Source organism: Pseudorasbora parva, chromosome 4 (genome assembly GCF_024679245.1).
Source record: "Pseudorasbora parva isolate DD20220531a chromosome 4, ASM2467924v1, whole genome shotgun sequence".
NCBI lineage: Eukaryota > Metazoa > Chordata > Actinopteri > Cypriniformes > Gobionidae > Pseudorasbora > Pseudorasbora parva.
In genome coordinates, this window is record NC_090175.1 from 10,747,144 (window position 1) to 10,872,986 (window position 125,843).

At 38.5% G+C, this 125,843-nt stretch overlaps 6 protein-coding genes and 1 long non-coding RNA gene across 10 annotated transcripts in view; 3 read left to right on the forward strand and 4 right to left on the reverse strand.

The window, feature by feature from the left end:
* tacr3l (tachykinin receptor 3-like) overlaps window positions 1-16,804 on the reverse strand; it is a 17,589-nt gene extending 785 nt beyond the window's left edge. The window contains exons 1-4 of one of the 3 annotated variants that reach the window (XM_067440873.1): window positions 16,244-16,804; window positions 13,402-13,590; window positions 12,809-12,959; window positions 1,599-1,795 (exon numbers count right to left, since the gene is read on the reverse strand). In XM_067440873.1, coding sequence (XP_067296974.1) covers window positions 1,599-1,795; window positions 12,809-12,959; window positions 13,402-13,590; window positions 16,244-16,611 — 905 coding nt within the window. In that variant the 5' untranslated portion in view covers window positions 16,612-16,804. Of the gene's footprint in view, window positions 1-1,598; window positions 1,796-10,834; window positions 11,099-12,808; window positions 12,960-13,401; window positions 13,591-16,243 lie in introns of those variants that run through there. The other 2 variants (XM_067440875.1, XM_067440874.1) reach the window with 2 other exon arrangements.
* A 12,242-nt stretch (window positions 16,805-29,046) lies between these two features.
* LOC137072881 (N-acyl-aromatic-L-amino acid amidohydrolase (carboxylate-forming) B) lies at window positions 29,047-43,575 on the forward strand. Of its 2 annotated transcripts, XM_067440879.1 has the most exons (10): window positions 29,047-29,467; window positions 29,552-29,596; window positions 29,701-29,848; window positions 30,241-30,409; window positions 37,855-38,090; window positions 40,837-41,029; window positions 41,362-41,455; window positions 41,539-41,646; window positions 41,722-41,834; window positions 43,322-43,575. In XM_067440879.1, exons 4-10 carry the CDS (start codon window positions 30,407-30,409, stop codon window positions 43,517-43,519), a joined length of 945 nt encoding a protein of 314 aa, XP_067296980.1. In that variant the 5' UTR covers window positions 29,047-29,467; window positions 29,552-29,596; window positions 29,701-29,848; window positions 30,241-30,406; the 3' UTR covers window positions 43,520-43,575. The 2 variants fall into 2 exon arrangements, with proteins under 2 accessions (XP_067296980.1, XP_067296979.1); XM_067440878.1 differs by having other exon boundaries at window positions 29,047-29,848.
* Window positions 43,576-43,721: 146 nt separating this feature from the next.
* On the reverse strand, window positions 43,722-49,131 carry cldnd1b (claudin domain containing 1b). Its single transcript, XM_067440882.1, has 5 exons — window positions 49,008-49,131; window positions 47,383-47,859; window positions 47,145-47,252; window positions 45,410-45,547; window positions 43,722-45,328 (listed from the first exon to the last, which is right to left on the reverse strand). Exons 2-5 carry the CDS (start codon window positions 47,675-47,677, stop codon window positions 45,108-45,110), a joined length of 762 nt encoding a protein of 253 aa, XP_067296983.1. The 5' UTR covers window positions 47,678-47,859; window positions 49,008-49,131; the 3' UTR covers window positions 43,722-45,107.
* A 1,084-nt stretch (window positions 49,132-50,215) lies between these two features.
* glb1 (galactosidase, beta 1) lies at window positions 50,216-59,990 on the reverse strand. Its single transcript, XM_067440870.1, has 16 exons — window positions 59,866-59,990; window positions 59,042-59,211; window positions 57,256-57,406; window positions 56,645-56,705; window positions 56,431-56,525; window positions 55,614-55,794; window positions 54,892-54,950; window positions 54,623-54,744; window positions 54,492-54,532; window positions 54,288-54,400; window positions 54,089-54,163; window positions 52,782-52,871; window positions 52,535-52,648; window positions 51,374-51,505; window positions 50,989-51,231; window positions 50,216-50,907 (listed from the first exon to the last, which is right to left on the reverse strand). The coding sequence occupies exons 1-16, from the start codon at window positions 59,920-59,922 to the stop codon at window positions 50,653-50,655; spliced, it is 1,959 nt and encodes a 652-aa protein (XP_067296971.1). The 5' UTR covers window positions 59,923-59,990; the 3' UTR covers window positions 50,216-50,652.
* A 692-nt stretch (window positions 59,991-60,682) lies between these two features.
* Window positions 60,683-64,747, forward strand: ccdc86 (coiled-coil domain containing 86). Its single transcript, XM_067440881.1, has 4 exons — window positions 60,683-61,321; window positions 61,513-61,642; window positions 64,191-64,265; window positions 64,368-64,747. The coding sequence occupies exons 1-4, from the start codon at window positions 60,810-60,812 to the stop codon at window positions 64,494-64,496; spliced, it is 846 nt and encodes a 281-aa protein (XP_067296982.1). The 5' UTR covers window positions 60,683-60,809; the 3' UTR covers window positions 64,497-64,747.
* A 7,858-nt stretch (window positions 64,748-72,605) lies between these two features.
* LOC137072890 (uncharacterized) lies at window positions 72,606-121,096 on the forward strand. The gene is made up of 3 exons (XR_010904700.1): window positions 72,606-72,736; window positions 73,803-73,861; window positions 120,974-121,096. It is a non-coding gene; the product is annotated as an uncharacterized lncRNA (long non-coding RNA).
* Window positions 98,899-121,584, reverse strand: LOC137072877 (uncharacterized). Its single transcript, XM_067440872.1, has 12 exons — window positions 121,455-121,584; window positions 120,136-120,204; window positions 118,476-118,621; window positions 115,598-115,659; window positions 114,144-114,301; window positions 113,806-113,951; window positions 107,780-107,841; window positions 103,019-103,176; window positions 102,646-102,827; window positions 99,881-99,942; window positions 99,553-99,710; window positions 98,899-99,355 (listed from the first exon to the last, which is right to left on the reverse strand). Exons 2-12 carry the CDS (start codon window positions 120,170-120,172, stop codon window positions 99,258-99,260), a joined length of 1,269 nt encoding a protein of 422 aa, XP_067296973.1. The 5' UTR covers window positions 120,173-120,204; window positions 121,455-121,584; the 3' UTR covers window positions 98,899-99,257.
* Between the last annotated feature and the right edge of the window lie 4,259 nt (window positions 121,585-125,843).

A 125,843-nucleotide genomic window follows, 5' to 3' on the forward strand; every position in this document is an offset into this window, starting at 1 on the left:
ATTAATTTTATTTGTATATTTAGTTGAATAACTTCATAATTTTAGTGTCCCCAACTGAGCAAGCCAAGCCAAGGGTGACAGTGGTGAGGAACCAAAACTTCACCAGGGCATGATGGAGAAAAATAAACCTTTGGAGAAACCAGACTCAGTCGGGGTGCCAGTTCTCCTCTGGCCTATTAACACACAGTGTATGATTATTATTCTGGCAACCCTGCAAGTCATAAATCATTTTAGATCGGAATATTCCTAATTTCTGGGTATCATCCAAGAGACGGGTTTATTGAGAATGATGCGTCGATTACACAAGAATATGAATTATGAAAAATATGAAAATAATAGTTGTGTCGCTCAATTGTCAAGATTCATCAGCTCAAACTGTGAAGGAATGGTTGTGAGGGAGCATGAAGAATCATCTTCACACATGAATTGTCTCCTCTGAGTCCAGAGCTTAAACTCACTGAGAGTCTTTGGGATGTGCTGGAGGAGACTTTACAGAGAGCTGGACTCTTACACTGACAATACAAGATCTGGACCACAAACTGATGCACCTCGTGATGGAAATAACATTTATTGTATATGGTCATGATGTGTCTTCTTCCTACATGGTTGTTTAAAGGGGTGTTTGCATGCGATTTTACTTGTTTAACTTTAGTTAGTGTGTAATGTTGCTGCTTGAGCATAAACAGTGTCTGCAAAGTTACAGCGCTGAAAGTTCAATGCAAACGGAGATATTGTCTTTTAAAGTTACGGCAGTTTATTGCCTACAAAAACGGCCGGTTTGGACTACAGCAAGCTTCTTCCTGGGTCGGTGACATCATAAACCCTCGTTAGTCTCCGCAGACGTGACTTCGGCCCTTAATGGTGAGGGGCGCGGCGTTTCTGGACAACCTGTGCTTAGCACTTCAGCCAATAAAAATACAGGAAACTACATTTGGCCATCTAACCAATCTAAGACCATTGCGTTTTTCAGAGGGATGGGCTTCATAGAAGCAGGAAGCAGAGGAGCCGTTCAAAGCACAGTGGAGACAGCGGTGTGGAATAAAGGTCAAATATAAGAACAATACGGCATCAAAAAAGAAGAAGTATCAAGACATGTCATGCTGTGCCCAATAAACACAACCAAGCCTAGAAAAAACCCACGGAACCACCCCTTTAAGAAATGAAAAGCTACACACTCCATCAATGAGGGTTAAAACAACTGCAATAATGACCCAATAATGGCTATTTGCCTATTTAAATCCAAACAGCAACTTTTATTTTGGCTGGGCAGTGTATTAGTTTAATAACAAATAAATAAATAAATAAATAAATAAATAAATAAATAAATAAATTATATATATATATATATATATATATATATATATATATATATATATATATATATATATATATATATATATATATATATATATATATATATATATATATATATATATATATATTCCAAATAAAAAAACAATGCAAAATACATTTATTTGGCAGGTGAGAAACCTTTCATGGCCAGACATTTTTCTCAATTTTCTGCATTGGCAGATGTGACAAAAAGTAAATTTTGTACCCTCACTTTATATTTGTAGCCTACAAGAGTGTTTGATTACCTGCCGTTCAGACAGCAGTAAATAATCGGGTTGTACATGGTGGAGCTCATGGCCAGCCACAACACAGACAGATAGACCTGCTGGATGGACTTCCACTTATTCAGCCGCTTGTTCAGGCCCGTCACGATGAAATAGATGTGATAGGGCAACCAGCAAAGGGCAAAGGTCACCACTACCACGATCATCATCTTAACCACCTGAGGAGAGAGAGAGACAGAGAGAGAGAGAGAGAGAGAGAGAGAGAGAGAGAGAGAGAGAGAGAGAGAGAGAGAGAAGAGAGGGGGGAAACCATCATCTAAAGTCACAACACGAAGCATATGCGCGCAAAACATGAGTTTTTCGGCTTCTCGTGTCCTGGAACAAAACAGCATCAGGGAAAGTCACGGCTCAGCTCGTACAAGAACTCCATCTGCCGACTCAAAGCCATCTGCTGCCGTTGTTCAGTGAACAAAAACTCCAACCTGAAAACATAATGAATGACTACAAGAAATGTGACTGATAGTGATTTGGCACCACACAGAAAGCTTGTACACCGGTCATCAGGCGTGTGAGTCAAGTCTAATTTAGAGCCGTGGTCGTTTTTAATCACGAGAGCAGGGGGAAATTGCAGTGTGCAGAAAAGTAGCTTATAATTGCATATTTCATATGTAAATGCCATCAAAGGGCAATGTCAGAACGGAGCATATTGTTATGGTGTCCATTTGTTCTTGTTATACTGAACAGTCTCACATCTCACACAGCCGTGACAAGCAGCATCTGGCCCTTGTTACAGCACATTATATGCAGCACACTCTATTTAGACACGGATAGGACCAATATGTGAAGTGACCAGTCTCAGTTTTTGTTGTTTTAAAGCAGCGTTTATGATATTGAAAATGTATTTGCTCAGCAGTGTTGTCTGGATTTACACTTCCATTCAAACGTTGGGGTTATTTAAATGTTTTTTTTGGGTCTCTTCTGCTCACCAATCCTGCATTTATTTGATCAAAATACAGTAAAACTGTAATATTGTGAAATATTATTACAATTGAAAATAACTGCGTACTATGTGAATATATGTTAAAATGTAATTTATCCCTGTGATCTGATTTTTCAGCATTATTACTCCAGTCTTCAGTGTCACGAATCATTCTGATATGATGATTTGATGCTCAAGAAACATTTGTGATTATTATCAATGTTGAAAACACTTTTATTTTTGTGGAAATAAAATCTCTGATATAAATAGTTTAAAATAATAATTTGAATTGACAGTCTTTTATAATATTATAAATATATTTAATGTCACTTTTAATAAATTAGATTAAAAGTATTAATTTACTTATGGACTCCAAACTTTACAGTGTAGAATGCTGAATTTAGCATATCTAATTCATTTTCTAATGCTAATATCTTTAAAAGATAAGACAAATTTGGCTTTTACAAATTTAGTGATTAGAGTTAATTCACTGACCTGATAAACAAACTCCGTTTTCAGGTGGACTACACTATATATAAAAAATAATTGCCTTAAATGAAGTACACTCAAGTTGGATGTTTATGTCATTTCAACTTAAAGGGGTGATGAATTGAGAAATCAAATTTGCCTTGAGCCTCTTATATATAAAAGGCCATGGTGATATAAGAATATTACGTAAGTTTCAGAGCTGAAAACTTCCTTGTTAGTCAAAGAAAAGCTTTTATAGACACCAGGCCTTGCAAACAAGCAATAAACATGCTGGTTCCAACTCATGTGTGTAATACATTGCATGTTTGTTCGCTTAATTTCACTGTTTGTAAACAAGTCTCAGGTCGACACTGGATTTGCAGACATATTGAGATTAAAACACAATGCTGTGCCTTCTATATTGGATCTGACAGGAATGGTGCAACACAAAACATATTTTTTTATTGCATTGTTACAGATCGTATTATGTGTACGAGTCTAACTGCTGAACATACCGTAGCACGCTGTCACAGGCTGGAGAATCCTTTTTTGAGGTGTTGTCAGTGTGTGATCAGACTCGGACATGAATGGAGCAGGACTCAGGGACGTGCTTTCCAGACGGGCTACCAAAACGTAAGCCCGGCCTGCCGACCGGCTATCGTTGTGCGTTGTTCACTCTCTTGACTTGATATTTAAAGGGCGCATGAGCGTGTGTACGGTCCACGCTTATATTCACCAATCAAGCCAAGTAATAAAAAAACAACATTCCAATCAATCACGGGTGGATGAGAGATAAATCATTGTGTTTGTTTGATAGACATTTTGCGAGCCCTGTGAGCGTTTCTCCACACACTTTCAACACAATTCCCAGATGTACCGAGACAGCTGAAACTCATTAAATATGCAAATATTATCAAATCCTAACCGTGGGCATTCACTTCCAAATCTTGTTGCCGTCGACACACCCCTCAAAACCAAGGTAGAAATTAGCCTACAGTATAATACTCATTCATTATGATGTTTTTGAATGTAAAAACCACACAAACGTCATTAGTTGACCTCAGACAACATTATACATTTTTTAAAAAGCCAGTTCATGACCACTTTAAATGACATATAAATGCCTTAAAAAACAGTTGAATCTTGCATAAAGATCTAATGCTATTGGCTGAAGGTTTGGACTGCATCGAACACTTGCCCTCTGCTGCAATTCATACCTTTCCCATTTGTTTATTAAAACAAAACACTTTACACTGCCAACGAAACTGGCACCTCCATTGTTAATGTTAAAATTTTCCAGCCATTTATTCATCGCTTTGGAAAACAACAGCCATCCTTCATTCTCCAAGACCCAGGGTCCTGTGCTCGCTTTAGTATGTAACACCCTTTGAAAATCCACTCATTAATTTGCGCATAATTTGACACGGACCTGTTGGAAAAGACAAAGAAACCCCATCCATCATCAATCACTGAACACTTTCATTTGCACCTTGCCTGTAAAAAGGCGACAAGAGTCTTGTACCCTGAAGAGACCCCACTGTAGTTTAATGAGTAATGCGACCCAGTGGAGCCTTGCGAATAATTGCTGACTGACAGTTACACAAAGCAGAGAAAGGTTAGGTATAATGTAACTCTAGCAGCAGATATGACAGCAGAAGTGTCAGAGAACCTGCCCTTTTTATGCCAGTTTGACTAGCTAAAGCTTATTAAGGTTTCAAGGAAAACATATAAATGGTTTTCAATCAGCGTGAAAGCACAATGTCTTTCAGCAGAGCAGGTGAACATGACCTGTCAGGAGGCTACAGCTAATTCTCGACTCTATTTCCTCACCCTATTATTACAACATAAGTCATGAGATTCACCAAAGCTAAAACTACAGAGTACCCTGGATTAGATCTAACTTCTGTAAAAAAAAAAAACGATGCATTATCATAAGTGCACATTTGTCGATTATTTTCTTTTTATAGAAAATTCTGTCACCACCTACCCACCTTCAGGTGACTCAAATCTTTCCCCCTATTTGTCCCCACTTTCTGCAGTTTTGCTTGGTTTATCAAAATCAGCTATGATAAAAACTCATTCATCAAAGAATCTGTCACGTTTTATCCCAGGGATGAAGAAGGTAGGAGAAGTAGACTCAAATATAAACGCAACAACAACATGCAATAACAACAAACACAAATGAAACAGACAAACAAGACCAGGGGCCGTTCTTCATACCTGTAACGTGATGTAGAAACACTGAAATAATTAAAATAATACTGTTAAAACTATGACCTCATTACAAAAAAGACTGTTGCCCTTACCTGTTTGAAGATGTTCGCGCATCAGGTGAACTGGGCGAACTGAGCCTCGCTGGTGACGTCATTGCTTTTAAAGCGATCCCATGGTGTTGAGACTTGTATGGCTTAATATAACATAAACAACGTCTCTTACTGAAATATGTAGTAGAAAACCCATGAAAGATCTACGTTATTTAAAAAAATCGATTTTATATTTGGACCATGGGCGGCGCCATTTTGTTTGCGTTCTAGGTTGATGACGTAGAGTGGTTGAACTCCTCAATCAGCTGGCGTTACCCGTAGCTATTTTTACCACAACGCAACTCGAAAATTGTTTCAGAGTTAAACAAAACCAATGAATTGCTTTGTAATTGTACTTAAAACACACTCAAACATACATGTGCACACAAACTCACCTACACAAGTCACAAACAGATCGGCGGGCACACACACCTGAGAGACTGCGCTGTCTCAATCGAGATGTTGGGTTGCTCAGTCTCCACGACAGGGGCTGAATCTGAAATCGACCCCTATACTCTGAAATAAAGCAATTCATTGGTTTTGTTTAACTCTGAAACAATTTTCGAGTTGCGTTGTGGTAAAAATAGCTACGGGTAATGCCAGCTGATTGAGGAGTTCAACCAATCTACGTCATCAACCTAGAACGCAAACAAAATGGCGCCGCCCATGGTCCAAATATAAAATCGATTTTTTAAATAACGTAGATCTTTCATGGGTTTTCTACTACATAATTCAGTAAGAGACATCATTTATGTTATATTAAGCCATACAATTCTCAACACCAGGGGATCCCTTTAAAGATGATGCGTAGTATTTGTGTCTGTCCACTGAAGTTAATGGGAAGGATTGGCGTATCATATGCACGCAAAATTGGATTTTGGCGTATGTATTACACGCATATGGAAAGTGTAAAGTCGTGTCATTTGTACGCATATTGATGAGAACGGGTTGACGTCGCTAACTCAGTTAGCTGGATTTGATTGTTGACGATTTGGCTTGATCTCGGATTGTTTGGTTCTTTGACGCTCATCCTGGACTTGCTGTCATAGCAACAGCTCCGTTAGCTTAAACCTGCTCGAGACCTTATTTCATGTAAACAGGATTAGATCGCATCTTGAGGTGATGCTTAAAATCTGTCACTTGATTGAGAGATGTATTTGTGAGGGAATAATTACTTTATAGTTTTGGAGGTTTACACACAGTTAATCTGCGCCGTACACACTGATCTATGTATAGGTCAGTGGTCCTGCATTCATTTGAGTGATGACGGATATTATGGGATGGCTGGATGCTGCGCAAGAGATGCAGATCATTTGATCTTGACTGTTAAGAAACTTTAATTAATACTGTCACGTAACAAATCTGCTTTAAATTAAATTAAAAATTGAATTACAACGTTGAAATAAAAAATGTAAAGTGTGTACAAATATTATAAAAGTGTGAATATAAATAATTGTAAATCAGGGTCATCAAAACAGTGCAGATTTAATTTATCTAACTTTTATGTTGGTTTGGACGTTTACTTATATAAAGGTCCAGAAAATCTTTTTTTTTCTTTTTTTTTGCAGGTGGCTTTTTTAATTATATGTCATTATGTAGTCTTGGCGCCAGCCAATCGCTGCATTGCTGATCGCGGTTTGAGTGTCGATGCGTCTGCCCTCTTCAGTGAACACAGGCACGAGCAGTGATCTCAGATAACTTAATCCAGATATTTTAATCCAATCCGCAAATTCGTTTGAAGAACCAAATTATCCAGAGCTCAGTTATCAGGATTAGAAGATCTGGGATCTGTCAAATCATCTCAGATGTATTAAGTGAGGTATGAAGAACGGACCGCAGAACACGACCACGAGAAACAGAGGAACTTAAACGGATAGTTCACCCAAAAATGAAAATTGACCAATGATTTACTCCCCCTCAAGTCATCCTAGGTGTGTATGACTTTTTTTCTTTCAGACGAACACAATCCGAGTTATATTTAAAAAATATTCTGGCTCTTCCAAGCTTTGTAATGGCAGTGAATAGCAACTGATATTTTGAAGTCCAAAAAAGTGCATCCATCCATCATAAAAGTACTACATATGACTCCGGTGGCTTAATAAAGGCCTTCTGACACGAAGCTATGCATTTTTGTGAGAAAAATATCCATATTTATAACTTTATAAACTATAATCACTGCCTTCTGGTAACGGCCGTACTTGAGTCGAGTTCTGGAAGAGTCCACCGGAAATCGTCAGTGTTAGGAACACTTGGATGGACGTTACCGGAAGATAGTGATTACAGTTTATATAGCTATTATGGATATTTTTCTAGCAAAACACATGGCTTCACTTGAGAAGGCTTTTATTAACCGTGTGGAGTACTTTTATAATGGATGGATGCACTTTTTTGGGCATGAAATTAACTAAACGTGGCAGAATTTTCTTTTATCATGGTTTCCATAAAATACTAATTGTTTTCAAAATTGATAATAATCATAAATGTTTCTTGACCATCAAACCATCATATTAGAATGATTTCTGAAGAATCACGTGACACTGAAGACTGGAGTAATGATCACAGGAATAAATTACATTTATATAGTACTATACAATACAGCTTTGGTATGTGTTTTTATTATACATTGTAAAAAAAAATCAGGTCTTCAAATTGAAAATGTTCAAGTGACTAATCACATCTAAATTTTTCAGTTGGCCAAATTGGATTTCTGTGAAATAAACTGCATCAATTCACAGAATTTCAATTCGGCCAAATGAAAATTTTAGATGTGATCAGTCACTAGAACATTTTCAATTGGATACACAATTTTCTTTTTCTTTACAGTGTATATATTTTTTAAATTATCCCCTAATTTACTTACCCTCAAGCCATCCTATAGATGACTTTCGCCAATCAGCACAAGAATGAATGGACTTTGGGAAGCGAGGTTGAGTAAAGGTAAGTTAACAAGTGCTTTAATCCAGAATAATCCTATGGCTATATCGGAAACGTTTCCGTAATCTCTGAATCAAAACCAAAAGGAGTGGATTACATAGAAAGATCACAGTCATTTTTGCACAATACGAGATGAATTGTCCCAGGTTTATCCCTGAGAGTGTGCAAGCGTGTGTCTGAACGCTGCAGCTCAAAAAGCTCAGAGCTGACCGGCTAGATAAACCAGACATGACCTTAATCTGCGGAAAAATCTCAAATGGATATAACAATACAGTGAGATACCCTCAGAACAGGTAAAATAAATACATAGATTAATTTCTATGATTTACAAATGCATGGGTTCATTTTTTAAAAACTGCCCTTTAGTCACCTCATTCTTACTGTCTAATGAGGACAGAGAGATTATATGAGAGAGAACATCCATTTTTACATGCATTGTAGCATAACTTTCTCACCGATTTCATGAATACTTACACTTTGAAAGAGTTATTTTGGTTACAATTTATTTTCAAAAAAACATTTTCGACACATGGCAACTAAGGCAACTGTTTACACCTGGTATTAAGATGTGTTTTGGTCGCTCGTATCACAAGTAAATGATGGAAACACATTCCCGTTTACACCTGGTAAATGTAGGAGCTTTTTCAAATCTTTCGCTCTAGTGGAAGAAAATTAACTCACACAGTCTGCAGATATTAACATTTTAACTCAGATAACTGATTTATTCTTTATATTTAAAAGCTGATTGATATTGGCCGATAAATCTAAATCCAAATTTTTATCATTTTTGAGAGCCTGATTTCAAAAACAAAAGTCTTACCATTAAAGGCCATGTCCCAGGCACATAACATTATAATAATGTTGGTATTGTAATTTTATAGCCTTTATAATAGACTTGCACTGCACGTTGCACTTAACTGTATTTTCATCTTTGAAGAGATAAGCAAATACAAACCATCATCATGGCGAACAGTCGCATCTAAAGTGTCTCAGCTGAAGGAAATAATACATTTATCTGCTTGAATATATCAACCAAATTTTACTTATAGGGCTGATAACAATGAACATAAATCGGCCGATACTGATACGGTGGCCGAAAAACTGTGCATTTACACACGAACATGAAAGAAGACGACGGAAAACATATGGAGAGCGGCAGCTTTCATTTCTGCTCTGACAGCGGCGAGACTAGCCGAATGCTATGAGTGTGTGTTAGAAATCAAGAAGGGTGAGAGAACATTGCGCTTGGTACATTTTCATCTTCAAACCAAACTTGGGTCTTCAGACGACTAAGTTTAAATCCCGTCTGGCCAGCGAGCTTCCGCGTAAAATAATGTTTACGCGTTAGAGAGAAGGCGGTCTTTTGTGGTCGTTCGAACACATTCAACCACATGAGTGTTTACACTACGAAATGTGTTTTCGACAACCTCTGGAAGTGGTCGAAAGTGGACAAGCTCAAAACGTTTTAGACCCCGTTTACACCTGTATTTGGTGTCGTCCACTTGTGATGCACCAAAATACATCTTAATACCAGGTGTAAACAGGGCCTAACTCTCATTAGAGTATATGTACACTGTTAGGTTAGGGTTAGTAGAATAAAATGACATACAGGTGCTGATCATATAATTAGAATATCATCAAAAAGTTGATTTATTTCACTCATTCCATTCAAAAAGCGAAACTTGTATTTATATGATATATTTCAAATGTTTATTTATTTTCATTTTGATGATAATAACTGACAACTAAGGAAAAATCCCAAAATCAGTATCTTAGAAAATTTGAATATTACTTAAGGCCAATACATAGAAAGGATTTTTAGAAATCTTGGCCAACTGAAAAGTATGAACATGTACAGAACATTGAACATGGAACATTGCTGAATTACTGCAGCAATGCGGCGTGGCAAGGAGTCGATCAGTCTGTGGCACTGCTCAGGTGTTAGGAGAGCCCAGGTTGCTCTGATAGTGGCCTTCAGCTCTTCTGCATTGTTGGGTCTGGCATATCGCATCTTCCTCTTCACATAGATTTTCTATGGGGTTAAGGTCAGGTGAGTTTGCTGGCCAATTAAGAACAGGGATACCTTGGTCCTTAAAGGGATACGATACACACCTCTCTCGTCTGAGTGTGTGCTCCTAATCTCTCTGACGTGCGGTGAGGATCAGATAGCATTTAGCTTAGCCCACTAAGCCCAGTTCATTCACTATGGTACCAAACAGAGATCAAGTTAGAAGCGACCAAACACCTCCACGTTTTCCCCATTTAAATACAGTTACACGAATAGTTAATCGATCAAGTATGCTGACATAAAATAAAACGTGGCGCTTTTCTAAGCAGATTAAAAAGTAGAACTATAATGTATGGCGGAATAGCACTTCTGAGAGTACTTCGACTCGGCGCAGTAAAAAGTCCCGGCTGAAACATCCTCCCTCACATCTCCCCCTCCCTCTCTCATTTCTGTCAATAGTGAATGAACTGGGCTTAGTGGGTTAAGCTAAATGCTATCAGATCATCACCGCGCGTCAGAGAGATTTAGTGCACACACTGAGATGAGAGAGGTATGTATCAACTCGTTTTAGTTAAGGGAATAACATAGTTTAATATGAAAAAGCGGTGAAGTATCCTGCACTGTGTGTAGGTGCCAAGTCCTCTTGAAAAATGAAATCTGCATCTCCATAAAGTTGGTCAGCAGGAAGCATGAGTTGCTCCAAAACTTCCTGGTATATGGCTGCGTTGACCATGGCACCCCAAACCATCACTGGCTGTGGAAACTTTACACTAGACCTCAAGCAATGTGGATTGTGCTCCTCTCCTCTTTTCCCCCAGACTCTGGGACCCTGATTTCCAAAGGAAATGCAATATTTACTTTCATCAGAGAACATGACTTTGAACCACTCAGTAGTCCATTTGTCTTTAGCCTGTCTTTAGCTTAGCTGTCTGTTGTTCAAGAGTGGCTTGACAGAAGGAATGCGACAGCTGAAACCCATGTCTTTCATAAGTCTGTGCGCAGTGGTTCTTGAAGCACTGACTCCAGCTGCAGTCCACTCTTTGTGAATCTCCCCCATATTTTTGAATGGGTTTTGTTTCACAATCCTCTCCAGGGTGTGGTTATCCCTATTGCGTGTACACTTTTTTCTACCACATCTTTTCCTTTCCTTCGCTTCTCTATTAATGTGCTTGGACACAGAGCTCTGTGAACAGCCAGCCTCTTTTGAAATGACCTTTTGTGTCTTGCCCTCCTTGTGCAAGGTGTTAATGGTCGTCTTTTGGACAACTGTCAAGTCAGCAGTCTTCCCCATGATAGTGTAGCCTACAGAACTATGCTGCCTCCCAATTCGCCTACTTATACTACGTTCTAAAAGTATGTACTCTTTTTGTGAAGAAAAGGTATATACTTTTGAGTGTGTAGCAGAAAAGTATGCAAGCTTCGGGACGTACTACTTCGCCATCTTTAACGGACTCTGTCGCTTAGTTACGTGCATCCCGTCACCGTTTATCTGCCCTGTCAATCATCGTCAGATTCGTCACAGTTCAAATCCTCCACATTCAGTTTAATCTCCTGCCGTATCGGAGAGAAATGTAGCCGCTCGTTGATCTGCCATGTGTGGGTCTTTATCGCAGACTCTCCTCATGTGATGCAGTTTAAATATAATGATGCATTTAAAAGTTAATCGCCAAACGTGTCATTAAAAAAGTTCACAATGCTGCTGCAGGTGAAATATAATGTGGACAACACTGAATAAATATATTTTCACTCAAACCCCTTTGTCTAAACTTCTCTACTTAACCGTCTGACTCGCACATCCGTCATGTTTGTAGTTTTTTAACGCTTTTTGTCAGCATTTGTAGTTCTAATCGAATCCTCGTCCAACTCGCAATGGGTTGTGGGTAATATCAGTCGTTGGAGTGCCCATCGATCCATACTTCGAATTCGGACCGGAAATAGTAAACCATCCGGGAATCTTTGGAATACTCTTTTCAACATACTACGATTTGGGACATACTAATGCTATTTTCGAATACTATTTAGGATGGATAGTATGCGAATTGGGACGCAGGGCTTGACTGAGAGACCATTAAAGGCCTTTGCAGGTGTTTGAGTTCATTAGCTGATTAGAGTATGGCACTAAGTGTCTTCAATACTGAACCTTTCACAATATTCAAATTTTCTGAGATACTGAATTTGGGATTTTCCTTAATTGTCAGTTAAAATTGACATGTTAAATATATCTGTCTGTGTGTAATGAATGAATATAATCTATAAGTTTCACTTTCTGAATGGAATTAGTGAAATACATTTTTTATGACTTTCTAATTATATGACCAGCACCTGTATAGTTGTACTTATAGTCTATTGGGGAGGATCAAAATAAAGTGTTAGCAGATATTCCGTCTATTAACACTCATTCTTTCAAATATGTTTCTTTTTATGTTCTGCAGAAGACAGAAAGTAATACAGGTTTGGAAATTCAAGAGGGAATGAGTAAATTATAAACTAGCTTTGACCTTTTGATCAAAACTTTGGGACAAATTTGGCATCCTCTTACCTTCCTTTTAGCACGCAGTTGTCCAACATAATTGTCCGATGAATCTCCAGGAATCTCTCCTCCCCAAAGCGTCACCCCGACTATAGTGTAGGTGATACCCATCACCACTAGGGGCAGCATGTACACCAGCACCGTTACTATGATATGATACCTGCACAGGTGAGAGGACAGAGAGCTGTTGGAAAAACGAGTAGCTTTTGTGTAGCTCACCAAATGATAAAACCAAGTAACCAATGCTCGAGGTTGGATATTTAGACAATACATAGATTGTGAGTCAGAATGACTGTTTACACTTACACAACATTTGGCCACTGGTAAATAGGTAATGCGTTTGTGTTTTCTCGCCTCACTGGCAGATGGCACTTAGTGTAAATATAGCAGGAAATGTAAAGCCAGAAAGAGCTTTACCAATATTTGAGGAGTGAAGCACAGCCTGAGAAGTGCAGGCTGTACAGAAATTACAATCAAGCCGAAGAAAAGCCAATCAGACATTGCAGAATTAACATCTTGCTGTAGAAACGTGCATCTGGATTCTAAGGCAGAATCCGGAGTGAAATTGACTTCATTAGTGACTGATTTGGAAAATCTCTTACATGAACGAGTCCTCAGCAGATCTCGGCCAGGCAACGTAGCAGACGGTTCTGCGAGGCATAGTTCTCGTGGTAGAGTAGAAACACAACGGGAAAGCCAAAATCACAGCCAGGGCCCAAACACAGAGAATCACCACTTTAGTAGCAGTAGCTGACAGACGAGGCTTCAGAGGGTGAATTATGGCCATGTACCTGCACAAAGAAAACCATTTGTTTTCTTTTCTGAGTGTTTATTCACAGTGTTGTCATTGACAAAGGCTGTTTAAACAATAACTCCACCCATTGACGTCTGGTTGGGCCAGACAAAATCACAGAAGATGCCGGATTGTCAACAGTAGCAATAATGTAGGGGTGAGGCGCGTGGCAGTAACGTTTCACGGAAATCAAACCGTGTTCGAATCTGCCCTTCACCAATCTCGCTTTACTCCCTTTTCCCATCACATATCAGATCAAAAAAGCATTTATTTTCAATAAAAATTAATAACAATTTTTATTCATACAAATTCTTATTTTTTTATGTAATATTACAGTATTTATTTTCAGTGATCTATCTGTGCACATCATGTGCCTCAAAATAACTACCTTCCTCTTGCAGCTCTTCTCTTCTCGCACGAAGCATTTAATGGTGTGAGGACGGGGCAACCTGTCACTCACATGAGATCGACCAATAGCAGACCACAACCATCCATTAAATTCCCACTGGACAAAACCAAGCCCCGCCCTATATTTGTTCTTGTTCGAGAAGCCGTGCACTCGGCTAAAAGACTATTGCAACTTCTGTTTCATGACTTTTCAAGACTTTAAACTTAAAATAGACAAGAAAATATATCATAATAACCCTGCTTCGTGCTGTTTGACTTCATTATAATTCATTCTAATGAAATAAACACTTCCACTATGAGCACATTTTCAATTATATATATACAGTATATATATCATTATCTAATATAATATATAATGAAACATACATAAATAAAAAACGTCAGTTGGTAGCTTTCCCAACCCTGACTATTAATATTATCTTATGTTTATGTGTATCATGATTCATGACGTTTATGGGTAATTCATCATGAAATGCTAACTATCTGAATGGCACATGATCCTGTCTAAAGGATAGCCTTTCGATAATAGGAACGATCAGGCGAGTTGGCATATGGACACGAACACTCGCGCATGCTGAAAGATTACATAGTGTTAAGATGAACTGATGTTCTCTGGCTCCTACACAGCCACAGACTGAGCGTGTAATCTTTTAATGAAGGAAAAGCCCCCTATGCTCTGGATCATGCCGATCAGTATCAAAGATCTCATCTCGTTATATGCGTTCATGACTAACAGGATGCAATGAATGTTGCTTGCACAAGGTTATGCACATTATCAGCTCTGCATAATTCTGTAAATGAACAGGGGGAAGAGGAAGAAGCCTGCACAGGTGGTCTTTAAAAGCCTGCTCCTCTCTTTGAGCTGTTCAACCAATTTCCACAGGATTCTCACACATCTTTCCCTTGACTTTTCTAGTCTTTAATGATTACTTGATACAAACTCCTTTAAAAAGCAGGCTGAAGCAGATAAAATGCAAGGACCAGATTGGTTGGATTGTCTAAAGATTCAATATCCAATCATTGTAAACACTTGTAACTAAATACCATTTTGGGTAACACTTTACAAGGTTTCATTAGTTAACGTTAGTTAATGTATTACCCAACATGAACTAACCACACTGTAAAAAAAAAAATATTTAAAAAGTAAGTTACCTGGTTGCCTTAAATTTTTAGTTAATTGAAATTAAAAATTTGAGTTAATACAATGAGCATTTTTGAGAATTTACAGCCCTTTATTCAAATAGTGTTAAACGATTTAGTAAGCATATTGCATAATTGTGTTTTATTTGTAATAATGCAGTGAAACATGCCAAATTGTGCAAATTGTTATTTTTATGATTTGTCACCAAAAAATAATAATAATGTGTTTCAGATACAATAATATATTTTGAGTTTCTATTTATTAAACCAATTTCCTTCATTGTATCAACTCAAATTTTTAATTTCAATGAACTCAACATTTTAAGGCAACCAGGTTACTTACTTTTTTAAGTTAAAACATTTTTGTTTACAGTGAGGAATACATTTGTTGCTGTATTTGTTAATCTTTGTTAATGTTAGTTAATACAGATGTTCATGGTTTGTTCATGTTAGTTCCAAGTGCATTAACAACAAGATTTTAATAAAGGATTAGCAAATGTTGAAATTAATATGAACAAAGATTAATAAATACTTTATAAGTGCAGTTCATTCTTACTTCATGTTAAATAATGAACCTTACAGTAAAAATGTCACCACAATTTAATTATTATAAAAATAACAATATACTGACTATTTCTATAATAATTCCATGTTATAAATTTAAGAAGAGTTTTTGGACCAGTAGTATTCAACAGTTCTCAGGTTATTTTTTGTACACATTTTAATATTTTAACAAAAGGATAGAAGAAACCTGAATAAACAGAAAGAGCAGTCTGGAAAAAGAACCGTTAACATTTATAGAACCTTTCCATTCCACAAAAAGGTTCTTTATAGTGGAAAACAAGTTCTTTAGATTATTAAAATGTTGTTTAAAAAAAGAAAAGAAAAAGATTGTAAGAATTGTTAACTAAAACGTTCTTTATGGAACCAAAAATGTTTCTTTATGCCATCACGGCAAACGAACTAAAAGACATTTCATAAAGATTCTAATTTCCGTGACTTCTGAAAATCCCACTTAGGAAGTGGGAACCCTGAATAAATGACCTCATCTTAAATTTGTGTGAATGACCAGAATAAATGTCATTGATCATAAACAGCCTTACCTGTCGACTGCAATCGCTGTCATGGAGTAAATGCTGGCAAACACGGCGGTCACGGGAAAGAAGTTGTGGAACTTGCAGTACACCTCTCCAAAGTACCACTCTCCGTGCGTGGCGTAAATGAAGTTAACGAGCGTGTTGAAGGCGGCCATCGCGGCGTCGGAGAACGCCAGGTTGAGCAAGAAATAGTTAGTAACGGTGCGCATCCGTTTATGGGCCAAAATGATCCATATAACGATGAGGTTTCCGAACACGGCGACTGCGAGCACGGAGCTGTACGCGACCGACCAGACCGCGACCCGCCACGGCGGCTGCACGAACTGATTCGTAAAATTACGCGTTACGTTTGAGCCGTTCTGAGGAACGGCCATGATAAACTTATTGCGATATCCTTCTTGAACAGTTTGTCTGAGGTCTTAGGCATATATTTATTCCTCTATGGAGTCAAGTATAGATGTGGCGCGTTCTCGTGCGCATCATCCTGCACTCCATCCAAAGTGTCCAAAATAGCGGTGACGCGCGGCGCAGTCATGTCTCATATGACAGACGTCTGGAGATGCTGCTGCTCATGCCACATGTTGCCGCTCAAATGAATAGAGGGACATGCAAAAGGGGGATAGTTTTTATCTGGAACTCATGCTTTATCTGTGAGGTCTGTGATGCCACAGCTCTCCGTATTGGGCATTGCATTTTACTTCAGCAGCGAATTTACATAAAATGTACATTGATATGTGTTTACTGCAATTCAAGTAAACAAATTAAAGGAGCTTTCTTTATAAAATGTATCGATATTATTTAAAAATTACAATTATTTATAATATGGTCCTGCTTGATCCTTTTCCAAAGTAGTCTACTACTGGCTAGAAACCATGTAAAACCAGCTGCGAAAGGTGTTATTACTAAAAAGGAACTAAAATAATAATAAATCATGTCAGTACCCAGTTACCATATTTTTATTGTAGTAAAATAGCTAGTACATATGGAAGTTACAGCCTGATGACGTTATTCAGTCATTAATGAGTTTACAAAAATGTCTTAACAAACTCAAATTCCACACATTAACAATGTTTTAAAGACGGTGGAAGATAAAATATTGGTTTGGGTCTTGAAATAAGCATATAGAAGCAAAATAAAGTTTTACTGTAAAGATTAGCTTTGTTATTGACCACCACAAAACAAGTAGCCTAATATAATTTCACTTTAATTAAAGAGATAGTTCACCCAAAAATTTAAGTTCTGTCATATACTTACCCTCATGTCGTTCCAAACCCGTAAGGCTTTCGCTCATCTTCAGAACACAAATGAAAACCTTTTTGATGAATTCTGAGAGATTTCTAACAGCTATACGCACCACTCACTTTGGAGCTTCAGAAAAGCTCATAAAGAGATCATATAATTAATTATGAATTAAGTGGTTTACTCCAATTTTTTCTGAAGAGTCTTAATCACTTTATATGATGAACAGATTTGATTTAGGCTTTTATTCACATTTAAACATTGATAAATCCTCACTGGTTCTTGCTGAAGCTCAAACGTGTTTTGTAAAACAAGAATGAACCTCAATAGTTCTTGCTAAAGCTCAAACATGTAACTTGAGAGTGAACCTCATTGGTTCTCGCTGAAGCTCAAATGTGCTGCGTAACACAAGAATGAACCTCAATGGTTCTCGCTAAAGCTCAAATGTGTTGTGTAAGATGAGAATGAACCTCAATGGTTCTCGCTAAAGCTCAAATGTGTTGTGTAAGATGAGAATGAACCTCAATGGTTCTCGCTGAAGCTCAAATGTGTTGTGTAAGATGAGAATGAACCTCAATGGTTCTCGCTAAAGCTCAAATGTGTTGCTCAATGGTTCCTGCTGAAGCTCAAATGAACTTGAGAATGAACCTCAATGGTTCTCGCTAAAGCTCAAATGTGTTGCTCAATGGTTCCTGCTGAAGCTCAAATGAACTTGAGAATGAACCTCAATGGTTCTCGCTAAAGCTCAAATGTGTTGTGTAAGATGAGAATGAACCTCAATGGTTCTCGCTAAAGATCAAATGTGTTGTGTAAGATGAGAATGAACCTCAATGGTTCTCGCTAAAGCTCAAATGTGTTGTGTAAGATGAGAATGAACCTCAATGGTTCTCGCTAAAGCTCAAATGTGTTGCTCAATGGTTCCTGCTGAAGCTCAAATGAACTTGAGAATGAACCTCAATGGTTCTCGCTAAAGCTCAAATGTGTTGCTCAATGGTTCCTGCTGAAGCTCAAATGAACTTGAGAATGAACCTCAATGGTTCTCGCTAAAGCTCAAATGTGTTGTGTAAGATGAGAATGAACCTCAATGGTTCTCGCTAAAGATCAAATGTGTTGTGTAAGATGAGAATGAACCTCAATGGTTCTCGCTAAAGCTCAAATGTGTTGTGTAAGATGAGAATGAACCTCAATGGTTCTCGCTAAAGCTCAAATGTGTTGCTCAATGGTTCCTGCTGAAGCTCAAATGAACTTGAGAATGAACCTCAATGGTTCTCGCTAAAGCTCAAATGTGTTGTGTAAGATGAGAATGAACCTCAATGGTTCTCGCTAAAGATCAAATGTGTTGTGTAAGATGAGAATGAACCTCAATGGTTCTCGCTAAAGCTCAAATGTGTTGTGTAAGATGAGAATGAACCTCAATGGTTCTCGCTAAAGCTCAAATGTGTTGCTCAATGGTTCCTGCTGAAGCTCAAATTAACTTGAGAATGAACCTCAATGGTTCTCGCTAAAGCTCAAATGTGTTGCTCAATGGTTCCTGCTGAAGCTCAAATTAACTTGAGAATGAACCTCATTGGTTCTCACTGAAGCTCAAACACGATAATAAACCTCACTGGATCTCGCACGTCAAGTACACATGCTTGAGCTTCCATTCACCACAACTGGTGTGTGAGTTGAATGTTTATTCACGAGTTCACACTTACATCAAATGAAATAGAGTAAAGATAATACGTATTTGGTGTGCTGTTCAGGGGAAGGCTCTGGGCTCTGAATTGTTTCCCCCAAACCTAAAGTATCACTCTCAGCTCTCAGATTTCATAACTAAGATCTTCATTTGTGTTTCGAAGATGAACAAAAGTCTTACGGGTTTGCAATGACATGAGTATGGTGTTAATTTTTGGGCAAACTATACCTTTAAAGGGGGGGGTGAAATGCTGTTTCATGCATACTGATCTTTTTACACTGTTAAAGACTTGGAATCCCATACTAAACATAGACAAAGTTTCAAAAGTTAAGGTGGACGTTTGATGGGAGTATTTCTTTGTCAAAAATACTACTTCCGGTTAGTCATAAGTTTCGGCAAGTTTTTTGAGATCATGCGTCCCCTTTGACGTTAATGGGGGCGGAATTTCCTTGTATGGGCCTTACGGACAATTCTACCGGAAGCGCGTGAGAGAGAGAGAGGGAGAGAGCGAAAGTAACAGGCTACGCCCATCAAAGCGCTGGCTTGTAGGCTGCGCTGCACAGGTGATGTGCACAACTAACAATGTCACCAAAAAAGTGCGTTTTTGGTTGCCAGACCAAGACAGTCCTGCACAGATTCCCCCAAAACCCCGCGTTAAGGCAACAGTGGATGTAATTTGCTTTTCCGGATCAGCAACTGAGTTGCGCGAATGTTTATATCTGTTCGCTGCATTTCGGTGCCTGACTGTTTCATAAACAAGGCCCAGCTCGACACAGGATTTTCCGATCGCCTAATGCTGAAGGATGGAGCAGTCCCAACGATAAAGGTCCCAACGGTAGAACTGCAGGCTGTGAGTAAGACTGCTTCAAATGTCTGTGTTTTTGCCTATGCTCATCAAGTAGCCCAAACATGATCACGTATAGTTAATTGATCAATGGAGCATGCGATGTGTAGTGCGTGTACATTTGTTTAGCTGGCCACTATATGTGTAACTTTATGTTTGTGTATTGTAAAAGCACTCCAAACAACAATACACAAAGAGGGGGGAAATATGTTGAACTAAATAAGCGCGCTTCTTCATTCAAATGTGCTACTATTCCGTGTCTTTCTATGTAAACACTAACTTAGCCTGCCGTGCAAAACCAGTCCGCTTACTGTCTACACAAACCACGCGTAAACACACAAACACACGTGCACAACTGCACTTCCCACATGTACACCTTCAAAGACAAAAATACGACGATATAATTCAAGTATAAATATGTAAATAACACAAGTCGCTAAGCATATTATATAGTTAGTGTATGACTTGTACCACATAGAGACGTCCTGCTCTAGTCGTTTTTGCTGCTGCTCCTGTTCAACTGCAGCCTCTGGGTCTGATTCCGGATCATAGATGTATGGCTGTATCTGATTAAAAGCCATATTTTTATTTTGAATAAAGTTTTTTTCCCGCTGTTAGGGATGACACAGCTTTACGACGCACTCGACTCAACACAATAGCAGCAGCGAGCACACGTCATTATTTAGCTCCGCTCCCACCCGCTCGGCTTTTTTCGGAAAGACTCGGAACAGCGCATCTTTCTTATATAATTATAAAAAAAATAAAGACTTTTCGGAGATATGCAGGATGCAATGCTACTCTATAGGTACTCAAGATTGACATGACACTGACTGAAACTGAGTGTTTCACCCCCCCTTTAAGGGAGAAAAATCCTTGATGGAATCAGACTCAGCTGGAAGAGAACCCATCCACGTCATTACAATACATTTACATATGCCAAATAATACCTTACATATTGTCTTATACTAGCCAAGGAATCATTGAATACATTATTAAATGTTATTATGCCAATGTTTAATTTGTAAAGATAATGATGACAGTATAATTAACGATTTATATTCCTTTGATGTTCATTTTAATCTGACGGAAATGATGAAGGCAATAGTAAGTGAAGCGTGTGTTGATATCTGGCTGGTATAAACTGTAATTGGCAGTAGACTAAATCACAGTCTTTGAAGTCCATCCTAAAAATTGCAGGCAGTGAAGTGTCAGTAGTTTTGAACTTTTTTAAAAGCCTGAATGCCATGAAGCCTGAACGTCTGTTTTACTTCTTCTCAAATGAGCAATATTCACTGTCCATGAATGACTTGTCACAACATCCCAAAATGTTTTCCACATCTTTGTCTATGAGCCGACAGATGACGCAAAATATCTTAGTGTGCTGCACATTTAAATTCAGTGTGAGAAGAATATATTTCGCAGCAGTGCGACATCTGAATATCATTGTCAAACTCTTTGGTTGGCAAACAGAGAGAAAAAATATTCTGCCTTTATTTATGCATCTGCGCATCAAGATTTGAAGATTCTTAACGCAAGTGTAATAGTCAAACAATATCTTTGCGCAAGGAACAGATTAACAAGAGCTTTAGTGGAGAGCCGTTGTAGGGAACATTGAACCGAGCCACTGCCCTGCATTGTTTAGCTCCAACCCTGAAAAAATACTCACTTGCCTGTAACTTTAGTAATCCTAAAGACATTGATTAGCTTGTTCAGGTGTGTTTGATTAGGGTTAAAGGGTTAGTTCACCCAAAAATGAAATTGATGTCATTAATGACTCTCCCTAATGTCGTTCCACACCCGTAAGACCTCCGTTCATCTTCAGACACAGTTTAAGATATTTTATATTTAGTCAGAGAGCGTATGCAAGTGTATGCACACTATGCTGTTCAGAAAGGGAATAAAAACATCATCAGAGTAGTCCATATGAGACATCAGTGGGTTAATCAGAATCCCTTGAAGCATTGAAAATACATTTTGGTCCAAAAATAACAAAAACTACGACTTTTTTCAGCATTGTCTTCTCTTCTGGGTTTGTTTTCAATCCTCAAATAAAGATTCAAACGGTTATGAATCAGTGAATCGATCAACGATTCAGATCGCCAATGTCACGTGATTTCAGCAGCTTGGCACGCGAATCATGAATCAATCCGCTGATTCATAACCGTTTGAATCTTTATTTGCGGTTTGAAAACAAACCCAGAAGAGAAGACAATGCTGAATAAAGTCGTAGTTTTTTGTTATTTTTGGACCAAAATGTATTTTCGATGCTTCAAGAGATTCTAATTGGGAACAACAGCAACTCAGCCACAAAGTGTTAGGCCATGTAAAATCACAGAGCACAGAAGTCACCAACTTTCTGCAGTCAGTAGCTCCAGATCTCCAAACTTCGTGTGGCCTTCAGATTGGCTCTAGTTCAGTGCGTAGAGAAATGTTCATGGAATGGTTTTCAGGAGAACGGTACTTATCTGACTGCATTGTGCCAATTGTAAAGTTTAGTGGAGGGGGGATAATGGTGTGGGGTTGTTTTTCAGGGGTTGGGCTTGGCCCCAAGCAGATAAACACCAAATTTTCATTTTTGGGTGAAGGATCCCTTTAATGCTTTAGCATACCAAGACATTTTGGATAATTTCATGCTCCCAAACATGCTCTGTTTTGTGGGAACAGATTGGGGACAGCCCCTTCCTGTTCCAACATGACTGCGCTCCAGTGCACAAAGCGTTGGTCCATAAAGACATGGATGAGTGAGTTTGGTGTGGAGGAACTTGACTGTCCTGCACAGAGTCCTGACCTCAACCCGATAGATCACCTTCAAAATGAATTAGAGCGGAGACTGAGAGCCAGGCTTTTTCATCCAACATCATTGCCTGAGCTCACGAATGCACTTCTAGAAGAATGGTCAAAAAATCCCATAAACACTTCCCTAAACCTTGTGGAAAGCCTTCCCAGAAGAGTTAAAGTTGTTATAGTTTCAAAAGGTGGGTCAACTCAAAATTAAATACTACGGATTAAGAATGGGATATCATTAAAGTTCATGTGCATGTAAAGGCAGGAATCCCAAAACTTTTGGCAATGTAGTGTGCATATGGAGATCTTTTATGATGTTTTAGTGTGTTCTGGAGTTCTGTTTCCAATACGGCAGGTGTGTGTGGATGTTTGTGCACGTGTGTTCACACTCATCCCTGTGTTTGTCTGTGTGTGTTCTAACCACAGAAAGGCCATGTTACACATCCCACCACACACCCAGGGTTCAGGTGGTTTTGTACCTTTCATCTTCGACCATTTCATTAATCCTTTGAGGCTTCCGCAGGTGTTTGAGCTCTCCGGGAAGAAGCTGCCCTTTTATGCAGATCGGGCAACCTCCACTGACGCCTGTTGGAGGAGTCCAGCTTTCACACTCTCTGTCAATGCCTGGGGAGAAGCTTTCCCAATTAAAAGGGATTAAACTGTGATCGAAGCACACTTAATGAATCAGATCAACAGTTGCTTCCTCTACTTCACAAGGGGGAATAATGACTAATGGCACAATGCAAGTGTGTGTCAGAGTTGTCTGAGCAAATGGATTCTGATGGTGGAATGACCAATCAACAGGTTAAAGGGGGGGTGAAACACTCTCATCAATCTCATGTCATCTTGAGTACCTATAGAGTAGTATTGCATCCTACATATCTCCGAAAAGTCTTTAGTTTCATTATATTTATAAAAGAAATATGGGCTGTACCGAGTCTTTCCGGAAAAAACCAAACGCCTGGAGGCGTATCGTGTGGGCGGAGCTAAAGAATGACGAGAGCGCACAAAACGGTGACGTCCTCAAGCGTGGAGAAGAAAACGGCTATCGATCAGATTCAGCTAATGATCCAGAATCAGATCCGGAGGCTGAAATAAAATGAACAGAAGCAGCAGCAGCAGGACGTCCATCTCTGTGGTATGTACTGTATTTAGTGGCCTGTCAACATTTGTTTGTGTTTACTCGCAGTTTATGAGGACATGATTCGGTTTATGGACTATTGTATGTGACTAAACCTTAGCAGTAGCAAGAAAAACGGTTTTGCACGTCAGACTAGTGTAACGTTATACATAGAACAACAATGGAGTCTGTTAGCGCATTTGAATGACGAAGCACGCTTTGTGAGAACGCTAGGTTTATGTTTGGGTGGTTTTACAATAAACAAACTGACACCTATAGTGGTCAGCTAAACAAATGTATTTAAACACACACCATAGATCGCATGCTCCAATGATAAATTAACTAACGTTATACACGATCGTGTTGTTTACTGATGTTTACTTACGCGACGATAGCCAACAACAGACATTTGAAGCAGTTTTACTTACCGCCTGTTTCCAAAGCACGACCGTGAACCTTTATCGTTGGGACCGCTCCGTCAAAAACACACTTCTTTGGTAACTGTTGATTTCGTGAAGTCCTGTAACAGCAGTGACCGTGGAGATCCACTTTTGAGACACGACCGAAGCGATGTTGTGACACTTCCTGTCATTTCTGCGTTCAAATCGGTTCAAATGCAGCGCTGCCTTCCCGGAATGCTGTGCCGAAGCGTTGAAGTCGCTCGACGTCACCCATAGGAATAAAGTGGAGCGCGGCGCCACAGAGGTGTTGCACGGACGAGTGGATCTGCACCTGAACGAGTGTTTATTCTCTCTCGCTCTAGTCACGCGCGCGCACCCTTCTGGGAGAAGAGCCCGTACGGCCCCTACAAGGACCTTCCGCTCTGTCGACGTCAAGCCGAGCCATACTCGAAACAAACTCTCTGAAACTTGTGAGAAACCGGAAGGAGTATCTATGTTTAGGATGGGAATCCAAGTCTTTAACAGTGTAAAAAGCTCAGTATGCATGAAACAGCATTCCGCCCCCCCCCCCCCTTTAATGATTAAAATGTGGATTCTCAATTGCAATTAGGGCTGCACAATTAGTCAAAATCAAACCAAACAAAGGTTGCTGCTGGAAGAGGTGTTGGTGAAGCCTGCATCAGTTTTAATGTATCAGTATAGTGAACAAGACATTATAGGCTTCTAATTAAATGCACTGTCCTTCCCTAAACTGACTCTGTGTGGGCAGTACGAATTCTTGTTTTAAATTCGGCTTCCTTCAATCATGGTGTCCTAATCAGCCCCATCTTCACTGTACTGATAGGGCACACCAGCTATCACAGCTATCACACCAGCCACGGTGACTGCTGGACACAGGTGGTGATTGAACAGACTTCCAGACACAATATAGGCCCTGTTTACACCTGGTATTATATTTCACTTATAAATGATTAAATACAAAATGAATAGTAGTTATTAAGATTTAGTTGGCTTGGAATTGGTAAAATATGCCTGGAAAAAGAAATATAATCAGAAAATCAACGTATCTATAATGTATAAAACATACAATGACAGAGAATGAAGAGAGAAAATGACCTCATGGTGCTCAGTAAAAAGCTTCAAAAAGGCTGCGCTTAATGAGATGAATCCTATTTGTCTCGACTGAAACTCCGCAACATGTCCCTACCCTCTTTTTCTTGACATCACTCTCATTTCTGAAGCTCTCAGCAGGGTCCACGTTTCTAGCTCTTCATAACAGAGATTGCTTCTATCACTGATTACATCCATTGTGCACACTGCTAGTTTAAAGATTGCTTTCTCTGACTTTAAAAAGATAAGAACCAAACCCCAAAGGACTACCTGATTTCATTCAAGCTCTCTGGAATCGCACATCTTTAATTTCAGGGGTATTTTTTAAATCAACTGTAGATCAAGAAAATTACCCCTTTCAATCATACTGACTGGGTGTAGTGGCCGGTTTGAGTGGTACTGAGGCCGAGACTGAAAGAGTAAATGGTTGGAAAAAACCCAAAGCTCATGTGCTCTCATATGTCATCGTGAACAAGAGACTGAATTGCTTTGAAATATACACCCACCTAAAGGATTATTAGGAACACCTGTTAAATTTCTCGTTAATGCAATTATCTAATCAACCAATCACATGGCAGTTGCTTTATGGGTGTGGTCCTGGTCAAGACAATCTCCTGAACTCCAAACTGAAAGTAAGAATGTGAAAGAAAGGTGATTTAAGCATTTTTGAGCGTGGCATGGTTGTTGGTGCCAGACGGGCCGGTCTGAGTATTTCACAATCTGCTCAGTTACTGGGATTTTCACACACAACCATTTCACAGAATGGTGTGAAAGGGAAAACCATCCAGTATGCGGCAGTCCTGTGGGCGAAAATGCCTTGTTGATGCTCGAGGTCAGAGGAGAATGGGCCGACTGATTCAAGCTGATAGAAGAGCAACTTTGACTGAAATAACCACTCGTTACAACCGAGGAATGCAGCAAAGAATTTTTGAAGCCACAACACGCACAACCTTGAGGCGGATGGACTACAACAGCAGAAGACCCCACCGGGTACCACTCATCTCCACTACAAATAGGAAAAAGAGGGGAACAATTTGCATAAGCTCACCAAAACTGGACAGTTGAAGACTGGAAAAATGTTGCCTGGTCTGAAGATTCTCGATTTCTGTTGAGACATTCAGATGGTAGAGTCAGAATTTGGTGTAAACAGAATGAGAACATGGATCCATCATGCCTTGTTACCACTGTGCAGGCTGGTGGTGGTGGTGTAATGGTGTGGGGGATGTTTTCTTGGCACACTTTAGGCCCCTTAGTGCCAATTGGGCATCGTTTAAATGCCACGGCCTACCTGATCATTGTTTCTGACCATGTCCATCCCTTTATGACCACCATCTACCCATCCTCTGATGGCTACGTCCAGCAGGATAATGCACCATGTCACAAAGCTCGAATCATTTCAAATTGGTTTCTTGAACATGACAATGAGTTCACTGTACTAAAATGGCCGCCACAGTCACCAGATCTCAACCCAATAGAGCATCTTTGGGATGTGGTGGAACGGGAGCTTCGTGCCCTGGATGTGCATCCCACAAATCTCCATCAACTGCAAGATGCTGTCCTATCAATATGGGCCAACATTTCTAAAGAATGCTTTCAGCAGCTTGTTGAATCAATGCCACGTAGAATTAAGGCCGTTCTGAAGGCGAAAGGGGGTCAAACACAGTATTAGTATGACGTTCCTAATAATCCTTTAGGTGAGTGTACATCATTAGCATTATAGAAACAAAGTTGTACCTGAACCTACTGACAATGTGAATCGAAAAGTACACACTTTCATTACTGTGTGAATAAATACTTTAATGTACTTTCCAGAAGAGGGCAGCAGAGCAAGCTGAAATAAAAAAAGTTGCATTATCCTGAAGAAAATGTAACCCAATATAAATTTACTTAACATCATGTCATTTTAAGCCCCGTTCTTTTTTTGCTGTGAAACAACCTTAATGCACTTCTCTTCTATAAAACAATGCATGTGTGAAACAAAAAATGATGTGTTCAATCACATTACTATATTCTCAGAGTTTGTTTTGACCCTCAAGCTATCTTCGGGACAAATGTGGACAAAATCATATTGTTTAGATATTTTTTAATTAATCTTTAATCTGAGTGGTACAAGATGTGGCCATTTTCCCTACATTTGCCACCTGAACACACACACACACACACACACACACACACACACACACACACACACACACACACACACACACACACACACACACACACACACACACACACACACACACACACACACACACACACACACACACACACACACACACACACACACACAGTCGTGTTTCCATGTTTTATGGGGACTTTCCATAGGCGTAATGGATTTCATACTGTACAAACTGTACATCCTATCCCCTTACACTGCCCCTGCCCCTAAACCTACCCATCATAGGAAACATTCTGCATTTTTACTTTCTCAAAAAAACTCCTTCTGTGTGATTTATAAGATGTTTTCCTCATGGGGACCTAAAAATGTCCCCACAAGTTCAAGGATTTCGGATATTGCCATCTTTGTGGGGACATTTTGTCCCCATAACGTAGGGATTACCAGGCCACACACACACACACACACACACACACACACACACACACACACACACACACACACACACACACACACACACACACACACACACACACACACACACACACACACACACACACACACACACACACACACACACACACACACACACACACACACACACACACAGAGAAGGGAAAAAGGCTACTTTGGAGGCTCCTTTGGAGATCGTAGACAAAAGTGGGCACGCACAGGAAATTAATGAGAAATACTATAATTCAGAGCATTTTTTTATTTTTATTTGTCCAATAAAAATCAATAAATCCATTCAACACAATGCAGATAATACATACGCATAAATGAAGGGTTGAGTCTATATAACATTTTCAATGTAGCAAACACTTACATTTTAAATTAATTAAAATATTTATAAAATATTTAATAATTAAAATAAATTATTTACATGGACAACAATATTACGCAGATAAATACAATAGGCGACTCTCCATAGGCGTAATGGTTTTTATACTGTACAAACCATATTTTCTATCCCCTTACACCGCCCCTGCCCCTAAACCTACTTTATTTTCCAGCACTGGAAACATTCTGCATTTTTACTTTCTCAGAAAGCATCATTTAGTATGTTTTTAAAGCTATTTGAAATATGAGGACATTTGAATGTCCTCATAAACCACATTTATAGTGTAATACCAGTGTAATATCACACACACACACACACACAGTCAAAGTCCTACTGAAAGATTTGTTGCTTCCAAACAAAGAAATAAAGTTGTACATTTTATTCTCATCTGTGTAGTACTTTTTTTGTTAGAAATAAAGGATTGCTCTGTCCCCTACATTGTCTTTTCCTTATTACTACTTATTACAACAATAGTTATAGAGTTCAGCCTATGTGCAGTCATTGAGTACTACAGCCATCTAGTGGCTAATTTTATACCTATTGTGTTATTTTTTATACCATATGGTCACCAAAGTTTCAGGATTTGGCTGTCTTAACTTACTGAATTAAAATAAATAATAAATATAACATAAAAATAAGCATATTTTACATAAAAATGTGGTTCTTTTAGAGGTAAATTAATACAAAAAAACCCTGCATGAATTGATCGATTTCATTTTATTGAAGATGGTGATGACATTTATTTAAAAATATTGGTATCACAGCTGAGACCTTCGTGCCTAAATTTGTCCATGAAGGACAGAATGACGGCTACATGAATGATTGGTGGTTTAATGTAAGTCTTAACACTTCTAATGTCTTGCATTTATAAAGTTGTCAATTTCCCCATTGAGTATGTCTTGTTAATAATTGTGCATAGTTTTTGGTCTTTGGTGCAGCCTGGAAGCGCTGTAGCCTGCACTGTGTTTAGTACGTGAATAGGAGAATGGTGTTGAAGAGAAGAGATTGTTAATGACGTTTCTGTCTATGCGCGGTTCAGAAACCTCTTGGATTTCATCAAAAATATCTTCATTTGTGTTCAGAAGAACAACATGAGGGTAAGTAATTGATTTCATTTTTGACTAACCCTTAAATAATTGAGAGCTGAATTTTTGCATTGGCCGTTTTATTTTCTCTTAAAGGGCTGTTCAAGTAAGGAGGAGGACAGCTTGTGACAGGAAATACTGGTTTGTTACTGGCTTCCTCTCTCAGTATGAAGAGTCGTAATGTTTAGGTAATGATCATTAAGTTCTGCAGTCCTCTCAGTTGTCATGTTTCTCCTCCCCCTTAGCTTTTCCTCCACACACTCTCTTTTTAGCGCATGCATGAGTCAGCAAAACACTGGCTTCATGCAGACAGACGTTAATGGTGGAAGAGAGTTGCTGGGACATCATGTGTGAAAGATGATCCAGGGCGGCTGACTGTAGGAGAGGGACGAGGTAAATAATAGCTTTGTATGTTACTTAAAGGGATAGTTCACCCCAAAAATGAAAATGTGATGTTTGCTTACCCCCAGGGCATCCAACATGCAGGTGTGTTTGTTTCTTCAGTAGAACACAAATGAAGATTTTTAACTCAAACCGTTGCTCGTATGATGCATGTCAATGGGATGCCCTGTGGGTCAGCAGATAAACATCAACTTTTAATTTTGAGGTGAACTATCCCTTTAAATGTGTGTGAGCAATTGTGGAAAAATGTCATAAACTGATTGTATTTGTGTCTCTCTCTCTCTCTCTCTCTCTCTCTCTCTCTCTCTCTCTCTCTCTCTCTCTCTCTCTCTCTCTCTCTCTCTCTCTGTGTGTGTGTGTGTGTGTGGGAGCATCCCCTGCAGTTACATTATGTACAGGCTAAATGTGTGTCAGCACGCATGCCCTGTCACACCTCACCATATGCGTCCAAAGGTCTCTGATGACTTGTGCAACTTCACTCAGTGAGAAGATCAGAGGGAAAGCACTTGGAGGAAGGAGCGAAACAGCATTACTTCTGTCTTAAAAATTATGGTAAGAAGTTCTTCTTTCGCTTTTGCAGCTTTTGCTCTGATATGTTGCATGTTGTTGTAGAACGTGTGACAGATAGTAATGGTCTTTAATAAATGTACATCGTTTAACAGAGCAACAGAATACTTCATTCTGAAGTAAGCAGCAAAACGCCCTCTAGCAATAGCGCTTAATGAACTAACACCACGGCCACATGTTCTTAAAGGGATACACACATAGATAAACACTGGCGTAATAAATAAAGTTAACTGCTAGCTGGGCAGTAACTTTATTAGGAACTGTCAGATAAGTTTTTCAAGAATGCATAAAGTATTTGGAATATTTTTTCAGATGAATCCATAAAAGGGACCATAAACACTTCCACCTCTACAAAGTGTTTTTATTTTTGTAGTTGTGAGATAATATTGTTGTTTTTGTCATTTTTATTATACGTCTATATTCTCTCCATTCCTTTTTTATTTAATTTGAGTTATTTTAATACTTAAAGTTAGACTAAACCAAAAAGAGAAGTATCACCATGGCAACTAGCCAATAAAATAACCCTTTTTATATTTTATTTCAGTTATGCATTTATTTTGAATAAATTAACATTCTTTATGGCTTTAGTTATAGTTGCAATTAATGATAATAACATTGACTGTTCAAGTTACACTTTATTTTAAAGCTGTCTGTTACATTATAATTTAGTACGGAGTAATATTAAGTAACTACATGTACTTAGGTTTGGTTTAGGTTTAGTTGCATGTAATTTTTAAAATATATACAGTATATAGTTATTACTATAGTAACTACATGTATAAAATAAGGGTTTACCAATAATTGTTTTTCTGGCCCCACTAAAAACAACTTGAAAAAAGTTGAAAATGACTGATTTTGTTGTGTTGGTTCAGCAAAAAAATCACACATTGTAAAAAACAATCCAAAAATCTTGTACAACAGAACAAATCTTAGTACTAATTTCCCCTAGCTTTTTCTTGTTGACTCAACGTTTGTAAATAACAGTTATACGAACTGAAAATAAGTTGTCTGTGACACACAAAAAAAATGTTTAGTTGAGTCAACTTGACATTATTTGTTTTCTGGAGATATGCATCTATTCTGTAACAAATCTTTTGTAGTTGAGCCAATTCAACATTTTGTGTCTATATACGCTTATTAAGAATGAACATGTTCAGATGTAGATTTTTTTATTGAAAATGTTATGTCACCATTTTAGTGATGAGTGTTTCCTTTAGTTGGGCAGGTTGAGTCTTAGCGGATTGTATAAGTTTGTAACAGTGTTTAACAAAACACATAATTTGTTGCAAAGAATGCTGTAACCAATGATCAGGTGATCTAGAGGACAGCATTATAAAGGGGAGTTTAGTTAACTACTTTATTCATGATCAAAGTGTTTTTTTTATTTTTATAAATGGTATATTATATTTACCAACAAAAGTAAAAGGAAACACTGATCACCAAAATGGTGATGACCAAATGAAGTTCAATTTAAAAATCAACATCTAAACCTGTTTCCCATGGACAACATTTCTTGAATTGGCTCAACTTTTAGATACAGATTTTTTACAGATTAGTTGCAGATCTCCAGAAAACAAATAATGTAAAGTTGACACAAAACAAACAACAACAAAAAAGTCACAGACAACTTATTTTCAGCTCGTATAACTGTGATTTACAAAAGTTGAGTCAACAAAAAAAAAAGCTAGTGTAAATTACTAAGATTTTTGTTGTTGTACAACATTAATTATTTTATTTTTTTACAGTGGGTGGCCTTAACTACTATGTACTTACATCAAAAAATAATGTACTTACTGTGTTCAAGCTGTGTTGCAAAACACCTTTGCTGATATTGAGGTGGGATACGGGTAAAGTGGTGGTGTGGGTCAGTTTAAGGGTAAAGTTAGGGTCAGGTGTGGTGGTGTGGGTCAGTTTAAGGGTAAAGTTAGGGTCAGGTGTGGTGGTGTGTGTCAGTTTAAGGGTAAAGTTAGGGTCAGGTGTGGTGGTGTGGGTCAGTTTAAGGGTAAAGTTAGGGTCAGGTGTGGTGGTGTGGGTCAGTTTAAGGGTAAAGTTAGGGACAGGTGTGGTGGTGTGGGTCAGTTTAAGGGTAAAGTTAGGGTCAGGTGTGGTGGTGTGGGTCAGTTTAAGGGTAAAGTTAGGGTCAGGTGTGGTGGTGTGGGTCAGTTTAAGGGTAAAGTTAGGGTCAGGTGTGGTGGTGTGGGTCAGTTTAAGGGTAAAGTTAGGGTCAGGTGTGGTGGTGTGGGTCAGTTTAAGGGTAAAGTTAGGGTCAGGTGTGGTGGTGTGGGTCAGTTTAAGGGTAAGGTTAGGGTCAGGTGTGGTGGTGTGGGTCAGTTTAAGGGTAAAGTTAGGGTCAGGTGTGGTGGTGTGGGTCAGTTTAAGGGTAAAGTTAGGGTCAGGTGTGGTGGTGTGGGTCAGTTTAAGGGTAAAGTTAGGGTCAGGTGTGGTGGTGTGGGTCAGTTTAAGGGTAAAGTTAGGGTCAGGTGTGGTGGTGTGGGTCAGTTTAAGGGTAAAGTTAGGGTCAGGTGTGGTGGTTTGGGTCAGTTTAAGGGTAAAGTTAGGGTCAGGTGTGGTGGTGTGGGTCAGTTTAAGGGTAAAGTTAGGGTCAGGTGTGGTGGTGTGGGTCAGTTTAAGGGTAAAGTTAGGGTCAGGTGTGGTGGTGTGGGTCAGTTTAAGGGTAAAGTTAGGGTCAGGTGTGGTGGTGGGGGTCAGTTTAAGGGTAAAGTTAGGGTCAGGTGTGGTGGTGTGGGTCAGTTTAAGGGTAAAGTTAGGGTCAGGTGTGGTGGTGTGGGTCAGTTTAAGGGTAAAGTTAGGGTCAGGTGTGGTGGTGTGGGTCAGTTTAAGGGTAAAGTTAGGGTCAGGTGTGGTGGTGTGGGTCAGTTTAAGGGTAAAGTTAGGGTCAGGTGTGGTGGTGTGGGTCAGTTTAAGGGTAAAGTTAGGGACAGGTGTGGTGGTGTGGGTCAGTTTAAGGGTAAAGTTAGGGTCAGCTGTGGTGGTGTGGGTCAGTTTAAGGGTAAAGTTAGGGACAGGTGTGGTGGTGTGGGTCAGTTTAAGGGTAAAGTTAGGGTCAGGTGTGGTGGTGTGGGTCAGTTTAAGGGTAAAGTTAGGGTCAGGTGTGGTGGTGTGGGTCAGTTTAAGGGTAAAGTTAGGGTCAGGTGTGGTGGTGTGGGTCAGTTTAAGGGTAGAGTTAGGGACAGGTGTGGTGGTGTGGGTCAGTTTAAGGGTAAGGTTAGGGTCAGGTGTGGTGGTGTGGGTCAGTTTAAGGGTAAAGTTAGGGTCAGGTGTGGTGGTGTGGGTCAGTTTAAGGGTAAAGTTAGGGACAGGTGTGGTGGTGTGGGTCAGTTTAAGGGTAAAGTTAGGGTCAGGTGTGGTGGTGTGGGTCAGTTTAAGGGTAAAGTTAGGGACAGGTGTGGTGGCGTGGGTCAGTTTAAGGGTAAAGTTAGGGTCAGGTGTGGTGGCGTGTGTCAGTTTAAGGGTAAAGTTAGGGACAGGTGTGGTGGTGTGGGTCAGTTTAAGGGTAAAGTTAGGGACAGGTGTGGTGGTGTGGGTCAGTTTAAGGGTAGAGTTAGGGTCAGGTGTGGTGGTGTGGGTCAGTTTAAGGGTAGAGATAGGGTCAGGTGGGTGTGGTGGTGTGGGTCAGTTTAAGGGTAGAGTTAGGGTCAGGTGTGGTGGTGTGGGTCAGTTTAAGGGTAAAGTTAGGGTCAGGTGTGGTGGTGTGGGTCAGTTTAAGGGTAAAGTTAGGGACAGGTGTGGTGGTGTGGGTCAGTTTAAGGGTAAAGTTAGGGTCAGGTGTGGTGGTGTGGGTCAGTTTAAGGGTAAAGTTAGGGTCAGGTGTGGTGGTGTGGGTCAGTTTAAGGGTAAAGTTAGGGACAGGTGTGGTGGCGTGGGTCAGTTTAAGGGTAAAGTTAGGGTCAGGTGTGGTGGCGTGGGTCAGTTTAAGGGTAAAGTTAGGGTCAGGTGTGGTGGTGTGGGTCAGTTTAAGGGTAAAGTTAGGGTCAGGTGTGGTGGTGTGGGTCAGTTTAAGGGTAAAGTTAGGGACAGGTGTGGTGGTGTGGGTCAGTTTAAGGGTAAAGTTAGGGTCAGGTGTGGTGGCGTGGGTCAGTTTAAGGGTAAAGTTAGGGACAGGTGTGGTGGCGTGGGTCAGTTTAAGGGTAAAGTTAGGGTCAGGTGTGGTGGTGTGGGTCAGTTTAAGGGTAAAGTTAGGGTCAGGTGTGGTGGTGTGGGTCAGTTTAAGGGTAAAGTTAGGGTCAGGTGTGGTGGTGTGGGTCAGTTTAAGGGTAAAGTTAGGGTCAGGTGTGGTGGTGTGGGTCAGTTTAAGGGTAAAGTTAGGGTCAGGTGTGGTGGTGTGGGTCAGTTTAAGGGTAAAGTTAGGGTCAGGTGTGGTGGTGTGGGTCAGTTTAAGGGTAAAGTTAGGGTCAGGTGTGGTGGTGGGGGTCAGTTTAAGGGTAACGTTAGGGTCAGGTGTGGTGGTGTGGGTCAGTTTAAGGGTAAAGTTAGGGTCAGGTGTGGTGGTGTGGGTCAGTTTAAGGGTAAAGTTAGGGTCAGGTGTGGTGGTGTGGGTCAGTTTAAGGGTAAAGTTAGGGTCAGGTGTGGTGGTGTGGGTCAGTTTAAGGGTAAAGTTAGGGTCAGGTGTGGTGGTGTGTGTCAGTTTAAGGGTAAAGTTAGGGACAGGTGTGGTGGTGTGGGTCAGTTTAAGGGTAAAGTTAGGGACAGGTGTGGTGGTGTGGGTCAGTTTAGGGTAAAGTTAGGGATAGGTGTGGTGGTGTGGGTCAGTTTAAGGGTAAAGTTAGGGTCAGGTGTGGTGGTGTGGGTCAGTTTAAGGGTAAAGTTAGGGTCAGGTGTGGTGGTGTGGGTCAGTTTAAGGGTAAAGTTAGGGTCAGGTGTGGTGGTGTGGGTCAGTTTAAGGGTAAGGTTAGGGACAGGTGTGGTGGTGTGGTGTGGGTCAGTTTAAGGGTAAAGTTAGGGACAGGTGTGGTGGTGTGGGTCAGTTTAAGGGTAAAGTTAGGGTCAGGTGTGGTGGTGTGGGTCAGTTTAAGGGTAAGGTTAGGGACAGGTGTGGTGGTGTGGTGTGGGTCAGTTTAAGGGTAAAGTTAGGGTCAGGTGTGGTGGTGTGGTGTGGGTCAGTTTAAGGGTAAAGTTAGGGTCAGGTGTGGTGGTGTGGGTCAGTTTAAGGGTAAAGTTAGGGTCAGGTGTGGTGGTGTGGGTCAGTTTAAGGGTAAAGTTAGGGACAGGTGTGGTGGTGTGGGTCAGTTTAAGGGTAAAGTTAGGGTCAGGTGTGGTGGTGTGGGTCAGTTTAAGGGTAAGGTTAGGGACAGGTGTGGTGGTGTGGTGTGGGTCAGTTTAAGGGTAAAGTTAGGGTCAGGTGTGGTGGTGTGGTGTGGGTCAGTTTAAGGGTAAAGTTAGGGTCAGGTGTGGTGGTGAGGGTCAGTTTAAGGGTAAAGTTAGGGTCAGGTCAGTTTAAGGGTAAAGTTAGGGTCAGGTGTGGTGGTGTGGGTCAGTTTAAGGGTAAAGTTAGGGTCAGGTGTGGTGGTGTGGGTCAGTTTAAGGGTAAGGTTAGGGACAGGTGTGTACTTATCAATATTATTAACATTTTACAAAAGTCAAACTCAAATGCAGTTATGGGGTTTTTGACCAGCGAATGTGTGCATTTTGTCTGTCATTAAAACGGCGGCATCACATTACGTTTTCACTAGGTTTGTTACAGCTATATGGGCGCTCAGTTTTTCCTGTTGTAAAAAACATTTGGCCAAAATCTCATTTTATAAAAGACAAAATCTACTGTATGCACAAGCTATTTAAGTGTAGACTATTGGCTATGGCATGGCAAATTCTAGCCCTCTCTCTCTCTTCAGTCCCACACGTCTCAGACCTCAAATGCATAAAATATGAGCTTTTATAGACATAAGGTTTCTTGCGTAAAGAAAACGCTGTACTTATTCACACAAGATCTTTATTTACCCTCGCAAGACTTCGTTCAGCTGCTGTCTGTCTGCTGTGCAGCTGCTGCTGAACTTCAGTTCATTCAGTCTCGATATAGGGGGTGAAGTTATGACCTTTACTGACAGGGTCCAACAAGATTTAGTCAGAAGCTCTATATTTGTAAACCACACAGACAGACAGACGTAAAGGGTGACCACCACCGCCTAAAAAGGGCACTTAGTTCGAAGTATAATGGCAAAAAGAGCATGTGAGCTCTACCTGTGCACGCGCCTCACCCCATCACTTTCACTGCTGTGTGAACTAGTCTATTTATTTCTGATTTTAACTCAACTGATATGTTACCAAACCAAGCTACAATTCTATAACGTAATAGGCTCTGTCTCAGCATGATAAAATAACATCGATATCCTTTGTCCAACCCTAAACACCTTGAGTCTTTGCAAGAAATAGAGTCGCTGCTGGATCCTGGTGCTCACAGAACTCACATGTACATTTCCAAGACAGATTACAATCAATTTGTACACACAGGTATTTGTAAGAATGAACCTGGGTAACGTTAATACAAATGTTGTGGACCTGTAATGGAGAATGGCCTGGATTTTTAGTTATTTTAATACTTCAAGTTACACTAAACCAAAATGACAAATGTCGTCTTGGCAAGTAGCTGAAATAAAATAATTATTTTTATATTTTACATTATTGCAGTGCTTTTATTTTGATTAAAACATATTCTTTATGGCTTTAGTTATAGATTTAGTTAACGATAAGAACACTGCATCAGCTATTTTCAGTTATAGATAGTTTTTCTCAAGCCCAAAGATTTTCTTTTCTTCTCATTAACTTTAACAGTGCAATTGTCAGCATTGTCTGTTGTGCCATCCGTAAAAAAATTGTCAATGTGTGACTTTTTCATGTTTCTCTTCCCCAAAGAGAGCCATGTTGTGGCATTATTAATGATTGCTTTATAGCCTTAACTCTCTAAGCAGTTTTACTACAACAAATTATCTAAAACTAATCATCAACCACATAATGACATGATGTTGCCCGTTTGAATCAAAATAGCTATAGGGGTCAGTACAGGTTAAGCCTTTGGGCGGCATTTGTAGGCTACTTTAAGAGTGCATATTAGCACCTTAAAGGTCTAATAGTAGGCTAGTACCTTAAGGGTACCTTTTTGGTTTTGTACCTTAGGGTATCACCCCAGTGACAGCAATGTACCTTTTTTTCTGACAGAGTATATAACTCCACCTGTAGGCTATATTATAGGCCACACGTTTTCTCACCCATTGCAGAGATTATTTGCGAATGTAAAGTTTAAAAAATGCTCGATTTGCATTACAAATAAATAAGGCGTGCGTCAGTTTAGAACAGTGCGCCCATAAACAACACTAAAATATGAAAGGGCTTATAATTCTTCAAGAAAACCCACATTTAAATATAGCTGTGGCATCTGAAGACTGAAAATAAGAATGTCATTACTTCCTCTGTTGTAGATGGCATCGGTGTTCCTGCCAGCCCTGGCGCGTGTGGCCGTATGCGGCGGCACTCATGGCAACGAGCTGTCCGGTGTGTATCTGGTGCAGGAGATGGAGCGACTGCGGAAAGTCAAGGGAGACGGAGCGTGGCCGGTACCCGTTACAACTGTGCTGTCAAACCCACGGGCTGTGAAAGAGTGCAAACGATATATTGACACGGATATGAATCGATGCTTCAGCAGAGCCACGCTGAGGTGAGATGAGGAACTGCAGCATGGACTGTCTATGTAGGTTAATCCAGTCTTTTTTGTCGAAAAACATTTAAAAAACATTTAGAATTTATTTTCATTTATGCTATATTATACTTATATTATATTATGTTATATATATATATATATATATATATATATATATATATATATATATATATATATATATATATATATATATATATATATATAATAGAAATTATAATTAATAATAAAATAATATTTATTATATTAATAATAAAATAATATAATTTATAATTCACTATATAATTTCACATGTCAAAATGCCGGTCCTGGCGAGCATTCACTTAAACTAAGTCACTTCTGTTTTAAGCGAATGTAAACAGGTGAGAGAGAATATGCACGTGTAACAGTATAATGGATCCATACATCAAGTCTTATGAGATATTACAAATATTTATTTGGCTTTTTATGGTTTTTCCCCATGCTATCAGTGTCAAAATTGTGGCCAGTGAAAATGCTGAGTGTCTAGCCTAACTTTGGAAAACCACTAGCCACAGTGGCTGGTGAGCAAAAAAGTTAATGTCAATCCCTGAACAACATTAAGGTTTATAGTAGGGCTATTGAAAAGCAAGGCCTACATATATTACATGCAAATACTCAAAAAAAAAAAAAAAAAAAAAAAAATTTGGGACACTGTACAAATTGTGAATAAAAAAGGAATGCAATAATTTACATATCTCATAAACTTTTATTTCATTCACAATAGAATGTAGATAATATATCAAATTTTGAAAGTGTCACGGGGATAAAGGCAGAGGATTCTAGAGCATGTGAACAATTATATTTATTGATAATGCAAGAGTAGTAATAAGAGTCAGATGTCGTCGCTAACACTGGCAGCGCAGGGATCCAATGGACAACCCAGATCTCTGAGTCCGTGCAAGTGTGTGAAGACCGCTGGTGAAGGGACGAATCCTGTGAGTGTGTAGATCCTCCAGGTGAAAAGTCAGGCTAGAGCCACAGCAGAAACAGAGAAGGTCAGGAAACACGCACCGGACGAATCCTCTTGAAACAGAGCAGAGCGATCCTCCGTGAGAGTAGCAGAGCGAAATCCGTGCACAGGACACACACACACACACACACACACACACACACGTCGTGTTTCCATGTTTTATGGGGACTTTCCATAGGCGTAATGGATTTCATACTGTACAAACTGTACATCCTATCCCCTTACACTGCCCCTGCCCCTAAACCTACCCATCATAGGAAACATTCTGCATTTTTACTTTCTCAAAAAAACTCCTTCTGTGTGATTTATAAGATGTTTTCCTCATGGGGACCTAAAAATGTCCCCACAAGGACAAGGATTTCGGATATTGCCATCTTTGTGGGGACATTTTGTCCCCATAACGTAGGGATTACCAGGCCACACACACACACACACACACACACACAGGGCCGCGCACAGACCTTTATAGGGGGCATGTACTGAAACTGAAAAAAAGCACCGGCACCGGCACCACCCCGGTGTACATATAAAATGGTAAATGTACAAGAAACAGCTGGAGGACTAATTTGCAACTTATTAGGTCAATTGGGAACATGATTGGGTATATAAAGAGTCTCTCAGGCCTAGTCCACACGGACACGGGTAGTTTTTCCTCCTGCGTTTAAAAAAAAAATCCCATCCACACATGCTCGGTTTTAAAGAAATCTCTGTCTACATGAAAACGCAAAAACCCGCTATCAAGCGCTGTCAAGAGCATGTCACACCAGCAGGCGGCGATATCACCCTAATCTTAAAGGCATGTTGGCCAATCAGAAGCCTAGAATTTCATTCTGACACCTCTGTTCCACAATGTAATAATATACATGTATCTGTGTACATGATACAAGCAGCCCTGTTAGCACAGTTACTATCAGCAATATGTGGGCTACGTCCGCCATTGCACAGAATCGTCAACCATAGGGTCGTCAACAAAGCAGTCAGTGGCGAACAATCTGACGTCAAACACAGCGCATAACGGCGCACAGCCGCACACTCTGACGTCGCAAGGCAAAAACGCCGGTTTTACTGTCCACACGACAACGCTGCAACCGGCGTTTCTGAAAATCCTCACCCTGGCAGGGGTTTTCAAAAATGTTTGGTTTCAGTGACCTGATCTGCGTTTCCTTGTGGACGAACGGCCGAACCGTGTAAAAAAAAAAGTCACAGGAATAAAAATAACCGTGTTCGTGTGGACAAGGCCTCAGAGTGGCAGTCTCTCTCAGAAGTCAAGATGGGCAGAGGATCACCAACTCCCCAATGTTGCGGCGGAAAATAGTGGAGCAATATCAGAAAGGAGTTTAACAGAGAAAAATTGCAAAGAGTTTGAAGTTATCATCATCTACAGTGGATAATATCATCCAAAGATTTAGAGAGCCTTGAACAATCTCTGTGTGTAAGGGTCCAGGCCGGAAAACCATACTGGATGCCGTGATCTTCGGGCCCTTAGACGGCACTGCATCACTTACAGGAATGATACTGTGATGGAAATCACAACATGGGCTCAGGAATACTTCCAGAAAAGATTGTCGGTAAACACAATCCACCATGCCGTTCTCCGATGCCGGCTAAAAAATTAAACATTTTCTCATAGAATATTGAAATGTGAAACGTCCACATCATTGCATTCTGTTTTTATTCACAATTTGTACAGCGTCTCAACTTTTCTGGAAATGGTTGTGTATTTTATTATGCAAATCTGTCCTCTGTTTCTTGAAGTTCTGTGACAGACAGCAGCCCTTATGAAGTCCGACGCGCTCAGGAACTGAACAATCTTCTGGGACTGAAGGGATCCTCAGATGCAATAGATATGATCTGTGACCTCCATAACACCACGTCTAACATGGGCCTCACACTCATCCATTACACAACCAGTGACTGGGTGACCATGCACATCTGCAAATACTTACAGGCAAGAGCATCACAAGTGTGCTTCAATAAACGGAGTACTGTAAACCGGGTCAGTTGTTCTCAGCTGGTGGGTAGTGACCCACAATTGGTTCACAGATGTGATCAGACAGCAGGGGGGGCAACAATGATAAACATAATCATGCATAGTTGGGATATCAAAATAGATAAACAGCATGTCAATGTAAAATCTGTGTGCCGAAGTAAAACCAGTTAAGAACCACAGACCTGGATTTTAGTTTATGTGCCATTTTAAACGTGTGGACAAGTAGAGTAGGTTCTTCGTGTCTGTGCATGAGTGTTTTGATGTTGTGTGTTGTCATGTGCACATTTAAGACTAAGATAACCAAAGTGCCAGTGAGAGTTCTGGTAATGGATGTCCCGATTAGTGATGCATATTCCTTGGAGTCTGTATCCAAGCATGGCTTTTGTAAGTTTTCTCAGTGCATTACTTTTAAGTACTCAAGAACAAATGCAGGCTCAGATGACACGAATCCTGACCTGTTTCATTAGCAATAGAAGTCGGGCCGCAGCCGCATGGTGTCATCAGGGCTGACATCTATTTGATAATGAAAGAGGCCGTCGACATGACCATTGACTGGATCCACAAGTTCAACTCAGGTACTATAACCACCTGAACAAATGTGTATTTTCTGCAATACTATATTAGTAAGTGCGTTTTCATTTTGATTTCAGGAACAGTATTTGAAGGCGGGGATATGGAAACCTTCAACTTTATCAAAAGTATTGATTATCCCAGAGATCCCGAGACTCGGACTGTTAAAGCTGCCATTCATCCTCAGCTGCAGGTGCCAATCGTTCTTCTGTTTATTACATTTACACACAGAATCAGCAAAAATGTTGTGAATCTCAAGAACATGTCCAGGTCATAAGAAAATTAAAGCTGCAGTCCATAAGTTTTACCTCTTTGTTGCCATCTCTGTTTGAACCCTGAAATTGCAGTTATTTGCAGGGTTATCTTTTTTATGTGGGTTGTGTGTCAGCACTAGCCTGACAAGCCAGAGCCACATCAAGATGTTTGGTCTGGAAACTCACCATTGACGGCTCAATCCGAGGGGCGGGATAAACGGTTGTCTTTCAAACTCCCTCTGCACGCGATAGGATAGCGCTACAACCGACCAGAGCAACGAAGGTGAAGCAGAGCTTGTTGACAGATTAAACATTCACCGTATCCGGTCGGCTAAACTCAGAACACATCTTCCCTTTTTAAGAATGACTTCAGTGCCGTTCTTTGTTCTTTTCTCAGAGAAAAGCTTAACTCCAAGTCTTCCAGAGTCGCGGTCAAAGCTGATTCGAAAGACCGCCGTTCGCCAGTTTCTGTGTTTACTAGAAGCACGAAAACGCAACTCGGCCGTCGTCATTATGGCCCCGCCCACCGACTCTATATACGATGTGATTGGGCCGTCCAGATTTTGAGGAACACAGCTCAGAAGGGTATTGAGAGTTCCTAGACGACACTTGCGGGCAAATTAAATTTGCTGCCGCTAGGGTGCGTCTAGATTTCTAGGCTATGTCAGCACGGCTCCTCCGTGCGGAAAAAACTAATGTTTTTTTAAGAGGTGTGTGTGTGGGTTGTCTATCAACGCACCAGTTGTCAACGTGACTAGTTTTTAACTTTCTGGATTACATTAAGCCATCAAAATGGCAAGTTTAATTACATTCCAGCAGCTCTAAGAAGAGGCTACAAATGATCCACCACCTGCAGCATCCACACACGCGATATAGCTAGCCCGAACTCCTTTATGTATACAGACGCAATGACAAACGGCGGAAGCTCTCAAATTATTTTCAAGCTTTATTACAAGACACATTATTACAAGCTTACCATTGTGAATTGGGCTAAGATAAGGGGATCGTTTTGAACACTGGCTGGTTAGTTTTTACTCAAAAATGTATTCTGGATCATTTATGGACTGCAGCTTTAAGCTTATTTTAGGGCCTTTTTAAAAAAAACTTTTCTTACAGTAATGGATACCAAAAATGTAATCTTTCATTCTAATTACTGCAATCTGATAAATTATTAAAATGGTGAATTCATCATGGTAGCATTTGTAATACTGTGATTGTAATTTGAAAACGTGAATTATATAAAATGAAAAAAAAAAATGTTTATATACAAACATGCTTTGTAAATTGCAGAATTCCACAATGCAAATCATTTCAATGGGCTTAAAAATACTTTATATTTTTTAGGTAAAATATGATTTATTTTCGTTTGATTTGGTATCACACCCCAAAAATATGATTTGTTTTTCTTTTATCTTTTTTTTTCTAGGACAGGGATTTCTGTCTCCTCAAGCAGGGTGACCCTTTGTTTTTGACATTTTCTGGAGAAACTGTGAAGTACGAAGAAAAAGAGGCACTTCATCCCTTCTTTATCAATGAATGTGCCTACTATGAAAAGGGAATCGCTTTTCACTTGGCAAAAAAGTTGACGCTTACGATTCCAACGGTGCAAGTGCAGAAAAACTGATGAGAAAAGACCTTAAACTCCGTATGATTACCAAAAATCAGATGATTTCACAAGACTGAATGCCTCAAATGATTTTTTAACAAATTTTCAGTCACTTATTTTAACTCAGGGTATCCACTAGGTACTTAATTGTACAATATAATATTTATATTGCAATCAATGGCTTATTTTGATCTACTGCTAAAATCACAAGCAGCATTGCTTTGGATGAAAAGAGATTTATTGTGACCAGCAAAATGTTCATTTAACAGGAATGCTTACAAAACTGTATAAAAAAGGCAAAACCATCTTAAGTATTTCGGACACCGTCATGATGATGATGTCACATTGGGCTATGGAGTGTGAGGTATCGTCTTGACTGTATTGCTCGTACGCTATTTGCTCTCACCTGATTTCTTGGAGAAAATTAAACCTCTCTCACAGGCTTGGAATAAAAAGACAAAACAAAAAGCACACTCAGTTGACCAGGAAAATTATTACAAAACACAGAAAAAAACACATGGCACAAAGAAATCAGCTGAAGCTAGATGTACACCGTGTGATTTTTTTTCCATCGGTTCTTTGCTTGCAATGTTTTACAATTTGATCATAGTGAAATCGTGGATATAATCTACAACCATCAACAGCATTTTACAGCAAAAGTGTGTCAATGTGGACTGCCCAAGTAATTTGGTTATCAAATCACAGTATGCAATTCAAAACGGCTGATAAAATTGGCAAACCTTGTCAAACATGGTGAAAATCAGACAGTGTGCACCAGCTAAACGTTTCAAATGAAGTATAAATAAGTATTTAAACCACAACTGAGATGGTTCAGGTAGCCATTTTAAAACCATCACAAAACATAATAATTGGATTCTAAACAAAGTTTCTAAAAGTTACTAAACAAGTGTAATATACATGTAATACATTCTCAAAGATAAACTTAACGGTAAACAGTTAAACCAATGCAAAGCACAAGAGAAAAGTAATAAATAAGCACAACAAATGTTCAGGAAAACACAAAAGGCTCGAGTGGTTAATGCTTATGAGAGATGCAAACATTCAGTCTTTCAGGCCAAGGTAAAACCCTAATGCATCTTGGGATTGCAAAGTGCTAAAATGCAATCTCTCCATGATGCCACAGAGTGGCTACAACACAGGCTGAATAAAAACACAGAGGTGTTTTTTAAAACACAAGAAAACTAAATCTAACACATCAAAAGTTTAGTCAACAGCTAAAATAAGACTAAACTAATGGTGAAGCCCTGAAGAACTGTTATTCTGTGTATAGATGCTTTTCTGTTGAGCAAGAGTCTGACTGGCTGAGGTTTAGTTTCTCATCTTAAACAGCAAAGAAGTGGTTATAAAAGGCAGTTATATAGTAGGAAGATCCTTCAAGAGATGCAAGTATTCACAGGAGAGTGCTAGGAGTGGACGGCGCTAGTTTAACATACTAACTTTGGGTGGTGTGTTCTGACTCTTTCCTTCATAACTTGTAAATAGAAAATAACAGCTAGGCTAGTGGTGAAAGCAGCTGCTGAAGCAAACACGGCTGTGTGCTTTCTGTGAGATCACTTCGGCAACTCTATGGTCTGTCCTCTGTTGCCTAGGCAACCCTGTAGGCTGTCATTCGAGTGTAGTGTTGGCGGTGACTCCTCGCGGCCCATATGAAGAGCGCAGCGGCCATGATCTGCAGCGGAGACGAGACCAGGGCCAAAAACAAGGACCAGCCTGGAGAGTAGTCCATGCCCTCGGGCAGCTCTGATATCTCATGTAGCAGATGTACACCCGCGAGGAAACAGCATACAGTGGCCAGGGAACACAGACCTGGGAGCAAAATATACGTTCATGTAATGCTTTCTTTGTTTCGGGAGTCGTGGACACATCCATAATGTAGAGCTGTCTTACCAGCCAGCAGATGCAGGATCCCTACGAACAGGGTGGGAGTGACACTGCGACAAAGACACGCGCAGACACCGATCAATGCCCCGAGAAACACCAGCCCAACAGAGACCAGCGGCAACAGGAACTGACACTTCCACAGGTCTGAGGACACACACAAACATCGGTTGGCTTTCAGAACATAATGGCAAAGCGATTTACAAAACGTCCTGCCGCTCGCGGTGGCTGGTTAAGACTATACTATGAAAGACTTTTACTTTATTAAACTAAGAAACGTCTGCTTAGGACTGTGCCTGGACAATAAACAATTAAGAATGAATGAAATGAACATCAAAAAATTATAGTGGGACTCGGCAATATATTGCATATCTATGATTCTGCTGGATATATAAAATTAGGTAATAGTTTTCAGTAGAAGATAAGATAGATAGATTAATAAATAGGCGATAGACAGATAGATAGACAGACAAGCGATATATGGATAGATCAGACACAGTGACAATTGATAAGACAGACAGACAGATAGGTAGACAAGTGATAGATGGATGGATGGATGGATGGATGGATGGATATAGATAGATAGATAGACAGACAGACAGACAGACAGACAGACAGACAGACAGACAGACAGACAGACAGACAGACAGACAGACAGACAGATAGATAGATAGATAGATAGATAGATAGATAGATAGATAGATAGATAGATAGATAGATAGATAGATAGATAGATAGATAGATAGATAGATAATCAATAGACTGGTGATAGATAGATGATAGATGGATAGATAATCGATAGACAAGTGATAGATAGATAGATAGATAGATAGATAGATAGATAGATAGATAGATAGATAGATAGATAGATAGATAGATAGATAGATAGATAGATGACAGACAGACAAGCGATAGCTAGATAGATAGATTGATTGATAGTCAAGTGATAGATAGATAGATAGATAGATAGATAGATAGATAGATAGATAGATAGATAGATAGATAATCGATAGACTGGGGATAGATAGATGATAGATGGATAGATAGATGATAGATGGATAGATATAGATGATAGATGGATAGATAATCGATAGACAAGTGATAGGTATAGATAGATAGATAGATAGATAGATAGATAGATAGATAGATAGATAGATAGATAGATAGATAGATGACAGACAAGCGATAGATAGATAGATAGATAGATAGATAGATAGATAGATATAGATAGATTGATTGATAGACAAGCGATAGATAGATAGATAGATAGATAGATAGATAGATAGATAGATAGATAGATAGATAGATAGATAGATAGATAGATAGATAGATAGATAGATAGATGACAGAAAAGCGATAGATAGATAGATAGATAGATAGATAGATAGATAGATAGATAGATAGATAGATAGACAAGCGATAGATAGATAGATAGATAGATAGATAGATAGATAGATAGATAGATAGATGACAGACAAGCGATAGATAGATAGATAGATAGATAGATAGATAGATAGATAGATAGATAGATAGATAGATAGACAAGCGATAGATAGACAAGCGATAGATAGATAGATAGATAGATAGATAGATAGATAGATAGATAGATAGATAGATAGATAGATAGATAGATAAAAAAGGACTGACTCCAACCTTTTAAACAGTCGTGCATATATAAAATTGAACATTTCGTGTAACTAGCATTTAGGTGCATGTATACGATTGATTTTGAAATTGGACGTACAGGTACGCAGCAGATCTTCTCCGCTGTTAATATTTCCAGGAGATCTGAACTTGCTTTCCCACTGCTGTTGCAAAGTAAAGGCCTGACATTTAGTCACCATTATCGGATCTGGAAAAGGATGCAGAGAGCGAGAAAAGGGACAAAGCAAAAGGTAGTTAGCACCAGTTTTTGATGTACAACTAGTAATAAATTATTAATATAAACATCTTAAGTTACAAAGTTGACAAAGTTAAGTTACCAGGCTCTTTAAACCAGTGTGAGTCTCGGGGCACCAGAATGCAGCGCCACCAGAGACCCAGCGTGCCGTTGAGCCGGAACAAAGCCACACTGCAGCTCCTCTCATCAGCATCATCTCCCTCAAAGTCCTGCCGCAGGCTCTGCAGGTCCGAGCCGTTGTTCACATCGTTGCTGGCCGGCTGACTGTGGTACTGGTACCAGTGCGGCGTTCCCATGGCCACAGAGAGATAGACGGTGGCAAGCAGACTCAGCACAGAGCCGATGACCAGTGCTGTGGCATAGCGGTTGTCCACCATGGTTTCGATGATGCAATATAAAAGACTTACACACAGCCAAAAATTAACTCTTTTAGTAGACGAGTGCGAGGAGACCGATCAAATCATTTGGTGGTTCTTTTCATTTTCCTATCTCAGTTGCAGAAAGTCAGATCTCATCTTCATGGGCGTGATCCTTCTTGAGATCCAAAGAAGTGTGTTATCTGAAAACAGAGAGGAGTGTGATTAAAATCACAAAGAAGTTAAACAAAGTCATGTTTAAATACCACACACTGACAGCTTTTAAGGAGGATTAAGCCGTTGGATTTGCTAAGGTTTGTTAAAGACACTCCCAGGTTTAAAACACTTAGTCAAGTAGGCAGATATCCACGACCAAAACTGTCTATTATGCTTTTTAGTTTAGTTATGTCTGTCTAGTTTTATCTGTCTAGTTATGTCTTAAATAATATTAAATTATTATTATAGTATAATTTATTTAAGATAAAATCCATTAAATATTTATAACAGCAAATTAAAGTGTGGCTAGAGTTACTTGACTAGATAGTGACTTCAGCTTTTAAATGGTATAACAGCAAACCTTAAAATTTCTCGGTACATGCAAACTAGATTATTTCTATAATGTAGAAACCTAATTTTTATAGTTTCTATAAAGTAGAAACGTTTTATTGATTTGATCATCTTTATTTGTCATTCACTCATATATTAAACTGTGGTTAGTCATTTAACTTGATAGTGATATAACAACAAAACCTAACATTCAAAACAAATCGGCACAAGTAAAATAAGCTTGTAATATTTTATAAACGTTTAATTGTTTCGGTCCTCTTTAGTTGCCATTCACTCATATATCATTTACGGGGAAGTTCAAGAGCTTTTGATTTATTAAAAAAAAAAAAAATTATAAACCCCTTCAAATGTAGTTATGTTCAATAATAAAAAAATGTTTAAAAAAATTCTACATGAAAGAAATAAAGGAAAACAAAATTCTAACTCTTCATGTGAAAGTGCTCTTTACATTGTCGATGTGCTTTAATGTTCAGAAAATAATCCACGAGGCGTTTAAATGCACACAAATGGCATTTCTTTCGATATTTAATACAATTTTGAAATATTTAACCGACACAATTTCCTAATGCTCAATATTTCATACATTAAAGTTGGTTGACGTTGACTAGCATGAAAGCTAGCATGCTAGTGTGTTTTTAGCCACATACTCGATGCTTTGCCGAATAAAATAATAACGTGTTACTTCTAATGTATTTCTGATATTAAAGAAACGTCTCATTTAGAACAAGAAAAACCCTAAACTTTTAGTTTAACACAATAAAAGCTGTTCGCGATTGTCACTTACCATATTGCACACACACACCCAGCGCGCTGATGACGACTCCTTTCCTTTCCCAGTTACGATTACGAATGCGCGCGCACATCAATCTCAATCCGCACGAGCGCGAGCAGTGCACGTCATGGGTATAGCAAAGGTTGCATGCGACGTGCAGACAGAGTTCATCATCATATAATTGCTTTGCATCAAAATACTAGCCTCACAGGAAATGACTTTGCTGCAAATAATTATTGTACCTAAAATATCAATTTACTGGTTAATTAAGAACTTAAAGGAGAGATGCATGCTTTGTATTTTTATTCTCTGACATTTTCTGGGGACCCCTTAGAACCTTCTAGACTGAGGACCCCTGGTCTAATATATAGATGTCATATCCTTTTCAGATCAAATTGTAGATGTTATAAAGAAGAATGGGTGAACACTCTTAACTTACTGTATACTTAAGGAACATGTGAAAAAATAATCGACAAATACCAAAACATAAAATTGAAGTCGCTGCCAGAACTTTTGTAAAATCAACCAAATTCCAAAAAATTCAACAATTTGGACATGGAGTCACATTGGAGTCCCAATGTCTATGGGACTTAACTATATAGGGTCTTACTATTTAAGATTTTATAAGAAAAGTTTATTAAGAAAGAGAATCTAGAAGGATATTAAGATATCTTGAACACTTTTAGAGTTACTGGCATGCCAACTTTGGAAAAATAATATTTATGGCACTCAGAGAGGTCTGTTCTATGCAATTGAGGTACATTTCTAGTTTCAACATTATCTGTTCTTCAGATATTCTTCTTTAAAAGAAAAAAGGTATAAGCTTTATGTAAAGAGATCCACATTTGGTATTTGACCATACAATTACAATAACATGCGCATATCACTATGATTAAACCATTGAGGGCATTTAAAATGAAAACACTAAAAATAAAATGTTTAGATCCATAACCTAAAAGGATTTTAAGATATATGTAATACTTCTTGAGTTACAGGCATGCAAACTTGAGGCAAAGAACTGAAGTGCTTTTTGACACTTTGAACTGTCACCGTTGGCATATAATGCAACAAAGATGGCTAAAGTCAACAGATTTCACTTTCGCATAATCAGTTCACATGTAAAACAAACCAAAAAAATCATCGGTAAATCATCCCACTTCCAGACCCTTGAAACAAACCAAGTGTGAAAACATGTATATATCTTACAGATAAAGGCGGTGTGAATAAAATAACGCAGTTTAATTTATACAAAATCATGGATTTCTGTATGGCTTCAACGATACAGTTAAAAGCCATAAAACATCATTTCATACATAGTGATTCATTACAAAGCATAAGTCAACTTCACAAGATCAATCATATGCAATAAAAGCTTGACTACATGTTTGTCCAAATAAAAACTAAGATTTCCAGTATTATTTAAAATAATCAAAAGTGCAATTATGCTCAGTAAGAAAATGTTTTAAAATCACACCGCTCATTCCCTGAGCAGCATTGACCCCTGAGAACTGGTGAAACATTCCTGTACATTCACAGTGATCATTTATATTGTCTATATAAGGCTGATGCATATCCTTTACGATCCCTTTTTGATCAGTAAAATGTATAGCGCAAATCAATCATTTTAAGATTCTTCATCTCGTGGTGATCTGTAAAATCATAAGAGGTCTTGTTTTACGAACAGCTGTCTCGTGTGCTGGCTGGTTGTCTTCACAGTGCCGTTTATGACCGGAGTATCAGTGAACTCCACCACGCAGGAACCCGTGGAGCACGGTGCCGCCTCCAGCTCCAGAACGGTTATGTTGTTTTGGACGGAGGTGCTGAGCAGGTGGGCTGGGACAAAGAGGGTCACCTGTGGCCCTCGGGAAGGCCAGTAGCGGCCCACGTTAAAACCGTTAATCCACACTTGACCCTGGAATAAAAAAGCATTTTATGTTTTCACCAGAGCTAATCTCTTCACATTGGTGAATGGATCTCATTATAACCAACCTACCTTCCTCCAGTTGGGAAACTGGATGTATGTGTCCTGAGGGAGGTCGGGAATGCCGTCAGGGATGTGGAAGCTGCCAGCGTAGAAGGCTGGCGGTGAAAGAGCAGGAGGAGGTGTGAGACTGGTGGAGACAGATGAGCTTGATGCCGATAACAGCCCGTCCCGCACCGCTTCATCTATACTCAGAGAGTACACCGTCCAGTTCCCCAGAATATCAGCGCCCAGAGTCAGATTAAACACCAGACCCTGAGGAACACAGAGATCGTCAGCTATGGGAAAACTGGCATTCGGTTTAGTTAGAAAAGATATAACAACTCAAGTTAGAACAGGCTGAGGTACTTTTCTTAGAATTATTAAAATGGGAAGTGGATAAGAAAGTTTTGGTTGCCTTGAAGTCATTAATTTCTTTGCCGTAGTTGATTCTACCCATGTTCTCCACCAGGATGTCCACACGGCTGCCAGCTTTTCCTGTTATATTGATGGTGATAGCCTTGTTCCTCTCCAAAATACCAGCAGAAATCTAACAAATGTGATGAATTAAGAAGCACAGAATTAAATTAAACAGTTACTCCACCGTTCAAAAATATGGGGTCGGTAAGATTTTTAAAAAGTTTTTGAAAGAAGTCTCTTCTGCTCACTAAAGCTGCATATATTTTTTATGTGAATATGTTGTTAAAACTCAATTTATTCCTGTGATCAAAGCTGAATTTCCAGCATCATTCCTCTAGTCTTAAGTGTCACATGATCTTTCAGAAATCATTCTAATATGATGATTTGATGCTCAAGAAACATTTATGATCATTATTAATGCTGAAAACAGTGGAAACTGATGCATTTGTTTCAGGATTTTTTTTTAAGAATTCAAAAGAACAGCATTTAAATATTTTGTAACATTATACATGTCTTTACTTTTGGTCAATTTATAGGGTTAGTTCACCCAAAAATGAAAATTATTTCATTAATTACTCACTGCTATCGCGTGAGTTCCAGGAGAGTTCACGTCAGAGACCTACACGGAAGACAATATCTTGGCGGATAAAGTCATTATTTTGATTTTTTTTGCGCACAAAAACTATTCTCGTCGCTTCGTAAAATTATTGTACAGCCACTGTAGTGAGATGGACTTTGTAAGGACGTCTTTAGTGCTTTTTATGGGTCATGTGAGTGGGTCAGTGTGAATGTACTGAATGCCAATGGAGGCCTTTCTGAAGCCTTTCTCAGCCATCAGCTTTCAACAAAAATATCTTCATTTGTGTTCCGAAGATGAACGAAGGTCTTACGGGTGTCCATGACATGAGGGTGAGTAATTAACTAAATAATTTTCATTTTTGGGTGAACTAACCCTTTAATATGTCCTTGCTGAATAAAAGTATTAATTCCTTTGAAAAGGCTTACTGACCCCAAACTTGGCAGCATACAAAATGTTGTGTTATGCAAACACTTCCAATTAAATTTTAGCACAAACTTTAGCTTATCTTTGAGCCTTTTCACCATCACAGCTAATATGATTATGAGTAACTCGGACATAGAGTAAAACAGTGCTGCTTACGCCATTGATGGATATATATGCCCGATCATGGACTCCATTTAGAGGGGATGACAGCGGGGTGGGCTTCAAACAGTTAACAGGTAACACAGTTTGATATAGCATGAAGCCAAATGCCTGAAGAGATAATGAGACATAAGCATCTGCATGAACACTGACTGAGACAAAGCAGAGGGAACATTTAAATAAAAATTACTGAACAGAACTAAACATTTACTGAATAACAAATGAAGAAGAGATGCGGGCATACCTGATTCATTTCAGTAAATGTTGGTGGGTAAAGAGTTTTTACAGGGCCAGAGAAAGATAATACATCCAAGGACTCCGACACGGTCTTGAGCTGCATGGTCAAAGAGATCATCCACACTTCATTGGTCATAATCAGTTCAAAACTAAAGTGCTATATAGGCACAATACATTAAGAGGACATATTATGCTTTATAAACGTTCTTTAGTGTATAATGTTGCTGTTTAAACAATGTTTAAATAATTCCCACCCAAGAAAAGGGGCTAGATCTGGTTGGGAGTTAGTAGTGTGTTAAACTCGTGGTTATGGTAATGGGCGAGACATTTCCCAAACATGTTCGAAGTGATTGACCAGTCACAACACACTGGTCCAGCTGACCAATCAAAGCACATTGTGCTTTTCAGAAGGAGGGGCTTCATAGACACATTAAAGGGATAGTTCACTTTGAAATTAAATGTTGATATGTTTTAGCTTACCTCATGGGCATCCGAGATGTAGGAGTATTTGTTTCCCCAGTAGTTTCAATTTTGATCATTTTAGGTCAAACCGTTCTTGTCTGTGCCTCACATAATGCAGGTCTATGGTCACCACCTCAAAGAGCATACACAGAGAAGTCCAAATTAAACACTCCCCCATCGTAAGCACACACTGATGGCCTAAGACACGTGAGTGTACACCACTACCGAGATACCGCTTTCCGCGCTTGCGCAGACTAAAGCCAGATAGCGTGAATGTCACAACAGGAAAAACGCACGCGCGCCCTCGGATCAGTCGGACGTAGTGGTGTACAAGAGGTAAAAACGATATAAATACTGTTCGTTTTCTCACACAAACCGCACGTTTGGTGTCTTAGGCCATCAGTGTGTACTTACGATGGGGGATTGTTTAATTTGGACTTCTCTGTGTATGCTCTTTGAGGTGGTGACCATAGACCTGCATTATGTGAGGCACAGACAAGAACGGTTTGACCTAAAATTATAAACATTAAAACTACTGGGGAAACAAATACTCCTACATCTCGGATGCCCATGAGGTAAGCTAAAACATATCAACATTTAATTTCAAAGTGAACTATCCCTTTAACTAAATGAAGTGTTACTGACAGACTGATAAGAGAGGAGCTGCAACAATATCAAATATGGGGAAAATAATGAGGTTTTTGAAGCATGAAAACATATTCTAATAGGGCCCAAAAACACAAAATCAATACTTTTGTTAAAGGGCATAATAGGTCCTCTTTAAATAAAACATACATTTTTAAATATAAATCATATTTCAACAGTAGACTAGACAGCCAAATAATTATCTACCTTCTTCATTTGCACTTGTCCATATGCAAATTTAGGTGTTGATGGAGGCAGCAGTCCTTCTGGTATCTTTTTATACTGTATACAAAAAACAAAACAAAAACAAAAACACAACAATCAGATTGATTTACATGATTTTTACCAGCCATTGCATTTCTTCTTTGAAAATCTGAATTATTTAGAGAAATAGCTATATCTTTACCATTTTGATGACTTCTCGTATGCTGAAATACTTCTCTGTGAGGTCTCCAGCTTCTGTAAGGGGGGCGTCATAGTCGTAGCTGGTTGGCTGAGGACCATAAGGAGAGTTGGCGCCTATAATGTGATAAAAATCAAAGAAAAACATGAATCGAGACGCAATGTAACATATTCTTGGCGTGATGAGGTAGAAATCTCCAAGACCTACCATTCCAATAACCAAAGTTAGTTCCACCGATGAACATATATCTTGAAAGCAATAAAAAAAATTGTAATACATGATATAATTCTGACTAATCCAAAAAAATGTAATAAATCAAAGCATTTCTTTCAATTCACAAGTTGACATTGGCTCCTATTTCCAGTATTTCATTAAGGGTCTTGACGACAGCGGCTGTGTGCACGACAGAGTGTTTCTCGCCCCAGTGGTCCAACCAGCCTGTGTAGAACTCAGAGTTCACCTGGAAGAAAAGAAAAACCGGCTTCAGTCCCATTCTCCAAACACATGTCTACATGTTAAAATTGTGGCACAATGTAGTTCAGTGTAGCTTTGCCATCCAAGGTCTTTATATTCATAACTGCCGATAGGAAAAATTACTGATTCGTACCAAAGGTCCACGTGGTTCTGCATGTCTCTGTGCTTCAAACGCAGCGGTTACATTTGAACCTGCTCAAAAATACAACACAATGTACAGCTCACAATGCTAAGGAATGTCGTAACCAGTGTTAATGTTAACTTAAAATGTAACAAAATAAACACACACACACACACACACACACACACACACACACACACACACACACACACACACACACACACACACACACACACACACACACACACACACACACACACACACACACACACACACACAAACACAAAATGTATTAGTATTTTGTGATTCCTTTAAAGATATATGTTATAAATATTCATCTGAAACAAATTGAGTGAGTGGAGGTGGGTTTGTGTGTCTGAGAGATGAGAGAGAGAAAGTGCTGCTGGTATCATTTATCTATTTTGCGGAAAAGGAGTATTGGAAGCATTTCAGATATTTCTGTATTGAAAAATCAATATTTTGGACAACACTACATTGCACTTAGTTAGTTATTATGCTTTTGTAAAAGACTACAATTGAAAAATGTATGTATTTTACAGGCCTATGAAATTCTGCCCGCATAGTAGGAATGACTGTGTTACACGCCACTGCTGAAATACACCTGCATTTGGTGGGTTGGCAGGTGTTAATGTTAATTTCAAGCCCTGTATATAACACACACACACACACACACACACACACACACACACAGGTGATATATAGCCTGTGCAGACCTGGGCCGAAGTCAACAGTGGCATAGATGCCCTGGAGGGATCCACACTTGAGATAACCCACGCCTGCTCCATCAGTGGTGAAGAGGACCACCTCATCTCCCAGATGAGACCGGAACAGCTGGCTGAGATGCCGCATGTAATTAAAATCACAGGCAAAGTAACTGCCGTATTCATTCTCTACCTGCGTATGAAAGCAATCACATTCATAAATTTAAGATGTAATTGAAAATCAAACAAACAAACAAACTTAAATAATACACAACACTTTATAGATAGGGTCATCTATATATGGTATAGAGGGTTTATATATATATATATGAAGAGTTCAGATGCAAAAGCCTCTAAAAGCCACTTTGGTCAAAAAATGAGATAACGATACAAATGAATGCTCTCCGCATATAGTATAAGTTCATAAAATACTTTCACTTAAATCCCAGCCTCAGCCCATTCAGAAGTACCAGTTCTTAGGTAGAAACCTATACATATTACCCTGACAAAAATGCTTATTTTAAAGAAAATATTATTTTATTAAAGACTTAGAGGCTTTATAATGAGTAGGATTATAAAGTCTTCATATATATAAAAACTAATTGTCCCACTTTTCATCAGTTACCCCAATCAGATCATAAGCAGACTGTTTATGAACTGGTAACATATGCTGTAAAATAACTGAACTATTACGGAGTGAAAAGACTCGCTCAACAGGAAATTTCAGTGTTCAGTGCCATGAGTTTAGCATTAAGGCAGGCTGAATATCGGATATGAATATTACAGATGTTGCAAAAATGACATGTTCAAGAATATATATATATCTTACTTGCACAGTAATGATTGGTCCGCCGTTCTGGTACAGGTAACGTTTAATGATGGGCAACAACTTCCCCATCCACTTATCCACTGCTGCAAGGTAATCTAGAGCAATATAAAGAACTCCACTGGAGCTTACAAAATACATATTTACAAGATATACATTTCACTCTATCAACTGAATCTTTTCCAGTCTATGTTTATTCAATAACTCATGTTATTACCTGGATCAGATGATCGCAGCACAATGTCTTTCTTTTTCAACAGCCATGCAGGCAAACCCCCCTAAAACAAGAAACAATGAGCCTTTTGAACATTTGCACACCATCACACATTCTGCTTCTTTTTTTAAATTATTTTCATTATACACAACTGTACGGTATAATACATTAAAATAAAATAAAAATAGTATATTTAGTAATTATAGATTTTATAGGACACACATTTAAAAATAAATCGTACAATTTAGATCAGGGGGTTTCAATCTTTTAGATACCACGCTAAATATGTAGACCCATCCCAAAAAAGCGATATATTTTAATGCATAAACACCCAATTTATACTATTAAAATATTGGTTATAAATATTTAGTTTCTGTTCCATTACATTAAGGTTTTTTCAACTCACTATAATATTGTGCTGTTAGCAGTATAATTTTTGTTTATTTATTTATTTAATATTATTATTTATTTAAATACATTTTTTACACTTATTTTACATTTATTTTAAATTAAAAGCATCAGTTATTTCATACATATTTATATTGTTTTTCCACAGACCCCCAAGCACTTTCTCTAGTTTGAAAAGCCCTGATTTAGCCTCTGTGTTTTCTCACCATGTCCCACTCTGCACAGATGTAGGGGCCTGGTCTCATGACGACCAGCAGGCCGATGTCTTGGCACAGCTGCAGAAAGTGCTCTAGATCCCCATCTCCGCTGAAGTTGTACTGACCAGGCACTGGCTCGTGGAAGTTCCATGGCACATACCTGTGAATGAATTCGGATATTAGGGAAATCTGACTGGAATACAGAATTAAAATAAAAATGGCCAAAGCAATTCCATTGATTAGTACATATTATAAAGTAATTTCACACAGATTGTACTTGCAATTAATTTCTGTCCAATAACATTTTACAGCTCAGAAAAAAAGTCTATTTACTATTGAATTTTCCATCAGATTGTATTAATTTCCATTATTTTTTCAGGCTTGGAAACCACAATATTTCCAGCTTTTCCTTGACTGTGGGCAGGGCTTGATATTAACAACTGCCAAATGCGTGTGTATTTTAGCAATGTGTAACTCAGTCACTCCTATTAAACACTTGAATCATTTTTTTTTTAATTGTAGTCTTTTGAAAAGGCATCTGAAATAATAAAATAAGTGCAATGTAGCGCTGTCAAAAATATTGGAAATTCTTCCAGTCATTTTCCACAGAATAAACACACGATACTGCTCATTCGTTCTCTCTTATCTCTCTAGCCCCTTTCACACTGCGATTCCGGCAAATACACGGATAATGCGACCCGGCATTTGTTCCCGGGCCGCTAGATTTGGTCCATTCACACTGCCAGCGAAATACCGTAATATGTGCGCTTTCACACACAACCCGTAACGGTCCCGGGTCGAGCTGACACGTGACATCCTGATGTGACGTATAATGGCGAGCGATCTCAGCTTCAGCGCGGATAGTAAGGAGCTCCGTGGTCTCGACTTGTGTCCAGTTTGCGCACATTTCTGCTTGTTTAATTTTAGTTTCTTTTGTATACGAACACTCTCTGCGTTTAAAACACCGACGAGCTCTTCTGGCACTGCAGGGTTGTGTTATTGAAAAAACAAGCTCTAGGAGTCGCACGATAACTACGTACACGTTGCGGCATTAGCTTTGGCTTTTGTTCACACAGCGCTCGTCCCGGGTCGATTCCCGCAATGTTACTAGGTCCCCGACCCGGGTTCAATTCGATCAATTCCGGGCCGTGGTTTCTTTCACACAGAAGGCGACCCGGCAATGTTCCGGGAATATTGCGGGTCCGACGTGCAGTGTGAAAGGGGCTTCTGACAGTTGGTTACACAAACCCGCCTCCACTCACTCACTTGTTTGATTTGCTCAGGATGAATATTGTTAGTGTTGCAGAGCTTGATTTTTTGGCATAGGATTGTGCATATTGCCCATAATCGTACTAATTCTTGCAGATTTTGTCCTCACGCCCAAAGTTCGCACACATAATGCTGCATTTCAGTACTAAATTGAGTTCTTTTTTACTGCTTATTGCACTTAAACAGTCAAATACATTCAAAATAATGCCAGTCTTGATGAGTAGTCAACTTATATTTTAAGTGAACGTACACAGCATAATGGATCTGTGCGTCAGCTCTTAAAGTGACAGCAGCCTAATATCCCTGCTGCCAAATTATGAGATAACATTAAAAATATCTATATGACAGTTTTTCCCTATGGTATCGATGTCAAAATTATGGACAGTGAAAATACTGAGTGGCTAGTAACTTTGGAAAACCACTAACCACAGTTACTGGTGAGCAAAAAAGTGAATGTCAAGTCCTGAATATGGAAATACAAAAGAATCCAAATGACTGATACTTAATAATTATCAGTTCCCCTTACGTCTGGATGGCGTTCAAACCAGCCATGTACATCTTGAGTAGCCTGTCCTTCCAATAGACTCTGGGAATACGGCTGTAATGGATGCTGCCTGAGATGTAGCGAAATGGCTCTCCATCTTTAAGGAAGCAGTTTTGGTGGTAATCCACAGAGAAACTGGGTGTGGAAGCATACTGCAACGAGAAAAAGGATATGAAGCGCTTTTAAACAAGAAAATCAATTTTCATGAGTCATGCATTCATCCCAAACCGGTTTGGCTTTCCTACTTCTATGAAACACAAAGATAGTTTGCACTGTATATTTAAACCGTTTCAATCATACAAATTACAATGGATGGGGACTGTGGCATTTGAGTCTCTTTCTCAAAAAAGTCATGGTAGGTTTGATGTCTATGATGTCTTGTGGCCAATTATTATTGTCATCGAAATTATTATCAGGACTCTGTTTGTGTTGAATATTTGAAAATTAATATAGAGAAAATGAGGACGGGATTGTGATTTTTATCTGTATCATAAGGACTTATGTTTGATGACTGACTTCCTCACATGACATGTCACAAGACGCAAGAGTCACGACAGTGTGGGCACACTTGTCATATTCGGAGATCCATTATCATAACATCAGAGCAAAAGTTCGACCAAATCTCTCAGACACATTCGTCTATAAACAATGTATGAACAGCCAACACTAGAAAGTATGACACTTTTCTTGGAACATAGGTAACGTTAGTACATAATTCAAGTCGCAAGTCGTTTCATGTGATGGAGAGAACATCTGCACGCTATAACGTATGCCTTTTAAAACAAATAGACAAAGCTAAAACTTGCCGTGACCGATGGTAGGCTCAGGAAGATGACCAAGATGAGTCCAACTCCCGCGGTCATGGTGTTTGAATAAACAAACAGCGGTGCGGAAGTTAAATGACATTTATTTTGGTTGCTACCGGCGATGTCCGAATCGTGAACGAATCAATCTCTGGACTCGGATCTTTTTTAATGAACTAGTTGAACCGTTTCACAGAGCAGGGCTAAACGATTCTTTCACAAATCGAACTGAAACAGTAAATCTGTTACATAAAAACCAACCTAGCTGTATTATTAATTATTTTTAATTACTATTAAGTAATCAAATAAAATAAAGTGAACAATTAAATGCTAATGCACATTGTGAGCTGTAGTCGTAACTCGTAAGAACAAATATTGTGACACTGAATTAAAAAAAATAAGAAAATAATAAACACCTTTAGTCACAATAAACACCATTAAAAAACACATTATTTATGGCATGGATAACAGTATTAGTCGCTTTGCAGATCCTTGTGAACGGGGATCGTTTTGACAATATTGATAGTATTTATGTAATGTTATAGTAGAATATGTTTTATTATCAGAAAGTAATCTAATCTAATAAAATAATAAAAATAAAAATAACTTGTGAGAAAAGTTAGGATGAATTTTAATATAGTAAAAAACTGAACTGGAGACATTAGAAAATAAAACACCTTTATAAAACGTAGCCTAAAAAACAGCAATATTTACTACATGACATACAGGTTCGGATCTTTGAACCGGTTCGAGGACCGACTTGCTTAAATGAGTCGGACATAGTTGCCCTCCCAACCACTGGGGGCGCTATTGATTACTACCAAATGATTCTTGACAGTCATCCGTCTCTCATAGAAACGCAGGAGGAATACACGTGTGTTTCCGCACATGTGTGATTTTTATTACGGTTTAAATATCTTTATATTGTATTGATCGACACAGCGCTAATGATGTCAGCGTCCACAGACAAGGTCACAGACGGCGGAGATGATGTTATGATGGCTGAAGGTCTGGATAACGAGGATTCTCCCGTTGTGAGCCGCACACGGAGTGGTCGCAGACTCCGGACGCCCGCGGCCAATACTCCCGTCCGCCGGACCAGAAAGTCTGTTGTGCGAGAAGATCCGGCAGAGAGCATCGAGTCTCGGCAGGAATCCCCACCAGATGAATGTACAGCAGATACTAAAGGCGATCAGTGCATCCCAGTCACAGAAACGGTATGTGCAGATGAAACTACTTCAGCAGCAGAAGAAGTCAGTCAAGAGTCAGTGCCGGACACTGCAGACCAGACCAGCGAGAAGGAAAATGTGGTAAATAACACAGGGCCCACTGCTCCTATAGACCCCAAGAAAGGGGCCAAAAAAAGGACTCACTCAGAATCCAGTGAGAAGAAAAGTAAGACTGTCCCTTTTGGCAAACCCAAGTCTGGAAGAGTTTGGAAAGAACGAAAGAAGCAAAGGTGAATATTAACACTTTATAAATATTACTCAGGTGACATCACATGGTTTCTTTGTATCTATGTTTACATTCATGTTCTTGCATATCTAAAATAATAATTTGCTACATAAACATTTGTCTTCGTGTTAGTTTGTTTGTACACTAGTTTCTTCTGCTCAGATGTGCTCACTCTGTGCTGTCTGTGTTTTGTAGGTTCTCTGCTCTGTTGAGAGACAAACCTCTGCGTACTTCATGGGAAAAGAAGATGGAGGCCAAAAGAGAGAAGCAGCAGGTGAAGCAGTACCATCAGCAGCTGAAAGACGAGCAAGCCAAAGAAAAAGAGGTGAGTTTCTGCTCCAAAACTGTGTTTTTTTTATTTTATCTTATGTATGATTTGAATGTTGTTTGATTTTGAAACCAAGTCTAGAGGTGTGTCCCAATTTGAGTACTTGACATTCACTATTGTGTGCTGTTTTGTAATATAAAAACTGCAAGTAGTATGTTTAATCTGAAGTTGAATAAGCGCACTTTAAAATACCCCGGATGGTCCACTTAATTTACCATATGCATGGAAGCGTTCTTAAGAACTTCCGCAATAATATAAACCAGCTGGAAAACGTCCGGTCAAATGTACTCGTTGGTGTCTTAAATGTCTGGAGGCAGCTTTAACAGCATCATTAGTGTAATGCTTGGTTTATAAACAAAATATACTCACTTATAACATGGTCTGTCTGAAAACTCAATTCTTTTTGGCTGGAAGGTGTGCAATAAAACCTTTAAATGCACAGGTAGTTCCAAGTCGGTTAAATCTCCCTTCTACATATTATTCCGGTGTTTTCATTGAAGCACACACACAGGCCTATACCACGCATATACAGCGAGCGGAGACTGAGCTGCACACACAGGAACATTCAGAAGCACCGTAAAGTATAAACGCTGCCCTGCGACTTTCAGTAATAACATAGCTTTGCTCCCTGATCACTACATTATATATCTCAGCAACGATGGGGTTACATCGCTATTTTAAAGTAATAAACGCAAGAGTTTCGGTTTAGTAAGATTTTTAAATGTCATGTTATGCTCACCAAAACTGCTTTTATTTGATGGTATAACAGAACCAGGTATTAACAGAAATGTTTTGAAATATAATTACAGTTTACTCCAGTCTTCAGTGTCACATGACCCTTCAGAAATCATTCTAATATGTTGATTTGCTGCTCAAGAAACATTTATTATTATTATTTATTTTTATGATGTTGAATATTTTATAGGAAAAAATAGGATACTTTGATCAATAGAAAGTTCAAAAGAATATAATTTAGATTAAAAAAAGTAACATTATAGATGTCTCTGCTGTCACTTTTGATCACACCCTTGCTAAATAAAAGTATTAGTGTTAGTTCACCCAAAAAGGAAATTGATGTCATTAACTCACCCTAATGTCGTTCCACACCCGTAAGACCTCCGTTCATCTTCAGACACAGTTTAAGATGTTTTATATTTAGTCTGAGAGTGTATGCAAGTGTATACACACTATACTGTCCATGTCCAGAAAGGGAATAAAAACATCATCAGAGTAGTCCATATGAGACATCAGTGGGTTAATCAGAATCTCTTGAAGCATCGAAAATACATTTTGGTCCAAAAATAACAAAAACTACGACTTTATTCAGCATTGTCTTCTCTTCTGGGTTTGTTTTCAAACCGCAAATAAAGATTCAAACGGTGATGAATCAGCGGATTGATGATTCAGATCGCCAGAGTCACGTGATTTCAGCAGTTTGACACCAGTCCAAATCATGATTTATGAATCAATACGCTGATTCATAAACGTTTGAATCTTTATTTGAGGTTTGAGAAGACAATGCTGAATAAAGTCGTAGTTTTTGTTATTTTTGGACCAAAATGTATTTTCGATGCTTCAAGAGATTCTAATTAACCCACTGATGTCTCATATGGACTACTCTGATGATGTTTTTATTCCCTTTCTGGACATGGACAGTATAGTGTGTATACACTTGCATACGCTCTCGGACTAAATATAAAATATCTTAAACTGTGTCTGAAGATGAACGGAGGTCTTACGGGTGTGGAGCAACATTAGGGCGAGCCATTAATGACATTTAATTTCATTTTTGGGTGAACTAACCCTTTAATTTATTAAAGGTCCAGTTCTTTGCGTGTTTTCGAAGCTTTGATTATGTTTACAGTGTGCAATATAACATGAGTTCATGTTTTGCGTGTAAAAAAACAGTATTTTTCACACAATTTACTTATCTGTACAGCACTGTTTCCTCTGTCCTAAAAAAGGCCTGATGATTTCCTTGTTCTGTGAAGTCCCTCCTTCAGAAACACGTAACGAGTTCTGATTGGGCCAGCGCTTCCCTTGTTGTGATTGGACAGCAGCTTAGCGCACTTTGCCCGGAAAGGTCCCGCCTCTTACCATAACGGGGAGATGCAAGCACTGAATGCGCGCTCTTCTCCATGTGGGAGAGCAACGAGACCACGCCCCCTATTTTGCGTGTTCTTGTGGGCGGAGGGTTAGTCAACAAACGGTTCTAGTGACGTCATTACATCCCTGCACTTCCTGCTGTAGTCCAAACCGGCCGCTGGGAAAGGGAACTTCTGTTAAATAAAATATCTCGCTTGGCATTGAACTTTGAGCTTTATAATTTTACAGGTATTATTTATGCTCTAACAGCAACATTACACACTAACTAAAGTTTGAAAGATGGGATCGCGAAGAACGGGACCTTTAAAAACAGTGACATTGTGATCTGTGGAAAATGTCATGAAGTTTCAGGCTCATATAAATTTTGAAGTTAAAATCAAAAATCATAGTAAACATTGGTCATATGTGCTTTTTCTCAATGCATTATTTTTTCTTGCAGGACAAGAAGAAGAGAAGAGCAGAAAATCTGAGAAGACGAGCAGAAAATGAGAGAAAAGCAGAGATTGTTCAAGTGGTAAATGCAGAATTTCATTTTGGACCAGAATTCAGATAGTTCTCACTTTTTCTTTATCACATTATTCTTTGTCTTCTTAACTCATTAATGCTTTGCTTTCAGATTAAGAATACAGCAAAGATCAAGAGAATGAAGAAGAAACAGCTGAGAAAGATTGAGAAAAGAGACACGCTCTCAATGGTGCAGAAAACACCACCCAGTGTCAAGAAGGGCGGAGGGAAAAGCTTGTAGAGGGTTTAATGCAGTTATATATGAGAATAAAATGTTTGTTGCCAGTGTGTACCACCTCTTGGATGAACTGGCATGTGGACCTTAATATGGAAAGAAAAAAAACTTTGGAAATGTCATCATTTGGGATCTGTGACTCTTAAGAACTTAATATCACCGAGAGGTCTGGATTGTGTATCTGCTTCAGATCTCTGGGTCTGATGTAATATTTGTACAGCAACTTGCAATGCGAATAAATGTGTTGATTTCATGGACGCCTGTTTCCCATCACCATTTATGTGATTGTCACATGAAAATAAATAACTTTATAGATCCATCATTAATATCTCCCTGTACCATGCATGTTAAATGTTTTTATTGTTTTATAGTACAGCAGAAAGATGTTTCATTTTCAAAAACATGGGACTTTCCACTTTTATCATGGTTTGATATGGTTTGTTTTGGCAATGTTTATCTAGCTGAAATGCTTTCACTTTCATTGGGGCTTTTTAAAAGGTGAGATGGAGTGATCGGTACTTTTGAGTCTAAAATTACGGTATACTATTGTGCCGACTTCAGTTTCTACCAGAAAAAAATGATGTCATCGTTCAGTTCTCATACAACACTTGCCAGTACAGACAGATCAATATTGTTGAATATTTAGTGTCCCCTACTAAGCAAGCCAGAGGCGACAGTGGCAAGATCCCAAACTCCCATGAGGTGACTGAATGAGAAACCAGGTCAGTTCTCTGGACAACGAACAAACACAGGGTCATTTTTTGAGATTGACATTAAGGACAAGAATGCATTAAGAGCTCGCTTAAGTACTTGGGAGATAAACCATATAATAAAACAGCCATAATGGATAGTTTATTTTTTATGTTTAACCATTTCTGTCAAATGTTGAATGTTTTAATTTACTTCTAGTGGCCTGAGATGAACTAGAAACAAGCAGGTCAGCTGATGGAGGGTGGAGTACAATAAAAAGGTACTTTCCATTATTGCCTTTAAATGCTCTAACACAACCGCAACACACACAAAGCAGCGCAGAGAGAGATCATGGCTTCAGCTCTTATTGCAGCACCAATGGTAAGATTATTTAAAATACATTTTAAAATACAATCATTTAACACAATTTCCTGACATTTTAATTGTCTTATTAACATGAAAGTGCCTTCTCCAGCCTTATATTTTGTGTTATTGCCATAAAGTGCCCCACTAACTAATATTTCTATTCTCTTTCAGACTCAGTACCTTAAACATGGGGCTGTAGCATGTGGACCCTGGGAGTGTGTGAAGGGAGACCCCAAAGACATTGTGCCTATTCCCTACCATGAGCTTAAAAACTCCACTCACGCCGTTCTCCAGGTTCAAGGGTCTGTTTCACCCACTCCCAAACGCTTTTCTGTGAGCATCTTTAATGGCTTTGATGGAACGAATGTTCCTGTGGTGGTGAGGAGCACCGATACCATTGGGAAACTGCAGCAGAATGTCCTGAAGCTGAGACCAGACCTCATAACAAGCCTGAATCTCATCTACAATGGCAAACCGGTTCAGCCGAACCAGACGCTGTCTGAGCTCCAAGTGAAGCCTGGAGCCACGTTCATCACCTTCCAGAAATGCAACGGTGGTTAACAAAGACATACACGCATCATGTATCTTTTTCTCTCTCCTTTGTTTATCGGTAACTTTATGCTAAGTGCAAATTGTCTCTGTAAATGATTGATTCACAAACTTTTACCTGTCATAAATTGTATGTGTCATATATTATCAAAGGTTTTGATTCTTGACTCGGTTTAATCATTAGTACTGTAACAAGCCCTGTTGACGCAAACATAAATGAAAGTAAAACTAATTTAAGAAAGCTGAATAAGTTATCCGAGCTGCAAGAACACATGAATTTGAATTTTGTATAAAGTGTTTTGTTTAACTTGATGAGAAAAAGATGTATTTTTGTTTTTGTTCTTGTACTTTGAGATTGTGACGAAACTGCAAAGGAAAGGGTATTTCAGGGAAATCCAACATCTTTCAATCTCTCATTCAACAATGTATCACATGTATGAACAGATATGTAGAAGTCATTGTAATTTGCACTTGTCTATATAACATTTGAATCTTCAATTTTAATAAAGATAAACTTTATGAACCATTAATAATAAATTGTATGCAATCTTTTCTTATTCAATACAATTTTATTATAAAGAGCATCATGAGCTTCAATGGAAGCAAGAACACCTGACCACCTGTACAGAGTTACATGATCAGTATCTCCAGAATCGACATTATTTCTTCTTTTCACCCCATTATGTATAATTTTATGAGGTTAGTAACCTCATAGGATAGCTTTACGGTTAATTTGGGAACATACAAATTTCCACCTATCCATTTTCCAAACGCCTTGCCATATGTATGGGATGCAGGACAAATAAATGCTTCGATTAAAAGATAGAGGTAGATAGTATTATGTGAGTTATAAAGGAAGTAAAAAAAGGGTTTCACTTTATTTTGATTATTCCCATTAATAAATTCTATTGACTAAACGTAACGTTGCACCTACATGTCTTGGGTACATGTCTAATGAGTGTTAGAGTATTAGTAGGTGGGTTAGGGTTAGAATTGTTGACATGTAGTTGCAAAGTTGCTTATAGTTAGTTAGTAGGATGTTTGTTGCGAGACCATCACAATAAAGAGCATAAATTAGGCAGACAGTCTACTAATTCTTAAAGTCAACAGAATGTTCAAAAGGGGCCATTAAAATAAAATGTAAAAAATTACAACACCCCAACACTTTATGGTCAGCAAGGGAACTTCTTCCTATAAGAAATGGACTGCACAAAAGTGATACTGTAATCTTAGGCAGACCGTAGGGTATCGAGGGTCCATTCGGGCCTGTTGAGGTGTGGAGGGGGGTGTTTGAAAGTTGGGGGCTCCTAGAATCCTCAACACCTTTTACCCCTCGGAGGCCCTCTCTGTAAAAACGAAGCTCATGTATCAGAGCTGTAATATAGATCACGATACCATCTACTCAATGAACTACAATAGATGTAAGTTAGGTGATTCCCATTTTCTCTGTAGTGGAATACCGGGATTTTTTTTATCCAATGTTTGGCAGCATTTCCTGTAAATCGTGTGTTTGCAAGAAACGTTGTGGGTTGGCCATTAACAGGGATGATAGGTAAATTCCAAAACTCTCTCTTTTTTTACTACAAAATCTGCTTACTCTCAGACAACAGACATTTGTGGATGGAAGCATCTCAAGGCAGCATGACTACAGACATTCACCCAGCACTTGTAAGATATTTATTTTAAATACATAATTTTACTAAGATAAAATGTAAGATTTATTCATGTTTTTGCAATAAGTTTTGGTAACACTTTACTTAAAGCCATAATGAATTAAAATAATTTCGAATCAATTAAATAAAACGTGCAATGAAAATATCCAATGCATTGTATAGTACATTATGAATACTTTTATTATGCATTATAATAAGCGCACCAATATTTAATCAAAAATACAGTAAACAGTATTAATGTGAAATATTATTGCAATTTGAAATGTTTTTATATTAATATATTGTAAAATGTAATTTATTCCTGTGATCAAAGTTGAATTTTCAGCATCATTACTCCAGTCTTCAGTGTGACATCCTTCAGAAATCATTCTGATATGAGGATTTGATGCTCAAGAGATATTTCTGATTATTATCATAGTTTGAGTTGTATAGTTTGAAATAGATATATTTTGTACCATTATGCATCTACTGTAAATTTTGATCAATTTAATGCATCCTTCAAAAAAAAAATCTACATTGCTGTCTCTGAGCCGGTACCCTAAGGTACAAAACCAAAAAAGTACTGACATGTACCTCAAAGGTACGCACTCTTAAAGTACTGACATGTACCTCAAAGGTACGCACTCTTAAAGTACTGATATGTACCTCAAAGGTACACACTCTTAAAGTACTGATATGTACCTCAAAGGTACGCACTCTTAAAGTACTGATATGTACCTCAAAGGTACGCACTCTTAAAGTAAGGTAATATGTAGAGGTGAGTAAGGTCCAAAGATGTACCTTTTCAGGTATCGCCCCAGTGACAGCACTGTACCTTTTTTTCCACTGAGAGTGAATTGTTGAATAATTTAAGAGATTTTAAGATAAACTAAATTCTTACTGACCCCAAAGTTTTGAATGGTATGAATTTGTATTCCCTTTATATTTTGTTTTGTCATGAGGTGCCCTGCATTCATTCACTGAATATTCTGAATCTCTTTCAGACTCCAAACCTTTTTCAGCCCAAAGCATGTGGACCCAGGCAGTGTGTGAAGGGAGACCCCAAAGGAGACCCAGCTCCACTTCCTGAGCCGCTTGACAAAACAACCCATACCGTTCTCCAGGTTCAAGAGCCCGTTTCACCAGGTCCTAAACGCTTTTCGGTGAATATCCTGAATGGCTCTAAAGGAGTCAATGTTCCTGTGGTGGTGAGGAGCATCGATACCATCGGGAAACTGCAGCAGAAGGTCCTGAAGATGAGACCAGACCTCAGCTGTGGGAATCTGCTCTACAATGGCAAACCGGTTCAAAAGAACAAGACGCTGTCTGAGCTCAAAGTGGAGCCTGGAGCCACGTTTATTACCTTCCAAAAATGTCATGGAGGTTAAAAAATGACATTACTTGTTGCTTCCTTATGCTTATTTTTAAACATGCGCTATGCCATGTAATTAATACTGTGCATGGTTCTCTAAATGTTTTTTTATCATTTTATGTCATTATTTTACCATTTATTCTAATGTGTCATATATAATTTGATATCTAACGATATTAAAAATCCAAGCCATACAAGCCTATGTCTAAATGATTTTTTATGTAGCCCAGCATATTTTATATTTAATACATTCCTACCTGCAGTTAGGAAGTACAATGTAACTTCATTAAATGTGAAAAATTTTAAAGTAAACAAATAAAAATAAAGAATGAGAAATATATGTCCATGCTAAATTGATACCCTATAACCAATATATTTAGAATTAAAACATGAAATGCTTTTTTGTATTACCTCTAATTAACAATATAGCCAGCCGTCAGGGTAAGTGAAAGTAAAAGCAAACAAACGAATAAAACCGAAAGCAGTCGCGTAAATGTTTTGGTAATGCATGAGCAGACCGTTTCGGTTAAGCTGTCATTGAACTTGACTGATTTTGAAAACATTTAACCAGGAAGAGTTTATGTAATATATCCTGGAACAAAACAGTTTTGTTTTCAGTCTGTACAATGTTAGTTTATCGTCCACAATTTATGGAGAAAGAGCTAATACAGCAAATATAAATAACCAAGAGGCAAAACCAGATGGTTAAACTATCATTGTTCATTTTTATGTTTGCCTAAACCGTCATCTGTAATATATCCTTTTACTGTATATTACTAAAGTAGATGCGTATTCACTGGGCACTAAATAGGCTATAATAAATAAATCAACATACTGTAAACACAGTGAGGAATAGTTTATTTTGAATCGCAAGACACAATGATTTCCAGTAATCTCACAGCAGGACAGTCCAGTCATGTGAAAACAGTTGGTTAGTTTGGTGGCATTGCTGAGCTCTCGGTTCTTGTAGATCATGTGTTTGGTGAGAATCTGGGATGTGCTTATACCACAATGCTTAGAAACACAGGTTCTTTCCATAACAAAGTTTCACTTTCTCTCTTTAATTTTTTACAGGGATCAACAATATCAGACTTTTGGATTGTAGATAACACATTTCATGCAGACAGTTTTGAATGAGTGGTACACAGAATATGAGCATGATTATGCAGTCTGTGTTTGACAATGAGGTTTTGAACCGAAGTCCATTGCAAGAATCCATTCTCTTAAAGGGGTACTTCAGCGCTGGGAAGATGAATCTGTATTTAAACTGGGTCATTAATGTAGTAGAAATGTGAAATTATTTTTGAATTAGGTGTTTTCTAGACTGAGAAAAGACAGAAAATGTATTTTTGTCTTGAGGGGATGAAAGACAACAATTCCCAGAATGCTTCGCTGCCCTATGAGGCCACCGAATCACTTTCCCACCACATTCATCTTCATAAAATCTGTTCAGCAAGATCAATCGAATACTCCAGGGTTTCTACTGATGGAAAGCCATAATTACTGAAGAACCCTTTAAAGGCACAATATTTTATGTGAGTGTTTAATGTGCTGTTATGTTGGACACTGAGGAGTTTCTGTCATTTTGTGGTTACCATTATGCAGAAGAGTCTCCATAACTGAACAATAGCTTTAGTAAAGGTTATTCAAACATTTCTCTGTTAATTTAGGCCTAGGCTATGTACCCTATTACTAATAAAGAAACATATTTTAAAGTTTTGTTATATAATAGGCCTATGTCATATTTGTTCTGAAAATATGTTCAGTATGTTGAGTTCAATCATAGACAGTAAAAGAAATGGACACAGCGACCCCATTGACGTCTACGGCGAAATAATGAAGTCAACCTAGGGGCACTCACTTCCTGATGGCTGAGCGAACTGCGCAGGCTCAGACTGAGCTTGACGACGTAGATGTGACGTGAGCCTCCTGTCTGACAGCTGTGAGTCTTCTAGTAGATGTGGAAAGCGAAAGCTGAATCACGTTGTTTAAATATTTTCTCCCGTTGCTTTTGGCTCACTATGGGCTTCTACCCATTCTTCCCCCTTGACTTTATCAGACTAGTCTCCAGGACATGTCTCCACGTCCCCCCGACTGTCTCATAGACAGTAAAAGATTGCCTGCGAGCGTCTCCTTAGGTCTATACGGTAATTTCTCTACTGCGCGACAGGGTCGCGTTGGTTATGACGCAATCGTTAGCCTATTTTTACAAAAACAGCTTCTGCGGGGCGATAGTGTAAGATACAAGGTAATGGAGCCTTTTATACATTGTCGTGTTTCTTTAGAAATATACAATGGACAAATGGAGTCTTTAAACGCCTCTGATGTAAAGTTATTCACTGTCAAAGTGACTCAAAAATGAATGGGAGTCAATGGGATGCTAACAGCAGGTGATGGCTTGGTTAGCAATGGCAGCCCCTAGGGGTGGAACGCTTTCCGAGCGCTAGATTACCCCCTTGAGTTCAATGTGAGGGAATATGCAAATTGATCTTGCTGAACAGACTTTTCTCCTTCTCGGACCGGAAGTGAGATGAACTGAACAGGTAAGCTGCTCTTAGGGCGACCTCTGCAGATAATGTTTTAAAATTGCAGTTTGGATAAAAAAATAACTGTAGCATTACTAGTTGTGAGTAATGATGAAGCCCTCGACCCTAAGATGAAGATTTAAATAATTACGAGAAAATAAATAAGATATAGGCCTAGGCCAAGCTATATATATATATATATATATATATATATATATATATATATATATATATATATATATATATATATATATATATATATATATATATATATATATATATATATATAAACGTTATAGCCTATGGTGATTATAGGGACACAAGTTCAAATGGAACAGTATAACTAAACCGAGTTTATTTTCTTGCCTGCTGAGGAAAAAAAAAACAAAGAAACCTTTTGTAGCCTACTGCACCGGTAGGTAGGTGGGACATTAGGCGATCACCAAACAGGAAGTTGAGCCTGAAAGGCATTTAGCTAGCCATCATAATAAGGTAAATTGGCATACTAAATTGTACAAAAATTTGCTGGAAATGTGAATATTATATTACTACTGCAACCAAATCAGTAAAAATGTTTTAATATCACATTTCTATTTCCAGAGTTAGGTTGTTTTTATTTTCGTCTCATCCACTCAGAATTTGGGTGGTTGGGACAGCATGATTTTGGGTGATTAAAGCTGCTTAAGGCTTTGCTAATGAAGAAGAAGAGGATGAATAATAATAATAATAATAATAATAATAATAATAATAATAATAATAATAATAATAAGAAGAAGAAGAAGAAGAAGAAGAAAAGATACGCTTTGTAATAGTTTGTATGCACATGACAACACGTCACTACGTTGCTTTGGCGTTTGGCGCGAAATGCAAATGGAGGGAGGGAAGTGATTTTCTACACAAACTCAAAATGTATATGTTTGGCATCGTTTATGGTTGCTCAAAGAAACCAGCTTTTATCGTGTACCAAAAGTTGTTGTTCATACGTGGGGAAACTGACTGAAAAACGCAGGAAAAGAGGCTTGGAAATCTGCATCGCGGTCAGGAGGAGCCGTTAGAATAATGCTCTTGTGTTCAATGACCACTTTGCCAAAGGTAAATTCACTTTAATAGACTGTGTTTATGAAACGTATTTGGTTATATACTGGCACCTGATGGCAGAGTTAGAGAAGATTAAGTCGTGATCTTGAGAATACAAGAAAGAAAGAAGAAAAAAAAATCCATGGCCAAACTAACGTTAGTTAACGTAGTAGGCCTAGTAACGTTAAGCCTGTGAACAAATTGTGTGAAGCATATCGGGATATAACATAAATCATACTGAGTATAACCTCTCTCTCTCTTTTTACTTTTACAACAACTGTGCAAAATGACTGTGATTAATCTATTGACAGCCCTACATAGCAAACCAAAATCCAATTGGGTCCCTTCCCTTGTAAACCATATTTGGCCGTCCTTAGCAAAATTAAACCACAAGGTGTCGCTCTTATACTGACACGCCTATGACTCAGGTTATGTGAGGCTGCATACAATAATAATACACTTGTCATTCTAGTAATATGCATGTGTTTCTGGCACTTTTATTGTTATTTGAACTAGCAATTTTAAAGATAATATTTATTGTATTACAATTTTCTCAATTTGCCACATTAATTAAGTGTAAAACTGTGATGATCTAAACTGGACTAAGCTTTGCTTAATCTAGTCAGATATGTTAATATATTTGCAATATGCAATGTTTCTAAAATGTATAGTTTTCTAGATGCTGATTGAATGAGCCATGTGCTATTACAACTATGAGTTCATTTTGAATTTAAACTTATTAAACATGTTTTTTTTAAATCATATTTCCAAAACAAATTACCATCAGAGGAAGTGTGCAACAGTTATTGTTGATTAAGAGGAGATAGATATTATGCACACAACATACAAATAAAGGAAGTTCTTCTTAAAAGTATTTTGCCCATCCTTAGAGTCAGGGCAGATTCTTCAGATTCTTTGCGTCTCCATGTTGTCGATATACATTCAATCGGACATACAGTAAATACTCATAGACAATTAAATCAGGGCCACTACCTGCTATTATTCAAATATGCATTGCTGGTAACTATCATGTGAAAAATAATTGTGCAGTCTCTAAACTGACACTTTGTTCACATTTCAGATCAGAATGTGTTAAACAGCCTCAAGCTCTCCAATGTAAACGTTGACTTCAGAATGAAGGTAAAATGTCACACATGCTTCAGATTCCCAGAAAGAGTAAATCAGATGTGCTTGTCTGTTGACCTGCGAGACAATGGCCTGTCCTGTGTAGGATGCCTTACAGTGAAAATTCAAAAATGTTTTTTATGCCAATGCCAAAACAATTGCATATTTATTTTAATTTTTTTAAATTTTATTCTTACAGCAATTAAAGTATTTCAGGCAGTATATTTGTAAACTATATATATGTATATGTATATATAACACACACACACACACACACACACCTTTCCTTGCGCAAAGTAAAGTGGCGACAGTAAAAGCCAATAGTCAACATTTGTTTTTGTCCTTCAAAATACTATAATAGTTTAAAGACATATCTAAAAATGTGTATCGTGATGCTGTATTATTATTCTGCTTGTTAAAAATGTATTATGCAGTAACTAAAACGTACTAAAAGTCAGCGGGCATCGGATATCAAGTTCGTAGAAAGCTTTATTCAATCCATTCAAACTCTGATTTTGGCTGCCTCTGAAATGGGTTAAACCATAGATATTAGTCTAAGATATTAAGTTCAAATAAATAGGCTACACTAGAAATCCACGCTCATTAAAGGATGTTAGGAAAAGGACAGAGAAAGCCTGGACACCTGCATTTCATCTGACGATATATACACAAAAGGTTTTTTATTTCACACTATAAAGTTAAATAACCCTATAGTAGGGTGACCAATTGTCCTGTTTTCCAAGGACATATGCCCTGTTCTGGCCCTAATATAACAAATTTCTATCCATACAGAGGGGACATACTTTAAATGTATTGAAATTAATGAGGAATCTTTGAGTAAACTTCCAGTATCATTTAAGTATCTCATTGCCCGGCCGACTGTCCTGGTTTTCGGTAATCAAAATATGGTCACCCTACATATAGCCTAACTATTAAGCACCTTTCGGAGCATCAGTGTCACAGAACGAGTAAAGTACTCTATCTCTAGGCGTTTTAAACATTTTTAAATCTGAAAACTGCAATGAAATTGTCTGACATCTATTTATGTCCACGGAGGTGAAAAACAGAGCTGGTTGTTCTCTCAATACTGTCTATTTGACTGGCTCAGATATCTCATCAGATGAGCAGTCCAAATGAATTCAAGTGGATTCAGTTTGACGCATTCATAAATTAGAGCGTAATTTAAGTGTCAAAATGTGTGCAGTTCAGTTACAGTTTAACTTCTTGAACCTAATGCAGTTTAACTGAATATACATTTTTTTTCTCTCTAGTAACATACTCTCTGGGCCTCGCACATCACGTTCGCACAGGGCCTTTTTTCATGTCAAGGTATTTTGTAAAAGACACCTGATAGCAGAGCAAAGATCACATGTAGGCTGACCTGTCGTACAGCCTTCAGTAACTTCCTGTTGACTTTCTTTTAAACCTGTTGACAGACAAACAGGGTGTCATAGTTGCATAAATCATACAGAAGCCACATGACCGAGGGAAAACAAGAATTTTTTGTTAGGCCTATTAAGCAAACGAAAGCATCTTTTGTTTATCTTTGTGTCAGATAATGCTGCAGTTATGCTAGTTGGGGCAGTTGTGCGCAGACATGACGCGATGAGAACAGAGATTTTGTGTGTGTGTGTTGTGTTGTATTGTCTCTGCTTTTGAAAGCCTATCAGAACATTTCACAGAAGTCCGTGAAGAGATAGTGTAACTCAAAATCTGTGGCAGTTTCACGGTATCGCAGAAAAATTCTGTGATGGAGAGGACAGACCACACGTTGGGCATGCATGGTTATCGTCATGATGAAACTATACATTGGACTATGGTTGAATCTATGATATGGAGTGTGATTCTTGATTTAATCAGCCAGCATAATTTTATTTACTTTTTTTAATTTTATTTACAGTATTCAGACACGTAACCCAATCCCTGCCCTAAACCTACCCAGGGCCGTACCCACCATTGAGGTCCCCCAATTCTCCGAGGTGTAGCCTACATAATAGAAGTTGCAAAATAATAGCCTATTAAGGCGGCGTGTACAAACAGGTGTTCTCGCCTTGCCAGGCGTATGTTTTTCAATTGTTTCCAATGGATGCGCCACACTTTTCAATAGCGCCCACAGTTTAACTTTGGGTGAACATCAATGTCCAATCACAGTGGAGGAGAGGCGGGACAAATGCCACAACCACCAACCGGCGCTTCAACGACTGATGTTTGATATCACAACACCGCGAGAGCGCTTAATAATCAGGGATGCAAACTAATAACGTTTTCTGTACCTGGTTTTCTTGGAAGCCTTCAGGAAAATTTACATTTACAACTGTGTTTTTACCGATACAGACGAAAATGAAAAGTCTGCTTCAAATAAAGCTCAGCTTTGAAAAGAGATTCACGAGTTTGTGTGCCCATATAATCTTAGTGAAAGTGGTAAACAGATTTGGCTTGCTGTCTGCCATAGAGGGGCTCGGAGAGGATATTCTACCCGAGCTCCGATTGCCCCCCTATAACAGGCAAATTGAATGAATAAAATAATGAATGAAAGTCATTTATATAGCGCTATCATATGTACTACTGTACACCCAAAGCGCTTTACACTCGTGTCAGGGATCTCTCCTCAACCACCACCAATGTGGTGTACAAAAGGAGGAGCAGGGGAGGAGGAGGGATGCTTCAGGAACCAAAAAGGGGAAGAGGTAAGCTGCTGGTTTTATACCTTGGTATTAATTGAAAGATTAGATGGGCGTACTCCTCCCGAAATTACGTTTATTAACTTCACAAAGATACAGGGCAAGAGAAGGAGACTGGGGAAAAAAGAAAGAGAGATGATGGTGATGAGAGAGAAAGAGCAGATAGCCCACTGTGCTCAGAATAGAAAAAGCATTAGCCTACAATATATTCCTAATTGCTACACATAATGTGATTCTTGTCTGTGAAATCCAGGCTAAAGTCTCATAATCTAATATTGAGATTAGGAGCATCACATTTTGATTTCACTCATTGGTTATATTTTCACATTGATTTCTATCTTTGACATGATCTTACTCATTCAACATTAAATATATCAAGGTTATGTTCAAATAATGTTTCTTTACATAATGTAAATCACAAAAATTAACTTTAGCTAGGTTTTCAAAGACGGAGTCACACATATGTCGTCTTTGGCTCAATTTAACAACAAAACTGATTTTTTTTTGCAACATTTAACCAGATTCTCAAAAATCTGTTGTCTTCTTAAAATAATTTATACTGCACACGGAGATGGTTTTAAAGCTACAGTTAGCTGATTCTTTGATTTTCTTATGTCTTAAAATGCATATGTAAAGGAGGGAAATGTTTTTTTTTCAAACCCTCCAAAAATCATATTTGGACCTCGGTATTTAGAAAATCCTGGGTACGGCCCTGAACCTACCCATCTGTGTATTCAAAAAAAAAACAGTGTCTATTCACACCAAGTGCAAATAGCGTGCCTTATTGACAAGTGCTGTTCACACTAGCTCTGCCTAACTATGGTTGGCTGTACCAAACAAGATTTAAAAAAAACAACAACCACAGTTCACCATCCTCAATGGCGCATTCAGTAAAGCGTATGCATTGCTAATAGATCACTGTTTTGCCACTGTCAATACGGCTTCGAATCCGCCTTTTGCAAAGCTTTCTTTTCTCTCTTTTCTCATCAAAAATCACATCAGAAAGGCATTCATTTTCAATAAAAATTAAGAAAATTTTCTAAATGTGGAAATAAAGTACCATACAAAATGTTTAATAATACATAAAAGCATTTATTTGGTAGTGTTAGGGATGGGTTTAAGGATAACTTTTATTGTCCCTTTAGGGCGGCATTCCATTTAATAATTTAAATAAAAATAATAATTTACACTGTTATTATTGCATCTTGTTAATGTACAACAATACTGAGGTGCAAATAGTATGTATCTGTCAAAAAGAATGATGAATTACATGCTGAACTGCTACTCTTGTCTAAATATGGTCTAAATAGTATCTCACTACTTTCACTTAGTAAATAGAATCTACAGCTATTTCCACTTATCATCCATCGCGTGATTCAGATAAGGCAGCTGCCTTATAAAAAACAGATATAACAGGCAGATATGACTGCAGCACAATTTATTCAAAAAGTCCAAATATTCTAAGTGTCCCGAGGTAACAGCCTATAGTGTTTTTACTATTATAACTGAATTTATTAATCAAATGTAAGAATTTAACATGAAAAATGATGCATACATTTAATAAAAAATTAAAAAATGGCCTTTATAAATAACACCCTGGGGTTAATATCACAAATATGCAGATTTAAGTAGGCCTATGTAAAAGCTTATGAGAATATTACTTCAGAATCAATATATGTATACCCCCAATTTCATTTAATTTGATTAAATTAATGTTTAAGTTGATATTTACAAGACATATTGTAACTGCTACTAACTTTTAACTGCTGTAAAAAGCACCTTATTTGTTTAGAGTTTGCAAACCATATGTTATTGCACTTTTGTTCATTTAGCAGCACTTTTGTATTTGTATATGAATTTTGAGCATCCTGCGGTTAATCACGATTAATCAGAGAAAATCATGCGATTCATCGCGATTAAACATTTTAATCGTTGCCCAGCACTAGGGCACAAAAAATACATTAGCAAAATATGCGCATCGATTCGTCAGACTCAAAATAAAGATGGCGGCGCCGGAGAGTAGTAGCAAACATAGATATACATAATAAAGTATATTATTTATTATGTATATCTATGGTAGCAACACGAGTGGAAGACAGGAAGACAGATGTTTTGAAAATACTTTATGTATTTTAATCACAAAAACAAACGTTTGCATCAAGTGAAAGCATCGGGCACATTGGCTACCTACATAAGCTGTTTTTAAATTTAAAATCTTCAATGTCTTATCGCGCTGATGTGACCGAGGGTATCCATCCTCTATGTGAGCACAGTTTCATCCCAGGACGCCCGTAATGCACTCCACATGTAACTGTTTTCACTGTCATGCCACGGATGCGCGTGGCGTTTCTGTTGCGTGTCAGCCACGGGGCGGCTGTGTAGCGTTTTCTCTGGCTTTGCACACTAGAAGCGTGTCTGACGCGGCGCTGCTGCTGCTATTGATGCGGAGGGAAGCCCTATCCTTAATGTTAAACATAAATAGCCTACTGATACAGCAAAGACAACGTCGGCAGTAGCCTATTGACCACATATCTATGGTATTGACGGCAAAATAGGCTACAGAATATTTCGTTCTGTATTGACAGTTGCAATATTTTAAAATCGATAATTGTTGTTTTCTTATTATTACAATTCGGTCTATATCAGCATTTATGTTAACCTAGAGACTTTCAAACATGAAAATGTGATTTATTAATATGTATTTGTGTCAAAATGATATATGAACATCTTTTCCTATTCTATTTTGCCTGAAGACGCTTTCAACACGCTCGCGTGTCGCGTGAAAAATAGGCACACTTCTATTTCTAGCATGCACGCGTTTTCCGCAGGCAGTGTGCAAACTCCAACCTGTTAACATGGGAACCAAAACAAAAATGGACACGCCACGCAGCCGAGATGCTTACCGCACGCTTGCAGTGTGTCCTTGGATTTGATTAGCCAACTTGTTGATATTTAATCAATGGGCATAGCCTGTAGGCTGAGTTGCATACATAGAAAAATCGTATATTGTTTCTCTTTGTTGTTGGTTTATACCTATTTATTTGTGTTATGTGTGTGTGTGTGTGTGTGTACTTATGTTTTCAAGGTTTAATTGAATGCATTGCTCTTGTATAGTCTTTTACTTTGGAATTTTAAGAGCAATAAACATTTGTTGCAATGCTAAGGAATTTGTTTTTTCATTCAGATAATTAAATCAACATGTATAAATTGCTATTAGGCAATTAATGGGGAGATAATCGAATCGGACAGGGAAAAATGAATCGTTAGATTAATCGTTTAAAAAATAATCGTTTATCCCAGCCCTGCCCAGCACAGCCATCTCCTAAATACTGAATACTGCCCCTTCCGCTTACATCACTTCCTGTTCTTACCTGTTATAAGCCATGTTGTTTGTACATCACAATGTGAAGTATTGCCAGCTTACCCTGTCTCTACCAAACGTTTTCTTTTAACCTGTTTATTGATTCCACGTTTGTTTCCAGCAACCAGCCAAATCAGTCATTGTTACACACACACAGTGATTGGTTCAGGCCTATGTCTTCATCCAAAATCCTGTTTGTGGCCCAGCAAAATGTTGTAATAATCTGTAAGACTGGCACTTAAGATTTAGTCCTGCACTTCACTTAAATTGTGACTGAGATGCTTGATAACTAACTTTTAATTATAGCTTTGAGCCAAGTTTTTTTAAACTCTTAAGTCAATTCTTAGCAGTGGTTCTGTGTGTAATCCTAAGAGGTTTGATAAATACGCGCCCTAGGCCAGGAAACACTGCAAGACTGCGGAAATCATACTCAATATAGTGACACTGCTGCCAGTAACAATGAGTTAGCAGAAACTAAAAAAAAAAAGACCAGTTCTCTCTAGAGTTCCTGCTTCTCTTCTTTTCTTCTAAACTGAAAAAAATATTTCAGATAAAACCATCTTTGTAAACAAGTATCACCTACTGATAAAAGCAACACACCAGGAATTTCAGAAATGTAAAGGTTTTTTTTTAAGGACAGAGCTTCCTCATCGTAAAAAACAACATTTATACATCACATTTAAACACAATATAAATTTATTCAAAGTGCTGTACACTGTGCCAAAGCAACTCTACACAATAAAAACAACATTTACTCAAAATTTGTGATTCAATATGTCCAATGAGGGAGCAGACCTCACATGATAGAGGAGACCATACCAAAAGAACTGTATAAAGCTCCTAAATCACTTCAAATTTTCCACAGCTCATGTTGTCTGGTGTTTTCGTCTACTGGAGTCTCTAGGAAAGCTATTTTTCAGTGTTTTGTCAGCAGAACAATTCAAAAACACATTAAATAACAATACAACCCACTGAAAAGATGACTGTCTGTACCCCACTGACTTGCTTTCATTCATTGCAGCTGCATTTTGAACAACTTGCAATTAAGAAAATGAAGATTGAGGGAGACCAGAATAAAAGAGAATTACAATAATATCATCTTGAAGTGCGTGAATCCCTACTTCCAAATGTTTAGCTGAGAGATGTTTCAACTGTGCAGTAGATCTCCAATAGAAGCACTAATCTGCTTATCCAAAATATATTGAAGGGTCAAAGATCGTCCCAATGTTTTTAATTTGTTTGCACACACTGCTTGAGTGAGCTCTTACCTGGGCTTCCAAAGCAGGGGAGGAATTTGCACGACAACCTAGAATCAAAAGCCTTGTCTTATCCTCATTAAGCTGCACAAAAAATATTTGTCATCTACCTTCTGGGAACCGTTCATAGAGTCAGTCTCGGACCTTGGTGAATGTTCAGTTAACGTGTCGCTTCTTCATGGAGAAACTTCTGCTTCTGTAGCACCTTCCCGATGATAATCTGGGCCCGTATTTATCAAGCTTCTCAAAGTACTATTTTAGTCCTAAGTGCTGAGAATTCATGAAATTTACTCCTACTTTCAAACTTAAGTATAAAAGCAAGTTATCAAATTTCTTAAAGCTAAGAATCACTCTTACTCTCCCAGTTATTTAAGACAGCTCGAGAGGTATCTCAAGTGGTTAGGAGTTGCCAGTAGGGGGCTTGTGATGGTTATAAGGAGTCAGAGAAGTGAGCAAATCTTTCAAGAGAGGGAGAATGTGTTTGAAATTTTTGAAGAGGAGCAGCCAGATAAACAAACGCGATCGTTTGGACAGAGCAGGCATCATCTTTTTCAGCACTGGTTAATGTTGGGCTGTTTTATAATAAAAATAAAGAAGCAGCGCTTCTTCCTCCTGCCAGTTTGATCTTCTTTTGGAATCCATGGTGGCTGATTATATAAAAAAAATATAGGCTATATATAGGCAGTTGTAATTAGTTGTAATAGTTGTAAAATAAACATTGTAATTAAAGGGGGGGTGAAATGCTGTTTCATGCATACTGATCTTTTTACACTGTTAAAGACTTGGAATCCCATACTAAACATAGACAAAGTTTCAAAAGTTAAGGTGGACGTTTGATGGGAGTATTTCTTTGTCAAAAATACTACTTCCGGTTAGTCATAAGTTTCGGCAAGTTTTTTGAGATCATGCGTCCCCTTTGACGTTAATGGGGGCGGAATTTCCTTGTATGGGCCTTACGGACAATTCTACCGGAAGCGCGTGAGAGAGAGCGAGGGAGAGAGCGAAAGCAACAGGCTATCAAAGCTGATGTGCACATAACAATGTCACCAAAAAAGTGCGTTTTTGGTTGCCAGACCAAGACAGTCCTGCACAGATTCCCCAAAAACCCCGCGGTAAGGCAACAGTGGATGTAATTTGCTTTTCCGGATCAGCAACTGAGTTGCGCGAATGTTTATATCTGTTCGCTGCATTTCGGTGCCGACTGTTTCATAAACAAGGCCAAGCTCGACGCCGGATTTTCCCGATCGCCTAATGCTGAAGGATGGAGCAGTCCCAACGTTAGAAGGGTGAGTGAGACTGCTTCAAATGTCTGTGTTTTTTTAGTCCGCTTACTGTCTACACAAACCACGCGTAAACACACAAACACACGTGCACAACTGCACTTCCCACATGTACACCTTCAAAGACAAAAATACGACGATATAATTCAAGTATAAATATGTAAATAACACAAGCCGCTAAGCATATTATATAGTTAGTGTATAACTTGTAACTTACCACATACAGACGTCCTGCTCTAGTCGTTTTTGCTGCTGCTCCTGTTCAACTGCAGCCTCTGGGTCTGATTCCGGATCATAGATGTATGGCTGTATCTGATTAAAAGCCATATTTTTATTTTGAATAAAGTTTTTTTCCCGCTGTTAGGGATGACGCACTCGACTCAACACACAGCGCGCTGCTGCACACGTCATTATTTAGCTCCGCTCACACGACACGCCCCCACCCGCTCGGCTTTTTTCGGAAAGACTCGGAACAGCGCATCTTTCTTATATAATTATTAAAAAAATAAAGACTTTTCGGAGATATGCAGGATGCAATGCTACTCTATAGGTACTCAAGATTGACATGACACTGACTGAAACTGAGTGTTTCACCCCCCCTTTAAGATATGGATGAAAACAAACATGTTTGTTTAATTTCAAATGTGTATATTATAATGTATTCCCTTGAAAACTCTTTTTTTGGCAAATGTGTGTTGGATGTAAACTCATCTTAGGAACTTCACCATTCCAGACTGATCTCATGAAATGGCGTACGTATGACACGCCCATTTGTATGCTATTTTGGTGTGCTGTCAAGACGCATAATCGCTTTTAAGCGTGTTTATCAACACTGTTTCATTCTATCCCCTTACACTGCCCCTACCTGCCAGTGGTTGCTTTGTAGGCGAAAACCAGTGCCTTGAATTTGATGCGAGCAGCCATTGGCAACCAGTGCAGTCTGATGAAGAGAGGCGTAACATGAGCTTTCTTCGGCTCATTAAAGACCACTCTCGCCGCTGCATTCTGGATCAGCTGCAAGGGTTTAATAGAGCATGCTGGAAGCCCAGCCAGAAGAGCATTACAATAGTCCAGTCTGGAGAGAACAAGAGCTTGAACCAGGAGTTGTGCAGCCTGTTCTGATAGGAAGGATCTAATCTTTCTAATGTTGTATAAAGCAAATCTGCAGCACCGGGCTGTGGCAGTAATGTGGTCAGTGAAGTTTAACTGGTCATCAATCACAACTCCAAGGTTCCTGGCTGTCCTTGATGGAGTTATGGTTGATGAACCAAGCTCAATGGAGAAATTTTGATGAAGTGCTGGGTTGGTTGAGACAACAAGTAATTCTTTGCAAGACTGAGTTGAAGGTGATGCTCCTTCATCCAGTCAGAAATGTCTGTCAGACAGGCAGCGATACGAACACTGACTGTAGGATAATCTGGTTGAAATGAGAAGTAGAGTTGAGTGTCATCAGCATAGCAGTGATAGGAGAAGCCGTGTTTCTGAATGACAGAGCCTAATGATGACATGTAGATGGAGAAGAGAAGTGGTCCAAGCACTGAGCCCTGGGGAACCCCAGTAGCTAGATGATGTGACTTAGACACTTCACCTCTTCATGACACCCTGCAGGACCTACCAGAGAGGTAAGACCTGAACCACTGGAGAGCAGTTCCTGAGATTGGCTGTCGTGTGTCTCATGACCAATTGTGTCATTACGTCAGCTTTGATTGTAAAATGCCTTTGGCTCTCATGTATCTCGTGACCGATCGCGTCATTCTAAACTTGTCATTTGTATCATCAATTGAATCAGAAATATTAATGAGTGCGTGTGTTCTGTTCACAAAGCGGTGCGATCATCATTTCAACGACTAAAACATTAAGATCAACTCTGTTCTTCACATGAAGATATCGTATGACTTCAGAAAACTTTGAATGCAACATGAGTTAATACTTTTATACTGTTTTTTGGTCAGTTTTTGCAATAAATACATGTGACTGTACATTTATTTGCCTGTTACGTGTTTTATATTGTTGGGAGTTGGTAGGTTTAGGGTAGGAAGAAAAGTTCCTGTAAAAAAGTTCCTGGTACAAAATGTTCCGGGTAATTTTGGTGGAAACGGGGCTAAAGACTGACACTTAAAATGTAGTCCTACACTTCACTTAAAGTATGATTGGGATGCTTGATAACTAACGTCTGAGCGCAGCTTTGAGCTAAGAATTTTTTTACTCTTTAGCAGTGTTCTTGTGAGTAATTCTAAGATGTGTGACAAATATGGGCTTTGACCATCTTTGTCCAATCCTCACACCTCCAAATGGTTATCTGGGCAGACTTCAATAGGTGGAAGGCCTCTCCGTAATTACACACCGTGTGGTGTGTGACACTTGAAAAGTATCTTAATGGCCACTTAACGACTGAACACTGATGAACATGAAGTCGTAGAGATATGCATAAGAACATGTAATGCAAGAAAACAAAAAACTATGTGGGTTCATGTCAGCAAGTGTGATTGGTACATCTTTTCTCAAGTGTGTTTCAAGGCCATAAATGTCAGGGTGGTCTCATTTAAGCATTTAATTCTGCACTATCACTGTGATGGAGTAGTAGTGTAATTTACGTGTTCTTGGTCGGAATTTCTCAAAGGAAATGTAGCAAAAAGTCAGTGCAATTTATATATTTAAGTAGATGGTATGCACCAATAAACATATAATAATAATAATAATAACAATGTTCAATCATAATTATCAAGGTGTAAATATACAGCACTGAAAAAAATTGAGAGCATTGAAAAATTATCAGTTTCTGTGGTTTTACTATTTATAGGCATGTGTTTTGGGAAAAAAATTACATTTTTGTTTTATTCTATAAACTGACGACAACATTTTTCCCAAATTCCAAATTAAAATATTGTAATTTAATGCATTTTTGCTGAAAGCAACAACTGGTAAAAAGTCTCTCTAGACTTCCTGCTTCTCTTCTTCTAATCTGAAAAAAAAATTTATTTCAGATAAAATCATCTCCGTAAACGTGTTTTGGCTACTGATAAAAAAACAGGTTTTTTTTTAATGGACAGAGCTTTCTCATCGTGAACATTTATACTACACATTTAAACACAATTTAAATTGATTCAAAGTGCTTTACGGTGTGCCAAAGCAACTCTACACAATAAAAATAACATTTACCTAAAATTTGTGAATCAATATGTCCAATGAAGGAGCAGACCTCACATGATAGGGGAGACCATACCAAAGCCTGGGCCAAGCCACTGAAAAGACCTGATCACGCTTGGATTTGTAGCGATACCATAGCACAATTAGGAGTAAGTTATTAGAAGATCCTCCCTAGCAGGACAGTATGGCTGAAGGAGGTCACTAATATACATTGGTTCATTGGGAGGGCTTCGAGCTCGACTGTTGGCAGAACCCAGAGTACAGCCCAAAATTGCTAAAGAGTATAGGACAGCCGCCTGGATAAATACCCCCCGAAAAGCTGAGCTTGGCGGGCTGGCATTCGAAATAGGGCCTGGTTGCTTGACCAGGAGGCCCCTGAAGTTATTTTGTGGCGAATGGCTGGGAGATTGCCTAAAAGAAAGAAAAAAAATGGGAAAAAGAGAAACATGGGAGAGACAACCACAAAAAAAAATGTCCTTGCTGCGTGGAGACATTCCACTCTTTCACGCTTTGTGGAGACATTCCACTCTTTCACGCTGCGTGGAGACATTCCACTCTTTCACGCTGCGTGGAGACATTCCACTCTTTCACGCTTCGTGGAAACATTCCCCTCTTTCACGCTTCGTGGAAACATTCCCCTCTTTCACGCTTCGTGGAGACATTCCCCTCTTTCACGCTTCGTGGAAACATTCCACTCTTTCATGCTGCATGGGAACTTCCCGGGAAATCTTTCCCCTTCCCATGGGGTGCTGAAAAACATGAAAGAATGGAGATTTCTCGCTGCGTCCACTCAGAGACCAATGCTCGCTGGATGGAGAGAAAAGGGGTCGAATTTTGAAGTGATGGAAAGTTCTGAGCATCTAAGAAAACCGAAAAAGCCAGGATAAATGTTTGGGCGCTATTGAGAGGTTGGGTAGCCTGTGCGGAGTGTACCAATACATTTGTTGAAGATATCTAGTGTTATAGGTTGTCTGGTGTTGGGACGGGTGGGCTGGAATTTTTTTTTGAATCCCTTTGATCAGGAAGGAGGTTTGGAAGTTATTTATCTCCAGAGAAGGAGCTCCATACATAAGCTGAAATCGAAGTGAAGTGGCATCATAGCAGGTGCATGGGAATGGCCTTTATTGATGTGATGCACCATTGCGTTGTTTTCGCAATGCCCTAAAAGGCTTTTAGTGGCCAATTCTTTCTCCCACAGGAAAGCCGCTACTAGGAGCGGTTAAAGCTTGAATTAGCGCTGAGGACTATGTCCTGGAGCTGCGGTGGCCATGGTGAAGTGAATCAACTACCTTGATAAAATCCCCAAAACCGATTGAGGGGGCAGCATCTGTGAACAATTGGATGTCGATGGGGCATACAATGAGATTGCTATAGAAAAAAGATGCTGTTGCATTGGTTTTCGAAATATTAGAGAAGTACAGGATATGTGTGAGAGCAGTAGGACAGTGGTAAGGTGTGCCGTAGGTGAGACAGAGGACTTCACGGTGAAGGTGGGACTGCATCAAGGATCGGCTCTGAGCCCCTTCTTGTTTGCGGTGGTGATGGACAGGCTGACAGATGAGGTCAGACAGGAATCTCCATCGACTATGATGTTTGTGGATGACATTGTGATCTGTAGTGGGAGCAGCTGGAGGAAAGTCTAGAGAGGTGGAGGTTTAATTTGGAGAGAAGAGGAATGAAGGTTAGTCGCAGCAAGACAGAATACATGTGTGTGAATGAGAGGGAACCAAGTGGAACAGTGAGGTTACAGGGAGAAGAGGTAAAGAAGGTGCAGGATTTTAAGTACTTAGGGGCAACAGTCCAGAGCAATGGGAAGTGTGGAAAAGAGGTGAAACGTGCAGGCAGGTTGGAATGGTTGGAGAAAAGTGTCAGGTCTGTTGTGTGATAAGTGTAACCAGCAAGAATTAAAGGAAAGGTGTACAGGACAGTAGTGAGACCAGCGATGGTGTATGGTTTGGAGACAGTTGCACTGAGGAAAACACACAAGGAAGAGCTAGAGGTAGCAGAGCTGAAGATGTTGAGGTTCTCTTTGGGAGTGACGAGGATGAATAGGATAAGGAATGAGTACATCAGAGGGACAGCACATGTGAGATGTTTTGGAGACAATGTTAGAGAGGCCAAGTTGAGATGGTTTGGACATGTTTGGAGGAGGGAGAGGGAATATATCGATAAAAGGATGCTGAGTTTAGAGCAGGCAGGAGGTCAAGAGGAAGACCAAAGAGGAGGTTTATGGATGTAATGAAGGAGGACATAAAGGTAGTGGGTCTGAGAGAAGAGGATACAGAGGATGGGAATAGATGTAGGCAGATGATTTGCTGTGGCGACCCCTGAAGGGAACAGCCGAAAGAAAAAGAAGAAGAAAGAAGAACCATAACCTGAGTTCGTCACGACATGCTTGAGTTATGGAGATTGTGGATGGAGGACAGGAGTGAGAGGAGGTGCAATATGAAGGGCCGATGATGCGCATTGCAAAGTGTAAGTGGCCGAGCAGGGATAGAAGTTCACATTTTGAACAGTTGGATTTTTTTGAGGAGAGTAGAGGAGACGAGAAACTGAGCTCCTGTGGTAGCAGAGGGAACAGCACTGTTGCGGCAATGGAGAAAATTAGCCAGAAAAACTAAGCTCCTGCGGGAGAAAAAGTTAGCAAATGGGGAAACACATTTGTGTAAACGGATGAGACTCTTATTTTGAAATGTAGGCCTAAATGCCTTATTTTTGCAGGATGCTCATTAAAATTCATATGTGGGACATAAAATACAGGACCTTGGTGAATGTTCAGTTAACGTGTCACTTCTTCATGGAGAAACTTCTGCTTCTGTAGCACCTTCCCGATGATAATCTGACACTCTTTGTCCAATCCTCACACCTCCAATGGTGCGGTTATCTGGGCAGACTTCAATAGGTGGAAGGCCTCTCCATAATTTCACGCCGTGTGGTGTGTGATACCTGAAAAGCATCTTAATGGCCACTTAACGTCTGAACACTGATGAACATAAAGCCGTAGAGATATGCATAAGAACATGTAATGCAAGAAAACAAAAAACAATGTGGGTTCATGTCAGCAAGTGTGATTGGTACATCTTTTCTCAAGTGTGTTTCAAGGCCATAAATGTCAGGGTGGTCTCATTTAAGCATTTAATTCTGCACTATCACTGTGATGGAGTAGTAGTGTAATTTACGTGTTCTTGGTCGAAATTTCTCAAAGGAAATGTAGCAAAAAGTCAGTGCAATTTATATATTTAAGTAGATGGTATGCATCAATAAACATTTAATAATAATAATATTCAATCACAAATATCAAGGTGTAAATTTACAGCACTGAAAAAATTAAGAGAGCACTGAAAAATGATCAGCTTCTGTGGTTTTACTATTTATAGGTATGTGTTTTGGGAAAAAAAATACATTTTTGTTTTTTTATATAAACTGACGACAATTTTTCCCAAATTCCAAATAAAAATATTGTAATTTAGTGCATTTTTGCTGAAAGCAACAACTGGTCAAAAGTCTCTCTAGACTTCCTGCTTCTCTTCTTCTAATCTGAAAAAAAAAAAACCATTCAGATAAAACCATCTCTGTAAACGTGTTTCGGCTACTGATAAAAGTAACACGCCAGGTAGGAATTTCAGAAATGTAGTGTTTTTTTTTATTTTTTTTATGGACAGAGCTTCCTTATCGTGAATTCAAAAACAACATTTATACAACACATTTAAACACAATATAAATTGATTCAAAGTGCTGTACGGTGTGCCAAAGCAAGTCTACACAATAAAAACAACATTTACTCAAAATTTGTGAATCGATGTCCAATGAAGGAGCAGACCTCACATGATAGAGGAGACCATACCAAAGCCTGGGCCAAGCCACTGAAAAGACCTGATCACGCTTGGATTTGTAGCGATACCATAGCACAGTTAGGATTAAGTTATTAAAAGATCTGCCCTAGCAGGACAGTATGGCTGAAGGAGGTCACTAATATACATTGGTTCATGGCCAGACAAAACCCTATATATAGAAACATAATTTTAACATCAACACTGAATGCATCATGATGTTAAAATAGGGACGATATAGACCTTATTCATGGCAGCGTGAAAGCAAGGCTGTGAGGGATGGACTTAACGGGATTCACTGTAAAAAGCTGTATAAAGCTCCTAAATCACTTCAAATTTTCCACAGCTCATGTTGTCTGGAATTTTTTGTCTACTGGAGTCTCTAGGAAAGCTATTTTTTCAGTGTTTTGTCAGCAGAACAATTAAAAAAACATTAAATAACAATACAACCCACTGAAAAGATGACTGTCTGTACCCCACTGCCTTGCTTTCATTCATTGCAGCTGCATTTTGAACAACTTGCAATTAAGAAAATGAAGATTGAGGGAGACCAGAATAAAAGAGAATTAAAATAATATAATGGTGATGTGACAAGTGCGTGAATCAATACTTCCAAATATTTACCTGAGAGATGTTTCAAATATTTTACCTGTTTCAACTGTGCAGTAGATCTCCAATAGAAGCACTAATCTGCTTATCCAAAATATATTGAAGGGTCAAAGATCATCCCAATGTTTTTAATTTGTTTGCACACACTGCTTGAGTGAGCTCTTACCTGGGCTTCCAAAGCAGGGGAGGAATTTGCACGACAACCTAGAATCAAAAGCCTTGTCTTATCCTCATTAAGCTGCACAAAAAATACTTGTCATCTACCTTCTGGGAACCGTTCATAAAGTCAGTCTCGGACCTTGGTGAATGTTCAGTTAACGTGTCACTTCTTCATGGAGAAACTTCTGCTTCTGTAGCACCTTCCCGATGATAATCTGACCCTATTTGTCCAGTCCTCACACCTCCAATGGTGCGGTTATCTGGGCAGAATTCAATAGGTGGAAGGCTTATTAGTGATGTGTTGAGAAATCAGGGGCCCTCTAACTGTCCAACCACATCAATAACAATCAGAAAGTTTGCAACAAGATATTGCACTGGCCAACCTGAGACAGGAATAAATGAAGAGATAACCACAGTTAGGGCTGGGCGATATGGCCAAAATTTCATATCCCGATATAGCTCATTTGATATCCCGATAACGATATACATAACGATATAGCAACCTTTCTATTAATTCAGTTTATGAATAGTCTATACAAAATTGCAATGTGGAAATGCGGTTTGAAATGATATACAAAACAAATACAGGTAGTATGGACTACATTTTTATTTTATTTAGAACCTTTTTTTAAAGCAAGACTGTTAGTAAAGTTAACACCTGCCTAGGGATGTTTACCGATGAACGTTTGACCGTTTTTTGAATGGCTGACCGTATCAACGTTAACCGATCAAAGTTGTCGGTTAAAATAAATAAAAAAGTGATCTCTAAATTAGGCTATTATAGACAGTGGACTAAACGCTACTACAGTTGGCCGTCTCATTCCAAAATCTTTTTGTGTGATTGAACATATCCCTCGCACTCAATTTTTCATAACTCGCCTGTTTGTACTTAATAAACCAATAAAAACATTTGGCGCGAGGTCACAGCGTTTGGGTTTGCGCGCTCACAAGGTTTGCAAAAAGTAAACACTCGAGGTTAGAGCCAGAGCAGACGACAGTATGAAGCGTGCGTTTCGCTTAAGATGGGCTTACATTTGGAAATATATTACATCTTCATTTCAGTGGTAACACATAAGGTGTTGATCGTCTTTCTTTATTATTGTTAGCAGTAACGTTACCTCAAACTAAAGCGGCGTCTCTTCGGAGCTGTCATTTTCTTAAATGAGCCGCGGCAATGATTCAAATGAGCTTCTAAGGCTGGACAAACGCCTTTATTTTCAACGCGATCACCTTGTACCCAAACCATTTCGAAACTAAGGAGCCATTTGTCCTCTGATTACAAACAAGCTCCTCTGCGGCGCGTGTTTCGCGCTGTGGGGGATTTTAAAAAAGTGACGTGAGTGGAAGGGAGGCTGCAGCGCGTGTGTGTGTGTGAGTGAGAGAGCGAGAGAGAGACAGAGGGAGCGCGTTTATGTATTGCATGGGCATGCCGTGGCGTGAGGTGCATCTTGACGTAAAATTCTGCCATAAACGCCTTATCGTGGCGTAAGCGATAGAGCCTTATATAAAACGATAGACATTTTCTATCGTCCAGACGATATATTTCGTCATATCGCCCAGCCCTAACCACAGTTAATTCTGATATTAGCAATAGCTTTGCATTCAGATGTAGACTTATTTGAATTTCACCATTATGCTAATTGCAATTTTCATCTCAGATGTCACATTAGTTTCATCGGCCAGATCTTAATCACTGTTGTTGTTTTAATACAGTGCGCAGAGGTGGGAGTAAGTCACACGTGCAAGTCCCAAGTCTTAACCTTCAAGTCTCAAGCAAGTCCAAGTCATTTGTTGTGACAATGAAGTCAAGTCACTGCTTTATGTCAAGTCATAGCTTGGGTCAAGCAAGTCACTGTCAAGTCATACAAATCTTTGATGATTCAACAGAATTTATCTATTAAAATAAGTTAAAACTACAGTAGTTATGGACTATAGGAGTTTTATTTGCACAAAAAAAAAAAGTGCAATACAGCTGAGTTAATACAATACAAATAAAAAAGAAATAAAAATTAAAACTACATAGCCTAAAATGTAACTGAAATTAGGCATAACAAAAGCATGACAATTATTCAGGTGCATCTGTTTCAGTAGGCCTCAAACATTGCAGAAGGCCATGGACAAGTATTAAACAATTAAAGTAGAATGCCCTTTCTATTCCACAAAATGGCATTCTTTTGGCGCAAACGACAGCCGAGGACAGAACTAAACATTCAAACATAGCTAGCCTGGATGCCAGCCGAACTTAGCCCCGCCCACATTTTTTTAGGTCGTGCGATTCGGTCTGGCCTTGCTCCATAGAGGAGTGATTATCCCCGAACAGAAACTGTTCGGACCAATGAAATCATCAAGGGCGGGCTTTAGACGATGATGGACAGATGATAAACAGTAACGTAATCATGCACGTCATCAAAGGGGCTTGGATTATATTTGTTTGAATCCTAAACGGAGAGCTTGTTTGTATATGCATCACCTTCACAATTTCTCTCAGAAATGATGATCATGTTGGGTAAGTACTCTGTGTATCATTAAAAAGATTGTGTATTCCAGCCTGATTTCAGCGCGCGTGCAGACAGGGTTGCCAAGTTTTTACAACAAAACGCGGCAACTACTAGGGGGGGTTCTCCGGTGAAAAAATGGCGTTTGGGGGGTAAAATGTGTGTTATTTTGGCAAGGTTGCCTGCTAAATTTGGCACTCCAGGGTCTATATATCCCATAATAGTCGCTTCAACCCGCAGACATAGAAAAGAACCCACGGAAAAAACGCGGACTTTGCATCACAGTGCAGTTGAGCTCTGTTGACATTTGACAAGTAACGTTATGCGTCCCTTCGTTGCTCTGATTGGTTGTAGGTCTGTCCAATTGATGTCTTTCCTGGTTCGGTTGAAACACGCCCCATAATCACAGCCCAATGGAGCAGTTTCAGACTCATATTCTGACTAGAATTGAGTATGACCACGTCAGGCTAAAACATAGCCTGGTTACACTTTAGATCTGTGGTAGTCTGATTTTATTTTAGATTTTGGCTTCCAAAGATTATATTATATTCCAAAGAACATTATTTGGTGGTTTGAGTTTGATTGATTAATGTGTGTGGTTGCATGGTTAGGTTCGCAAGTCTGTATTATTTTTCTTTTGAAAATAATTTTCTTGCTGAAAATACCTGTATAGTGAAGCTGTTGTCTGTTCTAGTGTTTCCCAACCTTTTTTCAGTCATGGCACTCTTTGAAAATTTTCACAATTTTGTGGCACCCCCTCGCATAAGTTACGCTAGGGGTGTAACGGTACAGATTGCTCACGGTTCGCTTTATCATGCCTTTAGGTTCATGGTTTCTGTAAAGGACTAATATATTCTGTAGTTAGGTGGAGTGCTAGTCCACTATGGAACTCCGGCAAGAAGTGTGACAGGAGACAGAAGATCGTTTGACTGGTTTATATCTCGTCAGTATGACCATTCACATGTTGAACATACAGCCATTAGGAAACAGAAGTGATAAAGTGTGGTTTAGTCTGCAATAAACAAATAAAATGTATATCAAAATCGGTCTGCATACATTAACGTAAACATTTACCTCAGTATACATAATCTATATTAGTATTGTCTACAGCACGTTAAATGTCCTCAGAATAGCAGTGATAGAAGTCGTGTTTCTGAATGACCGAGCCTAATGATGACATGTAGATGGAGAAGAGAAGTGGTCCAAGCACTGAGCCCTGGGGAACCCCAGTAGCTAGATGATGTGACTTAGACACTTCACCTCTCCATGACACCTTGTAGGACCTACCAGAGAGGTAAGACCTGAACCACTGGAGAGCAGTTCCTGAGATGCCCATCTTCTTAAGAGTTGACAGGAGGATCTGGTGGTTAACTGTGTCAAAAGCAGCAGACAGATCCAGCAAGATGAGTACTGAGGATCTGGAAGCTGATTTTGCCAGTCTCAGTGCTTCGGTAACTGAGAGAAGGGCAGTCTCAGTCGAGTGGCCAGTCAAGCCAGATTTGTTGTTGAAAGTTCTGGTTAATATATTTTAAAATATTATTTCTGCTAGCCATAACAGACTTAAGATCTTGTTCTCTGTTATACATGCTGCCTTAAATTCACCTGTAAATACTTTCACAACCCCATCAAACACGCTATGTGAGTTTTTTCATTGATAAAATAGCTAAATTAAGGCCTCAGGCAATAGTGACATATACTGATCAGTATGCTTCGACTAGGTGTAACGCAGTTCGTAGATTGGAAGGAAGGAGGCGGGAACCGGCGAACGTCTAACAACTTTTATTAAATAAACAAAACGAAAGTAAACCACGGGCAGCCCCTCACGGACGACTGCCCACCCAAACATAACAAAACTCAACATAAGTCCAGGCCTGGTCCTCTCTCGTCTTCCGCTGCCTTCGCTCCTCCTTTTATGCTCCCGTCCCTTGGCCGCGAGATGAGACCGGTGTGTCACGCAGCTGGTACTCATTACCAATCCTCACCGGCACGCTCTCATGGTCCCTCGCCCAGCTCCTTGCCACACCACATACCCCCTTTGCCCCTCACAGGCCGGGGGGGGGGCACTCCCAAGACTGCGCTCTACTCCCCCCCGTCCCCCTCCCGGGCAGCCGATCACGGCGGCCGCGGCACCTGGGGGTAAGGACAGAGAGGCGAGAGAAATGGAGATGGGAGCACGGAGCTACAGAATGAGAGAGGGGAGAAAGGGAAAAAGAAAGAAAAAAAAAAAAATCTGGTCCAGTTCCCCGACACACTGCCGCTCGGTCCTCACCAGCCGAGAGGCTCTTCCTCGCGGTGCTATGCGATGGTGCTGGACGCCCGGTGGATGGCCCGATGCTCCTCCGATTGAGGGCAGTCGGCAGCGAGCTCCGCGCTCCCTGCTCCTCCCCGTTACGGCGGACGGCAGCAGGCTCCGGCCCACGGCGAACGCCGGCAACTCCTCCGCTCCCTCCAGGATGGCCGCCACCCCACCTCGACCCAGGGGCACGGCAGCAAGCTCTCCGTCCTACCGGTCTTCACTCGCTCTAGCACCACCGCCTCGGGCAGCCACTCACTGTGAACGTGTAACAACTTTTATTAAATAAACAAAACGAAAGTATACCGCGGGCAGCCCCTCACGGACTTCTGCCCACCCAAACATAACAAAACTCAACATAAATCCAGGCCTGGTCCTCTCTCGTCTTCCGCTGCCTTCGCTCCTCCTTTTATGCTCCCGTCCCTTGGCCGCGAGACAAGACCGGTGTGTCACGCAGCTGGTACTCATTAACTCTCCTCACCGGACCGCTCTCGCGGTCCCTCGCCGCGCTGCTTGCCACACCACACTAGGCCACCAACCTCATGGGAGACTTTTAAAACAATTACTCTACAATCCCTCGCCAAAACTATGGCCACCCTCAAACCCTCCTTCTGCCCCTCTGATGTTTCCTTTCACAGCACTGAATCCGCTTTACTGGGAGTGCTAAATTATATTTTAGTTCCTACTGGAGACCCTGTCGTTTTAGTTCTTTTAGACTTATCTGAAGCTTTTGACACTGTCAGTCATTCGCTTCTTTTATCTAGGGTCTTACGATGGTATCCTACTTAAGTGATAGATATTTGTCAGTTAGGATTGGCTGTTTTTCTTCATCTGATGCTCTCCTTGAGACTGGCCTTCTCCAGGGCTCTATCTTATCCCCCTAACTTTCCTCACTATATGCTTCCTTTAGGCATGATTCTAAGAAAGCATGGCATCTGTTTAAATTTTTATGCAGATGATACACAGATTTATTTGCCCATTAAAAAGAAACGACCCCTCTGCATTTACATCTTTAATGGCTTGTCTTGGTGAGGTAAAGCTTTGGTTAGCAAGTAACTTTTTAACATTGAATGGTTTAAAGACAGAGGTCATAGTTTTGGCCCATCAGATATATTTGATTATGACACAACCACCCTTGGTGATTTATTGGTTTTTAATACAAGCTCTGTATGGAACCTGGGAGTTTTCCTAGATAGGCGATTAACTCTAGAAAAACGGGTGTCCTCTGTTGTCACTTCTGGCCTTTTCCAATTCCGCCTTCTCACCAAAATTAAACATCCCATTCCCGAAAAATCCATGGAGACAGCAATTCATGCATTTATAACATTTTGCTTGGATTACTGTAATTCATTTTACTGTGGTATTTCAAAGTCCCAGCTCGTTCGTCTACAATTGGCCCAAAATGCTGCAGCCAAATAATAATTAAAAAGATGAAAATTCGACCATGTCACTCCCCTCCTGCAAGCTCTCTATTGGCTACCAGTCAAATTCAGAATTCACTATAAAATTCTCTTAGTCGTTTAAAAATGTCTGCATCATCTTGCTCCAAGTTACCTGTCTGAACTTCTACATCCCCATAATCCGTCCCACGACCAAAGATCTAGAAATCTAAATTTATTCATGGTTCCTTGTGCTAGGCTCAAACGTTGAGGCGACAGAGCCTATTCTGTGGTGGGGCCTAGATTGTGGAACAGCTTGCTGACACAAACTAGAGCAGCTCCTTCTTTGTCAGTTTTTAATTCTCTGCTGAAAACCCATTTGTTTTCTTTAGCTTTTAATATGTGCTAATGTCTCTGCCCTGTATGTTAGAAATTTTGATTTTATTTATTTTGACTTTTTTATTTCTTTTAATCTGTTCTTGTAGATTGTGAGATGCTGATTTAGCTTATACTTGCACTTATACTACAGCACTTTGGTCAGTCTGGTGACTGTTTTAAATGTGCTCTATAAATGAATGAACTGAACTGAACTAGCCTCTGAGGGGGCCCAGCTCGTAGACTCGGGTCTCTTCACTGAGGTAGTGGAGACCATGTTGCACTCTAGAGCTCCTTCTACGAGGAAGCTGTATTCCCTAAAATAGAGATTTTTTTGTTGACTGTTGTACAGGCCATTCTTTAAATCCAGTTGACTGCCCGGTTGGTTCAGTACTAGATTAAGTTCTCTTCAGGGTTATCTCCTTCCACTTTGAAGGTATATGTGTTGGCGATATCTGCTTACCACATTCCTTTAAATAGTGCATCGGTAGGGAGACACCCATGGGTAACTCGCTTCCTCCGTGGTACACTGAGGCTAAGGCCTACGGCACGCTCGAGGGTACCGACTTGGGACCTGGCCATAGTACTAGAAGGTCTAACACTGATCCCTTTTGAGCCTATTGAAGAAGTGCCAGATAAGTTTTTCACACTAACAGCTGTATTTCTTCTAGATATCTCATCCCTTAAAAGACTTGGGGATTTGCAGGCTCTGTCGGTGTCTCCCTCTTGTCTAGAGTTTGCACCTGGTATGGTGAAAGCAGACCCAGACCAGGAGAAATTAGATCTGCTTTGCCCTGTAAGGGCCTTGGATGCGTATTTCAACAAAGCTGCCCTGTGGCGCAAGTCTGATCAGTTGTTTGTGTATTTTGGGTCCCAGAGAAAAGGGAAGCCTGCATCTAAGCAGCCACTAAGTAGTAGTCATCCCTCACCACTAAAAGTCTGAGCCCACTCAACTAGAAGTATGGCTGCCTCTATGGCGCTATTGTCAGTTTCACTTCAAGAAGTCTGTGATGCGGCAGGATGGTCCTCTCCGCGCACTTTTGTAAGATTTTACAACCTGGATGTGGCCTCTTCTCCAGGTTGCCGGGTATTTGTGGTATGATGTGCATTGCAATTTCACATATTCACAATTTCACAGGCACTTGGGCCTAATGCAGGTGGGCATTTCATTCTCTCAGCGTTCTGACGCAGTGTGATTTCCCTTGAAAGGGAACGTCTCAGGTTACATATGTAACCATGGTTCCCTGAGAGGGAACTAGACGCTGCATCGCTTTGCCATACTCCCGGCATGCCTGTGACCGACTTGTTCGACTTTTTCAGAAGCTAACTCTGTTTGGTCTGGGGGTGCTTTATAGTTTCCTGGTCAATGAAGTCACCCGCCTATAACGTATTGTCACGCCATTGGACTGATTTCACGAGTGCTTCATGACGCAATCACACAGAGGCGTTCCCACAGCGTTCTGACGCAGCGTCTTGTTCCCTCTCAGGGAACCATGGTTACATATGTTTTCATGATAGATTTTTGTCATAGCGGCTTTCTGTCAAAACTTTATTTATTTAGTTGTCTCGTTCAACAAATCAGCAAATAAATGGCATTGATGAAAATGATGAAAAAAATATTCTTCAACAAACTGAACACCTGCTTAAACTAGCTCTAAAAGCACAGACAATCACAGAGTTTTTGAAGGCTCTGATATGATTAATTTTAGGAAAACAAAGCAAACAGCTAAAACGGAATGAATATTTAATCTTCAGAAAACTAAAACATATTTTATGTATGGCTATGGGTGCTTGCACTGTGTCGCTGCACTGATCAGTGTTCAAAAAATGCTGGGAAACTGAACTTCATGTGACCCTACAAGTGCGATTATTGATGGGCTGTTTGCAAAAAAAAACAAAAAAAAAAAACACACTGACTTTCAAAGTGGCTACATAGAAACAACTTATGATTTCTATAAATGCGGCGGAGTGAAAAGTACAATATTTGTTTTTCAAATTTAGTGAAGTTAAAGTCATACGTTTTCAGAAAAAGTAAAACTCTAAAGAACAGATACAGATAAATGTACTTTGTTACTGTCCACCTCTGCGTCTATTTGCATTTGAACATTGAAAATTGTATAGTAAGAATCGAGGCTATTTATATTGTGTGTAGTGCATTTTACATAAAAGCAAAAAGTTTGAACCATATAAACTTATTAAAACTGTTTATTTGATATATGACATTGCAATGTTAGAACTTACTAGACAAACATGATTATAACCAGCGGCTATCCTTAAAAGAGCTAAAGAGAAAATATTAATAAAGAAATACACTTCTACAGAAGACCCACTTCTCCCTCCCAAAATGCAAGAAATTTAAGCAATCATTAAATGCAATTTAATTAACAACAAATGCATTATCAAGCTTATTTTCATATCACCATATACCATTATTTGAGAGAGTGCTGCAATGGAAAATACTCTAGGCTATATCAGGCAATAAAAATACATTTGCTCTTTGTTTAATTTGTTACAGTGTGTCTAGTTTTGATATAAGGTTAAGGGATCTATTGGAAAAGCGTTAATATTTTAGTCATAATAATGAGGCATGTTGCTTGGAGCAGACTGGATTCAATCTTTAATCCGCTTGAAGCTGTAGCTGAAGCTGTAATAAAAGATATGCAAATTAGGTATTATAGTTAAATCTCCCTATAGATGAAATCTCATCTCAGTTTTTTATTTTTTACCTTTCTGCAATGATCGATAACAACAGAATAATTAAAGATAAATCCTGAATTGTTAGAACAAGAAAAAATAGTGTTTTTATTGAAGACCATAAATCTATGTAGTAATAGAGCTTACCTGTTCCATTGATTGAAACTGATCCAGGAATTATGTTCAGTTGACTGAGCTTTCCGTTTGCCACTGCTGTGAAGAGGGTGTTTGCAATATCTTGAGAGGATGGGACTGCTTGGTTGAGGCTGAAGAACATTTGCAGTTTTGTGACGATTGACCCAGCTCTGGAATATATAAATGTTGAAATGACCAAATAAGGATTACAAATTCAGTTTATTTTATTCTCATTTTTTGCTCTCTTAATGTACATTCAGTAGACATAAAAAACAAAACAAACATTTTATATATATATGTATATATATATAAAAGCAGCATCGTAACATGCTGTATTTACCTGAATCCTGTGACGGTCACTCTGAGGAAGTTCGCATACTTGGGTCTATAGACACCTTCAAGCTGGAACAGAAACAATTACAGACATCATTTACAATATAGAAGGGGTCGGGAACCTTTTTTGACCAAAGATCAATTTTTTTGTTCTTTCATTTTTGGTTAATGCATGTTTTTTTTTCAAAAGAGCTGCAGTAAAAAAATGATAATACATTATTAAATAAACATAATAATTAGGTCCATAGACAGTTGATAGTATGTAAATACTTGACTTGCCATTTAATTTTGACATCTTCCTGTTTATTTGGCCGTTTAGGTGCACAAACGAAAACAAAGTCTGGAGCGCGCGCACAGAAAGCTTCCTGACAGTAGTGGATTCAGTTCTCAATTCAGATTTTCAATATTAAGCACATCCTGCTCTTTTCTTTCTTTACCACAGAAACTTAAGTGGCTTGCTGTTGACTGCTGATGTGACAATAATCAATAGGACTGAACACGAACTTTGACTGGTACAACTTAAATATTATTATTACTGTCATCGTAAGCTTCTCATCAACTTCGGTAGACTGTACAACAAAGGAATTGTAAATTGTCTGTTTTTTTTTGCAGAGAACGGATCTCTGTCAGTGTGTACACATTTTTTAGCAATAATTTGTCAAAGAGCTGCTTTAGAGTATGTTAATATATGAATCTTTATTACATAATTCCTGTCTCTTCTGTTATCTATAAAAAAGTTTAGTTAATTTGTTCTAGGGATGCACAATACAATTTTTAAGAACTGATCCAATCCGATCAAATACCAACAATTCTGAGTATCGGCCGATATTGTTGTGCAGTTTTCTTTAAAAATGCAATGTAGAATTTCTATACCTCAGTGTTTTGAACTTATGATCACTCTTGTCTGTTAAACATTCTGCTAAATACAGACAACTTTATTATAAATAAATAATCCTAATCTATGACAAAAAACTACTATAAACTATAGCATTAATGATTAGTGAATAATTAAGTAGTTACTCTAGAAAAATGATGAGTGCACAGTAGTGTTGCACGGTATACCGGTACTAGAAAAGTATTGCGATACCTTCCTACTACAAACGGTACGATATGGACTTTTATTAGTACCGGTACTTTAAGGAGGACAGCGCTGACATGAGCTGTATTCTTAATTTGCGTGGAAGTGTGACAGCAGGTGTCAGGACACGTGTGCGGAACTCTACTTCCACCGTTCACTACACATGGGAAGTAGAAGAGTTAAATACGCGCAGCGCATGAGAAAGAAAGCAACAGAAATATGCGCGCATGAGAAGAAAAAGCGCAGCGCGGGACGTGCTCGCGCAGCCGGACTCTGAACTGAAGCGCGCGCCCACACACACACATACACACCTTTCAGACAACATGCGGTCGCGATTCAGTTCTTTCACGGATTATTATTTGGGTTTGAATGGTCAAACATATGTAAAAATGCACGGTCTGGCGAGTATTCAGGTAAACACAGTCGGATATGTCTTTAGTGTACAGCTGAGGTAATTAGATCAGTGCAGGTCTTAAGCCAGACCTAATATTCTGTGTGATTTAATGTTAATCAAACATCAATTAAAAATAGAAAACCATCACATGCTTGGCTAAATAACTCAAATATATTCATTAAGAATCAGTTTATTGTTAAATTATAGAATGAAGACTAGTAAGCAGTTTTATATTTGATTATTTATTTATTTCTTGAATTGCTACTGTTAAAGAGACCTAATGAAGCTGAAAAATAAAGCACTGTTTTTGTCATATTGTTTGTAATTAGCATTTTTGCTTTTTCCAACAAAAAAAAAATACAATTTAAAATCTATATAATAATTATAAAATTTCACTTAGAAAAATATTAAATTACTCATATCATGAAGTAAGATTTTGGTCATCCCAACCTGTTGAGAAGTGAAAGGTTAGTGAATGATAATGATTGATGTGATCTCTGAAGATCTTCACACTGGCATGTAGTTATTATAGCAATAAAAAAGGGAAAGGGCAAAAACCAGCGCAGGAACATGCTGGCCAAGTGAATTTTTAGTAAAAAAATTAAACAATGAATAATAAGTTCTGTTGTCATATTATTCATATTATCTGTTTTTTTTTTTTTTTTTTCCCGTGGTATTGATTTAGTATCGGTATCGAGGTATTTTGATTTAGTATCGTATCGAAGTCTAAATTTTGGTATCGTGACAACACTAGTGCACAGTAGTTTAAAAAATAAACACTTAGTGAATATTTTTTGTAAAATACATTTATGAAGACATTTGGTATCCGATCAGATACTATTTGGTTATGAAGATATAAATGTATTATAATACGAATAGTCATTATTATATTACAGATAGTCATTTATGTAAAACCATAGAGCGCTATCTACAGATGAATTATTATAACAGGAACATTGAATCATCCTGGAGAGAGTTTCATCCTGTTGACCGAACGCGCCACACATTTTGAAAGGTGAATGAACAGACGCCGTGGAGGGAAACATTTATGTGAACTTGAATGTAATTACTTAAAATATTAATCTGTACTTCACATTAAACTATGGAATGGCTTTAGAACACTTAATATAGTTCACGAAGCTTTGATGATGCTTTATGATGTTTTTGTGCCTTTTGTGGTGCATGGGGCTTAACAATAACACAGAATATTATACACACAGTATTGGATCTGGATCGGTCCTGTCTAAACAATTCCCGATCCAGCAAATAATGGTGGTATCAGAGCCAGATTTGTACTTACCAGATTTGTGACAAGCTTAGACCTATTCTTGTACTCTTCCGTGCTTGAATTGCTGAGTGCTTCTGTAAATGTTTCACTAGAGCTAAACTCCAGCTCAGTTTTCACCTCAGGTATGCTTGCAGTAGTTGCTGTAGAAGCGGTAGGTGCTGCAGATGTTGTAGGTGATGCAGATGTTGTTGAAGCTGTGGATGTTATAATTAGGTATTATAGTTAAATCTCCCTATAGATGAAATCTTATCTCAGCTTTTTATTTTGTACTTTTCTGCAATGATTATTAACAACAGAACAATTATAGATATATTTTGAATCGTTAAAACAAGAAAAAATAGTTTTTTTATTGAAGACCATAAATCTATGTAGTAATAGAGCTTACCTGTTCCATTGACTGAAACTGATCCAGGAATTATGTTCAGTTGACTGAGATTTCCGTTTGCCACTGCTGTCAAGAGGGTGTCTGAAATATCTTTAGAGGATGGGACTGTTTGGTTGAGGCTGAAGAACATTTGTGTTTTTGTGACGATTGACCCAGCTCTGGAATATATAAATGTTGAAATGATCAAGTAAGGTTTAAAAATTCAGCTTATTTTATTCTCATCTCTCTCTCTCTCTCTCTCTCTCTCTCTCTCTCTCTCTCTCTCTCTCTCTCTCTCTCTCTCTCTCTCTCTCTCTCTCTCTCTCTCTCTCTCTCTCTCTCTCTCTCTCTCTCTCTCTCTCGTTTTTGTACATTCAGTAGACATAATATATATATATTAGGGCTGTCAAACGATTAAAATATTTAATCACAGTTAATCGCATGATTGTCATGAATTAACTCGTGATTAATCGCAATTTAAACGCAGATTTTTAAATGTTGTAAATGTATTTTAAATTAAGTTTCAATTAAGTTTTTAATACTCTAATCAACATGGGTATATGGACAATTGTGCATGCTTTACGCAAATGTACGTTTACTATTAGTGAAACCATACTTATTCAATAATAATCAATAATATAGCATGAAGACCAGATATGTATCAAAGGCCACAGATGTTTATCAAAGAACTTGTTTATGTCTCTTAAGCCTAAGCTTAAAAAATCAGAATGAGCAGGGATTTTTCTCATTTTAAGAATATAAATAAAGGTAGTATTAGTGACAGTTAAGTTCAGAGCAGGGCACAGTTCGTATGAAAAATTGTCATGTGGACTTGTGAGCGCACCAGGCCATCCTTAAAAATATTCTTGTTTGCCGTAACCCGACCGACGCTGTCAATTTAGGGCCGACTCAATTTTTTATTTTTTTTCCCTTTTAGTCCGACCGACTTGCCGGTTGTAAATTGGCTTTAAGACCGACCAATTTCTTTTTTTACTTTTCAAACAACTAATACAACAGTAATAAAATAATATGAATTATATTTTAGTAAGTATTGTAAATGTATAAATTGCCTGGGCCATACAAACGAAGGCTACGTTCTTTCGTTTATAGAAAAACCCATGACGTCATGTTTACACTATGGTTAACGGATGTCTATGGCCTGCACGTGCGTTCGTTTCGGCTCATACTCTCATTCACTGTAACGTTAGACTGTTAAAGCCCTGTCAGAGATTTCGCCGCATTATGTGACAGGAGTCAGGACCATGGACACGTTACACACACCAGGCAAGTGCACTGCAGAGGGGAAAATGAATCAAAAGTGCCCCTCTCAACATTTATCATTACTATATTGTGGCGAATAAAACAGATTTTGAATTATAATTAATATAACAACGTGTACAAAACAGTAACAAATGGCGGAAAAGCCGTTTATCTTGTCTCTGTCAGTCTGAAATGTCGTTGTCGGAATCGGCCGATAAACGCTTAAAATATACAAATCGGCATCGGCCGATATGAAAACATTATGCCGATATGCCTTGCCGATATGATAACGTGTTGATATGCGCCTGCAATAACTCACGTGTGCAAGGAGTGCTACAGCGATAAGACCATGTCAGCACTGCGGTCATTCTTCAAGTGAAAACAAGAAAATACATTGCATGTACCGTGATTTATATTGACTGTTTTTAAATGCTGCCTTGAATTTCTGAATGCACGTACAGAAGGACGTGACCGTCAGCAGCAGATTTGCCACGTTTTCACAACAAAACTAGCCCAAAACAAGCCCAATCGCGTCTCCCCACTCTCTAGCGCGTGCGGCAGCCTCCACAGCAGCAGAAGCTCCTCCAGGTCCTAGTGCCCTCCAGCTAGACCGCTATATATTTATACATGTAGTGGGGGCGCTGTTGTTACAGTAATACAATGAAAAGTAGAATACACAAATAAATTGAAGTTACTTCTTGTTCTGAATAAACAAATCAGTAATGATGTCATAAATCACAAGCATGACACTTGTAAATTAAATACTTTTATATACAGTGTATTAATCTGTAATAAAATTTTACGAAATGGATGATGAAAAATAATCCAAGGAGCTCTACAATAATTGTAGAATTAAAAGACAGCATCAATGGATGTCATGCCACCCCCACTTCATGTGCACAAACGTTATATCCAAATATACAATATTTAGGTTACAGCTGCATCTGGGGTGAAAAATTACTGACTTTATTATTGTTATTTTCAGAGCTTTTAATATACTCTTATCATAAAAAGAACTTTATTAACATTTATTTATCTTCAACAAGAATCCTTTTAGTAAGGAAACCTCAGAAATCTGAAACCAGAATGGAAAAAAAAAAGTTTTTACTCAAAATGGTGTTGTTTCCAAACAAAGGGAAAAAATAAACATATATCGGCATCGGTATCGGCATCGGCCAAAATGAGCTGAAAATTTTTGGCATATCGGATATCGGCAAAAATCCAATATCGTGCATCCCTAATATATATATATCAGTGGCGATTTCTTTAAGACTGCAAGGGAAGCTCGGCTTCCCTTATAATGTCACAAAATTAATGGTCAAATATGTACTATTATATTAATGTTGTATTGACTAAAAATGCGTTAGAAAACGTTCATCTCAAAGACGAGTTTGTTCAGAATCAGTTACATATAGCAGGTCGGCTGACTCGATTTCCTTCTCATACATTCCCGCAGCGTCACAGTGCATTTCCCTATTGAAGCCCAGCGTCCATTGACTTCAATGGGGCTGCTTTGAACGGTTTTTTTCAGCGCTTCGAAACTAGACGGTCATTGGATAAACGCTGCGATTATGTCCCGCCCACGGACGCTCAGCGTCTCTGGGAGTGAATGGGGAGTGGGCTGGCCCGGACTCCGAGCTTCTGCGTGATGATTGGAGGGTCTGCATCTCCTTTTGACTGACAGCGATTCTGTACTATAAGGAATCACTGAAGCTATTCGCGCTCAGTCCCATCGCGAATTTCTCAAGTTCAGTCGAAATAAAAACTGCTGCAACCTATTTCTTTGATATTTGCTTGGCGAAATTGCTTCATTTTCATCATACATTTCACACAATTATACACCACATTCCTTGTTTCAGTTTTACAGAGTTTAATATTTTTTTAGATCGTTCATTCATTCACAGGGTAAAAAAACATTTTCTTGAAAAGGAACGTAGGGCAAAATTTACTTTTAAATAAATAAGACAATTGGCCGAAAATGAGCTTCCCCTCTCTGACAGACCAGTAGCCGCCACTGATATATATATATATATATATATATATATATATATATATATATATATATATATATATATATATATATATATATATATATATATATATATATATAAAAGCAGCATTTTAATCAGGGATGGAAATTAGCACCGCCACCAGCGAAATGCGGGTGATTTTGAGCTGTGGCGGGTAAACTCGCTTCACCTACCGGACACCGTGGCGGGTAAATAAAAAAAGCATACTGTTTCCCCTCTTTGTAAACTTTGTTCAATGCATGCGAGTGCGGCCGTATGTCCGAAAATGACCCATAGAGAAATGACCAGATGTTTTCGCCGTCATTTCCCAGATGTAGTGCCAGAAGGCGCGAATAAGAACTCGCTCGCTGAGAGAAGATCCGTCACTGCGCATCATCCGAAAGCGCGCACTCGTCTCACAGCGCGCAAATATTGAGTTCTTTTTCAAGTCTTGCGCTTAAACGGACAAACTCACACAAAAAGTATGTCAACATGTCCATCTTGATGAGTATCCTAGCAGACATAGTCTGTATATACCTTAAGTGAACTGTATAGAGTCGAGAAAGACGAGCATATCCTTCTATTAGGGCTTAAAGGGGCAGTAGCTTTTACTGCTCTGTTTAATGTCAAACAAAAGGACATCACGCACTGCTCTTGATTGAATAGCTTTCGTAAGTTTAATAAGGATTAATCTTTAATTTAAACAGTTAAATATGCAGTTATTTTACATTTTATTACTTTATTCAATTTCTGTACCTTTCTGCAGGCCAGTAGGCCAATACATTATTATTTAATGTACACATAAGTGAGGTCAAGAACAAAACACATTTTAGTTTGAATTTTATTTTATACTGTTGGTTGTTGCAATGTGCTAAATAAATATTTGCATAATTTGTAATTGATTTATTACTTGAAACTTTAATATTAATTAATGGAATTGTAATGCCTTAATTTTTTAGTAAAGTTACACAGTCATAGCATTAGCCATAAATGCAATGGATAATTGGCATAATTTCTTAATTTCTAGTGTTTCGGTTTCAGCCAATAATTTTTTTTTCGGTGCATCCCTACTGACAATGTTCTGCTTGGTATGTCGTCAACACGCTTCAGAAGATGCCAAAACTAGTAGTTTCATTGTTGGTACTAAAAACCTAAAACTGGAAGCCATAAAAGACCACAAATCATCCAAATGCCACATCCAGGTAAAAAAAAAAAAAAAAAAAAGATCGCACAGAGACCTACTCATTTAATAAAATGTATATCAGTTAATGGTTTGTGTGTGTATAAGAGAAAATGTCAGTATTTCATTGAGACTTGAGATTAAATAAACTGCTTAAGTATAGTAGAGCTTGTAGTATTAATTTTTCACGTGCAGTTACACATTATCGGATAAAAACAAGAAAGTGGCTGGTTAAAACATTGAGTGGCTGGTAGATTTTGAAATCCACCAGCCACAGTGGCCGGTGGACAAAAAAGTTAATTTCCATCCCTGATTGTGATATGCTGTATTTACCTGAATCCTGTGACGGTCACTCTGAGGAAGTTCGCATACTTAGGTCTATAGACAGCTTCAAGCTGGAACAGAAACAATTACAGACATCAATTACAATATAGAAGGGGTCGGGAACCTTTTTTGACCAAAGATCCATTTTTTTGTTCTTTCATTTTTGGTTAATGCATGTTTTTTTTTTTTTTTTTTTTTCAAAAGAGCTGCAGTAAAAAATAATAATACATTATTAAATAAACATAATAAGTAGGGATGCACCGAATCCAGATTTTTGAGGTTCAGCCGAATACCGAATCCCCTGGTTAAGATTCTGCCGAATCTGAAACCGAATACCGAATCCAAGTCCCATCCTCAGTCCATTATCACAGTAAACACATTAATGACATAAACAACGTCCACAGCAGTGTATTTTTAGTTTAATTTTAATTTTAAAAAAGGTAACATTATGCCAGGATGACTGTGCTGTATTGCTGTCTGTAGATTCCTTCATGCACAACTCTTATTCTCTCAGATGGGAAGTTCGGTTCTTTTCCGCGAAACGGTTCTTTCGGACAGTTCGTTTCAATGAACTGGTTAAAAAAAAAGGATCACCGCTTTTTTTACGTCCTTACACGATGACGTAATTTCTATCATCATCTATCATTCAAAATACATTCAAACACGTTTATATAAAGTATTTTAATCAAAACTTAGTATAGCAATATTTATTATTGTCATCATCATCATCTTGGATACGTTTTTTAATTCATGTTTTGCAAAAACACTCAATACAGCCACTGTCGTGCAAACACTGATGTTTTACACAGATTAAATAAACTTACATTGACATAACATAAATTTACACAAATCCTTGGTTCACACGTGCTCATATATTATCAGCATCCGTTTTCCGAGAGAAACAGCAGCCGTCCCACTCCGAGAGAAATAGTTCTATTCAAGACGACGCTATCACGCATGCAGTATCTCAGCTCACCGGTTCTCACAGCAAAACATGTCTCAGTTCAGTGAACTGTTGGAGTTACAACATATACTTCAAGATATTAGTTTATTTCTAGTCTGAGGGACTGTCACTCATGTCAGAAAGTGAGTAACTATAGTAACTTGTGGGATCAGCGCTGATTTGAGACGCGAACCGTTTAGAACGATTCAGTCCGATTTGGTGAACTGGTTCGACCGGATCACTAAAAAGATCCGGTTAAAAAGAACGATTCGTTCGCGAACCGGACATCCAGCAGACAAATTGGCATTGCAAATTGAACATAGCTCGACTTGAATTGCCTTCTTGTGATTGAAAGTACTGCCAAACAACACACTTTCTGTTCACAAGTTCCATTTTCACTTTCTCACAGCCTACTGCATTCGAACGGTCCACCTAGTAAACACGTTGCCATAATCAACCGCGGCATCATGTTCGACCAGTATCGCGTAGTGCAAGCGGGTTCGGTGGAAAAAAATTCTAAGGTTCGGCAGCAACCGAACCCAGTCAAAAAGCCCAATATTCGGCCGAATCCGAAACCGAATCCTGGATTCGGTGCATCCCTAATAATAAGTAGGTCCATAGACCTAGTGACCTAGTTGATAGTACGTAAATACTTGACTTGCCATTTAATTTTGACATCTTTCTGTTTATTTGGCCGTTTAGGTGCACGAACAAAAACAAAGTCTGGAGCGCGCACACAGAAAGCTTCCTGTCAGTAGTGGATTCAGTTCTCTCTCATGGCTTATTGCTTTTTAAATATTTATTTTCAATATTAAGCACATCCTGCTCTTTTCTTTCTCGTTGATTGCTGATGTGACAATAATCAGTAGGACTGAACACAAACTTTGACTGGTACTAGGGCTGTGTATTGGCAAGAATCTGCCGATAAGATACGTATCCTGATACAGGGGTTACGATACGATATAGCGATATTGTATCAAAAAAAATTTCCTTTAGAAAGATTCATTTAAAAGAATAAAGAACTCAACCATATGCATATAACATGACAATTAACTGTTTTATTTAATTAATACAGTATAATTTATATCACTATTTTGTGCAAGTGAATGCAGGATTCTTTGTGTACATGTTTTAAAGGTTCACAGTATAGCAGTTTTTAATTTCTAAACTATTTAGCAACAGAAAGTGCATTGTTCATTCATTCCTTGACTAAATGACCATTGTTTTATATTTAATACTGTAAAGCTGTTTTTTTTAACCCTTGTATGGTGTTCGGGTCTGTTGGACCCGTTTTCATTTTTTATCGAAAGAAAAATGATACGAATAATTATTTTTTCAAGCTGAGACTCATTTGCCTTGGCTCATTTTTTGTGAGGAATATATATCAGAACACATTTTCAATGACCACACACTGTACCCCCCCCCCCCCCCCCCCCCACACACACACACACACATTTATCTTACACACAGGATGTTCGGGTCAAAACAAAAAATGTGTTTTTTGAAATTCAAAAAATGTCAAAAGTTTTCTGTGATGGGTAGGTTTATGGGTATGGTTAGTAGGGGGATGTATTGTACAGTTTGTACATTCGAAAAACCAGTATGCCTATGGAGAGTAACCATACACCACATATCCAAGTGCGGGTGTGTGTGTGTGTGTGTGTGTGTGTGTGTGTGTGTGTGTGTGTGTGTGTGTGTGTGTGTGTGTGTGTGAGAGAGAGAGAGAGAGAGATTGTGTGTGAGTGTGAGAAAGTAGCTACAAGAGTGAGTTTTGTTTCTACCCCTGCCGTTCCCACGCGAGGTAGCAATTCTTAAATGTGATATAACAAAGGTAAAGAGAAAATATTAACGATATATGCTGTTTATATTGCTTGTAATTGGGATGAAGTAAATATCTTGGGTTTGGGTTTACATGAAGTGTAAGTGACCCATGAACACTGGCTGCGTAACAAAAATATGAACACCACACAAGGGTTAAGGTAGTCTAGTGTAAAAAGTGCCATTTTAAGTAGACTACTGAACTGCAGAGCTGGTCATCATATCCACATATCCAGCTATGATCAGATGCTTTCATTCTGCTGCCACCGCTGTCAGTTTTGGAGTGTGTTTATTTTGTTACTGAGAGGAAAATGTGTTCTATTCTATCGAAATGCTTCTCAGCAACGTGGATGACGTCAGGATGTAAAAGAGCTTATTGCAGGTAACATTTTTTTGGAGATGAACATATAACCTTGTATGAAAATGCCATATGAAAAGGTAATGCAGGATTTAAAATGTTTTTAAAAGACATAAGAGCACAAATTTAGCAGATAAAGTGGACATTTCCTTGGCTGTTTCTAAAAACCGCAGTTTTTTTCCAACATCGCGTCATATGACGTCACGAGAGGGAGTCGTCTGCCAAGCTCTGCATTGCTTCAGTGCAGAATAGGTTGGTATTCTGTAGTAGTCAGTGTGTACAAAGTATGTAGGCTACATAAACACAAATGCATAGTCTCACACTTTAAAAAAAAAATCAGGAATTATGTGCTGATAATGTGTTATTCAAGCCATGTATACATATATGTACATCGTTCACTCAAATACATACTCAAAACGTCATCCTCACACTCGACGGTGAATCGGCACAAAATAAACCCATAACACAGAATGAGTGAATGAAGGATCACAATAACATGTTATACTGTCTGTGACTCGGCCGCGGCGGGAGGTGTGACAGTCAGTCACGGATCTGTCAGACGATCAGCTCGGAGAAACCGTGTGAACTGAGCACCGTAACGGAGGCAATCCGGGCGAACACATACACACGAGCGTTTGCGTTAAACAGAGACTGGAGACTCAAAACAGAGACTCAATGTTGCTGCTAGCTTTAGATAGAAAACATTACTTGTGTGCAAATGATTTGTTGAAAAGCATAGAACAGCCGCCCTTTCGAGAGAGAGAGAGAGAGAGAGAGAGAGAGAGAGAGAGAGAGAGAGAGAGAGAGAGAGAGACACTGAGCTATAGCATAATAATACTCATAGATCTAGCCTGTGACTTTGTTGTGCATGATTTGGCAATAGGGGACAGCCATGCTGGGGAAAATCGAGCCGATTCCCGAATTTTTTGATTTTGTATGTTTAAAAAATATTGTAAGATAGGGAGGTGCGAAAAACGTGCTCAGCTCGTCTTGTTTTTCCTCACATGCTGCGAGCAATGAGCATACGAGCATCCACAATGTCCACGCGAAAGAAAAACATCGCCTGCGAGCTCGTATGACAGCAAAGACAGCACCGGGTAACGTTACGACCCGCGCCCGGCTTTAACATCTAATGTGGACGGCGAGTGTGACTTAAGCCAGATGGTCTGAACTTTTTATTCGTTTCTGTTATTGATATCAATACTCCTAGATGACCAAATAGCTTTGCGATTGCCTCATACACAATAATTATCTGCAAAGTATTGTAATCTGAGCACAGTGTTAGCGTATAATGTTATGAGCCAACTCTCTCACTTGCTCTGTTTTCCACTGTTTCTCCTCACACAACAATTCAAATCATCTCCTCTAATCGTTGTTCTGTCTAATCCTGGCCTGCCTCTTATTGTGTCATAATTGCATTGCTGTGGTCTGCCATATGAGTATTAATAAACATTTATAATTTCCTCAGCGTCCGAACTGCCATTGCGATCCATTGTTTTCCTATGGTTGAAAGTCACCGCACTCCCTCTCGTTATGTCACTTCCGGTTTGCGCATTTTTAGATGCGGAAGTAAAATTTCCTCACAAAAACGACTCAAAGCCTTATTAGCGTATTTACAAGTATATTTTAAAGAAAATCTAGGTCCTACATTATTTTTCTATACACTGACTCACTGGAGTCTCTAACTTGCAATATGCTCTTTAAGCGAGCTCTCTGATTCAATATTTCCAGAGTACTGGATTTCAACTTGGCCTATTTTTCAAACTAAATGACTTGTCGGTTTCCTAAGTGGCTTCTTTGTAGCTCAAGCCAAAATGAGTCCACACTTCAGCTCTGTTAACCGCGAGAGAAGAATTCTATCGTCTTGAGGTTTGCTAATGCACACACACTCACACTCACCGGCTCCGTGCGTCAGATACGTTCTGAGATAACACTGCCATCTAGCGGTTGGGTTGTATACAGTCTGTGGTTTAATTCGAACAGAAAGCCACGAATCTTGGATGTAAATAAATAAATATATAAATATCGATACAGGGTTTTTGAGAATCGATACGGTATCGGCAAACAAAATATCGCGATACTCACGTGTATCGATATTTTCTTACACCCCTAACTGGTACAATTTAAATAATATTATTGCTATCATCATAAGCTTCTCATCAACTTCGGTAGACTGTACAACAAAGGAATTGTAATTTGTCTGCTTTTTCTGCAGAGAACGGATGTCTGTCGGTGTGTGCATTTTTTAGTGATCATTTGTTGGTGAAGGGCGAGAGACCTTTGGTCAAATAGCTGCATTAGAGTATGGTAATATATTAATCTTCATTACATAATTCTTGTCTCTTCTGTTAATTATAAAACAAGTTTAGTTAATTTGTTCTAGGGATGCACAATACCATTTTTAAGAACTGATCCAATCCGATCAGATGTGCAGTGCAGTTTTCTTAAAAAATACAATGTAGAATTTCTATACCTCAGTGTTTTGAACTTATGATCACTCTTGTCTGTTAAACAATCTGCTAAATACAGACAACTTTATTATAAATAAATAATCCTAATCTATGACAAAAAACTACTATAAACTATAGACACACAGTTTGAAAGCTGAATGGAGAACAGATGCAGTGGAGGGAAACATTTATGTGAACTTTTTTAATTTTAAAATATAACTTTAAAATGTAATTACTTAAAATATTAATCTGTAATTCACATTAAACTATGGAATGGCTTCAGAACACTTAATATAGTTCACGAAGCGTTGATGATGCTTTATAATGTTTTTGTGCCTTTTGTGGGGCATGGGGCTTAACAATAACACAGAATATTATACACACAGTATTGGATTTGGATCGGTCCTGTCTAAACAATTCCCGATCCAGCAAATAATGGTGGTATCAGAGCAAGATTTGTACTTACCAGATTTGTGACAAGCTTAGACCTATTCTTGTACTCTTCCGTGCTTGAATTGCTGAGTGCTTCTGTAAACGTTTCACTAGAGCTAAACTCCAGCTCAGTTTTCACCTCAGGTATGCTTGCAGTAGTTGCTGTAGATGTTGTTGAAGCTGTGGATGTTATAATTAGGTATTATAGTTAAATCTCCCTATAGATGAAATCTCTTCTCAGCTTTTTATTTTTTAACTTTTCTGCAATGATTATTAACAACAGAACAATTATAGATACATTTTGAATCGTTAGAACAAGAAAAAATAGTTTTTTTATTGAAGACCATAAATCTATGTAGTAATAGAGCTTACCTGTTCCATTGACTGAAACTGATCCAGGAATTATGTTCAGTTGACTGAGATTTCCATTTGCCACTGCTGTCAAGAGGGTGTCTGAAATATCTTTAGAGGATGGGACTGTTTGGTTGAGGCTGAAGAACATTTCTGTTTTTGTGACGATTGACCCAGCTCTGGAATATATAAATGTTGAAATGACCAAATAAGGATTACAAATTCAGTTTATTTCTCTCTCGCTCTCGCTCTCGCTCTCATTTTCATGTACATTCACTAGACATAATATATATATATATATATATATATAACTGCCGGTGTTTTGTGTGCGCGCCGAATTGTGCCGCGATTTACGTGAACATTGTGAGAAACACGGATTCGGGAGCGCTCTTTTTCAGAAAAGTAACCTGTGCATTCGTTTTAGACGATTGTAATGCATTTAGTTCAATATAACACATGTGCTGTAAGTGGTGATGTGTCAATGGTTTACCTCAGACATGAGCGAGAGTGAGCTTCAGTGTATTCACGCATCACGCTCGGACTGCAGAGAATGTGCTCAATGTAATCAGACTTTTCTTTGGACCTGGTGGTGTCTAATATGGTTAAACAGAAAATATGGTAGCTTTTAGGCAATAACTGCTCTTTTGGATTAGAATATTAATGTTAACCATTTTCTTTCCCTATTAATGTTTGCTGCTGCATCCTTTACGTCTATGGCTGATCTCAATTTCTCCAACTATGAGCTAGGCCACGGATCAAACAAAATGCGCGCTGCGTTTACGTGCGTTAATAAATTTAGTGCCGTTAAAATGAATTTGCATTAACGCGTTAACTTTGACAGCCCTAATATATATATATATATATATATATATATATATATATATATATATATATATATATTAGGCTAGAAATCTAGACGCACCCTAGCGGCTGCAAATTTAATCTGCCCGCAAGTGTCTCCTAGGAACTCTCAATACCCATCTGAGCTGTATTCCTCACAATCTGGACGGCCCAATCACATCATGTATAGAGTCGGTGGGCGGGGCCATAATGACGATGGCCGAGTTGCGTTTGCGTGCTTCTAGTAAACACAGAAACTGGCGAACGGCGGCGTCTTTCGAATCAGCTTTGACCGCGACTCTGGAAGACTAGGAGTTAAGCTTTTCTCTGAGAAAAGAACAAAGAACGGCACTGAAGTCATTCTTAAAAAGGGAAGATGTGTTCAGAGTTTAGCCGACCGGATACGGCGAATGTTTAATCAGTCAGTGAGCTCCGCTTCACCTTCGTTGCTCTGGTTGGTGTAGCGCTATCCTATCGCGTGCAGAGGGAGTTTGAAAGACAACCGTTTATCCGCCCCTCGGATTGAGCCCTGTCTATGGTGAGTTTCCAGACCAAACATCTTGATGTGGGTCTGGCTTGTCAGGCTATATATATATATATAATATAAAAGCAGCATTGTGATATGCTGTATTTACCTGAATCCTGTGACGGTCACTCTGAGGAAGTTCGCATACTTGGGTCTATAGACACCTTCAAGCTGGAACAGAAACAATTACAGACATCATTTACAATATAGAAGGGGTCGGGAACCTTTTTTGACCAAAGATCCATTTTTTTTGTTCTTTAATTTTTGGTTAATGCATGTTTTTTTGTTGTTGTTTTTTTAAAGAGCTGCAGTAAAATAAATAAATAAATAAATAAACATAATAAGTAGGTCCATAGACCTAGTGACCTAGTTGATAGTACGTAAATACTTGACTTGCCATTTAATTTTGACATCTTTCTGTTTATTTGGCCGTTTAGGTGCACAAACGAAAACAAAGTCTGGAGCGCGCGCACAGAAAGCTTCCTGCCAGTAGTGGATTCAGTTCTCTCTCATGGCTTATTGCTTTTTAAATATTTATTTTCAATGTTAAGCACATCCTGCTCTTTTCTTTCTTTACCACAGAAACTTAAGTGGCTTGCTGTTGATTGCTGATGTGACAATAATCAATAGGACTGAACACGAACTTTGACTGGTACAACTTAAATATTATTATTACTAGGGCTGCACGTTTTCAAGTTTTTCATTAACTGTTAACCGAGGCCCTTAGCAGTTAATACTCGGTTAACCATAGTGTGCGTCAGGGTTATTATTTTTATTAATTTGACGACCGCCATCTCCATAGTGAACGCGCCTATGGAGAGAAATGCGCATCATGGATTACATAATCAGAGAGTAGCCTAATTCTTATCGTTTTAAATTGTTAAAAGACATTTCAAGCTTTCTTAAGATATATTTCATGTCTGCGAGGCGTACGCTGAGTTTCGTTAAATTAGGATGAGATGCGCTCCAGTTCACGAGCAATGCAAGTGGCCGCGAGGGCGCCTGCATGATTAGGGCATGTAGTAAAATATGCAGCCGAGAAGGATTCACACAGCGTTTGACTCGCGCGGCTGAGCCTCTCCCGGCAGAGAGATCAAGCATCTGTGGACTCGTTCCTTCAGCTCTGGCCATCTTGCTTTCAGTCTGCAATTAGCTTTTTTTGTTTTCTTCATTACAGTTAAAGTAACCTCTGCTTTTCTCTAGTCCCTCACAAGTTTCTCCCTTCAAACTTTCTTTCTTCTGCTCCGTTATGTACATAGCGTTATGCCCTAATGGGACTTATAGTCCAGTGCTACTTATGTTATTTTTCCTTTTCATGACGCATTTTATGACTGATGCGACTTATACTCCGGAGCGACTTATAGCCTGAAAAATGCGGTAAGCACTGCATTGCAATACTTTGCCCAGTCACTCTCAATTTTAAAGTGCTCCCACGCTGTACTTTTCTTTGCCCGCTTCATGTTCGTTAGAAAGCTGGTCATGACTTCTTCTTGTGGATATTACAAATGTCTGGGAGCGCTCTTGCGGTCTCTAGTGGTGCAAAAATATATTACAACTAAATTCAAAGCATGTCACTGACGCCACTTAACCGAGCAAAATGTTTCACATTCAATTTTTAACGGTTAATCGGTTACAATGGACACCCCTAATTATTACTGTCATCATAAGCTTCCCATCAACTTCGGTAGACTGTACAACAAAGGAATTGTAAATTGTCTGCTTTTTCTGCAGAGAACGGATCTCTGTCGGTGTGTACACATTTTTTAGTGATCATTTGTTGGTGAAGGGCGAGAGACCTTTGGTCAAATAGCTGCATTAGAGTATGGTAATATATTAATCTTCATTACATAATTCTTGTCTCTTCTGTTAACTATAAAAAAGTGTACCTCAGCACCTTCTATTAGAGGTGTGCGATACCGCTAGATTTGGTATCGATCCGATACCAAGTAAATACAGGGCCAGTACTGCCGATACCGATACCAATACCGATACTTTTTAATAATTAAGGTGGATGCGTCTTCAACCTAAATCAAAATGAATTTTCATGACTTTTAATTTGTTTTTGTGATTTGCATTTTGAGGTATTAATCAGTGCTACAAAAGCTTTTGTTCAGAAACAACGTTTGGTTACTTCTGCTTTATTTAAATAAACAAAGTTACAAAATGATTACTTCACAAATATAAAAAATGTAAAAACAAATTCTCTTTTCAAGTAGCATGTTAACAAAAAATGTTTCTCCTCTTTAGTGCACTTCTTTTCAGGATTTTTTTCTTAAATAAACAAAGTCACAAAGTTTTACTTCACAATAAATATAAAAAATGTAAAACAAATTCTCCTTGTAATACGATATAATGCTGAAAATTAAAATGCGCGGCTGAGCGGCGCGCGCGCCTGACTGCTGGTGGTAGTGCTAGTGGTGAGTCACGTGACGGTACAAAACAGGAGAGGGGGTGGAGAGCAGTGTCGAGCACGAGCAGCACACTCTCTTGAGAGCTTCCTCTGCTCTGTGACAGCAGCAGCATTTTGACAAACACGGCCAGGTCGCAAAACGAGAGAAACTGAAACTTAAGTATCGATATTTTCACGTTGGTATCGATCAATACCGATACCAATGTTGGATCGATATTAGTATCGATCTGCCCACCTTTACCTTCTATACCTCAGTGTTTTGAACGCATGATCACTCGTTTGTCTTTTAAACAATCTGCTAAATACAGACAACTTTATTATACATAAATAATCCTAATCTATGACAAAAAACTACTATAAACTATAGCATTAATGATTAGTGAATAATTAAGTAGTTACTCTAGAAAAATGATGAGTGCACAGTAGTTTAAAAAATAAACACTTGTATTTAAATATTAAATATTAAATAGTAAATATTTTTTGTAAAATACATTTATGAAGACATTTGGTATCCGATCAGATACCATTTGGTTATGAAGATATAAATGTATTATAATAGAATGGGTCCGAAACTTACCAGATTTGTGACAAGGTTAGACCTATTCTTGTACTCTTCCGTGGTTGAATTGCTGAGTGCTTCTGTAAATGTTTCATTAGAGCTAAACTCCAGCTCAGTTTTCACCTCAGGTGCAGTAGATGCTGTAGAAGGTGTAGATGCTGCAGCTGTAGAAGCCGTAGATGGTATGTTAAGCTTACATTTTATTTCACAGAAAAAAACAATAGAAATTATACATAAAATGTGTACATAAAAACTACATAAAAAGCATAGTATTTACTGTATACATTAAATATACATTTATTCTTTGTAAAGTTACAAAAGTGATTCAGTCAAGAGCAATAACTTTTTTGTTGTTTTATTAGCATTAATAATGACTAGGGGTGTAATGAGACACTTAGCTCACGAGACGAGATACGAGATTGGGTTTATGATACGAGACAAGATTTTAAACAGTATTTTTAAGAAATCTTCATTGACCAAATTCATGAGTGAAAAAATAGTCTGCAGGTATATTTTTTGTAAATATTTTTTTTCTTGAAATATCAAAATGCATTGAAAAAACACTCAAGCACTGTAAAAGGTTTAGCCACAAACTCAACTGACTGGCTTCTCCCCGTTAAGATTTCACACGAGTCTCTTTAGGCCTTACTGTACATAAACTTATGACTGAGGTGTGACCTCCTAATTGAACCTCTTTTCACAGATTGAACATAGAAATATAAACAGTATAAATAACAAAAAAAATTAACTTTCAAAAGTTATTTTATTAAAGGTGTCATGAAATAGTATATAGTGTTGTCTGTCAACTTATGCCATTCGTGTGGTTTTTACATTCAAAAACATCCTAATGAATAAGTAATAGGCTATTTTCATCTCTAGTTTTGTGACATTTTGATGGCCGTGCCATGAGGGAGGGATTGTTTTGAGGTACCCAACCATAGTAATAAAACAAGTGAAGTCTTTATGAGTCTATATGATTTCATTTAAACTGAATTTAATTAAATATTTTTAATTAGCAACTCACTGATTATACAGACACATGAATATTGAAATATGACCTGGAGGAAAAAACATCTTGGGGCACCTGATGCATTTTAGAAATCTAACCCATGACAACAAATTTTCAAGAATGAGGAAGAAACGGGGAAGAACAGTTAAAGGGATAGTTTACCCAGAGATGAAAATGTGATGTTTATCTGTTTACCCCCAGGGCATCCAACATGGTGTGTTTGTTTCTTCAGTCGAACACAAATGAAGAGTTTTAACTTCAACCGTTGCTCGTATAATGCATGTCAATGGGGTCTAATTCCCCAAGGGTAAGCAGATAAACATCACATTTTCATTTTTGGGTGAACTATCCCTTTAAAAAGTGTAGTAATGATTTTAATTACATGTAAGTACATAAACACAATTACATGTCAGAGCACTACAGTCTCTGAACAAGCGGTATGTGCCGGTTTAACACAAATAATGAAAGGCGTAGTTATTTTTTGTCCATTGTTCGTTGAATTTTCGGTCTACACCATTGTCTTTTGTGTATCAGAATAATTAATTGTGTCATTGTGTTCATGATCAGACATATAGCAAAGAAATTGTGACTCGATTTATCCAAAATCATGCAGCTCTAACAGTTTTTTTAATTATTTTTTTTAAATGATTGTCAGTTTTCTTCACCTACCGAACAAAATGAATAAGATCAAAGCTTTTCTTTCCATCTTGAAAAGAGTCCTGTGCTGGTGATAAAAGTCTGTAAAATAAGCAATATAACACTGAAGAGTTAATGTGTGAGAGATTTTCACATACACATATACATACATACAGTGGAAAATATTTGAACACCCTGCTATTTGCATCTAATTTAGGATAATAAATGGAGTAGAGGTGGACATTTTAAAGGCAGACTGACGGGTCTTTGAGGGTCAGAATTATAGCTGATAGACAGGTGTTCAAATACTTATTTGCAGCTGTATCATACAAATAAATAGTTAAAAAAAATCATATATTGTGATTTCTGATTTGTTTTTTTTTAGATTGTCTAAAATATTGAAAAAAAAATTATGACAGTGGACATGCACCGATGACAATTTCAGACTCCATGATTTCGAAGTGGGAGAACTTGCAAAATAGTAGGGTGTACAAATACTTACTTTCCTCACTGTGTGTGTATGTGTGTGTGTGTGTGTATATATATATACATGACTGAGAAGTACAATAGTTAGTGCATGCTTATTCAATTCTGTTGAATTAAGTTTTTCTTAGATATCACAAAATTGAAATCAAATTCCAACTGATTATCATTTCCAAGCATTATTTTTCTATGATGACAGATTAATATTAACATCAATGTTTTAGAAAACAAACAAATGCCTCTGAGTGGTAATTGGTTGTCCCACAGATAATGGCTTTTCTAATCAATATCAAGACATGAAATAATTAAAAAGAAGTTTATTTATTTAATGCTTAATATGAAACTTAATATTCAATATAGTTTTTTTTTTTTTTTTTTTTTTTTGCAGAACTGTTTCATAGATGATAATTGTTCATCTTTACAACGGAACTGAATCAACGCTGAACAACAGCCAAAATTCATAATTTCCCTGTTTCATTGTATTGAAATGATCTATATTGTTAAAAAGTGCTGTATAAATAAAGGTGATTTGAATGCTGTTCTAGACAGTTTTCACACTGCTTCACGATATATAAAGAACAACATAAACTATAAAGATATTTTCCAGTTTCCTGAAAATGTATTTAATGCAAACTAATTTAGTTTTTATTTATTTTACTTGAATTAATTTTAATGCAATTTAATTTAATTTAACAACGCTACTGCCATTTCTGACAAAGACATTTCTGATGCATTTTACCATATTATAAAATTCCAGGCATCCATTAAATATAGTAATGCTTTGATAATTACATTTCTATATATTAACTTTAAAGATATACCATATGTTATGATTATTTTTATATTATAGAGACATCAAATATACATACCAGATATGTTATACTGAACACGTTGATCCGCTGTTGCCTCTTTGGCTTTAATAAGGACGCCAGTTTTCACGTTCAATGAATCAACAGTAGCATTTCTGCCTCTTAAATAACATCTTGATTGGTTCCTTCTCATTCCATTAACTTATCTTAATGGAACGTCCCTTATCAGATGTTGTGATTACGATCCATTTAAAAAAAAAGTTTTATCTGTTTGTTTTTTATGTTGGAGCCACATTTTTTTCTTTATATCTTTCACATATGGTTCTCTTTAGTTTTTTTTTTTTAAATTAATTTAATAATTTCTGTCAAATGTAATAAAATGAATCAGTCAGTTCATCCTGTGAACACTTAGTATTGATTATTATTTCATTCTAATAGAAGGGTATTTTTCATGGCCACAGAAAAATGATTCTTTCTTAGCATTTACAGCACTCGGAGCACATAACAAGATTGATAATTTAAGTGACAATTTGTTTGCAGGCAGGGAGTCAGAACCAGATACGTATTGTGTACAATCACAAACAAAACTAAACTAACAGAAATGCATACATAAAAATCAAACATACATGGGTAAGATGGAAAGTCACCAAATAAAAAATGAAACTATGAAAAACACCTGGGAGAACCAGTGACCACAAGCTCCTTTGTCTGAACAAAGGGGTTTACAGCATTTGCATGAGCAGTTAAAGAGTGTGCAAATGTACAGTCACAGGAGAAAGTCTTGATAGTTCGGTCCGTTGGGGTTGAAGTTGCAACTGTTTTATTCTGCGTTGACTAAAGAAGATATAATGACGAACTTGCATGGTTATTTAAAGTTGCACATGGCTTAATGTGTGTATAGGCCTGCCAGCTTGGCCAGGTGAGGGACAGCAGAATTAATGTGTTGGTTGTCCATCAAGAGAGGAAGAGAGGTGCGCATGTGGATCTCTCTTTAAAGGTCTGGGACAGGTTACACCCCTCAGGGTTGACTTGACCAATGAGGAAGGACAAATCTTCCTAGAGGGAAGATTCTTCTGTTGGAGATTTTATGGCTCTGTTTCAAGGGTCCCTTTGCATGTACAGCTTGATTGGTTGCTAATATATTGCGTTGCTATTGACACACATACACGGTAATTTCAATCTTCAAAGTACAGATTTATAGAGATCAGTAAAGGGTTACACCCCTACTCTTTTTCCTAAGGACATCCTAGGATTTTTAATGACCACGGAGAGTCATGGTATAGGTGAGGTTACATTGACCATTGGTTCTATCATGAAATATGTATAAAACAAAAATACCCTACAAAAACATTACAGACAGAACTAATCATAAACAATGTACTGGGGGTGCGTGTTAATTTATAGAACAATTTGTATATAAATTAATGCAGGAAAGTCTGTTCAAGGGCTATGGGTCTCCCTAAGACCCTTGTGCCTGCTAAATGCGTAAATGTAATTTTGTTTCATATTCTTTCAAGCCAGAGCAACGTCCTATATGATTCTAAATCTGATTTACTGAACCTGCACCTCATCATCAGCACTCACTATAAAGATACACTTCTCCTTCATTCCCTTGTCTGGTCTTGTCCTTACAAGCATGATTCAGGGTGCTTTCACATCTCTAATTCGGTTCATTTGGTCCGAACCTATGGCAAACAATTATACATTGTTGCCCTTTTCAGCTTTTTTGGTTCCTTTTCACACCACACTTTGGTCTAAACCAGTTGAAACGAACCAAAATGCAGGCACATGACAACATCCACATCACTCATTGGCCAAGGCGTATTTCCTAAACTGCTTTTCGATTGGTCAGAATTTACGTATGGGAAAATTCCAGCAGAACAGGAAAAGCCAGCAAACTACACAACTATGGAGAAACAACTGCACGGGCTGGTTTTGTCCCTGGCCATAATCTAATACGTTGTGTGTATTTACCACAGTACGCAAACAATACCTTTCTATAATGAAGTGCGGCAACGACTTGAAAACAATGTTCTAATGTCACGTCAAGCGGAGGCATGCATTCATTATTCTTAACTCTGACATGCCATATGATTATTGCAAACAATCTCTCAGGTAATGTCATGCACATAATGGCAGCGCAGCTGACTATGGCAGCTGGTTTAGTCCAAAAATGATCAGTACTTTTGCAGTTGGTTCTGTTTGAGGTTGGATCACCTTCTCACCACAAACAAACTGCTCCAGAGTTCGTTTGAAAGTGTACCAAGGAGTGGTACGCTTTTCTTCAAGGAGGTCTCGGTCCGCTTTTGGTGCGCACCCGAGTGCGATTGCTGCTTTCACGCCTGACCAAACGGCAGTTTTGAAAGCACCATACCTGATCCTTACCTGCTACAAAGATCCTTACCCATCATCTGTCTTCTGCCATCTGTCATCTTCCTGTGCTCTGATTGCCCTCCATTCATCCTCATCAAAAGGACAGTATTATTACTTTTAGCTAAACTCATCATTTTATTCTATTAATTCTGATTTCAACTCAGCAGTCTGCATCCCTGTCATTATCTGCACCTCTGCTTAATAGACTTTGTTGTTACACCAGTTACTTGTCTGCATCCTTCTGTTTACAACACATTTATTTGGCTGATGTGGATGACAAACATATTTTAATTAACTGCTTAAAAGAGTATTTGACATAATAGGATACAACAATGCTTTTTTGATTTGATTAGAAAAAAATGCAAAATGCACTTTCAAAATGCATTCTGAAACATTTTCAAAATTCAAGAACTTTATTGAGGAGATTGTATAACTTTATCATGATTTCTCTTTCAGTTTCTCATGATTTCAAGTGCAATTTCTCTCAACTGTTGTAGTTGAATCTGTAATAAAATAAAATGCAAATTAGTTTGATCTCCTTTCACTTCATTCCAGTTAAAGAGAGAAAAACCCCCAACAATTACAGATTAATACAACAAGTTAGAGCTAAAATATGTAATGTGTGTCCTATTCTTATTCTACGAAAGTAATTGAAGACTTTACATCTATGGAGTACTAGAGCATACCTAAACCATTGACTTAAACTGATTGAGGACTTATGTTCAGTTGGTTGGCACCTCCTGTTCCCACAGCTGTCATAGTATATAATTGAAGTCTCTTCTGTTAATATGTGTTTAAAAAGAAAAGTATCAGTAGTGTGCTAATTTGAGTTCCCCTGATCCTTGACTATTCTTGAACTCTGCAGTGCTTGAATTGCTGAGTGTGTAGCGCCCCCTTCAGTACACTGATGAGGGAACTGAATTCTTTTAGGCTCTAAAAATCCCCTAAATGTCTATTAGTTTAGTTGCATTTTTTATGAACTTCAAAAACAGCTACAACTACTGCTTAGATTAACGTTAGCCTGGACTTTTTAAATATAACTCCGATTGTATTTGTCTGAAAGAAGAATGTCATACACACCTATAATGACTTGAGGGTGAGTGAATCATAGGCTTGGTTTCATTTTTGGGTGAACTAACCCTTTCAGCATTCATTTTCAACATTTAGCAGCAATAGATAAAGGCTTAAAGTGGTGACGCATAAGCATTAGCCCACTAAGCTCAGTTCATTCACTATGGTACCAAACAGAGATCAAGTTAGAAGCCTCCAAACACCACATTTCCCTATTTAAATACAGTTACACGAATAGTTTTATTGACAGAATGACAGAATTGTTCTGTCAGGACGGACAGGACTGAATAGTGTACAGTAAGAAGCCAGACTATTTATATTTTGTGTAGTGCCTTTTTCATGAAAGCAAAAAAGTTTGGACCATATACACTTATTAGAACTGTTTATTTGATATATGACATTGCAATGTTAGAACTTACTAGACAAAAATTATTATAACCAGTGGCTATCCTTAAAGGAGTGATGAATTGAGCAATCAACTTTCCCTTGAGCTTTTGATATATGAAAGGTCATGGTAATATAAGAATATCCTGGAAGTTTCAGAGCTGAAAATGTCCTTGTTAGTCAAAGAAAAGCTTTTCTTCTATATTGGATCCGACAAGAGGAATAGTGCAACACACTTATGTGAGTTAAACGTGTGTTTTATATGTAATGTAATAGTAGATTGTTTTGCTTATATGTACGTGTCTAACAGAACATACTTTAGCACGCTGGCAAAGCCCAATGTCCTGTGCAGGCCGATAAATTTCATTATATTCCTTTCTGGTTACTGTCTCTCTGGACTTGACGTTTGAAGGGCACTCGCGTATCTATGTGTGTGCGCGAGGTTCACGCTTAAATCGAACGATCGTGCGGGCTATGTAATACAAAAACAGTAGTCCAATCATTTGCGGGTCGATGAGAAAAAAATAACTGTGTTTGTTTGATAAAGACGTACTTGAATTATTCCGGTTGCTGTTTTCAAAGCAATCCCTCCCTCATGTGAACTGAACTGACAGGGGCATA

Excerpts from the sequence above, each read along its gene's own strand:
- LOC137072877 (XM_067440872.1), bottom strand. The coding sequence starts at position 120,172 with ATGGAAAGAAAAGCTTTGATCTTATTCATTTTGTTCG. Across the intron at positions 115,660-118,475 it reads CTAACCTTGTCACAAATCTG|CTTGAAGGTGTCTATAGACC; the intron begins GTAAGTTTCGGA and ends TTTCTGTTCCAG. Across the intron at positions 114,302-115,597 it reads GTGACCGTCACAGGATTCAG|AGCTGGGTCAATCGTCACAA; the intron begins GTAAATACAGCA and ends TATATATTCCAG.
- LOC137072881 (XM_067440878.1), top strand. Across the intron at positions 38,091-40,836 it reads TTCAGCAGAGCCACGCTGAG|TTCTGTGACAGACAGCAGCC; the intron begins GTGAGATGAGGA and ends TGTTTCTTGAAG. Across the intron at positions 41,835-43,321 it reads CCATTCATCCTCAGCTGCAG|GACAGGGATTTCTGTCTCCT; the intron begins GTGCCAATCGTT and ends TTTTTTTTCTAG.
- ccdc86 (XM_067440881.1), top strand. The coding sequence starts at position 60,810 with ATGATGTCAGCGTCCACAGACAAGGTCACAGACGGCGGAGATGATGTT. Across the intron at positions 61,322-61,512 it reads AAAGAACGAAAGAAGCAAAG|GTTCTCTGCTCTGTTGAGAG; the intron begins GTGAATATTAAC and ends TGTGTTTTGTAG. Across the intron at positions 64,266-64,367 it reads AAGCAGAGATTGTTCAAGTG|ATTAAGAATACAGCAAAGAT; the intron begins GTAAATGCAGAA and ends CTTTGCTTTCAG.
- cldnd1b (XM_067440882.1), bottom strand. The coding sequence starts at position 47,677 with ATGGTGGACAACCGCTATGCCACAGCACTGGTCATCGGCTCTGTGCTG. Across the intron at positions 45,548-47,144 it reads AGAAGATCTGCTGCGTACCT|ACCTGTGGAAGTGTCAGTTC; the intron begins GTACGTCCAATT and ends GTGTGTCCTCAG. Across the intron at positions 45,329-45,409 it reads GATCCTGCATCTGCTGGCTG|GTCTGTGTTCCCTGGCCACT; the intron begins GTAAGACAGCTC and ends TTTTGCTCCCAG.
- glb1 (XM_067440870.1), bottom strand. The coding sequence starts at position 59,922 with ATGACCGCGGGAGTTGGACTCATCTTGGTCATCTTCCTGAGCCTACCA. Across the intron at positions 51,506-52,534 it reads CATATATATCCATCAATGGC|ATTTCTGCTGGTATTTTGGA; the intron begins GTAAGCAGCACT and ends CACATTTGTTAG. Across the intron at positions 50,908-50,988 it reads AGTTTCCCAACTGGAGGAAG|GGTCAAGTGTGGATTAACGG; the intron begins GTAGGTTGGTTA and ends TTTTTATTCCAG.